General features: G+C 35.9%; 4 protein-coding genes and 3 pseudogenes across 4 annotated transcripts in view; 3 read left to right on the forward strand and 4 right to left on the reverse strand.

Moving 5' to 3' along the window:
• LOC113231849 (zinc finger SWIM domain-containing protein 8-like) overlaps positions 1 to 19,493 on the forward strand; it is a 36,141-nt gene extending 16,648 nt beyond the window's left edge. Inside the window, exons 12-26 of the mRNA XM_026466386.1 lie at positions 1,325 to 1,542; positions 1,794 to 1,878; positions 2,122 to 2,313; positions 2,547 to 2,792; positions 2,874 to 2,980; positions 4,014 to 4,184; positions 8,452 to 8,564; positions 10,079 to 10,176; positions 10,633 to 10,810; positions 11,613 to 11,815; positions 13,707 to 13,868; positions 17,329 to 17,606; positions 17,762 to 17,995; positions 18,121 to 18,270; positions 18,506 to 19,493. Coding sequence (XP_026322171.1) covers positions 1,325 to 1,542; positions 1,794 to 1,878; positions 2,122 to 2,313; positions 2,547 to 2,792; positions 2,874 to 2,980; positions 4,014 to 4,184; positions 8,452 to 8,564; positions 10,079 to 10,176; positions 10,633 to 10,810; positions 11,613 to 11,815; positions 13,707 to 13,868; positions 17,329 to 17,606; positions 17,762 to 17,995; positions 18,121 to 18,270; positions 18,506 to 18,572 — 2,502 coding nt within the window. The 3' untranslated portion in view covers positions 18,573 to 19,493. The remainder of the gene's footprint in view (positions 1 to 1,324; positions 1,543 to 1,793; positions 1,879 to 2,121; positions 2,314 to 2,546; positions 2,793 to 2,873; positions 2,981 to 4,013; positions 4,185 to 8,451; positions 8,565 to 10,078; positions 10,177 to 10,632; positions 10,811 to 11,612; positions 11,816 to 13,706; positions 13,869 to 17,328; positions 17,607 to 17,761; positions 17,996 to 18,120; positions 18,271 to 18,505) is intronic.
• An 18,212-nt stretch (positions 19,494 to 37,705) lies between these two features.
• LOC113231631 (alanine--glyoxylate aminotransferase 2-like) lies at positions 37,706 to 52,367 on the forward strand. The gene is made up of 10 exons (XM_026466049.1): positions 37,706 to 37,858; positions 37,990 to 38,076; positions 39,008 to 39,126; positions 41,547 to 41,781; positions 42,409 to 42,502; positions 43,550 to 43,764; positions 45,556 to 45,775; positions 48,468 to 48,712; positions 51,285 to 51,459; positions 52,058 to 52,367. Exons 2-10 carry the CDS (start codon positions 38,015 to 38,017, stop codon positions 52,142 to 52,144), a joined length of 1,452 nt encoding a protein of 483 aa, XP_026321834.1. The 5' UTR covers positions 37,706 to 37,858; positions 37,990 to 38,014; the 3' UTR covers positions 52,145 to 52,367.
• A 567-nt stretch (positions 52,368 to 52,934) lies between these two features.
• Positions 52,935 to 87,586, reverse strand: LOC113231667. The gene is made up of 3 exons (XM_026466117.1): positions 87,102 to 87,586; positions 86,687 to 86,761; positions 52,935 to 55,022 (listed from the first exon to the last, which is right to left on the reverse strand). Exons 1-3 carry the CDS (start codon positions 87,273 to 87,275, stop codon positions 54,054 to 54,056), a joined length of 1,218 nt encoding a protein of 405 aa, XP_026321902.1. The 5' UTR covers positions 87,276 to 87,586; the 3' UTR covers positions 52,935 to 54,053.
• A 10,543-nt stretch (positions 87,587 to 98,129) lies between these two features.
• LOC113231995 lies at positions 98,130 to 99,096 on the reverse strand (annotated as a pseudogene).
• Positions 99,097 to 103,638: 4,542 nt separating this feature from the next.
• Positions 103,639 to 104,718, reverse strand: LOC113231850 (annotated as a pseudogene).
• A 5,594-nt stretch (positions 104,719 to 110,312) lies between these two features.
• On the forward strand, positions 110,313 to 111,367 carry LOC113231851 (annotated as a pseudogene).
• Positions 111,368 to 119,124: 7,757 nt separating this feature from the next.
• Positions 119,125 to 120,257, reverse strand: LOC113232014. Its single transcript, XM_026466634.1, has one exon. It carries the CDS (start codon positions 120,216 to 120,218, stop codon positions 119,265 to 119,267), a length of 954 nt encoding a protein of 317 aa, XP_026322419.1. The 5' UTR covers positions 120,219 to 120,257; the 3' UTR covers positions 119,125 to 119,264.
• Positions 120,258 to 135,776: the final 15,519 nt, after the last annotated feature.

A 135,776-nucleotide genomic window follows, 5' to 3' on the forward strand; every position in this document is an offset into this window, starting at 1 on the left:
GGCGACGATATCGAGTTCTTAGGTTTTCACGATTGTTACACATAGGAAATTAAACTATTATTGAATTAAGTTAATAAATATTATTAATATTAGACATGACCGGTTGATGAAAGAAAAAAGAAAACTGCTTATTACACAAACACGGACACGCATATAAACAAAACAACAGAGGAACTAATAATAACAATTCAAAATTACTCTTTTTGGCCCTCGGAGAAGCGAGAGTCTAAAATAAATAATGCTATAATAATAAAAGTATTAACAAAATAAATAAAAATAATTGATTCTGATTACTGAATTAAAACAATTGATAATGCAGTATCTAAGTCACCGTCATGCGTGTCGCGACTGGTGCAATCGGGACTTGTTCAGCTTTAGCCACAAAAGGCTTTTTCTTACCGTTTCGTGGCGCTGATTTTCAGCAAACCCGGGCGAATGGGACACTGACAACAATACAGAACTCAACCATAAATAAATAAACAGATAAGATCATGATGACTGTATCACATCAATCAACCGTGCCCTTCGGACCTGTAAAAGGCCCGAAACGTTGGTTTGTTTGAAAAAATTTAAATCCGGAAAAATAGTTTCATTTCCTAAGTGCCTAACAGTTGCAGTGTCCCTCAAAGCTTTAAATCGCAGAGGTATGAGGTGCACTGTCACTGCGCCCAACACCGGGCGCGTTCCCATTATGTCGTAACGTTTTATTTATCATTGGACGACTGTCGCGTCTAGCTTCCCAGGATTATCTGTCGTGACCGTGTCGTGCATGTTTATTTTATCGTTGAACGACTGTCGTGAGTAGCTGTTCCCACTACATCGTAATGATAATTTATCGGTTCACGGCAGCCGCCTTGTCGTTTGCACGACAGAATCGTTTGCAGCTGCGATTATCTGTCGTCACATTTTTATCGTGACGTCTTGTTTATCGTCGAACGACTGTGGTTCTAGCTCTTCCCATTGTCACTACAGTCTGTCGTCGTAATGTCAAAAAAGTCGTGAACGACAGTTAATCGTGTTGTTCTATGTGTGAACATCTTCATTTAAATATACAAGCCATGACACTTTAAACTGCACGACTATCTGTCGTCGCCACATAATGGGAACGCGCTCTGAGACGTAAGTTGACAAGTCTCATGTGCCTGTAATTTCACCAGCTCCCTTACTATTTTTATTTGTATTGTGACTGTTGCCAACATAGTTTGATTGCACAGCTTAACAATCTGTACACTAATATACATAATTGAATAAAGACGTTGCAAAGTACGGTTTTATTACAAAACAGTGTATATATGTACAGTACGAATTATTGTGTCTGGTGCAGGTTCTAGCCGAGTTCAACGAACATCACGAACTAGCATTCCGCGTAGGTCTATTCGCGTTAGAGATGGCGCGGCCACCAGCCAGCACTAAAGCCTTGGAGGTGAAACTGAACAACCAAGAAACAGAGCTGGTGGCGTTGCTGAAGAGACTGCCCACTGGTGCTGAACAATTGGCCTTAGCTCGGGAAAAGGCTCAACAACTATGCGATGGAACTTTGCGGTAAGTTTCAACGTATTTTACTGTAAATACAGATGTAATTTCTTGCACACTACCTCTTTCTAACAAAAAGCCTTAATGCTTATCGTGATTCGTGTTGGATAACAGGAAGAGTTTTTGTTTATAAAAGGCGTAAATAGGCACTTTACCATTTACTATTAGGCGGCCAGTCTATGGCAATTTGTGTACTGCACAAAGCACAATAACTACTCTTGTAATCCTTTTGAAATATTTACATTTTGTCACTTTTATAGGAACCGAGGTCCAGCTCTGCTACCAATGGCTTTAGCAAGCTTCCTGTTCGATGTCCTAGTTTTGTCAGCTACAGATAAACATCCTGTAAGTATCGAGGTACAATTCGGACCTATTAGAGATTATTAGATAAATATTTAAAATTGTTCAATTGGACCAATTTAGAGTATCTATCTAGAAAGAAAGCGCCTGGTTTACTATCCATTTGAATGACTAGAAGAGGTAATCATATACCGCACACTGCGCTAAATTCACTCCAGATAATATCACGCCTAAAAATGCCTGAAGTTAACAACAAGCAGCCTTTAACGGTGACTTGCATTTCTGCAGGCAAGATTGCCTTCAGATGAAAGTCTCGGTTTCGAAGCAGCCACCGCAGCGTTAGGGCTCAAAGCGAACGTCTCTGAAGCGGAACACCCACTGCTGTGTGAAGGCACCAGGCGCCAACGCGGCGAGTTAGCGCTGACCCTGCTCTCATTTTACAAAGACGATCCAGTCAAACTGGCTAAAATTATGAACAAGGTAAGACCCTTTTTAATCGATAGGAATAGGTGCTACGATTTTAATGTGAATTTCATTATATGATATCTGGTAACCATCTGTGATACTTTATAATCGGTTATAATTGAGTTTTATGCTATCGACAACAGGAGATGTGAGTATGTGAAATGAATAAAGTAGAAAGTTCGGGGCGAGTGATCGCCCTGGGGTATGAGCGTCATTGTGTCCTGTGATAAAGTAGTCTGTGTGTGTAGTTACTGGACCGTGACATCCACCAGCTCACGTCGGGCCCGATGGTGAGCATGTACTACAACACCAACCCGCGGCTGGCCAACTACCGCGCCGACCAGGCGCTGCAAGCGCATGCGCACGCGCAGCACGTCCAGCACGCGCCACACGTGCAGCACGTGCAGCACGCGCAACACGCGCAACACGCGCCGCACCCCATGCACGCACCACATCCGCAGCATCCGCAGCACGCCCCTCCGCCGCAGCCGCCGGTCAGTATCGATCTCGCTCTCCACCTTCTACGACCAACTTTTTTAAATGATTATTCAATAAACTTGATGTGTAATGTTCAGGGCCCGTGCCCCCTAGTGGCGGACATGGAGCGATTGGCTATGGCCGAGGCAGGTCCGTCACCACCGCACCCAACGCCCATCGCCTCCATCACGAGGCCTAAAGACAGGTACTACTTCTACACATACACAACAGTACTATTATTCATTGTATAATAAATACACCGCCTACATGACTCGGAACATAGTGTAAACGAGTGACAGACAAAGGAAATTGTACTCTTAAATCAATTTAATTTTAAACCTCATGAATCTCTATATTAACTTGAGTGGCTGTTTTTGTAAGTGTGTTTCAAATATTTATAACAAAAATACTAACTGCTTTGTAGAACAGTGGCCTATCTGAAAAACACCTCATTCACCATAAAGACGGTTTAATAAAAAAAAACCGACAAATATTATCTACCGGCCTAATGATGTCACGTAAATAAACCAATAGAAGACTAAGGGTCGTATTCCAGAACTCTACTCAATGCTCAAGTCAGGATTTGAGTATTGCAGCGAGCACTGAAAATCATACTCAAGTCCTTGCCATTAGGGTCGTATTTCCAGTGCTTGTGTTTCCAGTGCAATCCTTACTTGAGTATGATTCAAAGCACTAGAAATCGTACTCAAGTCTTTGCCATTAGGGTCGTATTTTCAGTGCTTGAAATCATGCTCAAGTCTGCTCAAATCCTGACTTGAGCATTGAGTAGTGTTCTGGAATACGACCCTCAGTGTCTTATAAAAAAAAATAGTTTGAATACCTAATAATTTAAAAAATTGGACTGTTTTGATTTCTTCACTTCATTCTTGTAAAACAACCTAAGATTAGTTCTTGAAATATGTTTATCCTTGTAGAAAATTTCGAGTTCTTAGGTTTTCGCTATTGATATATATACGAAATGAAGCTATTTTGGTCACAGCTGACATTCAGTCATAACCATGTGACCTATAAAGGGCTCAAAGCATTAGTTTGTTTGAAAAATATACGTGATTTAGATCCGACAATGATAATAATAATAATAACGCACACAGTTTCTTTTAGAAAATTTCGCATTGTTGCAATCTATAGTTGTTTATACACGAACTCACAAACTTATTGTACTTGCCTATTTGCAATTAAAATGTCAAATTTTAGCTTACAGCTCGTTTCTCCTTTAGCAGGTACAAAGGCAAGCGCCTATACCCATCGGTGCCCAACCAACCGTCGGAAGCGTCTGCGCATTTCATGTTCGAACTAGCCAAGTCCGTCCTATTCAAGGCGGGAGGGACATCTAGCACCAGTCTGTTTACGCAAACAAGTTGTGCAAGGGAACATCATGGGCCTCACAGGTCAGTTTGTTTTTGTGGTGTTTTAAATTCAGTCCAGCATGGTGACCGTTCGGCCATGGAGGTACATATTATTTAGTAGAAAAAGTTTGTGTTTTGATTCGACAAGTTGAGATAATAACCGTGAACCCACTAGTTTTCAGTCATTCATAAATGATGTGATTTTTGTGTGCTCCCTTAACTTTAACCCTTTCATGAACAGTGTTAACGGTTACCGTATATTAGAATACGATATATAAAATAAACGACTCGGTCCATTTAAATTTATTGTATAATGAGGCAGAAGAAAAGGTAAACAAGGCGAAAAGGAAGAAGAGTTTCTACAAATATTAGATAGGTTACTTGATTTTAATAATATTAGATAGGTTACATGATTTTAATTGAAAACTGTTAAAACTGATCAGAATTCAGGTGAAGACGAGCAGGACTGCTCGCTTTAGACATTTAGAGAGTGACAACGGAACGAAGCAAAGTGATAATGACAAGGCAAAAGAATTGGAACAATTCAAAATTTTAAAATTAAGTGGCCAGGAATCAGAAAAAAAGGTAATAAAAAGGTGGGATGACGATAAAAGAGGTCGCATCGTTACAAGGGTACCCCGTTTCGCTTGTGGATCTCTAAAAACCAACTACAGTGTGATTTTCAAGTGCTTTCTATGTAGTTTCTGTTCCGTCTAATTACGTTACGGGTTTGAAGGCTATGGGTGCTGGTGAAATTACAGGCACATGTGACTTGTCAACTTACGTTTTCGGGTGGCGGGCACAGTGGCACTGCTACTCAGATCTTTGCAATTTAAAGCTCTGACCGGCACTGCAACTGCGTCACTTGGTACTGTTATAGGCGTTAGCTCGTGTTGCGTTGCGAGAGGTACTTTTAATAATATAAACTGGAATAATCCTTAAAAATATACTTTATTTCACTTTCTACATGCTTAGGGTTACAAATCAATAATCTTAATTGTCAAGATCTTCCATTCTTTTCTCTTAGCTCTTTTTCAAAGCATTCTAAATATGAATCTATTCACTCAGCCAGTGATTCTACTCATAGAGTACAGCCTAGTCTACATCCCTCTTCCTCACAGCTGAAGGGGTGAATATCCCTAGCTGGTGGTCTACCTATGATAGGCAACTTACATCGGTGATCAGCCTTTACTACAGGCTAGCCATACACTGCTCGGAAGCTATCAACTTACCAACAAGTAACCACCGAGGAGGCTATGGCTTTAGTCTGCCAAAAACCTATCTAAAAGAACAGACCATGACCACATCCTAAACAAACAAATCACGATATATATTTACTCGTTAGCTATCCTAGCTAATTAGGGAACCTGAGTAAACCCTAACACTTTATTTCATCGACCCTAAACCGGCTGAACGACCCTATCAAAGTTCTAAACATTGCTACAAAACTATTTCCCTAAACTCCCTCAACCTAAGCTATCTCCAACGTGCATGCTGCCACAACGACGACACAGGCTTGAACATCCATCGGACGATCACTGGGTTACATCACTATTGATCTCCCAGCTGCCTTAGTCCTCATTTTGCAGCTATCACGTTCCATCAGCTTCACTTACTATCTTTAACCAAACAAGAACCAACACACATATAACGCTAACAACATATCCTAACATACATATGGGATGGGGATATCCCATATGAAAGACGTCTAATTAATTAAATAAATATATTTTCCCCGAATGCAGACAGTTGTTGTTCATCTGGAAGAGTGAGCACGAACTATGCACATATACTGGATAATGTATCTATCAAATTAAAAAAGAAAAAAGAAAAATTAAGTTATATCTTTCTACGATATTCCATCATCATCCTCCCGTCATTCCAAGTCTGCATTTCCGGAAAATAATAAGGTCTCTTAAAATTTTTCACAATCTCATCGTGGTTCCACATGAAAAATAAATATAAAAGATTAATTAACTTAGTAGAAAACAAGAAAACATTAAATTATCTCCTAAAGAACTTTTTCATTCTACTCACATGCAGTAGATTCTATCTACCCTAACCTATTTCTATTTATACCTAATCTTCTCACCATACAATTAATTCTAGTCAACTGATATACTATCCTAAATTTCTCGTAACATACCTCTTAGATAACAAAGCAATCCTGTCTTTCTTATCAAATAATCGCTTCCGTTGGGATTGAATATTACCTACATATTCTTTACGTGGATCGATCGAAGTTGCCCGCTTTATCAATACACTCCGTAAATTCTCCACATTATTTACGCGAACACGATTAAAAATGTCGCTTTCCGAATTACATTTCGTATTTACCTTCGGCAAATCATAATTATAATTATTTACATCTAAATCACAATCTTGACGTAATTGACACGTCTTATCACTCACGTCAACATTACTTATCACTTCTGGCAAAACCGAGAAGCTATCTAAACTTTTTAATACGATTTTCAAAGGAGACTTTTCTTTCTTTGGTCCAATATCTGTCATGGACTTAAAAGAAGAAATTTTATTGTCAATTTCCACTTTTGACAACTCGAAATTACACTTTTCCAAAACATCTCGACCCAGAACCAAATATTTTTCAAGATCGTCTACAACCAGCAACTTCGAAGGATATTCCCTTCCATTAATCATTAACGACACTTTGGTGGACGACTGCACATTTATTGGCGTTGCACCCACTGTACGTAATGGAAAACTTGGAAAATCATCGATACGCAACTGCAACCTTTCCGCAAAATAACGAGAAATCACTGAAACTGTAGCATTAGTATCCACCAATGCCTCGCAACATACATCATTAATAAACACAGATATAAAAGGTGCCCTATCTACACTAGAACTATCAATTGTAGACAAATTTTCTACATGTTCAGCTGCGCTTTTCTGACAACCACGTTGAGGAGATCCCGACGAAGATCCACTACTATGTGCTCGTGAATACCCTTGACTTGGCGTATCCTGCTGCACAACTGGTGCTTGTGGCACTAAATATTCCGACTGCTTAGACTCGGGTCTAATTATTGGTGCAGAGACATCCTGTGTTTGCCAACAGTGAGAATGCTCCATATGACAGTATACTGGCAATTCAATATCTTGTCTACTTCCATTATAATTGTGATTAAATATGTCATCTACTTGGATAATTGTTTTCTTCAACTCCTCTTTCGATACATACAAATTACTAGCCAGCATCCATTTAAAATTGGGTATCAAAGATTTCAAGAAATGCTTAATAAACTGAACATCTTGAATATTCGCTTTCATCGCTAACTCATCTAAACTATAAAAATAACTTATCAGCGATTCATTAGGCCTCTGTCGCCTATAATAAAATTCACGGGCATAATCTATTTGTGAGGGAAATTCCTCTCTCAACTTCTGTGCAATCACATCATACGTCATGTATGAAGAAAAATACGTTTTGTACCATTGTAGAGCTGGCCCCTCCAAATACAATGCAAACACGTATCTCTTCTGCACATCAGACCAATTATTTAATATACTAATGGTCTCAAATTGGTTCAAAAACTCATCTACGTCGTTGAATCCATTAAACTTTTGAGTCGACATACCATACATATTTTCTTCGTGCACTTTTCACTTGTATCAATTATAAAACCATATTACATAAGTAAAAATATAAATTACGACCTTTTGTTACGCTTTCCTGGTGATTGTTTCGTACAAATATATAAAATTTTTTCCAACGGAGTTCTCTTCATTGGAACTTTTCCATAATTCGCAAGCTTGTGTTCACCATTTGAAAGCTTGAATCATATTATACTTCTCCCATTTTGTAAGCATTTTGTAAGCTTGAATCATATTATACTTCTCCCATTTTGTACCTCCACCAACTTGTAATAGGCGTTAGCTCGTGTTGCGTTGCGAGAGGTACTTTTAATAATATAAACTGGAATAATCCTTAAAAATATACTTTATTTCACTTTTTACATGCTTAGGGTTACAAATCAATAATCTTAATTGTCAAGATCTTCCATTCTTTTCTCTTAGCTCTTTTTCAGAGCATTCTAAATATGAATCTATTCACTCAGCCAGTGATTCTACTCATAGAGTACAGCCTAGTCTACAGTACCTATAATATTATAATAATAATGGAATTTCGCTCTCATTCCGATATCTGTAAGATCTTAATAACGATCCTGCACTTTAGATGGATTAGTATGGACTTTAACGTAATGGCAACACGCGTCTCAATTTTTACAGTTGGCGCGCTAAGTTAATATTAAGCAAACCTTACAAACAGTACATAACTTTGCAGAGGACTTCATATGGCGGCTTTCCAGTTAGGCATATATGCTCTGGGTCTACACAACTGCGTGAGCGCAAACTGGCTCAGTCGTACATACTCATCGCATGTCAGCTGGATTACAGGTAATATCAAACTTACAATTGTATGAAATTTTATATTATTTCATATTAATTATGATAACAATAATACGCGTTTATATCAGACAACAAATTCATAGGATTACAATAATGTTAAATTAGAATTAAATATTAAATATCACTTCTTACATACAAGAAATAGGTATAGGTACTTAAATATTAATAATTGTAATCCAATGTCGCAGTATGGACGAATCGCAACTACGAGCTGTACCAGCTATAAAGCTATTAGTACTATACAGCACTCTCTGTCTAAGAGAAGAAACCCTCTTTCTATGCACAGCAGCAAACCCGTCAATACGTGCTAACAAAAACATTTCAGATGCAGTACAGTATCTTGGCAATTTAAACATAGTTCTAATAATACATCATTATATTTAACGCGGCTGACATTGTACGCTTGTTTGGTACAGTTAACCCACAAACTATACGTATATAGTGTCTGACAGTAAGCCTTAAAGAGCGTTACCTTAACTTGATCTGAACAGAGTGCAAATCTCCTAGCCAACATATTACCACGCAATGCCCTCTTTTCTCGCTCAATATCATCGTTATCACTAAGGCTTTCAGTAACTGTATGACCAAGATAACGGAATTTGCCACCCTAACCAAACTACTACCATTCAGACACATATCAGGTACAAAATCTGGTCCTTTTTTATTCTTCCCTTACAATGATTATACGTATGATTATACCTCTAAGAAACTGAGTTTACAACATTAAAAAAAAAATTAGTCACTTTTATTCATTTTGTATGAAATTGACCAACTTCCGCTGTGGCGTTTTTTTTGTCCCATACAATGAAATGATCCCCTCACGAAACCGAGCCGATTAGCAGTAAAAAATTTTTGATCAATTTTATTCATTTTTATTTATATTACCAAAAAATTGACTATACCAAAATGGTTTTCACAAAACAAGACTTAAATGGTTCCTAAAACAATTTCCTTGTATCTTCTACGGTTTCGGATTAACCCATACTGTCCCATTAAAAAAACACTGTATTATGTAGGTTTAGTATGTACCTGTATTAAATATGTTTATATTATTTATTCTATACCATATAAATTAACTATTATAGTTTCTGTTGTTGTAGCCCCAACCAATTGTTTTTCTATGTTTGGCCCAATAGTCGACTGGTAGAGAATGCCTTATGGCATTAAGCCCGTCATTTGTACTTCAGTGTATTGTGTAATAAAGTTTAAATAAATAAAAAAATATATGTATTTCGGGTAACGACAGCTAAATTCTACAAATAACTAAATTATGAGAGATTATTACATGCTTTTGTATATTGGGTGAATAGAACTAATGTAATACAATCAGCGTTTTAAAAAAACCTATACAATGAAAGAAACTACTTTTCATTTCTTGTCCATTATGTAGCTTTGTGTTATGACCGCAGACGTAACACGTCTATTTGTCTCAATTTGGAATATTTTCGTACCACAGTATACTGTGTGCAATTTTGCTATTATACACGAGAATATTGTTTTAGGACAAGCAATGGATATCGGCGCACCGGCAATCTTATTCTTAATAGACGCTTGGGAAGGACATTTGACCCCACCTGAAGCTGCCAGCATTGCTGACAAGGTAAATTACTTTTGCATTATCACTCTCGTCCGTAATTCGGATCAAATGTTTTACTTTTTCCAATGGAGGCGTGATTTAACTAAATGAAATAATATTGTGATCGTGATACACCATTTCTAACCGACTTTAAAAAAGGAGGTGGTTCTCAATTCGTTTGCATTTTTTTTGTGTCTATGTTATGCGATTATTCCGACATCTGGGAACCGATTTCGATAATTTTTTGAAAATATTCCTCCTCGAAGTGTCACCCACTTTCCGTTAACCGATTTCAATAAAATTTGGCAAATACTCGTAGATGTAATTCCACAAACTTTTGAGGTCTGTTCTTTTATAAAGAAGTTATAATTATCTCTATGAAGTTGCTCTCACGCTGCCATTGTATTAATGTAGATTATGTGGTACAAATGTGGGCTCGTAGAGATCTGCCTTTGAAGTGCACTCCCTCCCTTCGCACAGGCGTCGTCGGGCCGAGACGTGCACACGGTGCGAGCCGCGGCGGAACTGGCGCTGTCGGTGCTGCCACATGCGCACGCGCTCAACTACAACGAGATCCAACGCGCCGTGCTGCAGTGCAAGGAACAGAGCGACGCCATGCTGGAACGCGCCTGCCTCACCGTAGAAGCCGCCGCCAAAGGTTTCTTCAGATCCGCACATAACGAGAATAGGCAATATGGTTGCGGTGCACTAACACTTGGCTTCGCGTTCTAACTCGCATGCTACTTTGCATTTTTTTCCTATTTTACAGGACCCGCTTTTCAATTAAAGTTTGCTTAAGTGTATTACTTTGAATCAAGAACGTTACATATCTCCAGAATGTACCGTAAATTTACTACGACGCGTGGTTTCCTATTAAATTTTAATTCGTTAGTGATTGGTAATTTGCACAAAAATGAAAACTTTTTAAATTACTCCCTATTGTACAAACTTACGTATTATGTGAAAAACAGACCTAAGTATAGAATACTCTAACCGAGAGGTGAAGACCAGGAGTCCTAAGATACAGGGTTTTCCTAGTGTAGGCTCCTGTCTCTGACATACATTAACTTGTTAATTCCTACTATAAATTAGTTTTTAATCGACTAAATAAACTAATATTTAATAGTTTAAATAAACTATTATTATTAATTTGGATTGGATATACTACAACAATCTTGACTTATGTACCGTTTCAAGAAGCGCTAAACCACATTGCTTATTCTTCATATTGCAGTCTGTTTGCCGATATAATAGTGAAAAGAGCGAACCTGCATAAACCACATTAGTACGGTCGATTAGGGTTCAAATCAATAATACAGTGAGACAACGCTATATACAACCGATACAATAGGCTCTTTAGTCTTCTTATCAACCTTGTGGACTCGGCAAACAGACATCCTCAATGTGAATTACGCGATAAAGTACTATTTCAATAATAAACACTAAAGCTCAACTTCCAGGTGGAGGCGTATATCCTGAGGTTCTTTATACGGTGGCGCGATACTGGCACGAGCTATACTTGCGACAGGCCAGCGAAGATACGGAACCACTATTAGATGAACCCCAGTACAGAGCGCCGCCCCCGTTGGCCGTACCCGTTCCGTACCCGTTACCATATCCATTTACGTACCATCCGTATCCGCCGCCCATTTATCAGCTGCAGGTTTGTATTATTCGGTTTTTTTAATGGTCTTTACCGATTTATTATTTTTTAGATCTTCACTGTTTATCGTGGTCACAAGAAAGTTCTGTCAGTAGATGCTGTCCTCACCATCATCATCAACTCATTAATGTCTTACTGCTGAGCACGTGTCTCCCAGAGAGGGTTTAAAATGCTGTCCGCTATGCGGTTTGGTGATTCTTAGCATTCTAAATAAATGAAAGGGCTACGAAAAAGATTATAGAAACATAGATTATTGCTGGTAGCTATTTTCTATTATCTATTTTCATACGATAGATGCATATCTTAAGTTCAAGACAATGAAAAGAAAAAAAACCATCAAATTATAATGAAGTCACCCAACTGAGCTACGAAACGAACCAGCAAACCTTACGAATTTTTACAAGAGAACGTCAGGCACGATATGCTGATGGTGCTGGTTCGAATCCAGCTAGAAGAATTTTTCTTAGTGTTCGATCTTTTTATTAATAATTAATAATGTAAAATTATGTAAAATGGAATGTCATGGTAGTAAAACATTTAGTATTCAGTCAATTGAAACTTATATTTTTAACCGACTTCAAAAAAGGAGGAGGTTCTCAATTCGAATGTATTTTTTGTGCGTATGTTACGCGATTACAAATTGCGAACCGATTTCGATAATTCTTTTTATGTTGGAAAGAGGGTACCTCAATATTGGTTCATAATCAAAATTTGAGAAAACCAGGAGATGAATCCGGTTTCGCGCACTTTCCAGTAACCGATTTCAATAAAACATGGCAAATAAATGTAATGCTACGAACCTTAGAGGTCGTTTTTTGTATAAAAAAAAATATCGACATGACGATTGTTTGAGGGTTATTACTATTATTATTATCAGGGTGGCTTCATTCGGGGCAAATGTAGCCCCTCATAACTGCGACGATCAAATGATCTATTGTGATCACCACCAATTACAGTTCGGAGCCAAGGCCGATAACATTGAAGAACTGAAGGACTTTCCTGGCTCCGACAGATTTAATGTCCTCTGGTTGTGACATGTGCCTTCCCAATATGGAGCTTCGTACTCCCGTCAGGGGGTACGAGAAGATGAGCAGGAGTTTCGCCGTGGCAGAATCTACACTCTCTATTCTCTCTGCCCAATATTTGGCATGTGCTTATTTGTAATACTCGACCGAATTACAAGACCATGTCAAGTGGACATAGTTATGCAAACAAGAACCGACACACACCTCGAATGAAATTGAGTTATGTATTTAGGTAGAACACCAGCCCGTGTCCTTTACCCGCTCACAAAAGATCCTGGCAATATACGAAGCCAAAACGGAGAAAATAAAAGTCCTGGGTACCAACCCTAAATAAGTAAATTTTTAATAGCTAAAAAGAACCATGCTGTTTAACTTCATATAATGTATTTTTTATAATATGCTAAATGGATCCATGTCACATGTACTGAAGTACTGTAGATCTTTAGCGTTTTCATTATGAAAATTAGAACATGGTTCTCATTAACGAAATAAAAAGATACATAATGTAATATTTATTGCTATTATAATATAATAGTTTCCCTATATCATTCTCAATGCTACACATAACTCACTGTCTCCAATAACTTACCTATTTATTTCTTCACACTGTTTTTACAAAAATCTAATTATCTCGAAAGTGACATTTTGTGGGTTGGTTCTAGTTTGCATAACTATATCCATTAGTATGAAGCTTCATTCGCACCATGCATTTTTTAATTTGGCCGAGTGTTACTTATTTGACTATAATTGTTTCGGACGGATTGCGGACTAAGGACGGAAGTAAACCCCCTGTTAAGACTCTAGTGAGCATTCTGATGCCATTCCTGTCCAATGTTCGAGGGTTAAGGTATATTATGCGTCCGCAGAGCCCTTACGAGCTGCAGTACGGCGGCGCTGGCGGCGCCCAGTACGCGCTGCCGCCGTACTTCGTGCGAGGACTAGTGGCCGGGCCGCACCCGCCGCACGCGCCGCCGCACGCACCTCACCCACACGCGCCGCATCCGCAACACCCGCAGCCAATGGTCAATGTGAGTCTATTTCTTTGCTGCGCCAACTTTTTGGGTATAATATCGACGATCGGCGGAGTGAAGCATATAAGTCAAAAAAGTGCTTCATGTTAATGTATAATTATATATTTTTTTGTGTTGTTTATAGTGTTTGTTTATTTGGAACATGTGAAAAAATTGAAAAAGACGCCTCTAGAATAAAGTTACAAATTTATGAACTAACAAATGAATTTGACTTATGGGCCTTAGCCGGTTGATGTATTAATTTTAAATGAATGGTGTTGAAATTTTGACTTACGTGTTTTAGTCTACCGACCCTAGATATAGCGTTACGTGTAATAGTCGTCGCCACGCCTAAGATTCAATCATAACGTAAATTACATATGCGACTTTCTTTCTACCACAGCTGCCTTTCAATACAATATATTTCTTCGCGTACACTTCATCGCGTACACTCCATTCTACTTCATGGGTCGTAATAGGTCCTTGACCTCATATCGATCCTCTGGATCTGAACTAGTGGGATCCTCCGATCACTATGATGGGCCTCCACACACACCCCTACAGCCCTTCCTCTGCCACTGCTTCGTGCCCCCTTATACCTTTAGTACAAGTGGCGGGTGTCATTCTAATTCTGTTACTGATTCGTCATACTCTATCGTCAGGCTATCTAGTCAACAAATACTGTATCTAAGTTAGTAATAAACATGGTGCAAACTTACCAACTGTAATGGCGACCAACCAGCGCACTTCCAGCAGACGCCTGATATCTGACCTTCAGGATTTGAGATGCCTGGACTGCCGTGTTAGTTCCCTACTCTTAGGTATCATAATAGACTAAATTTATTATTGCCTGATATTATAAAACTAATACTAAATCGCGACATAATTCGCGACAATACTATCTTGTGTTATTAGTATGGAGGTAATCACAAACGTGGTGAAAATTGGCTTTTATTGGCTGTAAAAAAACATTCTAAAATATTATCACTGCACGATGATAACGTTGCTATCTAGCAAAAATCAAATAGTGATTTCACAGAAACACGAAGATTACGAGAGAGCCCGGTTTCTTAAACAAGTTCCTGGTAGCCTACCATAACCTTTCCAAAAACAATCTTATTTCAATGTAAGCTTAAAGTAAGCTTGTTATAATATTACTCATATTCGTACCATGACAAACTTGTCTACCAAAAAATGTATTATTGCTAAAATGACTGAAAGAACGAATGATTTCCCAATATTGTCTATTCCTTACTAAAAACAGGAAAGAAATAACGCAATATGAACTGTATAATGCCGTCTCTTTCTTTTTTGATGTTCCGAATCGTGTTATCGTAGTATAATGTTAAAGTACTTAATGTTATTTGCATTCAGAGAATTTTAACTTGCCAAAAAGAGAAAAGTATGTAATAATGAAATCTATTAAAATTACGTTGTTTTCAATTATTATTCCGCATTTTCACGAAGAAAAATAAATAAAACAAGCTGAGTCACGTTGTGAATTCGGAACTATAGTCTAGTGTCAACTGTTAGTTTCGCCAAGGAGGAGCATATAGATGGCGCTGCCATAATTTTACGAAATAAACATCGCGTATTTTTATTTTACGAGAAGTTATTTCCTATGTGTTATTAAATAAAAAATAAACAAGATATTGAAAGGATATATGTAAATAAATAAGTTCAACTTAACTTTTAATCATTACAAATCAGTATTAAGGCAATAAAATTGAAAATAATATTGTTTCCATTGCATCCGTGTAAATATTTTAAGATTGCTAAATTTGACATAAGAGCAATATTACTTTAATGTCAAAGTCGCGTCATGGTACGAACTGAGTGAATGAATAGTCACAAAGCTGCCAATAAAACATCATAGTTTTAACGTTACAATAAGCTTACTTTAAGCGCGTTATTGTACGTAATGTCAAAGTAAGGTTAAAGTAATATTGTTTTAAGAGGTTGTGGTAGGCCCCCTGAAAACGGCAAGACGCATTAACTGCGTTACTAGAAGGTTATATAAGCAACAAAAGTTTAGTAGCAGTAGAGCTCCTTGTGAAAGAGTTCGTCCAGGGAAGTACTGCCTCCTTACTTATTTCTGCCACCAAGCAGTAATGTGAACATTACTGCGTTCCGGTTTGTAAGAGTTAGGGTGCTGGTGAAATTACAGGCACAAGGGACTTGTCAATTTATATCTAGGGGTGACGCGCGTAGTGGCAGTGCCCCTAAGATCTTTGCGTTATAAAGCTCTTCAGTGGCACTGCAACTGTTATGGGTGGTGTCGCTTACCACCAGGCGCACGACTTGTTCGTCCCGTCACTTGATATAATAAAAATTGTTATAAAATGCTGAATAGAATATTGAGGACTATCAGAATGCAACTAATTATGCGAAAATTATTCACGTTTACAATTAAAAAAAAAAATGTTATTATATATTATTATAGCCTTTTCAACTAAAAATACAACATTGTTTTGTTCAATTTGTCACCATGCCGAAGTTTCGTCCATAATTAATCATACTCTGTTCTTTTTTAACACAACAGTTTTGACAGAGTACTAATAATTTCTTCTCATATACATCTGCTAACATTTATTTTTACTTAGGATCACTATCATTGTGTTAATCGGCCCTCGACCTCGTATCGGTTAGTAATTCGGTCTTAGTTTTAACTAACAAGGATCTCTGATCTCAATCATGGACGGGAGTCACACACTCTTCTACAATCTATTCTCCTTCCTATGATACCCCCGCGTACCGTCTGTGCAAGCGGCTTCTGTACTCTTAAATCTATTTACTGACTCGTTGTTCTCAATTTGGGCTATATTGAGAACCAAATAAAAATTAAATGATAAAGGTTGTGTGAACGGTAATCACGTTTTTTGGACATCATAACTGTTTTGGTTTGTCAAAGCTAATATTACTAAAGTTATACCAAATGGCCAGTTAATTTGCGACACGACTACCTCAAGTTCTCGGTTAGACTTACGTGTAAATAATTATATAATAATAATTCTTTATTTCAGAAAAAGTTTCCATACTTTATTAGTAAGACTTAGCAACTATGTTAGTACTTATTTCAATTAACACGAGGACATGTAAAACGAGTGTATGATCCTCGTATGCGTAAAGCGTTGAGTGTCGGTAATTTTAATTCGTCCTTTGTTAGCCACAAAATACATTTCCAACCACATAAGACGACCAGGTTACCGCTGCCGATATCAAACTCGCCGATTTATCGCACTGACATTGTTCCGACGCTGCTTAAAACTCCTTGTCAATCACACCAAACACAGTCCCGGGTACACAATTTATTTCTGCTCGCGAAATTACAATTCCCAGTTCCAAGGATTGGGACGAGCCACTGCAATATTTGTGAAATAAATCTTCTATCCGTAATCAACGTTTATTTTAGAGAGATCGGCCAATACGTGTGTACCCACTAATGACTATTATAAATTGACTTACGTGTCCACGGCAGCTCCCCGCACCGATCCCGCCGCCGCTACCAGCGCCGCACGGCCCCGTGGCGGGCGTGGCGGGAGTACCCCCCGGCGTGGGCGTGGGCGTGGGCGTGGGCGTAGGCGTGGGAGTGGGCGCGGTGGGGTCCATGGGCGGCCTGCCGCCGGCTGCGGCCGCGCCGCAACTGCCGCAGGCGCAGCTGCGGCGTTTGCTAGCCGCCTACCGCGTCGGTATGCTAGCACTCGAGACGCAAGCCAGAAGAGTGCACGACGATCGCCCTCAAAATAAATTCGGGAGGTTTGTAACACTTTACTTCGCTCGATTACTTACAAGTAAACTGTTTAAATTCACTAAATCCGGTAATATTGCACCCTTCGCTAGTGCTTCTGGTCAATCCAATAAATACTAAATGTTCTGCAATGTTATCTTATGGCACATTATCATATTCACAGGAATCCCCCGTATGGCGAGCACGTGAAATGGCTCCTACGAGTATCGAAGCGACTAGGTGCGCAGTATCTGCATCAATTCTGCGTATGCGCAGTCAACTCTGTCGTCTCCCCGTTCGTACTGTACGAGCTGTGCGTAGAATCAGCGCACTGGTTGGCGAGGGGCGGACCGCATCATCTCGTTATGCAGCACTTACGTGGCACTCTAGCGCCACTTGTGCAGAAGTGCCAACAGATGTGAGTATACCCATATCGACGACGGTTATCACGATTAAACCTTTTTAAAACTTTCGCATGAAAAGTCGTCTTGCTAACGTTAAGCAAAAATAAGGAAATTTTACCGTTTCAACATGTTCTGACAGGTACATCCAATGCATTCATCAGAAGTTGTACCACTTAACAACAGTGGAGTATGAGGAATTCGTAAGCATCGTACTGTCAGCCCGCACGGCGTTCCAGCTCACGCCTGAGGGAAACACGCAGTTCAAAGAGTGGCTCGCCAGTCTGCGCAGGTATTTCGATAATCAAAATAATTTAATCTCTGAGCTATGCGTCGTCGCAATAGAGGACTGTTTTAAACGTGCAGGGTATAATGTTAATGCGTCGTCGTAAGCATAAACCGATAAACGGAGTAGATATATTTGATTGTAATGTAATAAATTCGATAAGTACGAGATATGTAAATAAATGTTTTCATATTGCGTCGACTATGCTATTTCCAGTGTTTCGCATGCAAACAAATTTCAGGTCAAAATCTTGCAAAAAGGACCTGTGGACCCAACTGAATGCAGCGCTGCAGACGAACGGCAAATGACGTCGGCAGCCGATAGTTTGTATGTTGCGGTGCGCCGCGCGCAAACTGTCACAACATAGGCGATGGCCTCGCTACCGGCTCCTTTACCACCTGTCGCTCTAATACGTCTCTCGTGTTATTTGTAATTCGAGCCCTGACGCCTAAATCCAACGCCTTTATGTCGATGTTTACACCACGTACCAAGATTGACTTGTGACCTCATAATACGTCTCTCACATTGGTACTTAAAGTTTGCAACAGGCGAAATACTGGATTTGGTGTCACCATATTTGAATATGTGGACGAATGTCCAACGGACATATTAGAAGGCTATTGGTCATTTCGTCTGTTTCGCTTTATTTTGTGAGATTGAAAGGTGGATACGGTTCCAAATTAATATTCTCCGGGTAAAAAAAGTTTTACCTGTGTTAGTGCTCGAATTTTAATGTTAAAACAGTCGTAAACATTGATCTTTTCAAAATATATAACACGTTCGTTAAAATGTATGGTAAAGGTTTAAATTACAAATGACACCTTTATCCCAATTCTGCTTAAATTTAATGTAATCCGTTTAGTAATAATTTTGACGCTCGATTTAGAGGGTAAAAAGATCTCAGTATAAAAATCGAACAGTTGTATTTTTGATAGCTGAAAATGTTGCTAACTCCTGTGGAATATGTCGTGAAATAATCCTTTCAAGCGGACTTTAGGATGTTGGCGATCCTGTTTCTTCTTTCAAAATATTGTTATCTAGTAGACGTCAAACTACGCATCATTTCTCTTTACGAACGTCTATTATCGCCCTGTTTGCCATTGAGAGAAGGGTGTGGAAGCTCATTTAATGGTTGTGCCTGAATAGTCTGAGTGACTCGGTTGTAATCAAATGTATTGTAGACAGCTAAATAAGAAATGCATAGAGACAGTGCTTAAAGAGGAGTTTAGCAACATTTCGCTTGTTTTCATTTTGACGTAGATGTTGACGCGGACATTGCACTGTACTTTATTTTTCAAGGTTAAGCGCTTTAGCAACGAAAACTTTTAGTCTTGGTCTGAATCGACTTTATAAAGTCACACTGACTTAAAATCTGCTTAAATTGTCATATAGAAATGCTCTTATTATAAAAGCGCACGATGTGAAATCGTTGGTTTCACTAGTGTAATAAAGCTGAAATGGACTCCTATAAATAAATTAACATGTTTTCACATTTCCTTCTAAACCTTGACACAGTGCAGTGTAAGCAATAACATCTCATTTCTTTATTCACAATATTCGTGGACTTCGAAATAAAGCACAATTCGGATATAGTACAATCTGTTTCAAATCAAATTGCGATGAATGCAAATAGTTTTAAAAATGAAATACATATAAATCAGATAACGTTAAAAAATTTGTTGCACAGTCTTTGAAATATCGCACTATTAAATGCTTTAAAATTGATACTATATAACGCCATTATATAATTATTGTTAATATTCAACGCAATTTGGTTTGAAGTGGATTTAAAGGGCAATCGAGAGCCCTACATGTGGCTTATTACTAAAAAAAATTGTGACAAGTAGAAACAAGAAACTTGTATTTTAGTTTTTCGCGTACACCATCTGTTGGTCAACATGTAGAACAAACGAATGTCCTTCCATCTGTCGCTTCTCACCTTCGAATGCTTACGATGACAATTTGACATGTTGATTGTTAACTAGTCAAAGGTTTTGAAACTCATTGGGTCGTCCAGTGACGCTTCATAACTATAGCTCATTTTAGATTCTTTGTTAAATTTAGAACTATTGATTTTAATATCTTTCACCGTAACAAAGGGTAGTTACGAAATGTTGTTTATTTATAAATATTATTTTTTGTAATAGAGAAATAAAAAATACGCAAATTAACGAAACATTAAGAGTTTTCAAGACACAAATAACGTAATTCGGGGGAGAATTCCGAGATTTTAAATTGCATTGATATTTATGAACCCTTTATTAATAGTAAAAGATATTAAATGACAAATTAATATAGAATGTTAATCAACAACCGATTCTTTTCTTTCCGTTGTTTTGACATGCGATTTTCGATGTTAAGTTTCTGTTTTGGTTAACATTTTCAAGTTATATTTAGTTAATTCTGCGTGTTTGTAGGCGACGTAAGTTTCTTAGAATGTATAAAATGAAAATGTCCGATATTCGAGACCGTAAACAATTGTTGGTCTACGTAAGGTTTTCAATACATAATGAAAGATCAGAGAGATAAGGGTATATATTTTCTAAAGTAAATTAATAATTTTTGTGTATATATTTTCAGTAATACAGTCACTATTTATAACTGCAGATTTGCACGCTTTATTGAGGTCATAAGGGGGCAATTACAAGTAATAATTTTGACAGTTTTGTATAGGTCACTGTGGCCCACTGTATACCATCGTCGCCTACTAAGAACGCACCGATCAGTGTCTTGGCGAATTGTTTTAAAAGATCTCTTTCGTATGTTTTGAGTAGTTTAGAACATCCATCAACATTTCTATCACTTCATGCTTTTTTAGTATATTAGTAGTTTTATTTTCGTATTATTAATAAAGCTTCTTCTTCTGGAGCTGGAATGAATGATAAAATTTGAAGGTTAAGATGCGTTTTTAGGTTTAAAGTTCGAGTAAGTTACATCTTGGGCTCCCGTGTTAGAGCCCTGCTAGTTTTATTTCGAACTGCGCGACTTATAGAAATCGTTTCTCAGACGTTTCGTTAATAAAAAGGGATAAAGCTATACTGCCCTTGTAACGAAAAAGGCACAACTATGCGTACTTTACACAGCAGTTGTGCCTTTCTTCGTATAGAAATGAAACCTCGGTTTTTATATATTTGTCTCTTTCTATTATCCAAAGAAAATACAGCGTCTATACAGTGTTAATAGTGTCAATATGATGTATTCATCAATTTTAAATCAAAAAGTTAATGTTGACACGAAATGTAGGAAATTCAAAATTGTTAACAATAGTCCATTCGAGATTTGACTTACGATGTCCCATGTTACCTAAATAGTGTCGTTAGATCACAGAATATTAGGCAGAATATAGTATGATGGCCGTCTATACACTATTTTTGATATTCTCTTGTCGAAATTTGCTGTTTCATGAACGCAGTGCAAAGTTAGTAAGAATATGTATTGTCGTGCGTTCGATTAACTATAGTACTTTATTTACACGTTTATATTATTATATTGTAATGCAAAATAGCGTCTTGAGAGCCTTCGGAATAAATATATAATGTATTCGACGGTGGTAGCGGCGACAAATACGTTGTGACGTCATTCCGATGTTATAGTAATGAAAAAAAAAAATTTTTTTAGTTATCAATGGATTACAGTGTACAAACATTGTAATTACTGAGTAAGTATTTTGGTGTCAAGAGTATTATTGTAGAGTATTTAAATGTGATTTTTTTTAAATTCAGAGTGTCGTAACGTTTACTCTGTAAATATTGTTGTTATAGCTAAATTTTTAATCGATATGTAGCTTCAGTATTCAGTATCATCTTGATAATTAAAAAAAAGGCTGAAACGCTGAACAAAATAATAGCATTATTAAAACTCGTTTTAGCATCTATATACCATAACAATTTGTACAAATGATAAACAAATACAATAATGTGTTACAACGAATTGTAATTTTTCATACACGTGCGTTTCATGTTAACATACATGTTTCTGTTCCATTACGGTTAGTCTCTATTATATCCTAGTACACGGCCATGTATATATGTGCTGTTTGTTGTAGCCCTACGGGAATGTTACCTTCTCTTTTTAGCACAATGAGACAGAAAAAGACAAGAGTTATATAGTTATTGTGGCCTGGTACTCAACATCGGTTTGACGAATTTGTTGTCGACCCAGCCGTCTCGTAGTTTTAGTTCTATATCTTTATAAATTAGATGTTTATGTGCATTCATTAAAAGCATGAATGCCCAAGCATTCATTAGATAGTAAATTGTTAGATTGCTAGTTAGTATAAATTGACGTTTGTAACCGTTGGAACGCGAATTCGTGGGATGGTAACGCGTGGGCGACTATTCTTCTCGGCATCGTAAATTTTGGTGTAAACGTCACGTCTTTGAGATAGTTAAAAATGCACTTTATAAAATGTGAAAGTGAAATTCGTACATCGCGAATCTAGTTGAATGTTCAACTAGAACTCGGTACTTGAATTTTTCAATAGTCATTCTGTGCACTTATGTACTTACTCGCTTAAAATCAAGTGGCGTTATGTAAAACATAACATCGTTTTAATTACAGATTTGCAAGAACAAACATCGTGCAAATATATTGTTCTTGATGTACGCTGTTCACAAACAATATTCATACAAATTTAAGACCTGCAAGTATGGTATAGAGCGTATAGATTAAAAGAATAACGCTGATTTTAAAGCAAAAGTATAATTTCATACTGACTTGCCGTCCATAGTTGTTTTGCAATCTTAGAATTTTTTTTACCTCATTTTGCTTTATAGGTTCTTTTTTTTTTGAAAATAAACCAGTTGGATATCATTTAGCAATATTTTTTTTTACGATAATGGTTTTGTTTAACATCAAAAGATATTGCTTTGATATTTCGTCTCAAATAACTATTTTTACACGTTATAGCCTATTTAAAAAAAAAGATAAAATTATATCGGTAGTTTCGTAATTAGACGGTTAGTTCGTGGCATATTTTAATTAGTCCTATAATGCGTTGATGGACTTGTAATTGAGTGGCGGAGTATGTTTAGGCGATTCGTAATGTGGATTTCCGTTTGCGGCCTGCCTCTTAACACATTGTTCACATATCGTTTGGGCTTGGATAATAGTTAAGCGTTGTGCACCACTTACTTTATATCGTAATGTTTTTTTATAAAGTATGATTCCAGCTTGGAAAAAGAGCACTGTATCCAGCATATTTTTTCTACATCACAAACGTATTTGCTTCTCCATAGTCACGTGTTAAACGAGGCACTTACTATTCTGCGTGATATCCGAGAAAGGTAGACACAGATATGCGACGAAGTGAGTAAGGAAATATAGTTCCTGTTCATTTTGCGCGTATCATATTTCTCTTCCAGATATCGCGCTGAACAAGGATGTTACGAGTTAGCAAGTATAAGACTTGAGCACGTTGTGGATTGGACATACAGTAAAGGCTGTAATAGCGTAACTTTGTAGTACTTAATGCGGTTCGGTTCTTAATTAAATAGGTCGGCGGAAGGCGTACGAGCCATCAGTGCCTATATCTGATAGAACAAATTCTTAATATCCCTTCCTTTTTAGATGTTGTGAACTTTTGTATGTCTTCTCCACATTTCGTCTTTCTGTGACCTTTTAAATTGTAAGACTTTTAGATTACGTTGTATGCTCAGAAGAATGCGTTGTTAATTTGTAGATCAGGGGATCCATTTTCGATACATTGGGAGTATCGTCTATACGTAATACATACCTATTTGTTTCTTGCTCCCGTTGCAGAGTAAGCGGCAAATACGTATGACGTCAAACTGATGAACATAAAGTGTCTGTTTGAATCAAAAATTGCTCCCCAGGTTGTCATGTACTGACTACGTTTGTCTTGTAATACTCATGGCAATGCATGTTAGACACTATACGTCGCATCACAATTAGTTAGAGGTATCAAGTCTTATTTAGTTCTAAATCGATGATGCATAATTATTTTATACATCTGGATTTGTAGTTTAATTATACACTTTGTAAGTGTGGTGTATCCGCCTATTAAAGTATATAAACGTACAGAGTTCGAATGGCTAACTTATTAGAGTACGTAATAAATAAATTTATATAATGATACTCTTTGTTCATATCGCATATTGTCATTTGCAATTTACTTTCAAGGTGGTACAGTGAAATACAAATGTATAATCAAATAATCAATTTTACCATTGTTTAATTTGTTTGAGATAAGAACAATTTTTTGTGCTCATTGTTGCATATTTGCATAATTTATATTTATAGTATTTATGCAAGAAAGAATCCATGATTAATTGCAATTAACTACAGTCTTATCTCCCGTGCCGTTTATACTTACTGACCACATCTTCACTCCCGCAGGAAGACTGACAAGATTCATTATATAAAGGGTTATCATCTGGAGTTAATCTATTTGTCAGGATGTCTGAAAACAAAATACCATCGCTCCACTTTCCTAGTCGCAAAATCCATGTCTTGTTTCAAATCGAAAACGTTATCGCTCATCCCGAATTGTTTTACGACATCCTGCAGAGTTATAGTAATGCCCATTAAATATTTATGAAATATATTATTATAGCACTAGACATTTTGCTCCGTTGTCGCAAATGGTTGTAACTTTAAAAATATAGTTAATATTATTAGAAAAACGATAGACTGTTTTGCACGATTTCTGGTTTGACCGTGTCGAATATTGTATTGTAATAAGGTTGTCGCTATTCCCACAATCATACGTTGTAAAGTAATCGAACACTTTGTGATGACAAGAATCGAGTTTTGAAGTTCGCTTGCGGTCATTTTGATCGACAACGTGTGCATTTACATTCGGTATTTTACCCATTTGCAATATCTATCCACTATTTGAAAATGTTTCCATTCAGACTCGAAATATTTTGACCTCTAGATTTTTATTATTAATTTTACGATTACACATAAGACTTTTTTGCAAAATATTTGAAGTAACATTATTTAATTATTCAATATATACTTATTCTATACTTAACATATTGGTTTTATTTTTGTCAATATTACGAGGTTTTATATTTAATAATAATATAATTTTAGAATAGTCCGAGATCCATTAACCTTAATTCTATTCTATACGAAGCTTGACAATAATCGCTTAGCCGTTATCAGTATTATAACCTTTGGCTGTATAAGTTGTTTCCTATTTACTCAATATTCACAAGTGTTTATTATCTTTAGAATAGAACATTTCGTATAGAGGACGAAGTGGCTTTATAGCCTATTATTATGAGTGCATATCGTAATTGTTGTTGTGAACAAGGTCATTTTGCTTTATGAAATGAGAATGCATCGATGATCCCAAACCTGATGTATGGTTGTGAACGTAGGGTATGACAAAAGAAACAAAAGTGGTGTGAATATACATATTGCTCTTATTTCTACAGCCTACAGGCTAGGTTACGCTGTATATGTGGTGTTGCCGATTGCGGTGGCCCAACGGTTTGTACTGTGGGCGCAGGAAGCCCTGGCTTCGATTCTCTGTGGGACCTATATGGGAAAAATTGAGTTTTCTAAAGTAGTTCTTGTCTGGGTGTTTTGGGTTGTGCCCCGGAGTGAATTCCGTTGCTCTGATACTCATAGTACAGAGAGTTAAGCGTGAAACACACACAGAACGGGTGCGGATCGCCACCACAAATTACACCCAAACTCACGAGAGAAATAAATGTAGGCCATACAAATATTTCTCCCAGCCAGGGAATCGAACCTGGGACCCCTGCGTGGCAGTCCGGCATGGTCCGGAGGTCAGTGTTAGGAAAGGTTGACCTCAGCATACACATCTCAAACAAATCATGGTATTATTAAAAATGCTAGTGGAGGTCGATAGTCTTTTTTAGTGCACTTTTTGTACAACAAGTAGATACGACTGTCGTCAACGCTTGCTATAAATATTCATGGAAACGCCATTGGGCTGATAACATTTTTATGATAAAGGCATAACACAGTTAATGATTTCGAAATAGTCTTATTTGACCGATGCTGAGGACACTTAATCCTTTCGATAAAATATGAATTCTTTCGATAAAAAATGTATGATGAAATCCGTACGAAAAGTGTCCCAAAAAATTGTCCTTATAATGCATATGAGAATAAGGGAGATATCACACGGGCGTTGCGTCGTCGCAACTGCGTTGGTTTCAACGGACTGAGTGCCGCACGAGCACTTCCGTCGACGCGCGCTGTTTCAACGCACCGTGTGGCATGTCGTTCTGATTAAGGGAGATGCCACACGGGGGTTGCGTCGGCGTTGCGTTGTCGCAACTGCGTTGTACTACATATATACAACGCAGTTGCGACAACGCAACGCCCGTGGTGGCATCTCCCTAAACCAGTCATTTAAATATAGGAAGGTACTAACTGCACCCGAGGAGAAAGACTAGATCGTATTGTTATACTGACACGCCTGTAAAGTATGTTGAAGTCCCTAGAGGACGCAACAGCTGTACATGTTGTGTAAAGTTTAAGTGTACATAGACTTGCTATGCAAATTTTTCCCGCTGTCGCTTGCGATATCAACATAAAAGGCTCAAATTAGGGGTAGAGGTTGCGAAGGTGGGCAATCTATCGTCAATTCAATTACTTGGGTACCTACTCCTACTTGTTCAGAAGACATTCCAAAGGATATATTCTATATTTCCAAGGGGTCTAAATAACTTACGCAATTTATCGGATTGGGAGTAAAATATACTAATTCTTTTGGTAAGTATACTTCATATATTCTTTCATTTGTGTTATTATTTAATTCCAAATGTATTTATTCTTTTCTTATTGTAGCCAGCATTTCAGACTGCATTATAAATTATTTCCAATCATTAAGCAAGAAGCAATGAACGCGACCCACAGAGAAGCTACCATTATATAACGAAGATCACTTTCTCTGCTTTTTATTGGTTGGGTAAGTTTGCTTCCCAGATATTTTTATTTTTCTAGTACACAACATAAAATATTACAGTTTAATCTTCAAATACTCCATGCTCACCACTGAATTCGAGAGTAGTGCCGTGTAGGTCGTAATGCCATCTCTACTACTTACCTTTTTATGAGGTGTTGATTTACACTAATGGTTCACCACAAGTGACCATTAAGGGCCAATAACGCCCATGATCGGGCTCAGTGGCGAACATTGGCTGAGTAAGCGAAATTATAACTATATCGATCGCATCGTTGTACACATTTGCATACATCTATATACGCTATTGACGACTTCCGTGGTCGAGTGGCTTGCGGGTCATTTTAACAAAACTTCTATATTGTCTGGGTGTTTGTGGTATCGTCGTTGTTTTCGAGTTCTATTAGGCTCCATTTATATTGCGGCGGAACGGAACGTAAGCGAATTTTCATAAGGATATTGTACGTACATAGCGTAATGAACTTTATGGTCAATTGTGCAACGTACAAACTAGATATGAGCCGAAAATCACGTCGCGCGTGTTCCGCGGAATTCTCGCGCATGCTCAAGAACGCTCGCGCATTCGTGGGAATTCCGCAGCTGCCGTCGGCGACGCCTGGTGGATCCGCGGGAAGTGATGGGAAGGCAGGCGCAGCGTGACGTCAAACGTCGACGATACTACAGCCTCAAGACGCAGACGAGAAGCGAAATTAACCCTTCCGTTCTACCACAATGTAAACTGAGCCTTTCACAGGTGCCTTAGTTACTGGCTTTGGGAGCAACGTCGTGATGTCCAATATTTATTTATATTTATCATTTACATGCGTTAATGTGAAGATAGATGTTTTAACGTATTTTGACCACACGGAAAATAGATTTTTCGATGTCAAAAAATTCGAACTAAACTTGTTTTTTTAATTGATATTGATAATTGATTGATAACTATGGGGGGCTGAAACACGATTGACTAAACTTAGCTCGATAAAAAAAAATCGCAAAGTTCCGCAAAATATAAATTTTTCTAATACGCACTTTAATGGAAAAATCAGTTTCATTCTATTGTTATTAATGATATCAATAAATATAATAAATTCAATAAAATTTTCTGTTTTTCTTCGATTCGTCAGGGGTATATGAGCTTATTAACTGACTTCAAAAAAGGAGGAGGTTCTCAATTCGACTGTATGTTCTTTTTTTTTTCTTTTTTTTTTTGTATGTATGTTACGCGATAACTCCGGTATCTGTGAACCGATTTTCATGATTCTTTTTTTGTTGGAAAGGGGGTACTTCCATAGTGGTCTATAGTCATTTCATGTGGCCGTTCACGCATGAAGATTCATTTTTATAAATAGCGCCTAAACTTTCATTTAGGAGCAATTATTTTAATGGTTGATTTTGCTATTTCTCCAATTCAAGGCGTTTTTCTCTCAATATACTTTGAGTAGTGAAAACAGATTTTTATTATCTCCAGTTTCAAGTCCTGTATAGTGGCGAACTAGGGGATATTTCAATAAAACTTAGCAAATAGACGTAATTCCACGTACTTTTGAGGTCGGTTTTTTTAGTGCTCTCTACTGAGATTATTTTACAATAAGAGATTATATTTTGTTTCTAGAAGGCAAATGTTTAAATATCTTTTAAATCATTTCTCCGCGTCGACGTCACACGCTACAAAACCTACGTAACCACGATATCATCGTAACGCAGATGTTCAAACATCTCATTTGTTAGTAATATTATTGTGGGTATAACTGTACCAGTGATTTTAAGGTACATAGATAAACATTGTGCAAGAAAGGTTACGAGACCCACGACGAGCAGGCGTGAGACGCACGCGGTGCTCGCGTTCGATGCGTCAGCAACAAACAACTGATATCGTTCGTGTATTGACGTTGGCGTTGCTTAAAACTTTATCTTTCATTACTTAACTGGTCTTCGTTCGCGACTTCGTTTGCTATAAAACACTGTATTTCCCTGTTCAAAGTTAACACTCCATACTCAATACTGTGGTCACGCTTCAATTAGAGTTATACATCACTAATTAAAGAAACAACTAACTAACTACTATACAAAATGAAACTATTTTTCCGTATTGAAATCGCGTATATTTGTTTTTTCAAACAAACCAACGTTCCTGGCCCTTTACAGGTCCCATGGTCATGGTTGACTGTGACCATGGGACATGTGTATAATTTCATTTCCTATTTTAAGTTTAATAAAAGTATACATGAATGAATTCCTATGTGGTACGGATAAGGCATCATACGGACTTTCAAACTTAATATTATTATTACTAAAAAATGTAATATGGTTTTTTTGTTTGCGGTTTATATATTACTTGTACTGCCCATTCGCGCCGCTTAATTGTCTCCTACACGACTTTTGCTTTGAAATGTACTTACACTGAAAAAGTGATTGTTATAATGGTTATAAACAATAAAGTAACTTGTTTCCATCTGAGCTTATCAAGCGTAATGATGCTTTAACACTTTCAATTTGATTAATGCATCATTATCAAAATTATTACAAAATGTTATTGTTGTCAAGTTTAAAGTTGATAGTTTCAAACTTTGCTGGTTAAGTCACCATTGTAGTAAATAATCAAGTTTGAATTAACTTTTCAAAGGGACAAGTGTGTTGTAACAAGCATCTCCAGACAGTTCATTGTCCGGTAGAGATATCATGTGACCTTAACCTACTCACTAATAAGTAAACTAATAAGTGCGGAAGGATGACCAAAAGGTATTCTTTTCATATTTACATACTCAAAAAAAATATTTTCGTTTGTTTTTTGTTCGTTTAGAGATTATTAACTCCGTTGGTTTAATCATGCATACAATGTTCATGTCGTAGCTTAATCAGCCATTCAACTATCGGCCTAGGCGTTTCAAACGTTGATAATTTTATTGTCACTTTGACACGGAATTTACAAAATTATTTTGTCAATATAAGTATGAAAGAAAAATATATTTTTTTCGATCAATAGAGTCACTTTACACCCTTAAATCTAATACTTAACAAAAAAGAAAAACAAGTTACTGTTTTGGTCGGTAAGAAAAACCTTTATGGTTTTTGTATATAAGTGTGGTCCCTCCCTTAGTATGCGTAGTGGTGCGAAAGAGAAAAGGGCACGACAAAGCAGAATGTCTGTCTCGGGCGAGACAAACGATGATTTTCAATCATTCCTATGTCAGCGTCGACTGAGTCCTTAGGTATACTTTGATAGTTAATAGTATTTTGATTATTAATATAAAGCGTAATAGAAAATTATTACTCTACTTCGCATCTGAAGAAGTCCATTCTCTTATATATTACTTATAGATACTTTAGATTTAGATACTTTAATGCACAATATGTACGAGTGTACATATTGTGCATTAAAGTATCTGCAGCAAATACATGTTTGTTTTATATGTAAATAAAATAAAAATTATGCCCCAAGATGTTCAACAATACGTAATAACTTATCACAAGTTTATTTAAACATGTGCAATGGCATAAAAACGTAAACAAATTCAATATCGCTGTCGACAGCCTCCCTATCATGAAAATTATATTTATCATTGTTTACATTAAGAAATTATGTGATTACTTCTTGGCATATGACGTAATAAGGCGATTATCAAACTGCACCGCGCCACGCGCCGGTGCGCGGAGCTGCGTTTTTTAACGTTGTACTGAAGTAACCACAGACATATATCTAGATAGACGCCGGGAGCGTACGTACTTCGTGTGCCCAAAGTAAGTGAAATTCACTTAGGTACTTGCCGCTGCTATATTCAAAACGCGCTCGACCGTTGTCGTAGATAAACATCAGTCGAAAACGCGAAAAATGCATAATTGTGCCATTATAAACTGCAATAGCACCATAACTGTGAGTAAACGGGTAAACCGGGACGTTTCCTTCCATGGGCAAGTGATTTTGTAATCAGAAGATGCATAATTTATTTTAAAAACAGTTATTTTGGTTTTGTACGAATTTCGAGAAAACAAATATGGTTGCATATTGTGATATAACAAATATGGAGTGTATGCCTCATATTTGTAATACATTGCGGCTTTTACTTGGTGCGATATAGTGCTCGGTTGCTATTATAAGCAATCGTCAAGCAGCCAGGAGGACCCTGAGAGAAACCGGGAAAAACTTGTCGCTGAGCTCAACCATGTTTTGGAACATATATCGTCGTGGGGCTCCCGAAACTTGGTTGAATTCAACGCCAAGAAAACCCAGGTATGCGCGTTCAGCTCCAAAAAATCCCCATTCCTTCCACTTCCCTATCTTCAGGGTACAATGCTGACGCTGAAGGACAAGCTCAGCCTGCTGGGGATGAGCATCCGGAAGGACATGAGCAACAAAGAGTATATCGAGAGCGTCATCTGTACCGCGTCGCGCAAGCTTGGCATCCTGAACAAGGTGCACCGATTTTTTACTCCAGAGCTGCGATACCTGTTGTATAAAGCTCAGGTCCGAAGCAGCATGGAGTACTATTCGCACCTTTGGGACGGCTCTGCCAAGTACTTGCTCGATGCCGTAGATGGACTGCAGCGCTACGCCTTCCGTGTTGTCAACGATCCTCATGTAACTGAGCATGCGGAGTCGTTACAGCTTCGCAGAGATATAGCGTCTCTTAGCGTATTCTATCGCCTGTACCACGGTGAGTGCTCTGAAGAGTTATTCAACCTTATCCCTTCCTCTCCTTTCCATCAGCGGACTACCCGTGCCGGACTGCGTTGCCACAGTTGGACGGTCAGTTCAATACCGACCCGCACTAAAAAGTTTGGCAATTCGTTTTTATGCCGAACCATCAAATTGTGGAACCAACTCCCGGCGCATGTATTCCCTCCCCTCTATAACATCGGGTCCTTCAAACCTAGGGTGAAGAAGCATTTGGCCAGACCGGCAAAATGATAGTGACGGAGTGAAGATATTTGTGTTTTCCATCCGTTACTCTCATCTCTGGACTGTATTCGCACTTTCCATCAGGCGCGGTGCAGTCATTTTGCCGAGTCACAATAAAAAAAAAGATCCGCAGAATATGGCACGCTGCGCTTCGCACTACCGCGCAGATTTTTAAGCTTAAGGACATGTTCAGTTTTCTACAATAGATCTCGACGTCGATAAATTTATATTTGCTACTGAAAATCGACCAAATTTATCTTTATATTTTCTTAAATCTTTGTAATGAAGTTGAAATTATCCATTTATCGATCTGGTTCGTAAAAAGGAATGTATCCAATATCTTCGGTGTCTTTTTATTTGAGTAAACAAAAACCAAACAGACAGTATAACTGCAGCGTCCTGAATGAGTTCTGTATTATGAACCATTCTTGTCAAAGAAGGATCACTACAAGCGAGTACTTTAAGTGACTCGGGGCCGCTAGACCGCTGCCCCCGTGCTGGTTAAACCGTGCGTTGACGCAGATTGCGTCTCCGCCACCGCGCGCGTGATTCCGCATCCCGCATCTCCATCGCGGGCCGCGGTGTAGTGTGATAATCGCCCAAGTTAGTGTTATCAGTTTATGTCAATTATTACGTACCTTTATAAAGACTGTAATTATTTGTAATTTAAACATTTCATAAAGCTATATTAAACTAATGGATCAATAAAAGTAAATAGAAAACTTAATTGTACACTATAAAGGTCTCACTCTAAAACGTCAGAATTGTAGTGAATAAAAATCATATCTGCTTTTCACTACATTGTTCTTATTACCTGTCAAATTAATTTTATCCGATCGTCTGTATAATTAAATCGACAGAACATGCTGTGAGCACTGATTTACTACATTCTTTTTTCCCAGACTTAGAAAAGATATATCTACATAGGTATTATGTAGAATCCCTGAAATGCGTGTGTAAACTAATTGCTTTAGGCACAGAAATCTAAATAAATAGGCATTATTTATTTAGATTTCTATTTATTTAGATTTCTGTAGCTTTAGCTTAAGTACGCCGAAGTTCTTGTGTGGCAACCGCTTGCTCGAAGATGCAGCATGGGCAGGCGCCCATAAAGTTGCCCGACACAGGCTTATGAAGGTTGCGTGAATCCGCGAGCACCGTTAGTAATGGCGATATTGCAGCAGCAGCGGACGTTTTTCGACTGAAATGATATGTCGACTGTCCAGTCCATCCAGCCTTTAAGTTGTCATTGATTGCAGTTCTGCAAACATCAAGATTTTAACAGCTGGTTGATGGTTTTAAGAGCTGGAGCAGCAGGAGTATTCCCCTAATATGAAACTTGGTGAGTTCTTCTTTATAACTATATAGAAATATTTGTATGGCCTACATTTATTTCACTCGTGAGTTTCGATGCGACTTGTGGGTCTTTGTGTGTGTACATGGCACCCGCGATACAAGGGTTTCCTTGGTGCGGGGCATGGAAAAAAAGTTCTTACAAATACCATATGGTCAGCCACGTTAATTTGTAACACATGATTCCACGATTTTTATTTAAAAAAAAAAACTAATTCGTTTTCCGCAACATAACGACTATATAATAATATGTATAAGTATCGAAAATCTCGCGTTTCAAATTTAAACTTTCAGAAACAATAACGGCATTTTTTTATTATTTTTTTTCGTTTGGAGACAATTTTGCTTCAACGTGCGATATATTTTAACCCATCAACCTGTACATAAAAGTCATAAATAAACATCTCGTCCAGGATGGAAAGTTCCGCAAATAATTTTAACTAAACAAGAAATATTTGTAGACCAATAACATTAAAGGTATTATAATTAGTTAAATATAATTATATGACATAATTAACTGTAAACTACAAACAAGTTACTATTTTTATTAGAAGTACAGTCTGTAAAAAAGAAACATGTTTACCGACAAATGAAATTATAAATCTACTACGTTGTATATCTGTGTAGATCAATGACGCAAGGATCAAATATAAAATCAAGAGGCTTATCAAGACACGTAGCTACAGAAAATAAAACGCGAGGTGATGTTACTGACCCATCGATTTTTTTTTAATCTAAGGCCGCTTTTAAATTAGACGCTAGACTGACGCGGCTGCCGCACATCTATAGCGCTTCAGTAATTTTTAATTCACTAATATTGTGACTGCAAAAGTGGCGCGCGTATGTCACTGCGTTTGTAAATATTGTATGAAAATTAGTAGTGACGCGGCAGCGGCTACTGTTGGGTAATTTTCCGAAAAATTTCGATTTCTGGAAAAAATACTGAAAAACTGGAAAAATTTAAAAATATTAGAAAAATATAATTCAAAGGCTTAAATTATGTTCTTCGTTTAGAAATATCTTTTGAAGTTTTACTTATAGTGAATTATAAAATAAAATTGTATAGCTAAAAGTAAGTTGAGAAAAACGAGATTAAAAATGATTGGGCAACAGCGAGAAAAACCTAGCTCCTTCGTTTTCGTTCAGCAATTTTAACTTTTGACAGGTGTCAACGACAAATGTGGAAAAATATCCGGAATAATATTTATTGTTCTGAAAAATACCATTTTTTCAAAATGGAATTTTTCCATGACCCACTAGTTGCAGCGCCACAATGGCGCCACTGCAGCGTTTCCATAAGCGTTAATTTGAAGGCACCCTAAACGGAAAATTTACAATCTCAATATATCAGCTGTGAAAATCTTCTTTAGATAAATTTACATTATCGATTGCCTACATTGAAATAACCAATCCTTTTTTATCTTTCCATTTAACACTTTTTTTTGCATTTTACAATTTTTAATATTGTCTGTACTAATTATAACGTTATCTTGGCAAACTAATTTACTAACGAACATACGTCAACTGGGGTATCGTTGGCAAATAAGGGTATTGTTGTAATTTTATCATGTTATTAATCACTATTATTATTTGCCTTCTCAATGACGTTTTGAACAGTTTCATCAAAGATACTATATAACAGAAATGTCTTGGAAACAATTTCAAGTTAAGACATTAAAATGAAATTTCTTTATGATACCGAGTGACGGGAAGGACAAGTCGTGCGTCTGGTGTTAAGTGTCCATAACAGTGCAGTGCCGCTTAGAGATTTAAATCGCAAAGGCCTAAGGGGCACTGCCACTGCGCCTGAGACATAAGTTGCCCGGTCTCATGCCGGGCCTGTAATTTCACCAGCACCCTTACACAGCACATTACTGCTTGGCGGAAGAAATAGATAGGGCAGCAGTACTTTCTTGGACGAACTCTTTTGTAAGGTGCTTGCTAATGAAAATATTAAATCTACCACTACGATGGACAGAGACTACCACCCGCTACGCTCGTGATATACCCCTTTCGGTTTATCCAATTGCATCAGTCTTATCATACTCAACTTTTTATTCGGGTCATCATTGCATCGAGTACATAACGGTCATTCACACTTCAAAGTGATCGTATATAACGCCGAGGTAAACCTTACCACATGTCTCCCTTCCTGTGGATCGGATAGGTTTTTTTATCATGTAATTAATAGCGTTGTTTGAATTATTCAGTACAAACCGGCTAAAACCAATTACGTTACAATTGTCGACGTTGTTGAGTAAATACTAGTTAAGGAGTAGTTCAGTACATCATCATTGTAAAGAAAATGTAGTTCCAACAAATTGTGTTATTAGTAATTACACCGAATTGGGTGTAATTACTAATAACTCAATTTCCTACTACGATACGACAAAACAAAGTGCAGAAGAGAACAGGTGATACAAATAATACACACACTCATAGCCCCGCATAACGACAACCCTGTATCGCTGGTGCCATGGAAACACAAACTCACGAGAGAAATAAATGAAGGCTATACAAATATTTCTCCTGGTCCGGGGATCGAACCCGCAACCTCTGCGTGGCAGACCAGCATATTTACCGTTCGGTCACGGAGGCAGTTAATATGAGATATCATATTGAGAAAAAAAATGGCCCTAACCTAATAGTAACCTAAAAAAGAAGAGGCTATCGGACAATAAGAAAAAAAACTAAAATCTAGTTAGAAAGAATGTATGTATAATTATTTTTATTTTTTTTAAATCTGCTATGTTGCAATATTTTTTATTTGTTGTGCAAACACTAAGGGTCGTATTCCAGAACTCTACTCAATGCTTAAGTCAGGACTTGAGTATTGCAGTGAGCACTGAAAATCATTCTCAAGCCCTTACCATTAGGGTCGTATTTTCAGTGCTTGAAATCGTACTCAAGTCTGCTCAAATCCTGACTTGAGCATTGAGTAGAGTTCTGGAATACGACCCTAAGTACACCACATGACGTGTTACGTAGGTAAACAAAGAAACGTCACCCTTTTCACCGGGTTTGTTATCTAATTTTGGATAGTAATAATAGTTAAAAAGTCAATAATGTAAAATTGCCGCAAATGGCAAGAAAACATTGTCTTCTCACGCGTTCCGAGTTGTGCTGTTAGCGTGGCAATTTTTTTTATTACATTCAATTATAGTTTTATGGGCTCAATAACTTTATTTAAATGAAATAACATTTTTGACTGTATGTATACATTATGGTTAATTTAAATATTTTCAGAAGATTTGTTAAATTTTCTATTAATGACAAGAAACTCGAGTTGTTACCTTAAAAAAATGTGTAATTTATTAGAAAATCTCAAAAGCTAATAAAATTGTTTTCTTATAGGTAAATAAAGACACTACCTATATACTGATAAAACCGATATGTTTAATTAAAATATTGTTAATTGTTCTGATACCATTTAGCTCATTGACGTTTATTAGAAATAAAAGATTACACGATAGTGTCGCTCTGGATTAGGGCTATTAGCTAAGTATACAGGGTCAAGAGCACGTTAAGCTTACACTTAAGACTTAAATCCAACTTTATGCCGCTTATGATAAGAACGGTCCAAAGTACAGTGTCAAGCTTGGTGTGCTCTTGACGCTAGACGCTGAAACTTAAAAGCCAACAAAATGAATTTAAGCATTTAGTACATGAAATTTCTAGGTAAATAGTGGGATTACAATAATTCATATAAATACCGTAAAATTTTACTTATTTCACACAAAATACGTAGAACAAATTCTGTTAAATCGAGTCTAGTCCATGTAACAAAAAACGTTCATTTTATTATATATCGCACTGTTAAAACAATAGTGTATTAACTCAAAAAGTGTATTTTCTCAGAATCGATGAAAAACTAATTACTAGCTTCCCGTGAAAGATCTGCGTAAATTTATGTATAGGTTATTTCCTACTTGCCAAATATACATTTTTAAAACTAAAAGAGAAAAAATAATTTCATGTTTTTGAATAAGGACTATTTTGGCCAGAACTAGCTCACATAAAGCGTGTCTCAATTTGAGTACGATTAAGTAATTAGTCAACTAAATATATTTTAGTTAGTTTTTACAACATTCTAACGACGGTTTTATTGACGTGTAGAGAATCAAATTTTACGTTCAAGAACAATCACCCAACGTATGCAAGTCTTACCCTTAACTGCCATGCATTAGCCCCATGTTCTTGCAGCGTCGACCGCGTGGCCCCCGACTTTGTCATACACTTTACATTAGAGCCATATTATAACGAAGATTCCATTGGCCGTGCGGGGGGCTTGCGCGTACCCGCCTCTATAAAACTGGCTCACACCGCTCGTTCCTCAGCATTACTTGCTCAAACGTCCCACGTGACGTACGTCACTTTGCCTAAATAATAAAATTCGCTATTTCAGTATTCTATTTATACATTTTATTTGTAAGGTGAGTAAGGAGCGCTTATTATTAACTTATAGATAATTTACTATTCACATACGTAACTGTTTTTATCTAAGCGTTTGTTATTATGTGTTTTTGTTTTGTGATTTTTTAAATTAAATATTCATATTTTTCAGAATTGAAGAAATATTCTAGTCAACAATGGCTTACCTTCAATCGATGCCTAAATCTGAAACTATTAAGCTACGTGAAAAGCATGTTGGGTGAGTTGCACTATTTGATTTAATATTTTTAATTTATCTTTTTAACCCTTGCACAAAATTCGGACAAATATTTATTATGACAATGTACTTACTTTTTTTTTTGCAAAATTTCACAATCTAACTTTTATACTCATTTAAATAACGGCGCTTTTCAGCTGAGAAGTCTTTAATTTCAAAGTTACGTTACGTTTGTGAATGTGTACTTATTAGTAGTAATAATGCACAACTAACATTTTTATCAAAATTGTGTTACATACATTCGAAATCAGGAAGAAAAGACCAGCCTATCTATTTTTTTTGTACAAATATTTCTCAATAATTGTAGAGTATACTGCAAGCACAACAAAGGGCACAACTGACATCAATAATCAGATTTTTTTTACTATAAAAAGTCATATTTGTTGTTTATTATGTTAAAAACACTAATATCAAATCATTTTACTTACTAGTGTACAGAACTGTGCCATCATTATGTAGTTCAGTTACAATATGTTGATGATAATTGTGATCTCGGTACCTCCAAGGAACACTTCGCCAACTTATTTTTTGGACCTGTTCTGTTTTTATTTTATTTCTGTTTCTTTTTTCACAAAATTAGTTTTTTTTTTGGTTTTTTTTCGAATTTCGTTTTTGTTTCTTTATTTTTTTTATCACAACATTTTGGAACCATAATATTAGTAAATAAATATGGCTGTTTACAAAAATAACAGAAAATAACCAAAAAATAAGGTTGGCGCAGTGTTCATTGGAGGTATCGATCTGCATACAGAGTTGTGACCTGTTAGTGATACGCCATAATTAAGGTAATTTTTTAAGCTAGGTTTTGTAAAACGGCTCTTACAATTTAATATTAGTTTTAAATAATAATTTAGTATGTATTCGGCAGTTGGCAACGCTACGAATAAGATATTAATGAAAAATTTACTTTCAGATCGGCTTGTCAGCTATTCTTCAAATCGGCTCCGCTGAAAATCGTGCGAGGCGTTGCCCAGTTCATGTACGATGAGACGGGTGAACGGTATCTCGACTGCATTAACAACGTCGCTCATGGTGAGTCTTTACGTTCTTAGTAAATCAATGGTTTAGAGAGTCACCAGACTTGTTGACACGGAATTACATTAAGCCGGCGAAAAAGACATCATGTCGCCCATTGACTTACAATTATGTCGCCAAAAGACGTCATTCGTGCGGAAGCGAAACGCTCGTCGTTTTCGCTCGTATTGCATGGATGTAAAGCCGTTTCCGACCGCCTCAAGCCGATTCCGCTTTAATAAATATGGTGTCTGCCTTAGGTTTACCTACAAAATGTAAAGACATTTTCATTTTCGCTCGATGGTGGTGCAATCATATTTCAACAATATATTTGTGCTTGTAACAATAGAACAATAAATTTTATCTTAAACTTATCTCCCTACCTCAATAGCCTAATCACATTGTGGGCGCTGGATGCGAAGTTCCGTGGTTCGATTCCCGGTAGGACCATTTGGGGGAAATTTGTTTCGTCTGTAGGGAAAATGAACTTTTCGAAATTGGTTCTGGCAAGTGGCTTAGAGTGTATTCCGTTGCTCTAGTACTCATTGTACAGGGAATTTCCTAGTTTGAAACCCGGTGTTTGGTGTAGTTGTCTGGCACATTATCATTTCACATTAACTGCCTCCGTGGATACCCGGGCTGAGAGGAATATTTGTATGATCTGCTTTTTTTTGGCTCGTGAGTAGAGTGAGTGTACATTTGTGGTCGCTTTTTTCGAAAACTCACAATACTGAGTTTTGCCTCCGACCCCTCGATATGCTGATAAGAAAACGCACTAGATCATAAGTACGGTTGCAAATGAAGACGCGGTTTGATAAGATTATGAATCACGAGTCCATTCGCCGTTTCCACGCTCTATCGACATGCGCGGTTATAACGTGGCCTTTGGCGCTTGTTTGCGTCATATTCTTAACAATTTCTCATCAAAACCACTTTATTTTAATAGATTGTTCCATTTTTTTTTCATTTCGCAGACGCTTTCTACATTTGAAATAATAGAAGTAATGTTTAGCAAAAAATACACTGTTATACATATAGTCTCTTTATATCATCATAAGCCGCCGCGTGGTCACCATCTTTTAAAGATTTTTTTTAACATAAAAAACCGTTTGAGCTCTATTAAATCGATGACAACTCAACGACTTCTGTGGTCGAGGGGCTTACACATCGGTTTGGATGGTGTCGTCATCTCTGAAGTCCCGGGTTCGATCTCCGGCCGGGTCAATGTAGAAACTAACTTTTCAATGTTGTCTCGGGTCTGGGTTTTTGTGGTACCGTCGTTGTTTACGATTTTCTTAGCACTAGTGCTTTAGTTACTTACTTTGGAATCAGAGCAACGTACCTATGTTATGTTGTCAAATAAGTATTTATAAGTTTACTTAATAAAAAAAACAAAAATTTGAATATGTTTATAAATTGAGTATTTTTCTGTTTTTGAAATGTTTTTAAAAAACGATTTCATGTGTCGAATGCGTCTACAAAATGAAAATAAAAAAACAGGAAAATCAATGAAAATGTTTATTGAAAAATTTCCGGTTTCAGATAGGATGACCGGAATGTGTTTGATAAAAACAGTACGAGCTTTGTGTTTACTGTAGTGCATTTGTACTCGTACTGTTAGTGCACATGTACACGCACCTTGAGATATAAGTACAATCTGTCAAATTCCTTTGTTGGAAATTATACCTTATTCCCATTCACGCAATGTTCAAATTTGTAGTTGAAAGTGTAATGTAAGTGTAAAGTGACAATTTGTATGATATTATTCGCATTGTCAGCGATCATCGAGTACATAACCAAAGCGCAGATTTTGCGTCACTTAGTTAACACGAGTAGCTAGTAATTCCTCAATTTTACTTACTACTACCCTTCAATATTACGAATTTGGGGACAATGTTCGGGTCTGAAAGATTGGTAGGGTTATCTTGATGTTGTAGGTACTGCCTACTATAGTGCATATATGGACGGTGTATACAATAAGTACCCCATTAATTAGCAAATAACGTTTGTTGCCTAGCCAATGTTAATTGAGATTTTATTTAATCTTTTGGAGAGCATGTCAGCTAACATGAATTTAAGCATTTAATTTAATTTATTGATTTATTTTATCGACTTTTAATTTATTTTATTACCTTTAGTTACATTTAAAAATTAAAGTTTTATATATATTTTTTTAATTTATTATTTTACACAATTTCATAAAAGCAGATGAAATAGAAATATATGTATAGAAATTTGGTAAATATATATGTATGTACAAAGACTATCAAAGACCTCGAATAATAAATATCGGGAGGAGTGGTGGGACAGAGTAATAAAAAAACCATCAACATTCTTATGTGACTATCAGCTATAGACGGCTAACGTGGAACTTTTAATACTTCAAAATATCCTCTATAAATGCAAAATATTACACGAAAAAATTTCATCTTCAACAGTGGGCCACTGTCACCCTCACGTGGTGGAAGCGGGGCGTAATCAAATGTCACTAATATCAACAAACAACCGCTATCTTCACGATGCGTTGGTGGTCCTCGCTGAACGCTTGGTGAAGACTTTGCCGGAACCTTTATCGGTCTGTTTCTTCGTCAACTCCGGATCAGAGGCCAATGACCTGGCCTTACGATTGGCAAGAGTTCACACCAAAAACAAGGATGTTATCACTCTAGACCAGTAAGTAACTTTTCTTATGCAGAAAAACCTGTCTTAACCTCTTCAGTGTCTCCCTTTGTTTTGTACGCAAGACTGTTGAATGGATTTTGTTGGCATTTATTTTTTTTTGTTTTGCATATTTAAAGAGTATTTACGAATGTTACGTTAGGATCTTTTTGACATGTATTTTAACATTATTACATTTCTTTGTGCTAATAATATTGTTTTTAAAAGTGACACATTTCTTATAGTTATTTTAAAATCTATTGTGATTAGCTCATTATTGCAAATGATTTTTTCTAATTGACTCTTTTTTCATAAGTATGTACTGAATGTGATAGGAACGATAATATATTTTTCTACTAAAACTTTTGTGGCACAATTACTTGAGTAATATTCATAATTACTCTACAAATTGATGCAGCTATGATCACGAAAACAATAAAAAACTGACGCGAATAATAAAGAGCTATTTGTAAATCGTTCCATTGACGTTCACAAAGACATTCATAAATACCCCATTAGGTACCTAATAATAATCGTACAAAAATGCCAACAAATATGTAAGAGAAATGTAGGTATGTTTGCGTTCGTTACTTCGAGCTCCTCGAAGTGTTTTAGGGTGCTACTAGCCCCTGTTTGTTACAGCGCGTATCATGGCCATCTCACTTCTATGATTGATGTGTCTCCCTACAAATTCAATTTACCCGGAGGGCCAGACAAGCCAGAATGGGTCCACGTGGTGAGTTAGTCCCTCTATTCCCGGGCCATACAAGTTTTTGTTAGTATTGGCTCCGTGCGCAATATACGTAGCTTCTTGTAAGCAGTTCGCCATTTCGTATGTTCTGACGTTACTTTTTGAACATAATTATTGACCATACCTGTCTTAATTATTAGTGTTAATAAATACTAGTATTAATTAAGTGGTATATAGTATGATATGATACACTACTTAATTTGTCAGAACAATATAAACGTTGTATAATTGACAAATATTTTGTCCACTCCAGATCATCCCAATTAAATTATCTCTGCACAGAGCCAATATGGCCATTCGCACATTAATTACCACACCAACATAGCGTTCAACATAGCTTAGCTATGGTAATCAACATGGCCAAGCTCAATCGAGTTGGCAGTGAACGGGTTAAAACTTACGTATAAAATAATATGTTGTTCAGTAATATGTTATGTGATGACCTACTTTTATATCGTTGTCATTTCTAGACAGTTATCATATCAGTTATTGAACAATATTGTTCTTGTTTATGTAATTAATTGTAATGTATGTACTGCCTTAATTAATATCCCTGGTATAAATAGAAATATGAATTCGATATGAATTTCTACAAAATCACAACAAGCAAATAGGGTCCTTCCTGTATTTGATTTTATTTATAATCCAGTTTTCTAAATAAACCCCACGAAATTTAATACATAGTTATGAGTCAACGACGTCTCATAGTAACTTAAAAACGATACCATACACCTGCCGTTTATTTAGAAAAAACTAGAAAAGTAATAGGTCAATGAAAGTAATAAACTCTTTTTTGTTTCCATTGTAATTATATTTATTTTTATAACACAGACACAAGTTATTTTATTTTGACTTTGAATACTTCAGAAGCCAGAACATTGAATATAATTTCACCTTTATTAACAAATATCACAGTTGATTTTACAGGTGAATATAATACCTTAATTCCAACTTGATGTTAGACAGGATATTTTTGCCGATCTCCAAATTTTTTAAAACTTTAAACCGACTAATGAATTATTTATAATCCAGGCCCCAGTCCCGGACGTCTACAGAGGGAAATATATCTATCCCAATGATGGTCAATCGGAGGAAGAACTAGGTCAAAAGTACGCCGACGAAGTGGGCAAGATCTGTGAACAATTGAAGAAAGAGAAACGCCGGGTGTGCGCATTCATCGCTGAGAGCCTACAGAGTTGCGGCGGGCAAATCATCCCCCCTAATGGCTATATGAAACGTGTTTTTGAGTAAGTTTAGTTGTTTTCCTTTAGAATTATTGTAAAGCCTGTCTGTTACAATTTTCTTGACGCTGTTCTGTCACCAAACTACCGTATATAAACCTCCTTAGGAATAACGTTTCACAGTCACCAAAGATATCGTAAATTTTTCTTCAGTTTTTTTTATGATACAAAGTAACGGCATGGTACAGGGTCAAAAGGAATTAAATATTTTTTTTAAGTGACGGGTCGAATAAGTTTTTGTAAGTTGAATAAGTTTTTTGTAAGCAGTAGAGCTCCTTGTGAAATACTTCGTCCAGGGAAGTACTGCCACCTTTTATTTATTTTTTTTTTATTGTGACTCGGCAAAATGACTGCACCGCGCCTGATGGAACGTGCGAATACAGTCCAGAGATGAGAGTAACGGATGGAAAACAAAAATATCTTCACTCCGTCACTATCATTTTGCCGGTCTGGCCAACAACCTTACCTATTTCTGCCGCCAAAAGTATGTTAGCATTACTGTATTCCGGTTTTGAAGGTTAAGGGTGCTGGTGAAATTGCAGGCACATGGGACTTGTCAATATACGTCTCAGGGTGACGGGTACAGTGGCAGTGCCCCTCAAATCTTTGCGATTTGAAGCTCTGAGTGGCACTGCAACTATTATAGACGTTTACCATCAGGCGCACGACTTGATCGTCCCGTCGTTTGATATATAACAATGATAAAATATTCATCCGTTCACATGAATCACATATTAACATGGAAAGTTATCTTGATTTCATGTTCTAATTATAACCAGTATCAAATAATTATATAACATGTTGTAATTGCATATAAAGCCCTTGTTTGTGTTATTTAAAATTAGAAACCTAAGGTCATAGCAGTTAGTGTATTTTTTCGATCCATATGCAGCACTACTGGACACGATCCGCCTCTAAAAAGGTCACTTTAGGATATTCTAGATCTGAGATCCGAGTTGGTTGTCGGTAAGTTATGTACAATGGGATGGAATTACGTACTGGCCTTATCGATTTTGTAAATTATCAAGGTCTATTAAATCGATCCTCGGTTCCAAGAAAACTTACAAAGGATGCGGTTTTTTCTTTGTATTTGCAAATTAACTTTGTTGCGTACAAATAAAGAAGACTTTTCTATAGCAAACAGTGGCGTATGTAGAGTATTGGATCGTCTATCACAACTGGTTGTGAGCTGCAGTAGCGATGGCGTTCGAAGGGGGTGTGAAAATTCATTTCAGTTTGACCACAGAAAATAATATACGAACTGATAAGCGATTCTTAAACCAAATAATAATAGTAATAACCATCAAAAAATTCCTAATAATCTCTGGGTTCGACGATTAACTCCACACAACATCACAACTCACTCTCATCCTATCAGAATAACACAACCGAACCAGAATACTTGGTTTAGACCCATTCCGAATGTCTGACCTTGAGTAGAGTTCAAGAAAAATCTTTGTCATAATAATAATAATAATAATAAAACTTAATTAGCAGCTTGTGGCGGTTTTATTTATGTGTCGTGTCGCTTATAACACAAATAAAGGCCGTCCTGCTCGTATTGTACGCCGGTTCTTCTCCCATTTAAAAATTAAAAATTTATTTTTTAGGCCTTGGGAGAGGCGAGAGTCTAAAATAGATCATAATAATGTGCCAGACAATAAGTCCAATTGCCTAGTCCATTTACAGTGCAACGAAATTCACTCTGGTGAACTTCCCAAAAAAGTATGTTCTACGTCTACGTCCCAGAGAAATGTGTTCTACGTATCTCTAACTCGTAGTGCGTCTTCGTTACAGGCACGTACGCGAGGCCGATGGGGTTTGCATCGCCGACGAAGTGCAAGTGGGTTTCGGCCGCGTCGGTACCCACATGTGGGCATTCGAAACGCAGGACGTGGTACCCGATATCGTGACCATGGGTAAACCCATGGGTAACGGACACCCAGTCGCTGCCGTTATCACTACACCTGAAATTGCCAAGAGTTTTGCTGACACCGGTGTGGAGTACTTTAATACGGTAATTTTCTTTATTATTTTTTTCACCTCTCACCCCGAGCTCACCCCGCCCGGGCGCCGCGCGGTGGAAGAGCGGAGTCCCCGTTGTCGCCGCGCAGCGACCGCGTGCGTCTAACTGTCATGGCAAATTACGCTCTATTTGTTTAGCTTCTACGTTTTAATCTAAATGAGCGTCCTGGGCACGCGGGCGAGGTTGGCTTGAATTTGGTCTACACGGCGGCCGCGCGGTTGTATTATTCAGAGGAATCTAAATGTTGTTGCCTAGTAAATAGAATTCAGATTCGCCATTAATGTACATGAAGGCGTGGTAACTGGACGGTCACCGCGCGATAAGTTTCGCCTCGATTTATTATTATTATTATTTCTTAGAGACACTGTGCTCTAGATTATTTATTCTCGTAGATCTTGAAAAGAGAAAATTAGGCCAATATCCTTCAGGTTAACATTATCGAGGATTGAAGTTCTAAGTGTCATCATAATATTTCTACGACTCTTTAGGGACACACCACATTTCCGTTATATCCACGCAATAAGAGCAAAACAGGCGTCTCACGTTTCGCTTCAGCTCGGATCGCCGATGCGAAACGAACAACGTCATTTTTGCTCTTATTACATTAACGTAAAAACTTTTCCGACCGGCTTAACGCGATTCCATGTCGACAAGTGTAGTGACTGCCTTAAAAATTACGTTGTTCTATATAATCGAATTAGATGTTTCTATCTTGTAACACATAAATAACAACACTATTTGCAAATGTGTATCACGTAGAATGGAAAACTCCATTTAGGTGTTTTAAAACAACACCCGTTAGAACGCTTGCACGTGGCGACTTTTATATTTATAGGCGATTGTATCGATGCAGTCGCTTATGTTGATCATTATGCACAAAAAATCTGTATAGGTTTATGCACATTGCATTGTTTTGTTAATTGTAAATTTAAAAGTAAAATAAATAATCAGTTAATTAATTAAATACGTGTATCGCGTTTTCATTGCGTTTGCATCGTCGTCGTGTGTAACCGCTCTTAATTAGCACAGTCTTCTGCAAGTTAAGATATGTATCACGTAGGCGATAATAATAGAAACAACAAGGTGATAAACTTTGCCTTTTTTAACCGTGGCTGATATTGTATCGTTAGGTGTTCGTAAACTACGTGATGGTAATTTTAAATAGAAAACTACTGTGAGACTCAGACATGTTAACTACTTGTACTACACCAGGAAAACTGGAAAAACGTTTTACATAAGAACGACGGACTGGTTTGAAACATGTTGAGCAGAAATTCAACTTAACTAGGTACGTGAATTACTCGTTACTTTACTTAATACGTGATGGTAGACTATTTTAATAAAGCAAATAACCTAACCTAACCTCCGGTTAAAAACACCGACCTCAAAAGTCATTCATCTCCTAGTTTACCACCGGCACCGTTAGAGGTAAAATATTTTCTTCAAATTTAAATGGGACCACTTCTGAAGTACCCTCTTTGCAACAAAAAAGAATCATCTTCTTCTTCTTCTTTTAAATGTTATGGCCCCATCGAAATAATCAATGATTTTGCCAATGTCAAGTAAAAATAACTATGTACGGTAGTTTAGTATTATTATAAAAATTATACAAAAAAAATGGCGATTTCGCCAATGTCCTGTGAAATTATGAAAATAAAACAATGTCTGTAAAATAATATCTGGCTTCTCTTGAAGAAGGTTTTATTAAAAAGAATCATCAATATCGGTTCACAAATGGCGAAGTTATCACGTCACATATACACAATAAAAAAACATATAGACGAATTGAGAATTTTTTTAAAGGAGGTTAAAAACAACAAACAAAGTTCAACAATAACTTAGGCACCAAGGAGGATTTCTCATTATTCTCTTCGTTATGGTTGAATGTTTTATTAGAGCTGCAATCTTAAAATCTCCTTTATCGCTCTGACAATCACGAATAATGTTATCTGTAGTAACTTATTTGAATCACACAATAAGAGGCATTGACTTATAATTGTAAGTCAATGATAAGAGGAGAGAAAACAGGACATTAATCGCCATTTTTTTTGTATAATTTTTATAATAATATTAAACTACCGTACATAGTTATTTTTACTTGACATTGGCAAAATCATTGATTATTTCGATGGAGCCATAACATTTAAAAGAAGAAGAAGAAGAGAGAAACTTATACGATTCATTTTGCTTTATTATTATTATCATAGGGACGTTTTATTTCAAAATTTATTTTTTTACTACAAAAACTAAAGCTATTTGAAAAACGTATATCGTATACTATGTACGTGTTCAATTTAGTTCAGTTGACACAAAAAAAAAAACATTGGTTTCCTTATAAAATTTCGAGCTAAGTTTGTGTTTTTTCTGTCGTGAAAATTTTTACGAATCGTGTTTTCACACCTTACTAATCGGTGTATATCCCCAATTTTATATATTTTCTCCAAAGTGATTAATTCAACACTTTGACTGTTATGTGTGCGGAATAAACCAAAGCCGTTTGAGAGTGTATAGACTCTTAACGTCAACTACGTGGTTCTCAATATTTTTACCGACTGAATAAGCTTGTACTGGCTTGACCAGTGAAAACAAATTTGAAGGCCTCGATTATAATGATTCTGGTTTTGAATGAAAGGTCATGAGTACAACTATAGTTAATAACAAATAACAATTATTCCAATTACAGTACGGAGGCAACCCGGTCTCCTGTGCGATCGCAAACGCAGTCCTCGACGTAATTGAAGAGGAACGTTTAATGGAGCGCGCTCAACGTGTCGGAAATCACCTCATAAACAGATGCGAAGCGTTGAAGCATAAACACCGTCTCATTGGTGATGTCAGAGGTCGTGGGTTGTTCGTTGGCGTGGAATTGGTTACTGACCGGGAGACGCGGACGCCCGCGACTGCAGAAGCGAAACATATTGTCAATAGGTAAGAATATGAGCTTTTTCATTACTTATCCTGGTGATAAATAACACGCCTGTTCTTAGCAGTTGCAATGACACTCAATGGCAGCTTTAAATAAAAAAGAACTGAGGGGCACTGCCACTGCGCCCGTCACCCTGGGCCATAAGTTGACAAGTCCCATATGCCTGTGATTTCAACAGTATTCTTGCCCTTCAAAAGCAGAACGCACTAACGCTTAAATTACTGCTTGGCGTCAGAAATAGGTAAAGCATAAACTCTTTCACAAGCAGCTTTACTGCTACAATTAGCTTAATATTGCTTTGGATCCAGCTTGACGTCGTCTCTTTAATAAAGGATTTGACTTGACCACTACTGACTAAATTTAATTACTGATACTCAATTTTCAGGCCATTGTGAGAACCAAACACTGACTCAAAAAACTGTCTAAACTCATCAACTCGCTGACAAGGTGTAATCCTAGCTGAATATTGATGTCAAAGTTTGATCCATAATAATCAAATGACATTCTTTTTTATCACAAGTTTTATAAGAGTATCAATCCGTCACCCATATACATTTTCTACTTCTTTTTATATCGTAGCACTTGATATCATTGCCAATAGCTCCTCGATCTCAATTCGGTCCTCCTGGTTAACTAACAGGGACTTCTGATCCCTTATCATTCGCTTTCACAGTCTCTTTCCTATACCCCCGCGTATCTTTTGTACTCTAAATATATTTACTGCCTCCGGATTCTCAATCTTCAGGCACCCAAATAGACAATGACAACCAAATAAAAATTCATTCATCGCTTTTAGATTTTTATCGATTGAACTGTCCAAATAGTTTACTTCTTTTGAACATCATAACGTCTAGGTTTCTAATGCCAATATTACCAAAATAATACGAAATTGCGATAGAAGTATAAAAAGTCTTCGATTATACGAGTTGTGGCAGAAAAGTAATGAGACAGATTTTTTATTTACAAAAGTTTTTATTTTTTCTAAACGTCAATGTTATCCCCTTCAAAGTAGTTCCCTTGGGCAGCTACACACCGATGGAGACGTTGTTCCCATTGTTGGTAGCAGCGCTGGAAGTCTTCAACCGGTCTTCAGCATGTCCATCACACTCTTTTGGATGTTTTCCAAAGTCCCGAAATGACGTCCTTTGAGGACATTTTTCAGTTTAGGAAAAAGGAAACAGTCACAGGGACTGAGGTCAGGTGAACAGAGGGGCTGGGGAACCACAGGATTGCCTTTTAAGGTCAAAAATTATGTTATGGAGAGGGCAGTGTGACATGGGGTGTTGTCATGATGGAGCATCCATTTGTCTGCAATGTCTGATCTCACGCGAATGACCCTTTTTCTGAGCCTTTCAAGGACCCCCACCTCCCTATTCACCTGACCTCAGTCCCTGTGACTTTCAAAAGACATCCAAACTTCCAAAAGAGTGTGACGGACATGCTGAAGACCATACCGGTTGAAGACTTCCAGTGCTGCTACCAACAATGGGAACTACGTCTCCATCAATGTGTAGTGTAACCTAGGGGGTAGCTCAGGTCGCGTAGCGAGAGGTACTTTATAAATATAAACTGGGATAATCTTCAAAATTAGATATTCATTGTGTTCTTCACATATTCGCTTTTGGAGGCTACTTTTAGATCTGCCAAGATGTTCTTTTTCTCTATCCTATTTTTTTAAACACATTCTAAATACAAAACTATATTCACTCAGCCAGTAGTTATACTCATAGAGTAGAGCCTAGACTACAGTAGCTACCCAAGGGAACTACTTTGAAGGGGATAACATTGATGTTTAGAAAAAATAAAAACTTTGGTAAATAAAAAATCAGTTTCATCACTTGTCTGCCCCACCTCGTAGAGTTTTTTTTTTGTGATAACAAGTGACAGGACGAACAAATCGTGCGCCTGGTGTTAAGCGACACGTCTGTTGTCGTTGTCTGCAGTTGCAGTGTCACTTAGAGCCTGCTACTGCCACTGTGCCTGCCATAAGTTGACAAGTCCCATGTGCCTGTAATTTCACCAGCAAGCACCCTTACCCATCAAAACCGAAAAACCGAAAACGTGGCAGTACTTCACTGGACGAACTCTTTCACAAGGAGCTCTACTACTACTAATAATAATAATACATACATACATACAATTTAGACACAATTTTATGTGTACTCTTACTGCTTTCTATTGGTATCTCACTTTTAGGCTTTTGACACCTGACCTAAAGTAAAGGGCTTAATTCTATAACAGACTTCTTAATGCTAATATTATCAAAGTAATACGAATGTGGAGAATCGAGAAAAATAAATTATTTTTGATGTAAAAATACATCCGCAAAACAAATATAAAACTTAAATTACCTACAACCATTCCATGTACAGAGTAATTTTGTTTTAGTACATTGAAAAATCTCGGATGTTGTATAATAGTGTATTTTACGAATTCTCTCTTAACAAATTATTAGATTTTGAAACTTATGTTGTGGTATTTTATAGTTTAAGTTATTATCCCGTAAGTCATTCTTTATTTCGGGGTAATAACAAAATCTCCTTCGTTTATAACAATTATTTTCTTTCTCCTCAGAATGCGCGAAGAGAAGATCCTGATAAGCCGCGATGGTCCAGACAGCAACGTGCTAAAATTCAAGCCACCGATGGTGTTCAGCACACAGGACGCCGACCGATTAGTCGACACGCTGGACAGGATGCTGGCTGAGCTCGATGGCCAGAGTAGACCCGTCAGCAATCTCACGCTTGAGGTAAATAATTACATACATTATGTGAATTCGCAAGTAAACATACCTTATGGCGTATGACGTTTTTAGGGGGGTCAATTGTCGGACCACACAATTGTATATAAAATGCAGTTCATAACACGTAACCGACAACCTTGGGATCTCTTGTTTCTCTCATATAAATTGCATGTGTTATTCGAAATACGAAAGAAAGAGCATTTATTATATAGCAGTTTTTTAAGTAAATGCTAGGGTATTGAACGAAAAACGGATTGTAGTCACACAATTTTGTTCGAACAAGATCTGTCAATTTGCAGCTTGATGTGCTGCTGTCTGTACAATTTACTACCTAACTTCTACATCGTTTTGTTCAAATGTCAATCTTTTGCCACTGTTATACGTATGTATTAAGTAGCAGAATATTTCTCGAATTTCGAGAATTTGTATCGATTTTATGAAATTAAATTTTTATGAAACTACCCCACAATGCACTTGCAATGTTAATGATACTTCCTTGTTATTACATAAGTTTGTTTCAATCTACAAAAGTAAGACAACGAAATTTCTTCAGATGAACACGTAAGTTATTTACATATATTTAATTTCTTTTTCTTGCCTTCAGGTCCGCGTGACACCTATCAACGATAACACCCAAAGCAGTGACGCATTGAGAAATAGTCATCTACAAACAGTTAAAACGGCAGGTTAACTTCTTCTTTACTTACTATGTAGGTACATTATAGTATTTTTCGAATATTAAATGTAAATATGGAATTAGGTGTAATTAATATAAGTTTTATTGTAATTAGGTTTTGTGTTTAAATGTTAACTATTTTGTATAGGCTACCCTTAGAATAATAACGCATAGAAACCTAGTCCGCACACGCTAAGTGAGGCAAATTGAAGCGCGCCCAATGGGCCTGCACGAGCGGGCGGGCCTTCAGTGCTCAAGGTCAGCTTGCACCGCGAACAGATCAAGAATTTTAGCTAAAAATGACGAAATGAGCGGTAAATGAGTGTAAAAATACGCCAGACAAACATAAAATAGATACTAACATCACATTCCACAAGGAAGTAACGCGTTTCAACTTGTATTTTTATATAAATATTCACTAAAACCGAAAATGAACCTACTACTAAAACTAGCCTACATGAATTTGATTTTTGCCTCACTTGTGACAGTTCGTTTGATATGAAACTATCATTCTATGCGTTATTATTCTAAGAGGCTACCTATGTTTGAAAATGAGATTTGTTTATATAATTTCAATTCTAAAGAACCATGTCATACATACATATTCTTCATTTTCATAATATTGTAAAGATGCAAAAGTAAAAAGATACCTTTTACAAATACCCAAAATATAAAAACTATATTTTTCTTAATCAAGTGTTTTTATTGATTACAATACTTTCTACAAAATAATTCTATCACAAGTTAAATAGCTAATTAATACTCGTATAGCTATTGGTTGCTAACCAATACATGACTTTCTTTTAGTAGTAGTGTAGCTTAGAGATATTATAAATATACTGAAAATGTGATTTGAGATCAGCACATCGGTTTTGTTTACACTAAACCATGCAACTATTAATAAATTTTACAGTACTTACTACAATTTAGCGCTGATAATTATTGTTTAATTTAAATTGCAATTTCAAGTACTTACTAGTAGCATGTGAAAATCTTAATATGAACACTTTGCATGTGCTGTTAGAACAATATACGAGTATAGCCTAAATTTCCAAAACCACTTAATAAAATAATTTTAAGGATTGAGTCATTGACCTACCAACAAATTGTGTGAAAGGGATAACATATGATAGATGTGTAATGTAAGAAACGAGACAATATCAGTATAACATGTCTGCTGTGTTATGATTGGCTAGATAATAATAAAAGGTGGTGCAGAGTTCTAGGGCGCTGTTACAATATACTTCAAGAATTTTTCACTTTGATTGTGCATCCCTACATTTCTGCTTCATTTGATATTCACGTATACTTTAAGCTCTATCACATTAAAGTCACATAATACGATAAAACTTCCTCTGCTGCGAGGCTATATGTACATACAAGTAATGAGGTTTTAAATTTTGCCTATTTCAAAACAGGGAAATCTGCACAAAATGCTTTTTGTTCTTTGACCAAAAGGTTACGTTTCGACGAGTCCCATCTTAGTGTATTCAAGTAAACACATGCCATACAATGGTAGTATTTACATCAATACATCAATGCATAGACTTTTTAAAATTAGATTGGAGTTTTACATGATATCACATTAATCTTATAATTGTAATAACTAAATACCATTCAGCTTAACATTCCAAAAGTTTAAAAACTTCAAAAAAACAATGAAAAATCATATAAATAATAATGTATAGCACAGTTTTGCAATGACTAAGCGAGTAATAAATTCAGTCTTATTTTTTTAAACAAAAAGTCTTAAATACCTACATATAATATTAAAATCAATATAATCAGTACGAGGTGCATCTTCTTTATCATCAGAAAAATATAAACCTGTCACAATATCAGTGTACAGCGTAAAAATGACACCCTCTACAAATTAATATACAATTACTAATACAATATTGGGACATAATAAAAATCTTTTCATTTAAAATGGTATAGCCTCAGCATGCTTTGGTATGTTAGTGATTCGTTTGTATAGATTTGTGTCAACATTTTCCCAGGTAACTAACTGACGTGGAAACCTTGGTGTTTCTGTTTTATATTTTAATCTCTTCACCCGGTTCTGTCTATATTCCTCTGAGTCTGGACAATAAAAACATTCTCTATAGTTTGCAGTGTGGTTCCCCCCACAGTTTGCACATGTTGGTGGTTCACTACTGTTACGATCTCTGGAGCAGGTTGTACTGTAATGGTCTCCAGCACACTTCACGCACTTGAGTTGTCCATGGCAGTAACGCTGTGCATGACCCCACTTTTGGCATCGATGACATTGTCTTAGCTTCTTAATTGGTGGTTCTAAAGTAACATCATGGCCAAGTATTTTCCTAACTCTCAATATATTCAGTCCTTCTTTGTTGTAAGGTAAAATAGCTAAGATTAATGGTGCTTGTTCTAATGCAAATGATTTTACTTTCATTTTATGCACCCTTTTTACAGGAATTTTAGCAGATCTGAGTTTCTCAAACAGTTCATTCAAGTTTAAATCTTTTGGGAGACCTCTGATTGTTACTCTAAGTTTCTTTTCATTTGGAATTGAGAATGTATGGTATGGCAAATGATTTTTGTCAAAGTATTGCTGTACAGCTTTAAAATCCGCTATGCTGTAGCTGGGTATTTTAGTATAATTAGTGCTTAGATAGGGCTGATATATTTTAATATTCATACGAAGAATTTCTTTAACGTGTTGAGCAAAATCAATAGTTTTATGCAATAGTATGTCAGGAACAACATTTTTGAATCTAGGCCATTTTGACAAGAGGTCTTTGTTCATGGTGTCATGAAACACAATATCAGGCACTGGCTGCTCATTTGGTGAAATAGAACTATGCTTGAGCTTTTCTGTTATTGTATCCAAGGTTTCTTCCATTTTTTGACTGTATTGTAGGCGGTTTATCTGAAATCAAAGGATAACGAATTAATTACACATACAGTTACAGACAGCATTTCCCAATCGGGAACGCACTCTAAATCGCCTTTCGCAAGGTTTTGGCATACTTTTTTTTATCAAACTGAACAGAATAGGTACATAAACTGTGCAATATGGAAAACAAATATTGGAATTTGAACCGTATGTCTATTATTACATTAAGAAAAGGACTTTCCATCAAAATTAGATTGTTTTATACAAGATATAAAACAGTCTAATTTTGAATTAAGAAAATATTTTAATATGGAAAATGAAATACGAACAAAAAATATATGTACCTATATGCAATAGTCTTTTACATTAATAATTGGTATTCATAAAATTATTATTCACTTGCTAATAAAAGTTGAATTTACCAGACAATATTCTAAAAAAATGAAAGCAATAACAAGCAAAACAATGCATTTTGATATGAGTAAAAATGAAAGAAAAATTACTCTGTGGAGCGAAATCAGAAGTAGGGAGGCACCATTGCACATTACTATTCGATTTTTATGAACATCGATTCAATTGTATACGATCTAGCTATTTTTGGTATCGATTGACTTCAATGTGATTTTTAAGTAAATCGATTCGACATTGAAGCAAATCGAATCGTCTAGATCGTATTTAATTATAACTAAACATTATCCTTCGAAACTGCTAGTAAATCGAAAGGCCATTCCTATTTTATTTTAGTCTGTACGAAAAGTAGTTTGGCAACATCAAGTAAAATCACTATAAATGGAAGTCGTAACAAATGAGGGCAGAAAGGCTTTCAAAATTATTTATGTGATTTACTTATTACAAACACAAAGAAAAATTCCGAACTCCCACATAAATATATTGACATAATTTGTGTATGTCTGTCTGTGAAAAATGTGTGAAAATATAGAGATAAATATATATATATATTAAATTCTTGTACGAAGTTGGTTTTAGGGTTACTATTCTAAGAAGTCTGGAATTAAAAAAATTCTAACTTGAAGTTTTGGAGGTTATAATTGAATAAAATATATTCGGTGTATTCATTATATGAATTATTATTATATCAAAATAAACTACAGAAGCCTTAAACAGAGTTAATGGAGCCGTGGGTTTGTCACGTGATGTACGTTCAGAAGAAATCAAGATCTGAGAATAGTGGAACGATTACGATCCAAAAAATCGATTCAAAGCAAAAAATCGTGCATCCCTACAGAAATGTCATGTCTGTCAATGTCAAAACGTTTAGTTTTTATTTATTGGGCGTTGGCTATAGAGCCAAGCAAAAAACGCTTCTTGTAAAAGATAACAAAAATAAAATAATGAAACAAAAACGTAGTAATAGTAGAAATAAACTCAAAGTTAATTTGGGTAGACACTGTAGCTACAAAAACCACGCTTACATTTTAAACTTCAGTTCATTTTTCTATCAAGTTAATTGAATCCTACAATTTTAAGAGGCTGCATACGTTGCAACAACTGCATATTTTGCAAAAAGTAATGTTGATAGCTTTGTTGTGTTAAGTCAACAAGAGAAAGTTAAATTCAAAGTTGCATAAGGACTGGGAATCGAAAATGAAACAAAGATAGCGATTTTTGTTTCATTTTCGATTCCCAGTCAAAATGTTAGCCATTTAGCTTTGCTACGTTCGTTTTGCGCGGATATTATTACGTTTTAGTGTTTAAGTTTAGTTAATTAATTTATTTGTTTTGTTGTAGTTTTAATCTGATGACCTCGTAGCCAATGCTCAATAAATTTAAAAAAAAACAAATATTTTTGCGCGGCAATTTTTAAAGCCTCATCGGGAGATTCGCTCTGGACCTTTTGGAGGGAAAAGTGTCGTTTTTATTTTGACTTTCAGTTATTTTGTGAAATCTAGTTTAAAGTGGAATAGGATAGTGCTATTGTGCCTTAATCGAAGATTAAAACGCGAAATTATACGAATCTCGAACTAAAATACCCGTATCGGCCCGTTTTAAGGAATCCCGAGTCAATCCAAGCACGCGCCGCCTCAAATTGCCTATCCTCTTTGTGGCGGCCATATTTACAGAAACATATTTAAACTTCATGTTTAGGCTGATGGCTTTGCCAAAGCCTTAATAAAAAATAAATAAAAAAAAAGCCTCATCGGGGCCTCACTGATGAAAAACGTTTGATATGGTATGGACACTTTTTTCCTGTAACAATATTTAGGTATTGTACTTATTAGTCGATGTTTTTTTACTGATTCCAAAAAAATTATTGAAATGGTAAGGTAACAGCCTGGTCGTAGTGTTTTAATGTTATCTACGTTGACGGTGTCGCTATGTTTGCGAAGACCCTTTCTATTGTGTATCATTGTTACAACTTACAATACAACCGTTATGCTCCAAATTTTGACAAAGAGGTGAATGATGCGCTTGCAAAGAAAATAATCGATTTCTTTCAAACCGTTGCGTTGGTTATCATTGAACAAACTTAATAATAGACGATATAAAAAATTATATCGTTCCAGGTAAAGTAACATCGTGAACGGAAATGATAAAGTTGAAGGTAACGCTACACTATTACTCCAGGGATTTTAAACAATAATACAAACAATGTACGTAAGATTATATATTATAGCAATAAAAATCACAAATAGGTATATCAATAGATAATCACATTTCAACACTGGGTTACCTGCGATTAAATAACGGTATTACAAAAATACACGATTCACCTAAGGATATTATCTAAAGAATGTGCTAATTTGTTACATGATAGGATGTACTTCGCCCGATCATATAAAATCCTGAAAACAGGCTTAAATAAAAATCTTAAACGAATTATCTAAGAATAAAATATATAACTTTGTAGATATTTTTTATATGGGGCTATTTATCTGTAAGTACTTCAGAGAGCCTGCTAAATTTTGGTTTTTGAGTGAAGCCCTTTATGTATTAAATTCACATTTATCCCAAAATTTGGAAATTGCCCAGCGCTTTGACGACGCTCCGCGCTTCATTCTGCCCCGTCAGTCACCATCGGAGGCTTGTGTCAATTTGTTTTCACCTGTTCTTACTGTATTCATAACGTTAATTTTCAGCGCGCGGATTGCGGCACGCGAGCGTTCGCTCCCCCACATCTCGCGTCCTAAAATAAAGGCTCTCGTTGAAATACTCCGCCATCAATGGACCTACTCTGTGTACCCCGCCTTAATTAATAATGCCCCTGCCTATTTACTCGAGATTTAATGGACTTTTAAACTTTGTATTTGTGTAGATTTTCTTTTAACCAGTACCGACGTGTTGTACAAAGAAAAGTACGAGAGTAAAAGTAATATTTATTTAGGTGACGAATGGATTTTTTTATTTCTGGCTTATACTTATCTGTTTTTTCTGTCGAAGACGCAGCCGGCCTTAGCACGTGCGAGCTGCAGACGACCGTTACATCAGTCTTGTCTATTCTTTAGGGTGCTTTGTGATACGCTCGAAATCTTCATTGCAAACTTACCGTTCGTGTTTTGTGCCCTTGAAAACGTTACGGGGGGAAGTTTCTTTGACGAATATAATGATGATCTACATATAGCTATTCTTTAACCACTTACCTATAACTTTGGTACTTCACGTGCTTCATAATAATATGTACAGTTTTAATAACTATTTGAAATATCTTGCGTATTTTGTCGTTTAAGATTTAGTTTTTCGATGACGTGATCTTGCGAATCTATACTTAAGTTACTAGGTATGTTATACACATTTTTTGTTGTTGATCAATTATTTCAATTTTGTAATTAAGCAAGGTGTCCTTAATACAAGACATCTAATGTTACACGTTCATAATTTTAATCTTAAAAATACAAAAATTAAAAAAAAATAAACGAATAAGTTTGTCATAATTCCGTCATTATTCATAAACAGTCATAATTAACATTTTTGTGAAAATATTGCACACTAGCTTGGAAATGTTAATTGTAGGTCATTAAAACAAAATAACACTCGTTACGGTTCTTGCAGCACCCTTGTATAAACTTCTTTTAAATAAATTTAAAGTAACAACTAGGAGAGCTAAACGTAGTACTTATAGTAGTATGTTGTCTTAATTTGACAAGTAATCGGTAGAAACAATGTTTAAATAAATGACAGTTTCATGTACACTTCCGGACACATAATTCGAGTCACCACGCATTTTCAGTATTAAGTGTCCTAAGCTTGAAAAGCGCCAGCAAGCGTCTGTACAAATCTTTATATTCGTGATATAGCCAGGGTTTCAATGGCGGCACCATTACATCCGGGTTTATGGCTTCATTTTTTGGTCGAAAAACTATTGCAGCAAATTTTTGATAATTCTTTTGCTCCGACTGTTGTATTATATGGTTTGTATTATAATTTGGTAACGAATCAAAAATAAGATTTTAGTAAATGGAATTTGAAACAGCTCCGACTGTTGTGGCGGTCGAGCTGAGAGTAACCGTGCTACGAAAACAAAATGAGAAAGTGAACGAAAGTGGGACAATTTAAATTTTAAATTTAAATACATGTAAAAAAAAATATGATAGGATACAAGCAGAGAGAGGCGATACAAAGACGTGACATGACGGTGTAAGGAGATCACACCGTCACAAGCTTATACAATGTTTGATTGATCAAAAACTATTATGCGATTTTGAAACTAGTATACTAAACGTCTTTTCCATAAGTCCTTGTTGGGAATTTGGATTTGCAAAACCGGGGGAAAACTTTTTCTTGGATGATAACACTATTTTTGTATTCTAGCCCTATACGACAAACATGAGAGGTGGCTCGAGTTATGTATCCGGGAGAACCTATATTTTAGTACAAATAGTGAATTAAACCACAAAAATGTAAAATTGTAAAAACAGAAATGGTGACTTAAAGTTTTTACTTTGACAAGCAATTAGTAGAAAAAGGGGTTTAAATAGTAACCGAAAGACAGAATGTGTTCGTCGACAAACTGTCTTTCGCATTACTCAATTTCTAAAAGCAACCAAAATGACGGCAGTTAGATGCGCTATGAAATTACCCTTATATAAAAATGCAATCACAGATAAAAATTCGTTGGTTAATTATATAGTCGCTGTTTCAAATCCAGCTGAATCGAAGGAATTCTTCATTGTGTTTATTCGACATTTGTATCAATAATAATACATTTTCTTTTTCAAATTAGTTCCAACAATCAAAAGGATATGAACTAAAACGTATAAATTGGTTGTTTTTTACTAATCTTGTAAACTTTGTAGTTTGGCAATTACGCTTTTGTTTCCCGAAATATCAGTATCACTTTACACTTTCAGTAGCAGTAGAGCTCCTAGTGTAAGAGTTCATCCAGGGAAATACTGCCACCTTACCTATTTCTGCCGCCAAACAGTAATGTCAGCATTACTGTGTTTCGGTTTTGAAAGGTTAGGGTGCTGGTGAAATTACAGTCTCAGGGTGATGGGCGCAGTGGCAGTGCCCAGTCAGATCCATGCGATTTAAAGCTCTGCGAGTGGCACTACAACTGTTATGGACAGGCGTTAGCGTACCATCAGGCGCACGACTTGTTCGTCCCATCGCTTGATATAATAATAAATAAATAAATAAATAAAAACACTTCGCCTCACTCCTACGTCGTACGGAGTAGGTACGTTAGTCAAAAACGTACGTGGTAGTGTTAACAACAATAGTGGTGTAATTACGACGGAGTTACAAGGATGATTAACGAAAATGGCGGGTAAAGCGACGCGTGCCACCCGTATATTTGTCACCCTATTGCTCTACCTTACCAATTTTGATTTTCGAAAATTAGTGTTTGTACGCCTTTTCTGAAGTACTTTTGATGTTAATTAAGTACAGTTAAGATCACATCAAACTTATTACTTTGGTCTATACATACATATACCGGCACAATTAGCGGAACCAAAAGAGTGAGAAGGAGGAGGAGGAATATATTAGTAATTATTACTATTGAGTAGCAGTAGTGCACTTTTTGAAAGAATTCGTCCAGATTTCTGCCGATAATTAGTAGGTAATGTGAACATTACTGCGTTCCGGTTTTGAAGGGTAAAGGTGCTGGTGAAACTTCAGGCAGACTTGTGACGTCCTCAGTTCTTTGCGATTTAAAGCTCTGAGTGGCACCGCAACTGCTATGGACAGGCGTGTCGCTTATCACCAGGCGTACGACTTGATCGTCCCGTCACTTATTAGGTATCATAAAAATCGGTATAATATTAATTGTAATGTAAATAAATTTAAATAAATAACAATTATCAACATCTTTTGCCATTGACAGAGCAGAAAGCTGAAAATTTAAAACATTGACTAAATCAAAGTTTAATAAACTAATCTCTCAACTAATGTTTACGAAATTTACAGGAATGCAAAATTAACTTGAACTACTCGACAAATCAGTTTTAATAGGAAATGAAAACGAAATGAAATGAATAAAAATATTATAGTTGAAATTCTTGACTATATAATTACGTCTTTATAATTAGTACCAGTGGCGAAGGATGTTTGAAAATAGACAAGCCGACAGGTTAGTTATGCAATAAATGCTGCAATGCCATTTCCGGTTTAGTACTTCCTGTTCAGTTGGAAAATAAATTGCTATAAGCAAAATTGTTTTTTTTTAAATAAATTTTTGAAAACATCTCGGCCAAATTACTTGAAAGTATAGTTATTAGTTAAACAAAATAACGACAAGTAGTCAAATACCATTAACTACTTTCCATATTGTCAAAAGAAATACAAAGCGTTTAACAAACGCAAGGAACAGGAAAGAAAACAAATATAAAAAATATAGAATGTATATAATATATATATATATATATATAATATAAATATACAAAATAAATGTAGCAAGAGTTCACACGACAGGCTGAGGAAAGGTGTCTAATCCATACTGTCTGATCTGAGAATTTGCACACAAAATCAAGAGAAATGACGACATACTGTGTTTTTGGACATTTAGTAAATGTAAAATAAACATACGAAGGCCTGGTCACAATTTCAGCTGACGTTAAGCCAATGATCTAGCTGACGATGTTACACGCTAGTTTAGCAAATTTCTATGCTAATGAATATCTTTAGTTTGTAGCTGTTGTGAAATACGGATGCGGGAATGTGTATTTTATTCCTTTGCCGAAAAGCGCTACATGCGAATCGAATTTAGAATCATCTGACCATGGAAATCTAAATAATTTATTCAGATTTTTGTACATCTAACAATGTAAGATTATCACTTTTGCTGGTTTCTGAACAAATGAAACAGAAATGGCGGGTTTTTGTGATTACAGTTTTTACACGAATAAATTTTAGTTTTAGTACGTCTGTACGTTTTGAGTTTTTTGATTATTTGTTACCTTTTTAAGCTGATGGCTTTATAAACAATAAATAAATAAATAATAATAATATTCAGTTAATGTATTTATTACACTGATTATACTGAATGATGTATTATTCTTGTTTTGAATTTCGCCAGTGGTAGGTATTTAATAATGCCATTTTTGCAATCTTGTACCTACCTTGTCTTCCACATAACCGTAAATTATTACAATTTTTTTATTTATTTACAGAACATTTAAATGCTATATGTATTATGATAAGACATCGAACACACTTTTATTAGATACTAGTTACTGTTATTTTTATACGTGCAGATTAATTTCTCAATAGTACTACGAGTAGATCATTGGTCCTACGTAATGAACTAGTTACCGCGAGTATGTATTTATGTTATACGAGTATAAAGATATATTTGCGTGTATCTGACATAATAACTTGATTACCAATTATTATGTAGATCAAGAGTCCTAAATTAATGTGTAGGTAAGTAACGAAGATCACAATAAGAAGAGTAGATTTACCTAAAGCCTAAGTGATACACTTATTACACCTCCCTTTGACACTCCAGAATGATTGGAAATAAAAAACAAAAAATAGAACAAACTGATTATATTTTTAACCGATTTCAAAAAAGGAGGAGGTTATACTTTCGGCTGTATGTATGTTTTAAGTATGTCTTCCGATTTCTACGTCAACTTTGGACCGATTTTGAAAACTTTTTTTTTCTTTGAAAGTGTGCACTCTCGTGGTAGTTCCATTTTCACCAAGTCCGAATCTGATGAGGGGATCCCGTGAAAATCGAAAACAGCCGATAACAAACTTGTGAGGTCCATTTTTTCCAAATTTCAAAACGTTGTTTCGAAATAAAACAGTAGTAAAGTAATTGTACAATAAAACGCAATACAATAATTACTTACGAGATTTTAGTGGGAGGTAAATACTTCCATTATTTACATTATTGTATTTGCGTGTAATACATTTTGGTGGCATGGCTTATTGAGTGGCGATCGCTCACCATAATATGGCACTGGCAGAAAACCAGCACTTTTTGACTTTTCACGGTCTACAGTATTTATGCTGAATCAGGGCTATTTCAGCTCAAACGTTGCAATAGGCATGACCAGTACAAAGTTATGTTTTTTGTGTAAATGTGTGTCTGTATCAATGTGTATAGTCTGTGTTCTATATGCGTTTGAGTTATACCTTGTGAAGTGATTGGAAATGTTTTATTCTGCTTATATTTGTGCTGAATAAACATTTCATAGTCCGTTATTTACTAGTAGATACCTACTAGTAAATAACGGACTCGGAGATCGGAATATATATACATATATTCCGATGTATAGTAATTAACAATAATAGCTATGTTATTGACTGCAAATTAAAGTGTGTATTGTTAAGAGCTATGTAGCGAAACTGTATGTTCATTAGTAACGTGAACACACTCATAGCCCCGCACTAGAGAAACTCTGTATCGCGGGTGTCATGGACATATGCATAGAAAACCACAAATTACCCCCAAACTCATGAGAGAAATAAATGTAGGCCTTACAAATATTTCTCCCGGAACGGGAATCGAACCCGGGACTTCAGCGTTGGAACCCGGAATGGTAACCGTTCGGCCACGAAGGCAATTAAATTAGTGACGTAGATAACTAGCTAATACCGACGTCTGCTTCAAATTGAGTTAATAACCGCCGTTGATTCAGTAAATGGGATAGAACTACACAAAAAGCACTCGGACTCTGTTCTTCGGATGACTCGATTTTATTACATAATTTAATTTTGTTTTGTTGCGCACGTACCTAAACCCGTTATTGTAATTATTGTGTCCTATATTTTGGTCTGCAGGCAGAAATTTCTTATAGAATTAAGCAGTGCCTTTTGTTTGTGTTATACTTTTATTAAATGTAATTTGTGTTTTTTTCCTGTACAATATTCCTTTTTTCCTGCACAATTCTAGCTCCTTCCCTCGTCGCATTCCTCCATAAGGGTTGTTGTAAAAATTAAAAATATTCCCTTGGCGTGTTTGGCATTGGTATTAGTAACCACACCTAAATTTTAGATACAGAGAGAGAGAAAGAGACAGAGAGAGAAGTTTAGATACAGAGCTTAATTTGAATGTGATATTTTAATTATAATGTACACTGGGTATATACATGAGTATAGGAATAGATAATATTGCGTGGGTCTGAATCACTTCACTCGTTGATGTAAACGGGGCCTTAGGAGGATATTACTAATAATGTTCTTGACTACACTGATCTGGTTTTAAACTACGGAATTCCCTGTACTATGAGTACCAGAGCAGAGCATCCAGTCCAGAACCAATTTAGAAAAGTTGATTTCCCAATTTGGTCCTACCGAGAATCGAACCTGGGACCTCATCCAACGTCTACCTAGACGACCTAGACCAGCGACTTAATGAAATAAATGAAAATGTAATTAAGCATTACCGTCGAAAGCCTTTAGGCTCGTGGCTTAACAACTATGTAATAAAATGGAAGTAAATCAACCTATACGCGTAATATACTACACTTAATATGTTTAATGGCCTTTATTTCTTCCATTAGAGCCTATGTATAATTCATAGAGTAAATAGTTATAGCTTATAAAAAAAATATAAGTTCTGCGGGATCAACGATGTTTCAAGAGCATGGTTCTTGAAACATCGACCACACTGGCTCAATTGGGAATTTCACGCGTTTTCTACGGCGAACCTGCTCCAATACGGATTTGAAACGTTCACTAAGGCTCAACTCACACTGGCGCAGAGTCGAATCGTCGCGACGCGTCATGTTTTTCGCATGTAGTATATCAATTTATATTTTCCCATTATTAAGAGGGAGCAGAAGAAAAGTTCCTAATCTTCGACTTGATTTTAGAGGGGTATACCCACTTTAAAGTTAAAAATAAAATATTGTATGAGTAACTACACGATATATTCAAGCATAGACATTAATCAGAAACATAAAACAATAAAGTTTCCTCGATAGAGAAAAATCACGAAATGACCCCTAATTTTCACATTTTTCGATTTATCCTTGAAATGCTACAGGTTATTAGGACAAAAATTAGATTATTAATTATATTTATGCATGATCGACAACTGTCACTACGGATTTTTTTTTAATCCCTTTAGTTTTAGAGTTATTCCGCTAAAACGAATTTGGTACTTTTAATGCGCAAAATTCAACATCTCCTGTCGCATGTCACGCGAACTTCAGGCATATATTTGTTTCATAAATTTGGGCGGAGCCAACGTCAACACTTTTTTGGCATGAGAGCTCTTAAGGTACAAATTTGTGTTATATAAATATGGAACCGCGAGTCGACGCTTGGTTAAAGTCGAGCGGTTTCGCGCGTCGCCGTGCGTTACTTGCGCGCAGCGACGCGTCAGACGAGCGTCGCCATGCGTTGTAGTTGAAAAACAGGACGTGACGCGGCGCTTCGACTCTGCGCCAGTGTGAGTTGAGCCTTACCACTACTGGCCTAGATTGAAATTAAAGTAGGTACGAGAGCGACAGTAGTTAAGTACCTGTCTGTTTTAACTGCCTCCGTGGCCGAACGGTTACCATGCCGAACTGCCACGCAGAGGTCCCAGGTCCAGGGAGAAATATTTGTATGGCCTACATTTATTTCTCTCATAAGGTTGGGTGTAATTTGTGGTTGTTTATGTATGTGTCCATGGTACCCGCGACACAGGGTTTCCCTAGTGCGGGGCTATGTTGAGTGTGTGCGTTATTATTATTATGATTATTTTAGGTTGAAACACGAATTAGAAAACATTGAGATTGCCAATCGTTCAATCTGTGTAATTTGAAAAACTTATTATTGGTTGTCATGGTGATGGCGGGTGAATTCCTCCTCAAATTAAAACTAAACATTTGTTTAATTTGCTACAAAAGCGCAATTTCGAACTTCAGCAAGTATAATACCTACACAAAATAAGTTGCGTGATTATACGAAACAGTGCACTTCAGTATAAAAACAACAACAATTATTTTAAAATACAATTCTCATTTGTTACATATTAAAATGTTATTTATTATGTTGTTTATTATTATGTGTGTTATTATAAAAACTAAATCAAACAATTATTATACAAATCGAGTTCTTAGGTTTTCGCGATTGTTACACATAGGAAATGAAATCATTTTTCCGGATTTAAATCGCGTATATTTGTTTTTTCAAACAAACCGACGTTTCGGGCCCTTTACAGGTCCCATGGGCACGGTTGACTGAGGTGGTACAGTCTTCAACCAGTCATGTCTAATATTAATGCAAACCACCCTATAATACTTCGGATAACAGACTTCTTTTGCAAGGACCTGGCAATTGCAATGTTGGCTTTAGCAATTTATTATATTAAACTCCTGCATCCTGAGTTTACAAGCTTGACTGTGAGTGCGGTCTCTCTTATATTGGACAAACAAAGCGAAGTATTTGTACCCGCGTCAAAGAACATATAGCTGATGTCAAACACCATCGCGTAAACAAGTCTGCAGTCTGCGAGCATGTCATGGATAAACCTACACTTTCAATGAAGTTTGACAAACCCCAGGTCCTTGCAAAAGAAGTCCGTTATTTGCCCAGGATGCTGCGAGAGACCATTGAAATTAAAAAACATCATAATTTCAACAGGGAAGATGGTTTCTCCGTACCACCAGTTTGGGATCCCGTATTTCCTCTAATGAAAAATCCCAAACAGACATAAGACTGCAGTACTAATTAATATGTTTTAGTTTATTCTAATTTCTATTAATAATTAATAATAAATTAAACTTAATAAAAATTCATTCAATAAAATAATTTGTAAAACTTAATGTAGCGTAAATTGGAATGTTTTCTTTGTAAAATTAAAAATAAGGTATTTAATCATTGACTTACAATTATATGGACGTCGGGTCCGCGCTAAAAAGTGTCCGCACTTGTAAGGCGCTAAAATCATATACAGAGCGCGACACTCCGCTTTAGTCTTCATTTGTTCTACTGACAGCGCGATACTGCGATGACATTACAACTTAAATTTCGAATAGGTTGACTTGGGACATTTTTTTCGTGGTTTTTGTATTAGACCCGTCGTCTATTTATTTGTAAGTCAATGTATTTAATTAATAAATATTGTAACTATAGTGAAAAAATAGGGTGGTTTGCATTAATATTAGACATAACTGGTTGAAGACTGTACCACCTCAGTCAACCGTGACCATGGGACCTGTAAAGGGCCCGAAACGTCGGTTTGTTTGAAAAAACCAATATACGCGATTTAAATCCGGAAAAATAGTTTCATTTCCTAAATTATTATACAACATAAAAATCTTTTCTTACTTTCACAAAACTTATACTGTTCATGTTACTTAGGTCTTTTAATAAAAAAAAAAGTTTACTTACAAGTAGTCTCAACACCGGATATATCTTAGTTTTCTTTACTTATAAATTGAATTTAATTAAGGGAATGTCATGATTCAAAATATTACAGAAACTCTATCAAAAACGTTTATAAAAAGTAATTTGGCTTATAATTCCACTTAATACCGGTATCAAGTATTTCCTTTTTGTTTTGAGCATTGATTACGTCCATAGATTCTAATTCAGTCATAAATTTAATAATAAAAGCGTGTGAAAAATGATTACAATACACTCATAACGAATATTATTTGTGTGGGTATGCGGGTGGCACGCGTCTAAAACGTGGATTGCCGTTGTCATCAAACGATTCGAAATCTGCAATCGATATCCCACTGTTACCGGTTGACAGACAAACCGACAAAGAATATTTAAATTTATGAGCAGATTATGAGACACGCGTTTGTTTTCGTAGAAGATTTTGAATATCGCTAATCGCTTCTGTCAACTACAGTACCGGCACGCTATTGTGGCCGTTTTGACAGATTACAATAATGAGGTCAAATCTCCATTCATTATCGAAAAAAATATAATCAAATGCGAGTCACATCTATAAGTTTTTAGATTTATAGCTGGTATTGCAAGGGGTAGCTGATTAAAAAGTTTTAGTAGAACGAAAACAGAAAATTCGAGACGGCTTTATTTTGCATTGAGCTATGCCGCGAGTTCCCGTAAGTGACGATAGTATTAGATTTCATTTTTTTTAATTTCGAATTTCGAAAAACAAATGCCGAATTGTGTCGTAAAATTATACATTCCGTAAATTTTATTGCACGTCACTATTGACAACGATGACAAGCAATTAACTCCTTCAACGTAGTTATGAATTAATACGAAACTTGATGAGCAGACAAACGTTAAAACCGCCATCATAGCGTACTATACATTTATTATCTTGATTTGAAAGAATAAGTACAATGTTCATTTACGTTTACAATAATATAATTACATACACTTCACAGTAGCCTCGCAAAATACGTCTCGGGGTGCCGCGAATCCATCTCGATCTATTCGTCATCAGAATCTATTGTTTTTTGAATGCAGTTTTATCTGAACTTTTTAATAGTGTTTACTATCGTATAGTACTCTGTTTATGGAGTTGAAAGATTTTATAAGTAGAAGAAATGTAGAGATACGTTATGATTACTATGCACCACAAATATAGCGCTTACAAATGGCACCACAAATATGCGCCACATTGAAACGGCAGGTTACGAGCCTTGTTTGTATAGTTTGTACAACATCTCATAAATACATGACAGCGTCTATTACATTTTGACCGATTAGATTTTGTCTGACTTTCGGCAACTTCAGAGTGCAACGCAAGACTGAGCACAGGTGGGCTCGTTAGCCCACTTTTAGGATGCCGCATTTGAAGCGCATATTACAACTACTTTTTTACTTATAAAACCTTGTGCACTTATATAATATTCTACAATTACAATATAAACAGGTAGAAAAAGGTGCAAAGATAGAAACGTGATAGTGAATCAGAACCCAACATTAAACTCTGAATTACGTCGTCACTCAACCTATTGAGTGCGACCCGAAATAGTTTGCAGCACGTGGTCTTGTGACAGACAGGAGATAATAGGTATTCCGAAGCAGCCACCGACTGACATATTGCTCCAACCGTCCGCTCCCATCCCCGACATTTATATTCCGGAGCCGAACGCTCGATCCCAGATAATGCTTTTACAATAACGATCTCAAGACGACGACGAATTCGATTTCTATACGGAACATCAGCTCGTTATACACGTTTTTAATGGAAATTTCATTTCCAGGAGTTTCTGCCCGTGTTAGAATTTTAAGCGACCAAAAAAAATCCTATACAAAATAATGACAATAACAATAGGAAATTAATTATGATACAGTGACCTTCTTAATGAGGGCACAAAGAATAGATCACCGGAGCTGATTTGAAAGTGAGCATTAACAACAAAAAAAGGATGTAGGAAGCGGTGCGGTTTTGTAAGTAATTCAGTCGTTCTTCTTTCTATTTGTATTTACGGAAACCTCTAGAAAAGTGGGAAATAAAGTAAAACAGCAATTGAACCGAACACTTAAACACATCCCGCATTGCATCCGTAGGGGCTTTCTTTTGCTTGGCAATGCAGCGCCGAAATCGCGCAATTCCCTGTCTCTCGGCAGATGGTGAATAAAAGTAAATTGCAGATGCACCTTGTGCCGCCCCTCGCCTGCTTTCCCACGATATCAGCCTTGCAATCTTCTTTTGGAACCAACCGACGTGAAATTTCAAATTCATAAATAAAAGCACAGACTTATGAAAACGTTTAGTCGAACTTTTGCTTTAGGTACTCTGTTCCCAGAATAAGCATTTCTTTTAAATGAAATATAACATAAGAGATGTAGTTTTCTGTTGCACTGTTTGCAATGTAATTAACGCTTTTGGCATAGTAGAAGCATTTCGTAAATTACAACCAACCTTCTCCTTGGTACTTTTGTAGCGAGAAGGAATTTAGGGCCTCAATGTTTCGCGTAAAGTTTATGCCCTCCCTATGTTACTACAGAAAATTCAGATCCAAATAGTTTAACATCAGGAGCCGTCTGAAAGTTAGGGCAACACAAGGAAGTATATCAGAGAGAACAGTACGTCTCAATATGCAATAAAATCGGGGAACGTATGCGATCTCAGGTCCTAGAGGCTTTCTCGACGGCACACCTGAACTAGATTACGTACTGTATCTATGCTATAAAAACTCGCGTGTTGAATTGTGGCCTGTGGCATAAGGGCGAGTTTGAAAAGAGCCCTTTAGCTATTCCGTTGGTATTATGATGGAGGAGCCAACAGGATTTTCATTCTGATTTACATAAAGAGTTTCGCATGGAACTTTTGTGAGGTAAAACAAGTCTGGTTAAATTTTATCTCGCTTTATGTTTCTATAGACTATTTACTTAACGATGTTGTAAAAAGTTTTTAAATTATAGCTCTTGTTGTATTGGTATTACTAAAGCAGGTGAGTTAATGATGTTTACAGGAAACTTGTACCGTAAACCACGTAAGAAGTGGTTATTTATACATATACACATTAAAGCGTAAAAAGTAATCTAATTTTAATATTATATTAAGATGCTATTTAGGGGTGATCAGACTTATTAATACGGAATCACATTAAGCTGGTAAGAGGTGTTGGGTCCGGTTTATGGAGAAACTGATTTGGGAAAAGGAATTTTTAATTGATTCTGATCTGGATCTTCTGTGTAGTACCGCGGAATAAATTTCGTTGTCCTGGCGCCGTGTGGGTGTTTGGAACATTATTATATGTTTTGTTTTGTAGATTGTATTCGTAGTTATGTATTCGTACTTAAATAAAAGAAATTTTAAACGAAACTTGATAGATAGTTGCACTTATCAACGTTTGATATCCCAGTTTGCTAAGGACTCTTCGAAATTTCTACCCGCAGCATGATAGGTGAAAAGTGTTTTTTCCGGGTCATGTCGTCGTGTTGGATGATTAACGACTTCGATTCTATCGAGTGTACCTACCTACTCGCTTTCGAGATCTCTTGATTTCTTCACGTGCTTTCTTATGTACCCTTATTTTGTGTAGACTGCGTTTTTACATTATTGGAAAGAACACCCTTTTATGAGCATTTTAATTTCCCTTAATCAGGTCGTCGTTTAAACAAAAGAGAAGTAAGTAGGTAAGTAGATGCTAACAACCAATTGCTGTAAGACGCAGATCTCGTTTGATTCAAGTAGCGAAGGAATAAATCCCAATTTATCTCTTGTAGAGAGCAATAACTCTAGTGCGTTTCACTCGAACTGAACATCAAGTGTCACATCAAGGCAAAAACACGTTTACGGCAATAAAACATTCGTATTTTCGCCTGTCTTTTTATTTTCCCCATAAACAAGCGTAAAACAAAACACGAAATTACTTTGCAAAAATATGTCATACTCATGTCGTGTCCGTATGAGTATACTCAGTTGACGTTTGTACGTTCAATATTATATGTCGAAACTGAATCGATGATTGATTTCTATTTACTTATTTCAAAGTAGTATGATAAGAATAAATTATTCACAGTTGTAGGTAAGTGGTAGTCTGTGTGAAAAGGTATTCAATTTCGCCCAGTTATAACTTATGCATTATTCGGACATTTATATCTGTGCTGGAGACCTTTTTAATCCCCGACGCAAAAAGAGGGGAGTTCCTATGTCTATGTATCTGTGTCTTTGTCTGTCTTTCGCATTACGATGCGAATGACAGACAAAGACACAGATACATAGACGGAGCCACGGCTCCTAAACGATTGCGGCGAGAGCTATGTTTGATGAGCTATGATAAGCCGTTTAAAGATTTTCACAGTTAGTGTAGGCATCTCAACCATAAAGTGAATATTTATTTTACCTCCATTTGTTCCGTCCGAAATTCGATGACACTTCAATAATATGGTAACCTCGATCTGATGCTGCGACCAGGACACTCTGCAGACTACGTTCAAGTTCGCTGGGTCAGGGTCCCGAAGTGGGTCTTGACCTCCGACACCAAAGCATGCCGTTTCTGTCGGGCAATTCCGACCATTCGGACACATTCCGACTATATACTATCATTCCAGCAATATCTTGGACGGCCAATTGGATGATGACCGGCAGGTTGCCCCAAATACGCTCTTTTGGCAGCTCGATCCTCTCCCATTCTTTCCACATATCCTAAGCCAGCGAAGTCGAGCATTTTATACAGCGAAGAGAGATTTTATTTCCCCGATTATTTTCGGTTCAGACACTAGTTCTTCAATCTCTCTATTGGATCTGGACCTACAGTTTTGTTCAGGGGTTTTTTAATTTTAATTTAATTACTTAATTCGTGTTTTAGTAGTCATGTTGCGACAATGTTCGACAGGAAACATAGGCGCAGACCGAATAATCAACCACATTATTAGTATTAAAAAGTAGAGTAACTCATAGCTCATAAATATAATTACAGGCATATTCCGCTGTGCCTGTACTTATATTTATAGTCAAGTTATTTATTTGTAATTATAATTATAGTCATTACATTTATTGACAAGTCCCTTGTCAACTTATGGCTCAGGACTGACGGGCGCAGTGGCAAGTGCCCCTCAGATCTTTGCGATTTAAAGCTCTGAGTGGCACTAGTAACTGCTATGGACAGGCATGTCATTTACCAACAGGTACACGACTTTTCGTTCCGTCATTTGGTGTCTTATAAAAAATCCTGTATATTTTTTATGTTCGTGTATGTATGCATGTATGATGATGAATGAATGTTTATTTATTTTTATTTATATTGTTGCACCTATTATTTCACTACGTAAAGATATCTACTTATGCAAATACATACAATGTTGAAATAAATTCGTATAAAAGGGGTAAAAGCACGTTTCAAAGTCAACAAACGAAATATGAAGAGTATACTCGTTTGCATGTCGGTACCATAATAACGCAGACCCGGCCTCGCTCCAGCCGCTTAATATTAAAAGCTCACCTTATATCCTTACCTATAACTACGTTATACAGTCCTTTGCAATCTTTTTGTTGTTGCCTGAACTGGAACAAAATTTCGAAGTCACTCGTTTCATAGCTCCATGAAGTTTTAATAATTTTATAATTATGGAGTAGTACAGTTATGCAAATGGAGTTTTACATTCAAAGTTTAGATTTTACTACGATGCATAGGTGACAATTATGGGGTGTCCAAATAAAAAAACGACGATAACGGGACGAACATGCCGTGCGCCTGGTGATAAGCGACATGCCTCTCCATAATGTTTGCAGTACCGCTCAGAGCTTTAAATCGATCTGAGGAATACTGCCACTGCGCCCGTCACCCTGAGACGTAAATTGAAAAGTCTCATGTGCCTGTAATTTCACCAGCACCCTTGCCATTCAAAACCGGAACACAGTAATGCTCACGTTACTGCTTGGTGGCAGAAAAAGGTAATTGGCATATCCTACTTCCTTAGACGAACTCTGGCACAAGGAGCTCTATTGCAAACGTACGACGCGAGTTAATAAGAAAATATGTACAAAGGAGCTTTGCCAAATATAATGATCTATTATCAAAGACGATTTATGATTGTTTCACGAATGTTTTTATCTCGTACTTTTTTATGGTTTTTATACAGTCGTTAGTCGTATGGTTCAAAAATCACACTCTCAGCTCGCTTTATTCTGTATGAAAAGAACCGGGACCAGAAAGCGAGTGAATAATTGAGTAGTTCCCTGCGCCGTCTTAGCGGGGGAAATCTTAACAAAAGTCATTGGAAACTACCCACTACCGCTAGTGCACGTGTGAGTTATAGCGCACTCACTGTACTGACTTTACAGAGGGGAAACGTATAATACTGTTGTATTTACTAGAATGTATAAAAGAAACATGATGTAGAAACACTTTGTCTACCTCCACTTGGATAAAACACTATACATATTACGGGTGTACTTAACGTGGAAACCTCGCGGTGACAGTTTCGGCTTACAAACGATTAGTAGCTTGTTTTCAGTTTCCTCTTTAAGTAATTCATATTCCTAACGCTTTAAGGTTGAGATTTCTAAATCGTTTCAATGTTAGGTAGTTACATATTGCTTAAGCTAGACAGAATAGATGTATTATATATAACGTAAGCACAAGTAAAGTCCAGAGTATTTAGAATGTTGTATACTTAATATTCTGTAACTTTTGTCCTTTGTCACTATGTAAACAGGCCGTTTATTGTTGGTCAGACCAATAAGAGTTGTTTGTGTTGGTGGTCATATTCAACCAGTATTAACACCGTGTAGGCGTGTGCTTTTGATGGCCGTTTTGATATAAATTATGTTTGGTACAGTCGCGTGCAATGAAATTAATACTTTACTCTTTTTCGTATACACATAATACATGCAGCCGTTGCTAAACTCTTTCAATAAGGTTTATTAATGATCTCATTTTCCCGTAATTATCAAATAGTTTATTAGGTAAATTGCGAACCGTATAATTAAACATCGATTAATATTTTGATAATAAGAATAAATATGTTCTTTGAAGTTGAACAAGACTTTAGTAGCAGTCAGAGCTCCTAGTCAAACAGTTCGTCCTGGAAAGTCTTTCTGTCACCCTACCTATCGCCGTCAAGCAATTATGTGAGCATTACTGCGTTCCACTTTTGAAAGGTAAGAGAGTGCTGGTAAAATTACGAATTAGGAGACCACTCGCCATATTCGTTAACACGTTATTTTCGTCAACTGGTCAATTTCTGTAATTTGCCAATGCCATCTAAATCTTTAACTCGTCAATTTGCCCAATTCGTCATTTTCTCTGATCAGTCATTTTCGGCAACTGGACAGTATACATAATGTCAGGGAAAATATTTTATATATGTTTGCAGGTAATTAAAAAAAACTTATGTGAGTGACAATACGAAATATTGTGTTTATTAAATAAATAAAAAGAAGTATCCACCGCTGCGAATATTAAAAAAACTATGACAGTAAAAAATAGTTCGTTAAAGATTAGATTCAGAGATGATCAAACTACATGGAAATGCCTGTATAAATTAATAATATTTATTATTTTACACGTTTATTATTTCTGATAGTATTTATTTGTGCTAATTTACACAGGCATTTCCACATAATTTGGAAATTGAAAATTGTTAACTATGTTAGATAATCGTTCATCTAACAATATGAATCTTATATGGGACTTTCAACTTACTAAAATAAGTTAGTTTTTTCACAAAGTTGAAAACCGGTGTGCATGCCACTCGACCACGAAGGTCGTACATATAGATTACTTATATGGCTAGGCTTTACGAGTGATTGTAAGTTAATCCTGTAATTGACCCAGCATAACGTAAATAGTTGTAAATAACATGTAATTATGTAACCATTAAGCTACTTTACGAGCGTTTCAAGTCGAACTGTTATGACACGTTTGACGAATAAATAAGTCAATAGTTCTGTCCATCATCGTGTGACGTTAATGTGATTTCGGTGTATTATTAATGGGGTGACGCCTAAGTCTGTAACTACATATATGTACGTTAGTTTCGATTCGGCATTACATTTGTTTTAATTGAATCAAGTGCCTTTAATTGGATATTATGCCAGTTATAGATTGTGTGTTTGTGAATATGTGGGCATAATTATTCAAAAATAGTGCATAGTTAAACAAATTGTAATGAAACAAACGTCAAATAATGAATCAATTTGTTATTAATAATCTCAGTACCGAGTACTAAAAAAACCTCATATGTCTTTCATACCTTAGTTTGCCACCGTTAGAGGTGGAATGTTTTCTTCAAATTTAAATAGAACCAGTACAGAGGCACCCTCTTTCCAATAAAAAAGAATCATCAAAATCGGTTCACAAACACCGGAGTTATCGCGTAACATGCATACAACAAAAAAAAAACATCGAATTGAAAACCTCCTCCTTTTTCCAAAATTTAGAATTGTTAGATTCTCGCTATCGGATCTACTCGCAAGTCCTACCTACTCGTATTTGTTTCTCTCAAAACAAACCAAGGCTCCGGCTCTTCACGTGGTCACGTCTGAGCCATATTTTTTCTGATACATATTTTATTTTTGTATTCATTTAAACATTTTCAATCATCAACTTGCGAATTTTGTACATAAATTATTTCGATCATATAAACAATACGGTAATCTCAAAAATCCAGTTGAAGTAACACCTTGTACGACATGCTACTTGCAAAACTACAACGTTGTACCGTGGGAATTGTATTGCAATTGCAGAGACGTGCACCTGGTTAATTCCGGCGTGTCGATACTAATCCGGGCGAGGTTTGGCGATGGCAACCCCTTCAAGGTGTTAATGCAGATACGGTAACATTTGTTATTTTTTCACCAACCCTTTAAGCACCGATGGGCAAAGGATGCAACAAGTTCAAATTCTTATTCTATTCTATTCTATGTATGACGGATGACTGTTGCGAGCGAGAGAGGACGAAGAAAGAGAGAGAAGGGAGATCGCGGAAGGATGGAAGAAGTGTAAGACGTGTGGTTAAGAAGATTTTTAAGAAATAAAGGTTGTTTTCGGGAAAGTAATCGTTTTTACCGCACCAATTAATCCCACATTTTTGGGGGCTCGTCCGGGATTGAAACGACCTTTGAAAGATGAGTAAAGACGGAAAAGACGAATATGAAGAGGCACGTGGCCATGACCCGCGGATTAATATGCTGCCGATGACGTTTTTACCGCACCAATTAATCCCACAATAATATATTTTAGACTCTCGTCTCTCCTGAGGCCTAAAAGAAATAACATTCATTATAATTTTTATTATTATTGTTTACTTTATTATTCTTGATAGTATGAACATCGATGTCAATAGCCAATAGCACCACCACTTCCGAGTCCAAATGTAACCCGTCTGATAAATCTACGAGCGCGTTCCATACAAACCCACTTTGACCCTATTTTACATATTCACTAATCAAACTCGATAATATTCAGTAGACACGATCTAGAAATTAATATAGAGGGTAGTGGCATGACTATTTCCCGTTAAATTCTAAAGGTTCAAAATTAAACGGGCTCAATAACTCTTGAATTTGCATATAAAAGGGACTTTATGCAAATTTTTCAAGATAATAGAACATTTTCTATAGATTTGGAAAAAACGACCCTAGGGAAAATAATAACTTCCTTATATTAAAAAGGTATGTCTATACATCTACCATAAAAGGCTCTTAAAGAAAGTTACAGTCACTTAACAATGCAGTAAAGGGTACACGGCATAAATCTACGTTATAACTATGAATATATTGTGCACAGCATGATCTAAACAATTTCATATGGAAGCAGAGGTTACTTATGGTAGATAATATGAACTTTATAAGAGAAAATGTCAGAGTAATAATTTTCAAATTCTATACAAACATTGATTCTACAAGAGTCAATATTCCCTTACCTATGCTATAATAAATGACCTGTCTCCACAGACTATATTACGAATTTTCGGAATTCGAAGATGTCAAGAGAATGCATTGTGCGGTGAGAATGTATCATTATCATATTGAGATATATTGTTGACGTATACTTGCGAAGTGAAGATTTTTTTTTTGAAGGGCTTTCGTTTTAACTTTAATTTAACGGAATCAGTGATCTTGAGGTAGTCAATCAAAAGAAAATAATTGAAAGGAACAGATAGTAAACAGGCAAATAAATTCATTACTACTGCTACGGTGATCAAGTAGCGTGCAAATGGAAATAATTCAAAGTTCGAATGAGAGGTACTTTGTAACAGAGGAGGTGTAAAAATGATTTTACAGTGAGTGGGTTAATAGAATGGCCAGACAATGCATCCATATTTAATAATAATAAATAAATAAATATATTAGACAACATCATGCGTTGCTCTGACCCTTAAATAAATAACTAAAGCTTGTGTAATGGAAATTGGAAACAACGACGGTACTACAAACACACAGACCTGAGATAATATAAAAAGTTATTCTCTGAATTGAAAACTGGTGTGCAAACCATACGACCACGGAGGTCGTTGAAATATTGAATCATGCATCAGGTAAATAAAACTGAGAGGGTTTTTAGTTCTTCAGTGGTAATTAAAAGTACCAGTGCAAAAGCAAACTGTTCCATCTCTCGGCAGGGGACACTCATTCTAGTAGGTTTAAGGCTCAACTCATACTGGCGCAGCGTCGCGACGCGTCATGTTTTTCGCCTATAGCATATTCATCTCTATTTTCCCATTATTAAGGTACAAATTTGTGTTTTGCAAATATGGAATCGAGGGTCGACACGCGTTTGGGCGCCGTGCGTAGAGATGGGAAAAACTACTTATTTTTTTAAACGTTTAAACGTTTTGCTTTTTTGAACAAAGCGTGCTTTTTAAACGCTTTTTCACTTAAACGCTTTTTAGTAAGCTTTTAAGCGCATAGACTTTTATGTTAAAAAAGCTTGCAACGTTGTGTTGATAGCGAAATGCAAGAGTAGACCACCAAAGGTTTTAAGATAAGTTTTTTTTTGTAAAAAACTAGTTTCATTTTTATCTAGGACATAACATTATTACATTTAACATTTTGTTAATTGGCGTTTAAAGCGTTCAAAAACATAAGTAGTTTAACTTTTGTAGTTGTTAACCGTTGAAATGGAAAAAAAAAACTGCTTATTTTTTTAACGTTAAAACGTACGTTTAAAAAGCGTGCTTGTACAAGCGCTTTTCACTTAAACGCTTAAAAAATCGTTCAGAAAAACGTTTAAGCGCATAGACTTTATGTTTAAAAAAGCTTGCAACGTTATGTTGAATTAATTTGTTTAGGAAACATAGATGGCGCTACTTGAAACTTAGGCACGTAAAAAATGAAATTGTTGAGTACCTATACATCATTGGCGGCAGAAATGGATCAACTATTTGTTTTATAGAGAGCAGTATATTGTCGAAACAATAGATGTAAAACATACTGAGACTTGACTGAACTTTAAATTTTAAACTTTAAATATATTTGCATACAAACTAAGATACAAGACAGCCAAGTTCACTGCAAGCTTGACTCTTTGGACTCTGGATCGTTCTTACCTCAAGGCACTGAGAATTTAAATCCTTTTCACCCTGTATCACGTCGTAACTCGTCGATTATATTGTCACTATATTCTAACGTACTAAAAACAACAATTAGAACAGGTATATACGTGTATATGATTAGTTGCGTTGGAATTATAGAAAATTACTTTAATTTCATAGGAAGTAGAAACTTAACAAAGTAATTATTCTTTTTGTTACACTCTTAATACACTTATACATGTTGCATTTAAAAGTTTTAGTTATATTTGGAAATATATGGTAATATATTCATGACGCAGAACGACTTAAACCAGAAATAAAATGATCTATATCTTTTTTATAAAAAAAAAATTGTCCTCGAAACTTTACCTTACCGATTTCTTCAGCTATGAATGAAAGGCATATTAAAGTCCTCCTCAAAACGAATTATTTGACCCTAAATAGCAGCTGCTGTATACTGTTGAGAAATTTCTCTCCTCTGTCTATCATCACAACATTTTATTTTTATTAGAATTACATCTATTTGCCAAGTTTTATTGAAATCGGTTATCGGAAAGTGGGTGAAGTCAAATAAACCGGATTCATCTCCTAATTTGCTACCATTCAAGTGGAATATTTTCTTCAAATTTGATTGAGACCACTACTGAGGTACATCCTTTCCAACAAAAAAAGAATTATCGAAATCGGTTTACAAATGTCCGAGTTATTACATAATACACACACAAAAAAATCTTTCGACTTGTTCTAATCTTTTTTTTGAAGTCGGTTAAAAATATATCAATGTGTTTATTTCGATTAAATAAATCAATGTAAATCATGCCAATTTGTTTCAATTCGTCTCATGAGTACGCTTTTCCGATAACTGTTAGACCATGCAAAATTAAGTAGAGCAAGAGAGCGTCCGTGTAATGTTTCGAAGGTCTACTTTGTTACACTTCGTGAAAACATGGTTTGCAATGATGGCGTACAATTTACATGTAAAATCACTATGTAATTCCCTCAATGATATGATATTCTACAAAGTCGGATCTTTCTCATAAAATTTACCATATTTTATTATCATTTTTTAAATTATTGTTATTGTCTGCATGAGTACAAATGATTACTGAGTGATTCAAAATAAATTCTTGTGACGCCTTTGTAACTTGTGTATCACAAATAAATAATTAGTTTGAATTAAAACAAATCGGGGCGTCACTGTTACACATAATGTATGGAAAGCTTAAAAATGTTTTGAACGACATTTAGTTCGATGCCCACATTTTCATATCCACTTATGACTACATCTTTTGAGTACATCCTGTAAGCACATAACTATTTATGACAATAATAAACGGTAATTACTTCAGTCGGTACTAATTACATACTGAGTAGGTACTTTCTTAGCTACCATAATATTGTAAGTAAGCAAAAATACGTAATTACTGTTATAATGAGTAAGAGGAAAATAAATGACAGTTATTTTGATGTTGAAAATCTTCTACGAATTATCTGTATAAATTCAGGGCTCTTCGTATGTACTGCAAAAAGTGTTTGATGGTTCTTCAGCCAATAGACCATTCTCTTTCTCATGTACAACAGCTGTTTTTTGTTTTCCTTTACACCGCGAATGGATAAAGTCCTGAATAAAACATAGTGACCGACGCAAACAGCAGCGAAATTGCGATTTAAACTCAATTCTCTTCGCCAAAGCTTCACAAAATTCAGTAAAAAATTTGGCTTGAACGTTCACGGCTTACGAATTTACGAACCTGGGTAAATAAAAACAAGGGCTTAATAGGTTCTACCTTTTATAGGTTTATAAATTAAAGGTCTCATTATTTTAAGCGGGCACGTTCTCCGGTATCGCCAAAGGATCTTTTGTTGAGCAAAACACTCGGGCGAGTCAATCGCGTAGCTGGCTTTGTTGGCGCTCGCAAATTAATGACCCCGCCACACACTTGTAGTGTTAAGTTTCACTTCTCTTGTTTATAACTCCAGCTTGCTATAATTTTTGCTTAGTTCTTAACTCTGTGTTCCTAAAGTTTTTAGGAGTATGAACTATATTTGTATTGTTTTAAGGGGTCTACATTATGTTTTAAAGAAGAAACGTTGCAGCACAACCAGTAACAATAAGTGTGTTTTGTTATGATCAAAACTTATAGATTTTAAAGGACTGTAAGGAAGAAGATATTACTAAATACCTATATTGTGTTTATTTTTTCGATCTTGCGCAATAACTGTCCGTTAGGCCATCTGCATAACAATAAGGAGCCCACCGTGTGAAAGTCGGAGCGCCTTGTGAACCCTCTTACTATATTACACTATAATCGCTCGCGTATAATTCAATTTCAGTTACGATTACGACCGTTCCCACCGGGTGAGATTTCTCCCCTAAGCATGTACAGGTAAACATAAGTAGAGATACAAGGCGAGAAGCTTGAAGGGGCGAAATAAATGTGGACAAAGAAAAGGGAGGCTATTGTGTGCGTTTACGCAAGGAGTCCACGTGCGCTCGCGCTCCCACGGGGTTCGGGAGGGACGGATTTTGGGTTTCGTATATAAGGGTGCGTACGCGCCTAACGGTCCACTTCCGAATTCGACCAGCTTCTGTGCACACACCGGGGGTCCGTATCGGCACCCCCGGTGGCAGTGATTTGTCTCTATCAAAGTCAAACTTCATCACCAGTTTGTCAACTAACAGTTTCAAGTGACTATCAAAGATTTCTAAACAATCAATGTTTTTTCTGAAAATTTACTTATCTGACGACGCTAAAACTTTTTAAGGTATGTTTTGCTTTCTAATTTATTTTTCCGCCATTTCTATTTACTTTATTTACTTCATTTAGTTTCTTATTGCCAAACTCTTTGCATTTTTACGTCTTTTTTATTTTACTGAGCCTTTCTATTTCAGATATTCCTTGTTGAACGAACTCTTTTAATATTTTATTGTCAAATGTCTGTTTTGTTATAGTATTTCTATTTGTTACAGATAGACAATGAAAGCTGTTGCCAGTTACTAAAAATTGGACACCAAGGAAATTCAAAATCCAAAATTTGTATAATTTATATAAAAATCATAGCTGCTGTCTCAAATCAACATTCGGGCCACTCACTACACCATCATCAAAATCATCAACGTCATATTCATCATCGTCTTCGTCAAGGAAATCAGGTGAACGTCATTTATCTGGATTTAATTACATTTCTAGACTCCCAAAGATAGGCTAGGTAGTTAAGTTAGTTTAGGTCATCGTGTTAGTAAATGAATAGTTTCCTGATTCTACTTAAGTGTCTTTGGTTTAGAGTACATACATATATGTCAAATTTAGCGTTAGGGATAGATAAGTAATAGATGTAGGGCTTAAGGGTTAACAGTTATGTTTTCTATGAACACTAATTTGCTTCAAAATCAACAAGAATTGCACGTCAAAAGTGCCTTAATTGTCGGTATTGTTTGTTACCACGTCGTTACCATGTTATTGTTTTGATGTACTGTTAAGTTACGTTTCTTCTGATATTGTTACCTAATTGTTATACCGTTCACGGAAGTTAGTTGTTTCCATTTTGTTACCACTTTTGACTCAACACTCAAGCGATTCTAAATTCATTTGCCTTTAAATCGTTTTAAATTTTTTATTATCCTTTCAGTTTTTTGTTATCATTTTAATTGTTTGTTTATAATCATACACAAAGTAAATGTTGAAAAAAATATGCGAAAATTCAATTTAAAAAAAAACATGTTACTTGTTTCCAGTTACTTGCTTAGTTACATAAAACTTGAGTTTTTGTTTTGTTATTATCTGATTATCATGGTTCATTACGAATGAACTGATGCAACCTATAATTACAATATTGTGTCAGTTTATCAATTTGATATTGAGAGTGTAGTAGCCGGATTAATCTATATTTTTTATTTTGTTTTTCTTAAGTTTTTCTCCTGGAATAATGTACTTACTTGGTGTTAATTTTATTATTTTGATATTCAGTTCCAATGAAATTCCAAGATGGTCTCATGAATTACAATTTCACTTTTCGTTTTTTTACTTAAACAAGCTGGTCTTGTCTCATAAAGCTGATTACTTAGTACATGTTATTTTTAAGTTTTTGTTTTGAACTTTTGTTACAAATTGGAACTTCGGGTTATACATTAGGTAAACAAACGCTATTCCAACTTTGTTAATTCTTCGTTGATTTAACTGTTATCTAAACGTTGATTTTTTGTTTCTCGTTCAAAGTTTTCTGTTTGAAGCAACAATTGTTCCAACAGTTGTTCTTTTGACTCCACCGATTCAGTTATGTTTAAGTTTGTTTCCTTGATGTTTTTGTTCTGTTTGAAACAATCGCGATGTGCCTTAAAGCCTAAAGTGCCTAAAATCATTGTGCTTGTACCATTACATTAATTGTTTACCTTCTGTTTTGGTTTGATAATTATTAGAAACCATAACAGGATGCATTATACATTAAACATCCGCATGTACGTTGCCTAATGCGATACCTTTATTTTTGCGGTACGGTAGTTACTATGTGGTACCTAAGTAAAATGTAAACCAAATACTGCAAAGAAATAAAAGTAAACTCAGAATTTCAAGAAAAGCGCGACTGTAACATGAGGATTGTTTAATAAATTAGCTTAGTGACTATTATATCCTCTAAATATTTTAATGTTGCCACATTTTTTCCCTTTGAATATTTAATTTAATATAGAACTCCGCTTTAGACTGCCAAAGTTCCTACATCACTTTTCCAGATATTTTGTTCATAAGTTAAATCTCCTTGCACATTCTGCAATAGCCGTGTATAAAATTCTTCAGGATAAAATGGCCACTACGCAATATTGTTTTGTTTGCACAATAACTTGTTAATGTTAAATAGTTTTAAGTGTTGAATTGTTGTTAAGTTTCATTGTGATATTTTGTTAACGTTAATTGAATGGCTGTGTTTGTTATATTTATATTAAGTTTTATGTTTTAACTTTCATTGTTCTTTGTTTTTTTTTTTTGCCGACATTAGGGCCACAATAGTTTCGTCTTTGTTGGTAACTTGAACTTATCCTAGTTAACTTCTTATTGTAATTTAGATTAAGTTTCGCTTTTGTATAAATCTAAAGTTAAAACTAAAGCTTTGTATAAAATTAACAAATAGGTTAGGGTTTTGGTTAGGTATTTATTAAGGGATGTATGTCAGTTTGTGTGTAAGTTTGTGTGGAATAAAAAATACTTGAAAAAAGTTGTTTGATTTCACGATAGCTAATCAAAGTAGGCATTCACGGAAATGTTGGTGCTTCCAGACGTGTTTTTTGTTCGAGAATTTATCTGTTTCAAAGATAATATTAGAATTGTACAAGTATAGGTGTACCTACTGATTATAAACGAATTTTTGTCATACCATTGCACGCTTTTATTAGTCTGCCATGTATGAAACCAAGTACTACCTACCTATGTAATTTATAACTTTTTTAATAAAAAAAAACGACCTTAAGAGCTAACTACGCTTTCGCCATGTTAGTTACCGTGTTCTCCTTAATGATATCTGTAAAGCACAATACAATATGGAAGTCGTCAAAACATAGGTACATGAGGTAGACCCAGTGGCGGAATTGCCCTAAAGCCCTGTAGGCCCGGGCTTAGAGCGCGGCGATTTTAGGGACGGCCAATCGTGACAAAAACATTCACTGACGATAACAAAAAATAACTCAAAGTACCTATAAATTCTAAAGGTTCACGCACATTATGGGGGGCTGCACTGCACCTGCTGCGTAAAGCACTGCATCGTATAACAATAATCTTCCTAAATCACTTTCGTACATTTTATGTATGAAATATAGATTATATTTCATAACTATAATGTAATGTATAATCACTTCATCACTACATATTATCATTACGGCGTCTGCTATTATAATTAAAATTTCTGAATCGAAAGTAAAAGTTGGCAGTAAAGTAAATTCATATTAGGATGATTGCTGAGAAAGGGGCGGCTGGTACCGACTACATCGCTTGGGGCCTGGAGCGGCCAAGATTGCAAATCCGCCACTGGGTAGACCTAAACAAAAGGTAGCTTCTGTACACTGCTGAGGAGTTCCTCTCATCCGTCTGCCATTTCCATCATCGGATCAGCTCTACGTCACATCATCATTTCATTCGAATAACATCCATGGATAACGGAAACTGGGTAATTTATAGCGATGTTGTAGTTTCATGTTTTATGATTGATTTGTATGTTTTTTTAAACATTTTGCTTTTTATTAATTAATATAAAAAATATATAAATATTTTGAATATCAACCTATTTTTTCCGTTTTTGTCATTTCATACAATATACTGTTTGAGAAAACAAATACCTATACGCGATTTAGAAAAAAATAAGTTTCATTTGCAGAGTGTAACAATCGCGGAAATCTAAGAACTTCATTTATAAATCAGGCGATATTTTGCGAAAACCTTTATTAATAAAAAAGGAAGTGAATTACTTGGCTACTCCGCCAGCCCAGTGAACAATCAGTTATCTAACTGACAATACAAAAAAGGTCCGCTTGTATGGAGTATTTAAAAAAAAATACTAGGAATATTTTTTTTATAATACCAAGCGTGCGCCTGATGGTAAGCGACACGCCTATCCATAACAGTGTCAGTGCCATTCAGAGCATTCGCAAAAATCTTATGGGCACTGCCACTGCGCCCGTCACCCTGAGACATAAGTTGACAAGTCCTATGACATTGCCTTTTATATTTATTATGCCGACATTGCCCTTCTAAGCCGGAACGCAGTAACGCTCACATTACTGCTTGGCGGCAGAAATATGTAAGGTGGCAGTACTTCCCTCAACTCTTTCATAAGGAAATCTACTGCTACCGCAGTAACACAAACATAGCCACCACTACTGTTGGTACTTTTGCATATGTTTAATAAGTAAAAGTCTTATCAAATTATCCAGTCTAACTTTTCCAAATATTTATTTTCGACTTCATTTTCAATTTAGAGATAAAATAAAAAAGTGAAATAACCAGTCAGTTTTTGAAAAAAAAAAAAGATATAACTATGTGTATTTATGTTTTTTTATATACGAATATTATGAATATCTTAACGCATTGAAGCGGGTGCGCGAAAAGAGCCTCCGTGCACGACGTATCTTCTCTTTCCTGTACCTCTGGCGTACCCTGGGCGAGTAACTTACGTCGATTGGCAAATCCTTCAATCACGACGGCAAGCATTACAGTTTATGCCATCAACACGATAAGAAGAAAACGCATTAATGGAACTAGAGCGAATCAAGCTATAGTTCAAGATGTGAAAACCAAAAACACATGAAACAATTGCTTAATGTTACTAACGATAGTAGTGAAGCGATTATAAAGAAATGAAAACAGTAGAAAAAAATTCAAATTTTATTATAGATATGACACAAAATCGCACATTTTGTTTCATTCATTACTAACATATTTACGACGCCATACCTTTACCTGCGAGAGGAACCACATTACCGGGGCTAGCCAAACGACGAACATGACAGTGCTATGAAGAACTTTTTCCTGTTGTAAAAAGAAACACTAAGTATAATTGAAATGCGGAGTTAGAGATGCTTTAGGAGTCCTCTAACAAAACACTTTAGCAAAACATCAGGGATGCCCTTTTTGGCAGAAGGTCCACGTTTTATTACGCAACAGCCCACCAATTTGTGAAAAGTAACAAGTGGAATGGGATGATAGAATTATTAATCTGAAGAGTAGATTGTCCAGTTATTATTAAAGAAAATTGCATAAAATAGGGTGTATTCATGTTTTTTATGGTTGAAATATGTGCGCATTTGACCTCCATTTTACATGATGGAAAGTTATTGTTATATAGGTACAGATTTGTGTACTTACGTACCAACAAAGACACTTTGACTCTTGGCGGAGTAACGATGACGTGACCCACTTGGGCCCAATGGCGCTTAGGCATCTGCATGACCTTTTGCTGAGTCAGCATCTGGGTTTGGTTTATTGCATTTCTTGCGGTGTAGTACGGGCAAACACGAACACTACTGACCAGTCTTCCAAGCATATTCCAAATGTCTTGCTGATTTTGAGTTTAACGGTTATTTCTATAGTTGTAAGTTCAATGTTCGCTCATCGATTAAAATTTGTTGAACGAGGAAAAAAACTTGAAAGTCACATTAATTAGACGTCAATTTTCAAACTTCCAATTTTAAAATTTACTTTTATTATGAAGACAATATGTGTCGAGCTAAGGAGTTATTATTGATAGAGCTCCTCCGGCTCTATCAATAAATAAGAAAGCTGATTTTAATATTTTAATAAAGGGTTTTATTAAATTATATATAACGTGAACAACTTGACATGAAGAGAGTTCTACGGGGTAACAAAAATCAATTTAAATTTGAAAAAGAATAACTCTTATTGTCACACCGGCCGTAAAACGTAAAAGATTGCATATCCATGCTCTGACATTCCTCCTCAATTATTTACACCTGGCTTTTCTTATACTATCAAAAAACCTTGTCAGTCATGAACACTCAGTACACACCCATTTCTCTACGGCAAAATTCATACTTGCCCGTTAACACTGCTTTCGTTAAAGCATCAGCAACCATGCACTTGGTTTCTAAATATTTGAGCTTTATAGTATCCCTTTCTAATGCTTCTCTAATAAAATGATAGCGAACATCAACATGTTTCGGTTGCTGATGTTGCACCGGATTTAGGGCAATTGCCATAGCAGATTGACTATCTGTATGTATCGTGATAGGCAACTCCTCCTTGCCCGTGATTTCATTTCAGAAATCGCCTTATAAATATGGCTTCTTTTGTAGCTTCTGATAAGCTGATATACTCGGCTTCAGCAGTCGATAAGGCTGTACATCTTTGCTTGGTGCTCTGCCAAGAGATGGCTCCATTTGCCATCTTAAACACGTTACCGGAGTATGACCTCCTGTCTATTATATTTCCAGCGTAATCAGCATCTGCAAAACCTTGAATATTTCTACAAGACACGTCTTTAGAGTATACAAGTCCCATGCTCTTGGTACCCTTTAAGTATCTCAAGATTCTTTTAGCTGCGATCCAGTGCACTTCATCATAACAATTGCAGAACTGACTCATGAAGTTTACTGCATGTGCTATATCTGGCCTTGAACATACAGCTATATACATCAGTGAACCTATCAGCTCTCTGTAGGCTAAGTTTTCATTTGTACACTCTTTCCCTTTTTTAAATCGTTGTCCAAGAACTGCTGGTGTCCTAATTGCCTGTCAGTTTTCCATCTTGAACCTGTGAAGAAGCTTTTCAATGTAATCCTCTGGCTTGATTTTAATGAAATCTTTTCCTTGTTGGATCTCTATCCCAAGAAATACTTCAGCTTTTCCTACACCCTTCATTTCGAATTTTGTTTTTAATTCTTCCTTAACATTTTGCATATCTCTCTCATTGTTATAGAAAATGAGAATGTCTGTTTATTTGCTTAAAACATGGTATAACAGGAGATGTAACAAGAGACAGTGTTAGTATAAACATGTTCCGCATATATTAAATAGCATGCAAATGTCTGATTATGCAATGTCAATTGACTACTATTGGCCGAGCGTTATTGATTTGTACAGAAAAGTCAACACTTCTACGACGTGAGACAAGTAGTCACGAGCGACTGCAAGTTGTGACAAGCTACGTCAAACGGACACGTTAGCGCTCGCCTTCACTCGGTCAGCTAGGCGAGTGACACCGAACGATGGCAAGGCAAGGCAAGGCAAATAGGCTGTCTATACGTTGGTATTAGCCGTCACCCGGCAACGTTGGACCAACATAGTCATTGTATTGCTGGCTTTAGAAAATAAGAATTTTTAGTAGTTAGAGTTGTCAGTGGGAAAAAAATCGGAAACGAGTGGATAATTTTGTTTTCAGGAACTGAGAATTCCTAGTAAATGTGTCTTGTTTAATTTAAATTCAATATAAAAATATTTACCAGTACACCTAATGATGGAATTTCATTATCATGTAATCTAGTTACATTCAAAGTTATGTTAAAATTTGACTCTTCAAAATGAAGCGAATAAATGAAAATGGTCTTTGATTTAATGTTTATATTCGGCACTATTATACGGTGGTATGATTTCTAACCATTCTTTTTTCTTTTTGATTTGTAGGTAAACTTGAAACAGTAAAAACAATAATAACAAAATAATAAAAACCTCGTAGTGAATTATTTTAATAACAGAATATCGATAATATGTATGCTTCCAAGAACAACACTACCTCACAATAATCGTCAAAATATACAATAATATAATCCATCGATAAGTCATTATCGACATGCAAATGTATGGCTTGAATGTTGAAACTGTTTTTTTTGTTTCTTTAGTTTACTGTAACCAAAGTATGCCTAAACAAACAAGTCTAATAATTTAATCTCCAGTGGTATATTATTATAAATGTCAACACAAATGTGTGTAAATTAAAAAAAATATTTTCAAGACTACAACTGGTAACTTATTTAGTAAAAGTCACCAAACTGCTGTGCATTTTGTTGGCGACATGCGCATTCTTACTTAATTATACCTACTTTACTGGTATATAACATTACATAGTGTTAATTGTACTTACTAAATAAAATATAAAAATTACTGTAAGAGGGACGCCTTTAACCATTGACTTACAATTATATGGACGTCGGGTCCGCGCTAAAAAGTGTCCGAACTTATAGTGCGTTAAAATCGTATACAGAGCGTCATTCACGCTTTAGTCTTCGTTTGTTCGACTGACAGCGAAGCAAGCAAAATTAGACAGTACTGCGATGACATTACAATTTAAATTCAACGTTTTAGCTTTTTCATATTCCTTTACATGTCACTATGTTTAAATAGGTTGACTTGGGACATTTTTTTCGTGGTTTTTGTATTAGACCCGTCGCCCATTTATTTGTAAGTCAATATCTTTAACCTACATTTTAGTACATATTTACATATCGTCTTTTAACTAACTGTCAAGTACAAGTCTATTCAGGTTTCTGCGGATTCTAGTATTCACGTTACTGGCTTTCTTAAACAAATCAATCTATCAAGCAATTTTAACTGGTAACTTATTTCGTAATAATCACCAAACTGTTGTGCAGTTTGTTGGCGACATGCGCACTCTTACTTATTTTTTTTTAACGCACACACTCAACATTGCCCTATCTATACCTATTTTACTGGTATGTAACATTACATAAAACAAACAATAAAAACCTCATAGTGAATTGTTTTAATAACAGAATATCGATAATATGTATGCTTACAAGATCAACACTATTTCAAAATAATCGTTAACAACAATCATCAAAATATACAAACAAACAGGCAATCTGAAGTAATAAAAGCAAAATTTGGTAAGATTTATAAATAAACTACTTAAATAAGTCTAATTACGTGACATATTTGGGCTATTGTGTGATTTATAGACAAAAAAAAGCACATGCCTATGCAATGTAACATTCGATTGATTTGCACTTTTTCTAAAGCCACATCCCTTAATGCTGCAGCGTCGCATTTTTATTCATACCTAATTATTCTCACTGTCTATATTTTTGTCCAATTTAATTATAATACATGCAAAAAATTCAATAGTACATTTGGAAAAACATTTGTTTTGACATTTGATGTTCTTCCCTTTGACAACGGTATCATGTACCTTGTACTGCGAAATGGACACGGTTGGCATATAAGATGACGTTACGTATTTTCGATTCCCGTGTTTGACACAGACCAATGTAATGCTATCTCTTTTGGCTTAAGACGGCACGTAATAGTTAAACAAAGACAATGACATGTTTATGTTTTCGACATCGAAATGCATCATATACATATAACGTCTGATTTATATATGTCAACGTAACATGTCCTTTAGTTTCCATAGTTTATGGTAAAAATTTAACGATTTCCCGCGAAAAAAAGTCAGAAAAAAATTATTTAAGAAAAAATTATGTAAGACCTGGCACTATGGCTAATTAGGTGCCTTAGCCTGTGCCAAAGGACAAAAAACTTTACTACTGAAAGCTGCGTTATGTAATAGTGAAACATTGATGCCGTATGAGGTAACATTTTTATTTCATTAAAATTATTACTAATTAATTTGAAAACGGCTTTACTGAAAACTAAACTCCTGAAAACCTACCTAACAATAAAGGACAGTATCGGCCTGCATCTGTAATGGCAAAACTGAGACCTACTACTTTAACGAAAGACACCTGTCTAGAATTTAGTAGCTCATATCTTATTTTTACGTTAACATTGCGGGTTCAAAATTCTGCTTTGTATCCGTTTTATTCTTATTAGAAATAGGATTGAGAGATGGTCAGTCGTAATCCAGCCGAACAGTTGGAGGCAGTCCAATTGTTACGGTACCAATTGGTGAAACGGTGAAACATAGGAGCATAGTTCACCTGACATTAGCCTGTGGTCACAAAACATCCGGACAATTCCCAGATCTACTGTAATGAAGATAGTTTTTGGAACGGAAAACATAAGTTCGCTATGCAATCTCGTCGCTTAGTTGCTTCTTAATTGCTTAACTTTAACTGGAGAGTTTGTGCTGTCGTCTGGATTCGTTAAAGTTTACGCATACTTAACCCTAAATAAGATGACAGCTCACTATCTTCTTGAGTTATAGGTAGTACGAAGTAGTCTTAAGATTATGAATTAAGAGTTTATACGACCTCAAATGGCTTTAGTTGATTCCGTATAACTGTGAAAGTGTTGAATCAATCAGTTTGGAAAAAATATATAGTAAAATTGAGGATATAGACTGATTACTATACGGTGTGAAAACGGGACTCCTAAAAATTTTCGTGATAGAAAAAAAAACCACAACTTACCTCGAAATTTTAAAAGAAAACCGCTGTATTCAATAAGTACTTTACATACCAATGATTTTTTTATATCAACTGAATTAAATAGAACACGTATATTATACGATATACCTTAGAATAATAACGCATAGAATGATAGTTTCATATCAAACGAACTGTCACAAGTGAGGCAAAAATCAAATTCATGTAGGCTAGTTTTAGTAGTAGGTTAATTTTCGGTTTTAGTGAATGTTTATATAATAATACAAGTTGAAACACGTTACTTCCTTGTGGAATGTGATGTTAGTACCTATTTTATGTTTGTCTGACGTATTTTTACACTCATTTACCGCACATTTCGTCATTTTTAGCTAAAATTCTTGATCTGTTCGCGGTGTAAGTTGACCTTGAGCACTGAAGGCCCGCCCGCTCGTGTAGGCCCATTGGGGGCGCTTCAATTTGCCTCACTTAGCGTGTGCGGACTAGGTTTCTATGCGTTATTATTCTAAGCGATATACATATTTCAAATGGCCTTAATTTCGTTTGTAAAAAAATAAATTCTGAAATAAAGCTATCCCGCTCGACCTAAACAAAATTAACCGTATTAGTATACGAGGAAAATTTGAATTCGAGGTAGTATACTCTTAATACATATAATAAACTCGCAAAGAAGCTAAGTCTGTACTTTTATTGTTCAAAGTAAAAGTAAGTACAACCTACTACACCTAAAACATCAGTTTTTAGAACTTTTTAGTCTGTTTGTCAGTGCGTTTGTGCATTTTAATAAAAACAATGTGCGTTTTAACAAAATAATGTCTCTATGGAACAAATTATCTTATCTACAATATAAACGTACTTTTCCTCGGTGTCTTCATAGCCATTGGACGTCCTGTATAATGTATTATACATATAGTAAGAACTACTTAATAATATAATAATACTAATTGAAAATTATAAGGTTATCTTACTTACTAATATGTAAATAGCGGGCTATTCAGAAATAATTTTAGTAGTATAGAAAATAACTAATAGCGACCGTTGACGGGTATGTCACTTCGCTCACTAAACGAAAAAGAGGAAAAGGCCTTCCATCCACAAGCGCGACGTCTGTTAATACTTAAGCATGGGACTTTTGCCTGCAAGGAAAATCTTAGTCGGGCTAACAGTGAAGATAAAGGTGAACATACATAGAGATCTAGTAATGAGTCCATTTAACGTTCTATTGATTTTCAAGCCAAGAATTTATGATCTATGTAAAACCGATAGGTCACGACGATACAACGTTGCTTTGATGAACAAATCCCTGCATGTATTATAGTACTAAGCGTGTTTAATAGAGGTAGAAATAAATATGACAACTTCAGTAGCTGCGAAACTATTGCTCTTTGGACTGAATTTTACGATCGGCGGAGTGAAAAAGGTGCAATTCGTACAAAAATATACGCCCCACCTTCCTGAACATCAGCATTCTTCCGAACACTATGAGCCCGGAAAATGCTCGCAGTGTAAATAAGATAAGGGAAAAAAATAACGTTCACACCGCATACAGATGGAAATGTTTTACTAAATAACGACTTAATGTAAATTGAAATATGGCCTTCGAATATGACAAAAATAATTTTAAAGGTCGATTGCATTATCGAAAGTGCATGTGCTTTGTTGTAGATGAAGAGTAGACACATCGTCAAGACGGCTAGACAATATAATCGGTCTGTGATCACCAGTGTTAATCGCGTTACGAATTGCGGTAACGATATCGTTGCATACTCGACTCCTTTTTAGTTGCTTCTCACTGCGATCGCGCGTGCTCACCAAGCGGCGCTGGTCCATCTGGACACGTCGCACTTTCTTCCTTATCAGGTTTATGTAGTAATCTATCTGATCGTTGAATCTGTCTGTTTTCCAATAAAATGTCATTTCTCCTATTATCATTAATATAAAGGCGCTATACATCGCTAACAAGCAGATTCCGAAATAATAAAGTTTTGGGTCTTGCTTGTTAAAAAATGGGCAATCCTCTTTCATGGTGAGACAGCTCCAAAAGTATGATGGTGAAACAATGGTTCCGTCAAGTCCATTGGCCTCGCCCATGTTTCTATTGAGATTATACCACACAGGACACTTAATTATTTACTCCATTGATTTCGAATACTTTTAAAATATTTACGTGGAGCTACATTTGTGGATGAAAATAATGATAAATGTTACTATTTCCGTAATACATTCTTCTTCTTCTTTTAAATGTTATGGCCCCAAATTGAAATGGAAATTGATTGACAGCAAAAATCAATGAAGAAAAGAAAAATAGTGTCCTAGGAATATTATCTCTTTGCTGCCGATACAGCATATCTTGACGTGTGTGGTTGCGTTTCGATACAAAATTTGATGATTATTTTCAGGTTAATAAAGCATTTTTACTAATATTTAGTCCAATTTTACTGAATTATTATTTGCTGTATTATACATAGAAAACGTTATTAAACTTCTCTACATTCTTATTCGTAAAATATTACACAGGAACATTCAAACTGAGCTTACAAAAAAAAAAACACAATCACATAAGTACAATATCAGCCGCAGAACCAATCATCTAAAACTGCCCATGATCAGAACTAATTATGGCAAGAGGACGATAGGTTTTGAAGGAGTGCAAATCTTTAACAAACTGCCCTTAAATGTAAAGGATGCGGAATCATTTAGTTTATTTAAATCAAAAAATTGTATAAACATATTATTAACGATCATTCACTACTGAAATATAGATTTTTTTTCTATAATAATAATAATGTAAATTTATAAACAGTTGAACTCTCAACTTGTGTTTGTATCCAAAGGTAGTATTTCATTGTATAGTTTGTACCACGGCTTGGACTGGAATATTGTTAATTTACTGATTACTTTTTAAGTTCGCATTTAAGTGACAAATGTCTTAATGAGAAAAAAGTATCTTTGAACTCAAATTGTATATCTAAATATAACACCGTAAGTACTGAAATTCAGGGACTACTCAAATGCCATAGAGATCAATTCTTCGATAAAAATAGCAATTGGAAGAATTTGAAAGTTGAACTAACGGACTAATAATTATTATTCTCAAAGCATCTCGATATTTAACATCTGCCTGTGTATATTATGACTATGAATAAAGAATGCAACTTTCTTTTAAAGAGTAACAGAATTTTCCTCGAGTGGTTCGTAAAGAAAATACGATACCGCAGTCATCCGACCGCGAGGAAGTGGCAACGCTCAGACTGACAATAGCGTATAAAAGTGCACAATGCCCGTACGGCTCACTTGGCGCTGTATCGAATTCCTCGGGCTCCGTCGATCCCCCTTTCGGCCAGGCACCCTCCGACTGCGACAAAGAAGCTCCATAACGCCCAAAGGCGTTTTATACCGTCTTATAGTTTTTTACCTTCACCACGAGCTATCTAAACGCTTTGTGTAAAAGTTGAAATACTTATTTGTTCATCGCATTGACTGAGACTTTTATGCACACCAACCTAAATAAACAAATGTGAAAGTAGATATAAAGATGGCGGTATAAGAAAAACACGCAAAATCAAATAAACAAGTTTTTGAAGGAACCAATAACTCTATTCGTCTTGTGAAATTTCTTAGTAAAGTCGAACGGAAAAAGTATCTGAGTGCAGCTTTGTATGCTATAAAGTTCGATTTTCGTGCAGTTGCCATGTCCCATATTTTCGATACTGTTCGCTTCGAGACTTATTTCTGTAAGTTTAGCTGATATTTTATACTGGACCAAGTCTTGAATACAAAAGATGGGAATCGCAGCCAACATCAAAGTGATTTATGATAATATTCTCTCTGAGACACTGCTTACTGTATATTTTCGTATATTATGATCATTTTTACTCATGTAAAATGTTTTCAGTAAGGCTGGTTTTTTGTAGCTTGTATTTAAAGTCTTCATGTGGTCATATCGCCCCTTGTAATAGACATAAAAACAGCACAGAATATAAAATAAATCTAACCATGTAAATAACTTCTGCGCGTCAAAATTGTAAGTTACGAAGACACGTGGCAAATGGAATTGTTAATTACATTACGAAATTAGATGTATTGCCTTGTACTTATGATAAGCTTGGTTTAGTATCTTGGTAGATACAATTAAGAATGTTTTTTCGTTTAAATTTCTTCTCTGCTTATTCTATGATAGCAAAATGCTCTTTACACATTTAGATATATGGTCGATATGTAAGTATGTCATTTGAAAGTATAAAATTTTGTCATTGACCTACCAAATTATATTTTGAATTTCTTACTTATTAAGGTGTTTGATTTTCTATTTTGAAGTCTAACGACCTTTCTTAATTAAACATGCAATTGAAAAATGTGTAAATACCTTTATGGTGTAGTATTGAGTGTCGAATGTCAAAAATGCCAGTGACGAACATTTATCAGGCGAAGCCTCAAAACCAAGAAATTGTTGAGGCTTTCACCTTTTCTTCGACATTTTTGAGCTATTATTTTAAGTTTTATATGCATTGTGTCGACATAAAGTATTTTTATTTATTTCTTTATTTTTATTACTAGGAAATCGTTATATGCCAATGCTGCAGTAAAGTTAGGGTGTAAAAATATAGAAGTAGAGTCATTGGGAGTAAGTGAGCTCAGGGATTGTATTTCTGGAACGTGTTTGTTTGGGTTAAACCGAGGTGCCTCAGTAGCCAACTAGTTCTTATATATCACTAGAACACGCGGTACTATGTTTACATGTCCTTATTTTAAAACAGTATTTTGTGTTTTCATTTGTGGTTGTATGTATCTCGAAAACAATGTGTGTGTAAATCGGTTTTCTTTCAATTGTTAACGTATGTTACTTTTCTAGAAAACGTTTAAGATTATGTTCGATACAAATGGCTTTTAGTGCATTTATGTCCACATTTGCGCCCTGGGGAAATCGTTTGCATGCGTGCACTTGCCCCGTTGGCAATGCTTTGACAACTACAGTTCATTTACACACTTTCATTTAACATTTTAGTGCTCTTAACTATTCATCAAAAATTAAAAAGCCACTCGAGTTTGTACTGACTGAGCTACAACTTGTAAAGCCAATAGAACGTGGGAAGTTGTTGTAAGTTGGGAAGTGGGAAGTCGTTGGTATTAGTGAGTCTTGTATTCAGGAAAAAAATTAAATGAGTTTTTGATAAACACTGACGTGCCCTTCGTATTTGATCTGATAAGTCGGGAAAGTGACTCTAGTTGCATATCATATTGATTTTTACAAAATTTTAAGTAATGCTTTCAATTTGATTGTAATGAACCTTATTATATTGGTAAGTATACCTACTTATTTAGACTATACTACGCAATGAGAAATTTGGATTGGAATATGTCCTCACATATTACAACTTCATCACCGTCTCCGTTTCCGTCATTGCCGCCTCCTGGTGGAAAAAACTCAAGAAAAGTTCGTTCGGTACTTGTACACGGTACTAATCATTGCTCCTTCCTTTCTTATTTGTGTACGGAATGATTGGTTTTGACACCTTAGAGTTAAGACGAAAATTCGATGATCTGTTTGTGCCGAACAAGTATGTCCATGGAGGCCGAAGCTGACATCATCTGTACATATATGCTCCCCAGGTGCCGCACTAGGCGTGCTGATCACTCACATCACAATGTGTTTTTATAAATAACTCCCATTTATTAGTGTTCAATACAGAACATAAAAGTTCATAATAATATTTATATAATAATTATGTCTGCATAAAATGGTAAATACTTAAAGTATCAATATAGGAACACCGGTGGCCATTTTCTCTCTCTTTCAAAACTTCATTGTAACATGTAACGAGCGTATTGTTCTATATATGTAAAAAAGAACAATATTTCAAAGTTATAAGTAATAGAAAAAATTAAGTTTAGTTTTTGTATTTGTTTTAATGTAAATATGTCATATTTTTGTGTAATACCTATAAAAACAAAAATTTAGACTACAGCATTATTGCAAAGACTTTGTTACAATCACACAAAGCATAACAGTACCATACAGTGTGGGAAGCTTAACACAAGCTAAGTCTAAACAAAGTATGTAATCCACATGTCAAAAGCCATTATTTGACGCTGAGTCCTACTATCTTTTCAGAGATTTCCCACAATTTCTGTGCCAAAGCAGGATCTCGTGCTTTCTTAACTATATTTTGTTCAAAGCAGTCTTTAAAGTATCGACCACTTAATTCACTCACTTCAAGTGACACGGCTAAATGAATACTGGTCTGAGCTCCTTCCCAAGCATCTTTTAGAAAAAGAATAGCTATTGGTTGGATAAGTTTTGCCCAGGTCTTTTCTTTTAAGCCCAGGATATCTGTAGCTACTGCACCGGGGTGGAGGCAGTTCGCTGTTACTCCAGTTCCTCGCAATTGCCGTTCTAATTCAACAGTCATCAGAACTGTACATAACTTGGAGTTCATATACATTCTACTCGTACTAAAGCTTCCATCTTTTTCCATGTTCAAATTATCAAAGGCTACTTTTCCATATTTGTAAGTCATAGAAGATACGTTGATTATTCGGCTTGGAGCTGATGATTTTAACAATGGAAGCAATAAACGTGTTAACACAAAAGGACCAAAGTAATTGATTTGCATACCAACTAACAAACCGTCTTCTGTCTTTTTATTTTCACTAATGTACACTCCTGCGTTGTTAATAAGGATATCTAGACGTTTTTCTGTCGTTAGTATGCCGTCGGCGAATTTCCGTACAGATGAAAAGGACGCGAGGTCCATTTGTCGAAAGTGGACGTCTTCATTGCCTGTCTGGGCGATTATTTCGTCTCTTGCTTTAGTGCCTCGAGCTTCACTTCTGCAGGCCAGAATAACTCTGGCACCTCTCTCTGCCAAATTCTTAGCAGTTTCGTATCCTATTCCTGCGTTCGCGCCGGTCACAATCACAACTTTTCCGACTAAATGTTTGCTACACTTGCAAATCCCACATGTTAATTTACAGTAAAGACTTAATATTATCACTAAAGTAATATTTAATACTGTTAATTCCAATAGAAACATCGTGTTAGTTTGCCGGCATGCAGTCTATTGACCGAACTAATTAGAAGTTAAGTAGTTAAGATGATGAAACTATGTAATAATTAAAAACAATTAAAAACTATACATATAATAACTTTGTTCATATAAGGTATGTTTATTGCTTCTAATTATTTTAGTACGTAGTATTAAATAAAACGTAATTCATTTGTGATGTTTTATTTCTCCCAATATTTCTTTAGTCAGAGTACAAAGGGAAAAACACCCGATACAAAAGATTCTGCGCTTATTTGTACAAATTTCTTCACACCAAAACCGCCAATCATCTTTAGACTTTTATGTTTTTCCATCATTGAGGAATACTTAGCTGTTTTGGTGGTATTGGCTATGACCAACAATAAATACCAAAAGATGACAACAGATGGCAGATTACAAACAAAAGCCTATAGTTACGGCCTTGTTACACACAGTCTATGGCATTAAGAAATATAACAATGGAAAAAATATGACTTACAGAGAAAACATTAATATATATTGGCAACACCTATATAAAAGTAAAATGTCATTTGTAATTCAACTACATGAAGAGAAGAAATTGAAGAATTGGTAAGCTGTATGGCATTATGCCAAAGCCATTAAAACTCTACATAAAAAATTTACTACTATAACTTAGGACATAGGACTATAAAGTTAATTAGAACATTTGAATTTATTGTGAAATGGTATAATACAATTATACAATGTAGTATGCAAAATACGACCTAGGCCCTAATTCAACAAAACTTACCAGTCTAGTATTACTAGTACATGGACTATTTTATACTATACTACTAGTGTGCCTTTCACGAGGGTGTGTAATGGAAGATATTACAACAAATAATCTATTTACACTTGGTATAATAACATTTGATATCATTTCTTAGGATATAATTACTCACTGTATATAATCAACAAAAGATATGACAACAAAAGGCATAATTTCAATGTGTATAATGAACCTTCAATATAAAAAACTTTAGATATAATGATTAAGTGACATAATGAACAAATGGTATAAGTACTACCAGTAAATGTATTAAGTAATATAACACAATATTTCGTTTTACGAATACTTGAAGCGCCCTACATTATTTTATTTTATTTTTATTTATTTGGGATAACAACAGCCGTACTTAATACAATACTAACTTTAACATACGTTACATTTTGGATAAGCCAATTACAGTTATCCACTAAAATAATTACAGAAATAGACGTAAAATATTACTTAAGAGAGTAAAAACAAAAATAGGAATGAATAAATTTAAATGAAACTAAATAATCCTGTCTCTGATGAAAGAAAAACAAACGAGAAAGTTGAGAAAAAGAACATTAAAATAAGATAAATAGTCCATGAATATCAATACATATTAATAATACAGGAATACACACAATACATTAAACATATATACACAGCACTATTATGTATTTAATATAGAAATATATAACGTCATACTACCATTTTGTAAGACTGCGAACCTTGAATATACTATGCAAATGACCAAATGATATTTGAGTGCAGCTGACTAATCATTTGATAGTTTTAATTTAACGTTTGTTTTGAAGCAGTCTTTAGAATCTACGAAGGGGTCAATATGTCCAAATTGGCTATTATACGTTCGAAGAATACGCGTGAGAACAGCATTCATGCCGTAGTTCGTGGAGTGGAAGGGGACTTGAAAAAGTGTCGTATGTCTAGTGTGACGTAAAGGTACCCGTAGTATACCGTCTCCAGCAATTCTGGGCAATTCAAGCGTCCACGCACAATGTCATATAATTATTATGTTGATAAGAATTTTTTTTATTCCATTAAATGTACAATCCAAAATATAATTGTTTTTGTATAGCATTAAGTGCTTTTTGTGTTATAAAATATATTTATTAAAACTTTAAGCAGAATATTTAATTGCATATACTAATCTCACCTAAACCCACAGGAGGAGGTCGAACCAACTAGCAAATGTAAAGAAATTCGATTCTGGCAGCTTTGTCATATACTAACCTAACCTAAACCCACAGGAGGAGGTCGAACCAACTAGCAAATGTAAACAAATTCGATTCTGGCAGCTTTGTCATATACTGACCTAACCTTAACCCACAGGAGGAGGTCGAACATACTAGCAAATGCAAACAAATTCGATTCTGGCAGCTTTGTCATATACTGACCTAATCTTAACCCACAGGAGGAGGTCGAACAAACTAGCAAATGTAAACAAATTCGATTCTGGCAGCTTTGTCATATACTGACCTAACCTAAACCCACAGGAGGAGGTCGAACCAACTAGCAAATGCAAACAAATTCGATTCCGGCAGCTTTGTCATGTACTAACCTAACCCAAACCCACAGGAGGAGGTCGAACCAACTAGCAAATGCAAACAAATTCGATTCTGGCAGCTTTGTCATATGCTAACATAATCAAAACCCACAGGAGGAGGTCGAACCAACTAGCAAATGTAAACAAATTAGGTTTATTCACCGTTGCACATAAACACCACTTTTTACTTATTTACTTATTTCACCAGGCAAATTGTTTTGGCCAATTTTTTAACTGCTGCCGTATGAGCTATGGAATGAAGTTGTATTAGTAAGCAACCAATTATTTAGCAGTCTATGACTACTAGCCTACAAGTGTAGTATTTTTATTTGTGAAACGAAATATATTAGTACTTGTAATATTAGTACTGGTAACTAGCAGCTAGTGAACTAGTAAAATTGTAGGTTCGTGAAACAGGTCCCAGATCGTGATTGCAACTTAACGGTGTATACAATTTTTTATGTGTAAAACATTTTGTTTGATACTTAAATACATAAAGAGAATAAAGTTTACTTTATCTATTTATAAAACGGAAGACATAAAGATGGTCTCGTCATGCGATTGCTCAACTGACTTGACTCTTAAACTTCTTTTTAAAAATAATCGTCTCTTTTATTAACGCACTAAGATAAAGTTAATAATTCTCACGCGATACTAAATTGGGCTAATGTTCGTGTCAAACGCTTATGAGGTCAATCCCTCATAAGACAATGCGTATATTTTTGATCTTGGCTAGGAACCTACAATGTTTGTCTATTTCATATTTGTTTTTCTTTACAAAACATAAGCCCGATATTATGGAATTTTAATATAAAGTTCCGTTTAAATGAACTACACACAAAACAACATAAAATAAAACATTATAAATAAAGCAAGAGCCCCTACCTATATTACCATAGCAAACACGTACACTGTAAAGATTTGTAACAAACGTATTGAGTTAGGCGCTTTGTATTTTCTGTGACTGTAACACAAACTCTCGCAAATAATCAAGTCTGAGTTTTACTACCAACATGTCCTTTTAAATATTTACTTAATAGCATTACTTTTATAGCAAGAAAATACTGTTGGATAGTGTTTTCAGCTTAAAACTTCACAATTATTACTTGAACAGGGGCCTATAATGGATCTTTCCCGTTCACATTTCACTCTTTGAGTCCTCAACGGCTAATTAGATGAACATTCCTTAATTATAATTACAGGCCTTTACATTTCACTAAGTAATTCGTCGCTTCGGAAGAGTTTCTTATGCATTGCTTTGAAAATCGTTAAGCAAAATTAATTAACGTCGAGCCTTCTAATGAATCTTTTCATGCTATTACGAGAAAGTGAGTATAGATACCATAAAGTGCTTGTTACGGGGCAGGGAAACATAAGCTCCATAAATTGTTTGACTCGAAAATTATGTTCAGAAATAATCCGTGTCCAAATAATGGAGGGTAAACTAAAAAACGCGACATTATATTTGGTTTTTGATGAAATTTATGTATTTATAGAGGATTTTTATTATGTAAACCAAAAAAATTACCAAGTTTTCCGGAGATTGTTCTATACTGAACAACTCCTCAACCAGTTACATAAGTACTATTACTATCTATTACTATCGTGTTTGGGCTCATTCAATTGAAATGGTTTTAAAAATTATAGTTTAGGGTCTCTCAAATTGTATTATTTTTGATAATATCAAGTGACGGGACGAACAAGTCGTGCGCCTGATGGTAAGCTACACGCCTGTCCATAACAGTTGCAGTGTCACTCAGAGCTTTAAATCACAAAGATCTGATTGGGAACTGCCACTGCGCCCGTCACCTTGAGACGTAAGTTGACAAGCCCCACGTGCCTGTAATTTCACCAGCACCCTTAATCTTCCGGCTTTTAAGCTCCGGTAACTATCTGGAAAATATCCCTAATTTTCAGATAGTTACCGGAGCTGTAGGATGTTGTACGTGCACCCGGGGCGGCTCACCTAAGGCACTAGCCTTACAGAGAACCGGATGAAGTGTGTGCAAGCGTGCTGATCCGGGGTTAGGACCTGACTTAGATGGTCCCTGTGCAAGCTCGCTTGCACAGGTCATAGTACCCTTCCCGCGTAACCAAGAGGTTGATGGGGAGAGGCACTATAAACAAAACTCATGTAGAAAGATATGGGACTGCCCTCGAGGTGTCCATTTTATATTAATTTTATATTAATTTAAGTTATCTACCATTTACAAATGTAAATGGTAGATAACAACAATTTTATTTACAAAAAATTGACACAAGTAATATTACAATGTGAAATTTGTCATAAGATGCACAGAAACCATAATGAGGTAAATGATTAAGTATTTAGTCCACATATCACAGGTTTTTTATTTGCTGCTGAGCCCTACCATCTTTTCCGAGATATCCCACAATTTCTTTGCAAACTCTGGATCCTGTGCTTTCTTAGCTATATTTTGGTCAAAACAGTCTCTAAAGTATCGACCACTTAATTCACTTACTTCGGGTGACACGGCTAAATAAATACTGGTCTGGGCTCCTTGCCATGCGTCTTTTACAAATAGCTTAATCAGCGGTAGAACAAATTTTGCCCAAGTCTTTTCTTTCAGCCCCATGATATCTGTAGCCACTGCACCAGGGTGGAGGCAGTTTGCTGTTACTCCAGTCCCTCTCAATTGCCGTTCTAATTCAATAGTCATCAGAACGTTACCTAACTTGGAGTTCACATACATTCTACTCGTACTGAAGCTTCCTTCTTTTTCCAGGTTCAAATTATCCAAGTCTATGTTTCCTTGTGTATAAGTCATGGAAGATACGTTTATAATTCGGCTTGGAGCTGACAATTTTAACAATGGAAGCAACAAACGTGTTAACAGGAAGGGACCGAAGTAATTGATCTGCATACCAACTAATAACCCGTCTTCTGTCTTTTTATTTTCACTAATGTACACTCCTGCGTTGTTAATAAGGATATCTAGACGTTTTTCTGTTGTTAGTATGCTGTCAGCGAATTTCCGTACAGATGAAAAGGACGCGAGGTCCATTTGTCGGAAGTGGACGTCTTCATTGCCAGTCTGGGCGATAATGTCGTTTCTTGCTTTAGTGCCTCGAGCTTCACTTCTACAGGCCAGAATAACTCTGGCACCTCTCTCTGCCAAATTCTTAGCAGTTTCGTATCCTATTCCTGCATTTGCGCCGGTCACAATCACTACTTTTCCTACTAAATGCCGGTTGCACTTGCAAATTCCACATGTTAATTTACAGTAAAGACTTAATATTACCAACAATGTAACATTTAATACGATTAATTCCAATATAAACATCGTGTTGGTTTGCCGACACTACTTGGTGAACTAATCTTTTACCAATAATTACACCAAGATAATATTAAACTGTCGATAAAGATTTCATTTTTAACACAGGTGGTAAAATAGCTTATCTCTATAATTGTTTAAAATAACTGATAATGAATTTTTTTGGAAAGTGTAATAACGTAAATGACATTTACTGCATTTGAATAACTGTATTCATCAAATTGATAATTATATAATTATGGAAACATTTTTCCTTTACAAAAATTTGGCTCCATTATGATGAAAGCATCGTGAACACAAGCATAACCAATAAAGCGCCTACGTATATTACGGTGGCAAACATGTACGAAGATTTACAAAAAATATTTCTTAATAGGCGTTTTCTATTCTCTACTAACTGTAACTGAAACTCTTGTAGAAAATCAAGTCTGTGTTTGAGTGGAGACCTTCCCTTTAAATATTTACTTAATACACCATCAAATTACCTTTATATTAAGCCTGTAATTGCCGTTGGCTGGTGTTACGAGTCTGAAAGTTCAACAATCATAAAACTTTAACAGTGGTGTAAAACGGAGTTCTCCCGTTCGCAGTTTACCGTGCTCGCAGAGTCCTTAACGGCTAATAAGGTGAACATTCCTTATTTATAATTATAGGCCATTGTATTTCACTAAGTAATTCGTCGCTTCAGAAGAGTTCTTATTGCTTTGTTTTGAAAATCACTAAGCAAAATTAATTAACGTCGAGCTTTCTAACGAATCCTTAAACGCTCTACGGAAAGTAAGCAAAGATAATGTGAAGTACTTGTTAACAGTTCACGGTTATGTGAGCTGTATAAATTGCTGGTTGTGACAATTTTGGTGAGAAGATATTTACTATGTGTTTATTTGGAGGTGAAATGCATAAAGGCGACAGGTATAATTTGTTTTTGATAAAGTTTATGTATTCATAGACGGTTGTTTAGCATGTAAAATAAAGGTGGTGGGTTTATCAAGGGGCTTGGTGGGATTAATGAGATCGTTTGATGTGTTCTGATGCGACAAATTGTGGGGCTTTAAATAGTACGCGACAACGTACGGTACGCCTACTTTAGGTGTAATATATCCTTTTACTTATTTGATTTTAACTGGTTTTAAAGAAGATGTGGTACTGTAGTCTAGGCTTTACTCTATGAGTACAAGTACTGGCTGAATGAATATACATTTGTGTTTAGAATATATTTAAAAAATATGATAGAAAAAAGAAGAACATCTTGGCAGTTCTAGAAGACGCCTCCAAAAAACAACATGCAAAATACGTAATAAATATTTATTTATGGAGATATTCCCAGTTTATATTTAAAAGTATCTCTCGCTACACTACCTGAGCTACGTCCTATGCTATAAATAACTTTTAAAATAATTTAACGCCCATAAAAGTGCTAAACATTCCTTCTCCGTAACAGAATATTTCTTTTCTGCTTCAGTTAACTTTCTCGGGGCATAAGCTATAGGTTTCATCTCTCCCATCCCCTGCACTAAACGACTGAATATCCACTGCTGTCCGCATACACCCGCGTCACCTGTTCACTATTCGACGAGTAATGTCCCAAAACAAGCGCTTTACAAATGCGATATTTTAACACCTCAAATGCCTCCTGCGCTTCATTCGTTCAAACAAACACCTTGTCCTTTTTCGTCAAATTCGTGATGCGAAGCGCCAATCTAGCAAAATTATCAATAAATTTTCGATAATGAGATAACAATCCTAAAACCGCTCTCACTTCTTTCAGACTACATGAAGGATTTGTCTCCTTCATCGCCGCAACCTTCTTACTATCCGGCCCAATTCCCTCGCCCGACACTTCATGTCCCAGAACAGTCACCTTCTGAAAACCGAAACGACACTTAGGGTCGTATTCTAGAACTCTACTCAATGCTCAAGTCGGGATTTGAGTATGGTTTAAAGCACTCGACATCATACTCAAGTCCCTGCCATTACGGTCGTATTTCCAGTGCTTGAAATCATACTCAGATCCTGACTTGAGCATTGAGTAGAGTTCTGGAATACGACCCTTAGATGGTTTTAAAGTCAAATGCGCATTTCGCAATCGAATCAAAACCTCACCACATAAACTATCACATTACGATACTTCATTCCCGCCAATACCTTATCCATCGCCCTTTGAAACACCGCTTGACTTGTTTTCAAGCCAAAAGGTAACACATTGAACTCATATAGCCCGGTATGTGTAACAATTTTTTTATATAATGTCAGTGATATATAAGAAATTTATATATCACTGACATTGTTTTTATAATTTTGCTTTAAATTTATTAATATTAACAACTTGTAAAAGTATTTTATACATATTGGTGTACCACCAAGACTTTAGAACATCCAGTCGCGTAATTTTGGCTTTAACTTCTTTCTATCACATATCGGATTTTATTTACAAAGGAAAACTCCACACGTATCAACACAATTATATCTAACTAGCTGGTACCCGCGACTTCTTAATAAGTAAGTACTTCGAGTAGCCTACTGCTAAATTGAAATCATCCCCTATTTTAACTTAAGAGTGAACGGTCAAAAACGTTGAAACATAACGTTACTTCTTACTAAACGCATAAACAATATGAAATAGACAATAGATAGGTAGTATTGCAAAAGTAAGTAAGTACTTAAAGAAGAAATATTCAAATCATGCCCTATTTTACCTCGAGGCGTAATCGGTCAAAAACCCTGCAACATTGTTTATTTCTTACAAAAGGCATAAATATGTTTTTTTTATTTATATTTTTTTTAATAATAGTAACGCACACACTCAACATAGCCCCGCACTAGGGAAACCCTGTGTCGCGGGTGGCATGGACATACACATAGACAACCACAAATTACACCCAAACTTACGAGAGAAATAAATGTAGGCCATACAAATATTTCTCCCTCTACGTGGCAGTCCGGCATGGTAACCGTTCGGCCACAGACGCAGTTAATAAATTATCATATCCGTTACTTGAGAAATGATTGGTTCTCCATATTTCACCTTATTTAAAATTTATTATTAATTTTACAATTTATTTATTTTTTTCACCCTGAACACCCTAAATCCATATTTACGTTTATAAAAAAAATAAAATAAAAAGACTTTATTCTTCAAGACTACAACGAGACATGAAAACTTAAAATAGTGGCTGAAAATCTAAATGTTGAAGAAAAGGTAACAACCTTAGCAATTTGCTGGTTTTCAGGCTTCACCTTGTAAATAATGTAAAGTACAAGTCAAATATATTTATCGCTGTAGACATCGCAGTATACAGTTTCTAATTAAGTATATAACCAAAAAATCACCTCACTCACCGCAATTATACACTATTATATATATACTACCGAAATTCTAGTTAAAATTCCTATACAAGACCACAAATGATACACGCACCGACTATGCAGCAAAAAGTGTAAAAAGCATTTTATTACATATATAGAATAGAACAGATATACAGATAGTTATATACTATGCTAGTACATTATTTTAAACAAAGATCGAGTAAAATCTATGAGGTGTCTTATGAGAGGTCCCTCCATTCTCTTAGCAATCATTTTCAGGAAGCTGTTGCTACTGTTACGTAGGCTGTTTAGAAAAGGAGTCTGTCCTTGCTTCTGCAACCATTTGCTTGAACTTCGGCAGCCGCAACAGTATCTTGAAAGCATTGTCGTATTGGGTCCGGAGAGCAATGTACGACTTTTGCGTATGTCGGATCCACTGGCTACCCGCGTAAAAAGACGAACAATAAGCCTTGGAAAGGGTTATCTTGGCTGCAGCAGAGCATTGCACAAACCTGTGAACCGACATTTTAGCCCTTACTGATAAAGCTCCCGTTCCCTCTCCATATCGTCATAGTCTCTGAGATCAGGCTTAATTGAATGTCCTAGATAGTTACATTTAAATACTCTGTTAAGAGCTACCTCATTCAATATGATGAATGAATACGGTGATAGGTACAATAGTAGGATGTCTACTTTCTGCAGCAAATACCATGACCTCACTATTTTACAATAATATACCAGACCGTGTGATGCGGCATATGACTCGCAGACAGCAACACGATTCCTAAGGGCGCTGACAAATGGACCCAACAGCATCATGTCATCTGCGTAACTTATGTTATTTACACAGACATAATCTACGTACACATCAGCGATCAACTCATTTACATATGTTAATTTATGTAAATTGAAGCTAGGGCGAAGTCAGTCCGCCCTGTCTTACCCCGCAATCCCACCAATGGGTGACTCAGATAGTCTGTCATTCTATCTCACAATGTTGACCTGGCCTTTGTACCAATACATAAATAAAGACCGTATATCACATGTCAATCCAATCGAACCGAGCTTGGCCCACAGGATGTCGTATCTGACTAGATCGAAAGCTTTTGAGAGATCCAAAAACAAAAATAAATTAGCGTATGCCTCTCTGTATAGTATTCGACGGTATGCTTCAAGTTCAAAATCGCACTTTCTGCAGACAACCCTAGTCTGAAGCCAAACTGTGCATCATGAAACTAGATGCTCGTCAAGATGAGAATTTAATATACCATCGAACACCTTGGAAGTAACGAAATGGGTCTGTCGTTTATACGATCAGACACATCTTATTTGTGACAAAAGTATGTTACATTTATTTTCCGTCTGGATTTTGGTATGTGTGGCGCTATAATGTTATTTATACTTGTAATAAAAATATCTGATTTAGAAAAATTTGTATACTCAGTCGTGAAATTACCCGTTGAAATAAATAGCATACAGTTGACCTTATCGATGGCGATAGAGCTGCAACATTGTGATATTTCTACACCATTAAAGACAGTAACTTAGTATTTAGTACGCGCTTAAGCCTCATGTGTTAAGCATTTTTTTTAAGTAGATACTTTTATCACTCAATAGTAGCAGTAGAGCTCCTTGTTAAAGAGTTCATCTAGGGAAGTGTTGCCACCATACTCATTTCTGCCTCCAAGCAGTAATGTGAGCATTACTGCGTTCCGATGTTGAAGGGTAAAGATTCTGGTGAAATTATAGATACATGGGACTTGGCAATTTGATGTCTAAAGTGACAGATCTGTGCAATTGACACTGCAACTGTTACGAGTAAGCGTGTCGCTTAACACTAGGCTCACAAGTTGATATCTAAAGAGGCATTACATTAGTCATACTTTTAAAACAAAAAAAAATTGACAGGTTGTTATTTTTCTCTATTGAATGTTATTATTATGATGTTTTGCACTTGTAATTGAAATTTCGGTTGGTTGCTGATAAAATAAATATCTAAAAATGTTACTTTAGAGACTATAGTTCTTGTTAACGGTTTTTTTGTACTAAGATTTGGAACAGCGCATATTTTAACGCCGTATTACGTAACTTGACCGAGCCGGCGGCGCGCGACGCGTACGCGCTCTCTATGCACGCTTTGGCATCTAATTTAGTACTGAAGAATACGACAACTAGACGAACGTTGTTTTTGTTTATAACACGTCTTATAAAATATAAATGCAATAACAAAATTTCGCTTTATCGTGTACGTTTAAGTGTAGATACGGTGTCTTATCGTGTGGTCGTACGAATGACCTGTATGTATCTGATAATAATGTTAATCATTTTGTAAAGGTGACCAGTCGTAGTGTAACCCTTGACAATAGTAAATGTGGGCCTGGACAGATTTATAGCCATGGTCTTGTGGAGTTTGATTGTGTTTTTTGTGGTACTAGTGCTATGTGTTAAAGTGTACCAGAAGTTGACGACTGGGATATGCCGGACAAGCGCTCACATGGTCGGTAAAGTAGTCATAGTGACTGGTGGAAACAGCGGTATTGGACTGGAAACAGCGAAAGACCTAGCCAGTCGTGGCGCCAGGGTCATTATTGCATGTCGAAATGTCAAACGGGCTGAAGTTGCGAGAGAAGAAATAGTGAAGTTCTCAGGTAATAATGACGTTCATTGTCGCCAACTGGACCTGTCATCCCTGCGTTCCGTACGGGAATTTTGCAATGAAATAATGAAGACTGAAAAACGTCTCGATGTTCTGATCAACAACGCCGGCGCCGGCGGCCTTGGCAACTATAAAACCGAAGACGGCCTTCACATCGGCATGCAAGTCAATTACTTTGCACCGTTTTTGTTAACCTGCTTACTACTGCCATTTCTCAAGTCTTCCGCGCCTAGCCGCATCATTAATATTTCCTCTATGATACATAAGTACGGCATGTTGGACTTCGAGAATTTGAACATGGAGAAATATTGGAGTGATTATTTAGTTTACGCCAATAGTAAATTGTTCTTGAACTTAATGACTTTAGAATTGAGCGAAAGGATCAAGGGTACCAATGTGACGGTAAATGCGTTGCATCCTGGTATGGCGGCGACTAATATCTTTAGGAATATACCCAGTTCATTAATAAGGAATATAGTGAAGAAATCAGTTGGTTTTATGTTCCAAAATGCATGGGAAGCGGCGCAGACCTCTATTTACTTAGCAGTTTCTCCTGATGTTAGTCATGTAAGTGGATGTTACTTCAGCGATTGTCGTGAGAAAAAACCTTCCAAAACAGCCCAAGACCTAGAAGTTGCAAAAAGGTTATTCGCTGAATCTGAAAGACTTGTTAAATTTACTTTACCAGCTCAATAACATTGTGATCTAAAATTAGTGTTATTACTTGTGTAACTTAGTGTATAAATTAAAATTTGAATCGGAATATTATTATTAACGCGTTCTATTTATTATTTTATATAAAGAATTATTACACGTGAAATGTAAATTATGCATACTATAATAAATTTTGCTGGCGTTGATGAAGACCTACTGTGTTATACCAATAATTTTAAAAGTATGTATAAGTTGATGTGATGTTATAATATATAAATAGGTGTAGGTAGGTTATAAATTATAATAGGTATTAACAGCCAGTGTTATAAAATATTTCATTATGTCTTTTTGAAATCACGAACTCGAAAAACGAACGAGAAAAACTAAGTACTAACTATTATATGTTATATCACTGATTTAATAAGACTTATAAGTTGATATCGACATAAAGACATTGATAGAACTGATAATAATATCGGGGTAGGTAGAATGTATATATTTATCTAAACCCCAAATACATAGAGCGTACCTTTCTCAGAAATCAAACTATTAAAAATAAAAATAAGAAAATCGTATCAAAATAGATACATTTTTAATTGCAATTACAATTTTTTTCTTCTAAATACACTACCGTAGTAATTGCAGATGAAAGATGTCCATTGTTGAACATTGGCCTCCCCCAAAGAACGTCACGACTGGTAATTGCTAGTTAATTTCTAATACAATATTTCCGAAATTTCAGTAGGAGTTATATTTCACTCTACGCTATAATTCACTCTCCTTGAAGTTTACTTTGTCTATTCCGATATCTGCTGATAATCTATAACGTTGACAAAACAATTAGGTACTTGAATAGGTATGATGCTTACTTATCTTAAAATACGTGGGTAAATCAATCAAGATGTCATTGAAAAAGTGCCAGGTGCGTAAGTATGTCACACGATAATGAATTACTGCTTCTAAGTAAACCTAATTACTGTATTATTTTGTCAAGTCCAATCATCGGAACAATTCACGTTTGACGATTTCACAGTAAAGTTATTCAATTCCAAAGAATTTTTTAACCAGCTTCAAAGAAGGAGAAGGTTTACATCATCATCGTCACCCATTTATATGTCCCTTTGCTGAGAAAGCGTCTCTTATCAGGAGAGGGTTAAGAATCCAAGGCGTCTGTTTGAGAGGTGGTAGGTTAAATTATTAGGCTCACGGCTTATTGTCACGACATGGAGGTTCCCAATACGATTTTTTTGTGTATATTACTGTGATTTAGTTTACTTATGTTTCTTCTTTTGTTGGAATATTTCTTTCAAATTTAAATGGGGCCACTAATAAGGTAATCCAGCAGTGGTCCAATTTAAATTTGAAGGAAATAATCCACTTCTAGGAGTGGCAAATCAGGAGATGAATCCGGTTTATAGAATTGCACCTAGTTTCCGTTAACCGATTTCAATAAATCTTGACACATACATGTAAATTATTTTGAAAATAAAATGTTATGATGACCTAGAGCTTATCTGATAATGGTGACAGGTGAGAGAAATTCTTTGACTACAGCAGCTACCTTGTTCATATGATTCGTTTTTCGAGGACGTTCATTTATATGGTGGATATTATAATTTTTCTCGCTCGCTTACTTTTTGCAATCATATACATGTCGCTTTTAGAACATCATACACGTTAAACAAACAAAAGTTTACTTAAACCGTTTACATATAAGGTTAATATTTGAAGTAATTTTTCACCATTAGTTTTTTCAATAATAATAATATATATACATTATATTCGCGGGCTATTGTAAATGACTCCGAAGGTGTAGTTAAAAAAATAATAGATACTATGTGTTGCTACGTGGCAGACATTGATAATGTTGTTTACCTACATAATATCTATTTTTAGTTCGAATACTTCGAATATTTTTAGACATGCAGGTATTCTTTTAACATTTTTACTAGCACCATCTTTCATATCTACATTCAGGTTTTCATAGTAAACCTTATTACCTTTACTATTTATTTAGTAGGTACTAACTCGTGTAATGTGTCATATTTTTATAATCGATAAGTCGTGATATACATATAACCTCGCTACAAAAACAGTTTAGTTTTTTGTAATCTTTTTTCATACTCCTATATACTCCTTCCCGGCCCGGGCCTTATTTGCACTCGCTCATGTAACTTACATTATAGAATATATCGCACTGGACAACCAAAGTAGTATTATCTCAAAAAGTGCGTTATATTATATTTTATCTCAAAATTGCGTTGTATTAATCTCCAAAATTTCGCTATATTTATATGTCGTTCGTATACGATTTAATTTCAAAGTGACAGGACAACACTGTCGCTTTGAAATTAATGTTAGTTATCATGTGCGATATAATATATTATACATTATAACAACACAAAATCGATTTATTTAATATGCATAGACATCAATGGGGCTGGTAGCTGTACATATCTAACAGGGTGACGAAATTTGAAAATACTTTCATAGATTTCTCATAGATGGCGCTACGGCTAAAAAGTCGTTGAATAACCAAACACAAAAATACGACAATATGCACATAGAAAAATTCATAAGGTCTGAGACGGTTCGCAAGAAGACATCGGTTCGAATCCGGTGGGATCGAAGGAATTTTTTCTAAGTGTTCGATCTTTTTATTAATATTTTTATATATATTAATTTATTTATATATAATTATACATAAAAACATTTGATTTGCCCAACCCAGTACATAAGGATAGGACAATCAAACCTGCTTGCAACCATTTTCAGGATGCCGTTGGAGCTGCTTCTGATACAAGTCATACGGGATATATGTTGTACTATCTATCATTTTTTATTAGTAAGTAAGGTAGTAAGGTAAGTTCAAATGTGCAAGCATTGACCTTCCAAGCAAGCGTCCTCCGCACGGAAGAAAAAAACAGTGGAAATGCCTTACGCCTTGATTACTATCAGAACCCTTATAAGTCACGACGTTTCGATTTCATATTGAAATTTTATTCAATGTGCTGCCATCTTGCAGCCAGTGGCTGGACTACGACCGATGACTAACGTCTGAACACATAGAAAGTAGTAACTCCGCGACAACAGATGTCTTCTTTAACGCACACGTTGCATAATGTACTTTATGTCAATCAATAAAATTTAAAATTAACGAAACACTCAGAAGCATTTCTTTTTCTTAGTTCTCCAAAAGATAAAATTCGACCATATTGCTCTGGGATAATGTTTACTTTAGTTTGTTACAGTACAAAAAATCAACTCGATAATAAGAAAATTTATTAAAATAAGACTTACCGATGATATGTAACACCGGCACGGATAATATTTTGGGTACAGTTATCGTTTTTATACTCCAAAACAGCACAAATCGGTATTTTCTACGATTTCAGGGAATTTGCGCTAAATAATTGACACAACCTTACCGTACAAAGCGAAAATGGCGGACTGAGCTTAAGTAGGTCTAACTAGGCCTACTATTGGCACGCGTGAGACGCTAACAATCGCTTCTACTGTATTTATTATTCTGTGGTCCTCCGCGACGACTCCCACCCCCATTCTGTACAGAGTTATTATCGTTTAGAGCGATCTATTTAAATATTTTTGTGTGAAGGTAAAATCTGACGAATTATTAAAAGTCATGGAACAAAAGTAGTTGTTTATGATGTTTATTTATTTATTTATTTTACATACGTACATAAGCTACCTACTACTTACTACCTGTAATGATAGTTAATAACCTAATGCAATAGTGTAGCCAAAATTTTCACTTATTTTTACTAAAACTATATTATACTACATTACATTACAAACTTTTATTATATTCCATAACACATTATAAATAAAGCTATTTTAATGAACTCACACAGAGAACAGGCAAACAGATAAATGTTCCCATCAATGTCGTTGAAAGTTCTCATCGCTCGTGTCAGTGATGCCCTGTTCAGCAGGTTGGTTCTCCATAGAGGAATCGCCAACAAGTGAGGTCGGCGCCGGCTTCTCACATACCCATCGGGAACGCAAAAGTCACACGACATACAGAACCAATGCTGTTAGTAATATAGTCCTGCGAGGTTGTCAGTATTTTACAAATAATCGTGTACAATAGGTTATTTTAGAAGCACTATTTAGAAAGAAAGAAAGAAAAATAATTTATTTGGCAACATTTTACAATAAATAATACAAAACAAACACAATTATACATCATATGTTACCAAAACGGTCACCACTCAGCTTTGTGTAATGAGACGTTGAAGAACGCCTCATTACGCTGGTTTTCAGTGGCACCATAAATTGACAAAAAGAAAGATGGCGCCTCGTCCAAGCAGGCGGAAAGGTAAAATAAAACAAAAAAGAAATATAAAGATTAGGTATAAAACTTAATTACAAATAAAAATCAAAACTTAAAATATTAAACAACACCATAAACTAATCCTAACATAGATACATAATAATAAAAATGAAATAAATACCAAAAATGTGATTATAATGTAGTGTAAGTGAGGTGAGTATACGTAGTGTAAGTGAGGTGAGTATATGTAGTGTAAGTGAGGTGAGTATATGTAGTGTAAGTGAGGTGATTAGTGTTAACACATTGTACAAATTGGCTCTGATCACTTTTTAAGATCTTTGCAAGCAACGCACGACTACCTTATGTAGTGAGATTATAATTGAGTTGATAATAAAAACTTCTTATAGGCTAATTTAAAAGAGGCAACAGATTTGGAATTTCGTATTGGTGGTGGTATATCGTTCCAACATTTTGTGGCAGCAAATCGGAAACTGCCACGAAAGGCAGTCGTGCGGTGGGAAGGACACATAAGACGAACTGCAAATCGCACATTCTGTTGAGAAATCGTAAGTTTTTCGTAGAGGTAAGAAGGCTCTCGATTCTTTATTACTCCGAAAAGCAAACTTGCAAGATGTAACTTACGACGCGCCTCCATGTTCATGAGGTTGAATTTATTTAAGAACGGGGTAATGTGAGATCGACGGGGAACAGGGAAACAGAAACGTGCACAGGCATTCTGGACCCGCTGAATCACTTTCTTCGTCCGGGTTAGGAGACATCCGCCCATTACTGTGCTCGCATAATTTAATTTTGATAGAATTAGTGCATCGCACATCTTAATTCGCATGTCTACACTAAGAAAGTTGCGGATTTTATAAAGTACCTTTAATCTATAGAAACAGCTGCGCATAGTTTCGAGTACATGTCCTTCAAAATGCAACCGTTCATCCATTAGAAGACCCAAATTACGGGCTTCAAACACACGTTCCAAGTTGTCACCCCTTACAGAAACTTGAGGATTCTGACTCTGAATGCGGTCTATTTGGCTCCGCGTACCCAATAATATGAACTTGGATTTACTAGAGTTTAAAACCAGACTATTTGATTCACACCAGTGGGCTATTCGACATAAATCATCGTTCAATTCGGCTACGGCCACTACTGTGGAACTAGGCTTAAATGATTTATATAATTGAATATCGTCTGCATATATATGGTAATCACAATTTACAATAGATTTAATGATGTCCGCACTATACATAATAAAAAGGACTGGACCAAGGATTGATCCTTGCGGGAGTCCCCTTGTAACAGGCATCGACGAGGATATGGAATTAGTACCGTCTTCATTATTAACACTGATATATTGGGTACGGCCAGAGAGGTAACTCGCAAACCACTTCAGTGTCAAATTATCGAAACCATAAAATGCTAACTTAGACAAGAGCAACCTAACATTTATAGTGTCAAATGCGCGTGAAAAGTCCAGAAATACCAGCAAAGATCCTTCTCCAGTATCACGTGCGGCTAAGATATTATCTACAACATCTATGAGAGCAGTTGCGGTGCTGCGGGACTTTCTGAAACCAGACTGTTTCTTAGGCAGAATATTATAAGTCTCAGCAAACTCTGTTATCTGTGTACCGACAACTCTCTCCAGGATTTTTGACAGAAGTGGGAGAATACTTATAGGTCGAAGATCTTCATACTTATTAGGATTCTGGTTTTTGGGTATTGGTTTTACAATAGCTATTTTCCATTGTTCAGGGAAAACACCAGTAGTAATGGATTTGTTTATAATCGTTGTAATTATTGATAAAGTACGGGGTAACGTTAGCAGGATCATATTTAAATTGATACCATCGTCGCCCTGGGCATTCGTGGAAAGCGATTTTATAATATTAAAGACCGTCGTTTCGGAAATAGGTTTTAAGGTTAAAATTCCAGGACCAAATCTATTGCATTCAAAATCATTTAACAGAGACATGCTGATATCGTCTTTACCAGGTAAATCAAGAAAATGTTGATTGATATTATTTGGGTTACGTAAATTAACGGGTAGCACACAGTTTTTTTTCTTAAAATCAGCCACATTTTTTTTTATATTTATCCACAATGTGCGGGGATTTTTGATAGTATTGATATGTTGACTAAAGTAGGCAAACTTCTCACTTTGAATTGCGGAATAGACAGTGTTTTTTAAATCTTTATAGAAGTTTTTATGTGCATCTAATTTAGTACGTCTACTCTTAGAGTGAGCCTCGTCCCGTAACTTCATCATTTTCTTTATTGTGGGAGTGATCCAAGGATGTGAACTGTCTTTAATCTGAACTGATTTTATTGGAGCAAAAGAATTGAATATATGCAAAATCTCTCTATTAAAGGCTTCAACCATATCATTTACATTGTCAGATTCCAGGCTCTCCCATGGAAAAGAGTTAACAGCAGAGTCAAAAGTCACAAGGTCCATATCTTTTAAAGGTCTATAGGTGATACGTTTAACCGGAAGTTTAACTTTTTTTACTTGCAATTCACAAGTGAGAAAAGCGTGAGCACTTAGATCCGGAATATAATTAACAGAAACATTATCAATGCATGCATTAGAGCAAATTATGTCAATTAATGTTTCACTGTACGTTGTGAAATGAGTAGGTTCCGTCACAAGTTGATCAATATTCATGCAATTAAAAAAATTTGACAATTTTATTGTTTTGAGTTCTTGCGCGTCTAAAAGATTTATGTTAAAATCCCCAAGAAGGACAAGATAATCATAGTTTCCGAGTGAGGAAATAGTTTCACTCAGGGCATCGAGAAAAGCATCCACGCTAACCCATTGAGGGCGGTACGCTGTACCTATTGTAATTTTAATATTATTAATATTAAGACCCAACCACATCTGCTCCACGGGCGGCGCAGGTGGATGCGTAATGACGCGGGCATTGATACCGTGTTTGAGATAGAACCCAACGCCACCACCGCGAGAGCGTATATTGGCCAGACGTGGGGCATGGCGCAGGCGATACCCGGGAGGCGCGGGCGCTCGACCCTCCTGGCCAGCGTGCAACCAGGTCTCGTTGATAGCCATGACGTCAACGTTGAAACGTTCCATGGCCACGAGGAACTCATCATGACGCGTACCAAGAGATCCAGCGTTTAGCAGCCCGATAGTCAATCCTTTGCTTTTTTTAAATTGTATAACAATGGAAAAAGAAACTTGATGAAACTTGTCATGTACTAAGAACTTGCAAAGAAGTGTTACGTGTCGCCAATCAGTGTTAATTATGTGTTTGTGTGCACCATTATGTAAAGTCACAGTTACGTGTATGTGTTTGTGTATACGACTATGTGAAAGCAAAGTTAGTCGTATGGGATATAATAAGCGCCTTGAATAAAATATATATAATACTAACACTTTAATTGTTACCCTCATCAATACAAAAAATAGTTTTAAAACACAACTAATAAAGGAATTTATACTTAACAAAAAATAGCATTCAAAGCAACGGCGTACAGCGCAATATAGAATCAACAGAAAACAATAACTAAAAACGTGAAACAAAATATTATAAAATTTAAAAACATAATTGTCTCTCAAGGCGATAAATGCTATTAACAAAATACAATGAAGGAATTGTACCAACTGTATCATTGACCAAAAATTTTAACTAATTCATCGTCAGTACGTATTCGATGTCGCGGTGAACCATGTTCCTTGCGTACAAAAATCTTCCCTTCTCGTGTCCATACATATTTCCATTGAGTGCGTAAGGCTTCTCCACGCGCTTTATAGAAAAGTTGCCGGTTCATGCGAGTCAACCTCTCATTGACGTAGAAACGTTGCGTGTCAGAATCGACCCCTAGGCCTGCAGTAGTAGCCCCGCGGCGCACGCGCGCGGCCTCCAGCAGTTGGTCACGGTGCGCTCGGCGTGCGAGCCGCACAACGATAGGGCGCGGGCGCGGTCGCGACCCGGCTTCTTCCATGCGACGCACGGGCCCCGCTCGCGCCACACTTACAATGTCTCGTTCCTCCAGATTTACGCCTAGTTTAGTTGCTACGGTCAGCGCGAGGTGAATGTACCTTTCATGGTTTTGTTCAGGAATTCCAGCAATCTCAATATCGTTCCTGAATAGTTCTTGATCGCGATCGTTCAATTCCAGCTTGAGCTCAGTTATTGCATTTTGAAGAGAAGACGCGGCCATGGCCGATCCATCCCGCTGGAAACGCTCTACGATCTCCAGGCGCTCCGCGAGATCGTCGACCCGCCTGTTACAAATGTTGACAGCAGCGGTCAAGTCAGTTACGGCTATTTTAAATTCTCGCAACTCAGCTTTCATCTCCTCTCTGAACAGTCGCAGTTCATTGACCAATTCAGACTCAATGGTTTGTTTTGCTGGTGGAGAAGGCGACAGAGGCGATGAGGGAATAGGGGACTGATTTTTCGGGGCAACACGACTTCGCAATGTCACATTCGAAGAGCATTCCTTGCTGTCAGAATGTAGCGGTAGATCACGCTTGATCGGTGTGTTCGTGTTATCAGTCTTTGGTTCCCTGCTTACACATTCCTGACATTTCCATTTGTTTCTATGTTCCACAGTCATAGTATTGTGAAATCGCTTTTCACTAACATTTGCGCACAGGAGATCATAGTATTTAGAGCAATGTTTACATGTTAGGTATTGTCTATTCACAATTTCTTGCGAACATCCACCGCACGTCATATTTTTCGTAACTAGTGGCATTTACATTTTTATTATATCTAGTAACAAGACGAAGAATAGTTGTAGTGCCACTCTGAGCTGAATATCGCAAAGATGTGAGGGACATTGCCACTACGCCCGTCACCCTGATATATTACTTTTACAAGTCCCATGTACACCAGCCTCCTTTACCATTTAAAACCGGAACGCAATTATGTTCATATTACTTGGCGGCAGAAATATGTACAGTGGCAGTTCTTCCCGGGGCGAACTTGGAAAGCAGCTCTACAGCTACTATATTTATATAGGTAGTAAGTTGCAGCGAGCCTTTTTCATATTTTGAAAATATTTTCATTGCAAACTAAATTGTTACTTAGATTTAGAATTGCATGATTTGATTCCGCCTTCCCCTTTCCATCATCGAAGGACTAGACTCGAGTTGGGATTCCATCCTTATGTTGTGGACATTCTTATTCCCTGAACGCTATAACTTGGGCCTTTTCAGCGAGAGTGAATAGGCATTATTTAGGTGTGCATGCTGCATCATCGACCTCATCATCATTTTCCATCAGATTTCAGGTGAGATGGTGGGCAAATACGCACTTATTTTTAATAAAAAAAATATAATATATATCAAAGTAATTTGTGTTTCAGCTTCGTAATAGAATGTTTTGAGGGTCTAAATTGTTCATTACGATATTAATCCGACCCACTACCTTTATACAGTCAATTTCAATTAATACGAGTAGTAGAAGGATTCGGTAGATACTGTCACTTCCTTTAAAATAATAACATCTTTGTCACAAGCACACGATGAAATGTCCTACAATTATAAACACATTTAGGTTGTTAAAAAACAATAAAACCAGTCCTATTTCCCACTTGTAATAAAAGAAATTAATAAAAAGTGTAAATAATCTATACAAAATGCAGACATAGGCCTTGATGTATTAATATATGAACCACTTTCCAGTAACTCGTTATTGACATTATTCGTTTAGAATTATTAAATTTAAATAGCAGAAAAAAAAACATATGGAAATGTTGGTTGTTGAATGGAAATGAAAATTTGGCCCTCTCTGATTTTATCGACAATTTCAAACACAAATTATAAGTTTCGGCTGTTGTAATTTTGTGGTAAATAACAAAAATGTCCACATTTTTAAGAAAGACACTGTAAAAAAATTATAATTTATGGTACACCAAAGAATGAATACCTAATTTACCTACTATAAACTACTATAATGCGAACAACCCAACTATCAAGAGCGGTTATACTAATTATACTAAGTGTTGTTGACGACAATTGTAAATTTTTCCAATTGTCCCCTTTGACACGAACGGACGCCTCTCACAATTATGATGGACGCATAATTTCAAGTCCCTTGTAGTTTATATTTTATTTATTAAAGAAAATCAAGAACTACTTTCAAAGTATACATAATATGATACGTCTTTACTAAGATTAATTACATGTTTTCTAAATTGAATTTATAAATTAGTCGCAATGAATAGAATATATTGATACTTTATACAGGTAAATTCTTATAAAAACAAGTTTATGTTGTAGTCAGGTAAAACTTTGAAACGTTTTCGAGATACTAGGTTTCTTTATTTGCCAAAATATGCTATTCTTACGTAAAGACAGTTATGAAACTTCTTATCTTGGATGGCATACACTATAATGCTAGCGATCGTGATGAAAAGATTTGCCAATCGGCATACCGAAAAGGCATGATGGTACGTTATGGTACGTTGCGCGGGGACGCTCATTTCATCCACCCCGTTATAAAACGAAAACAAAAAGTTTACATACCTTTTACCAAAATCATTATGAATGTTTGTTTCTTTTTTACTTGTTTTGTAAATTTGTACTTTGGTTTTTCCCCGAAGTATCGATATGTTTTCGTTGAGATGTAAAGAACTCATTTCCATAGGAAATTAAACTATTTTTCAGATCTAAATCGCGTACAATTGAATTTTCAAACAAACCAACCATAACTGGTTGATGACTTTGCCATCTGTCAGTCGTGACCTGCATAGACCCCGAAACTTTGGTTCAAAACAAATATGCGCTATTTTGAACTGAAAAAATTATTTCACATGGTGGATTTTTATGTATAATATTCATATAATATTATATGCAGGCTGTTTACGTTAATTTACTGGTGTGGGACCTTAAATTGAAATTGTTCCAGCCGGCCTCGTGTGGTCGTTTTATTCGAGCATAAATCTCGTCGGTGGTACATCTGATTTACAGAATGCTCTTTACCCACCTCACTGTTGCCTGGATTTGCGGTCACCTTCATGTACACTGAATACGTACATTATGTTGAAATTATACAGGTTTAAATTTTAAAGGTGGCTGAATAAACGATGGTGGAATTTTATAAATATGTCAGAGTCAGTTATCACGTCAAACGTAACGTAACAGAATTCCGTTTAATGTTTACATAAATATTCCGTTTAAATAATGCTTTACCAAAAGGTAAATCTTTGATAATTTATTACGTGTTGTTTTCTAATTATTACTCTCGACCATGGTTTCTTTGTTAACAAAATGACGCGTCCGTCATAACTCAAACTCGGTGAGCTCGCAGAGGGGCAAGTGCTGGTCGTGTGTGTCTGTTCAGTTTATTCAGTTACCTGACGTTAGATTTCATTGCCTGACGTGGTCCTATGACATGATCGTTGGCAGGGTTGCTATGTGAAAATAAGGACCGAAGTTGATGGTTAGTGCTTTATAAATGAGGGCACATTAACAAGGTGGGCTTTTTGAGACAGTTACTTGGGAAGTGAACAATTACGCGCGAACGCTCCCTGTGAATGCGCCGCGTGACATTTAAAATCCGTTTTATCTTGATCCATCTTTTGTATTTTTGAACTAATGACTGTGAAAAGTTTATAAATGAATTACTTAATTGCAATCTACAGACGTTATTATTTCACCGCCGTCTGAATGAAGAGTAAATAGTCAAATTTTTTATCAATCCGTGTATTTATGTTTTACATTTAATTACTGAGGAAATTAGTATCGACTTCAATGTTTCCCGTTCGGTGATATTGCGACAAAGATTTTCTTGTACGTGTAAATACATATGTCTGACCCTGGATCGCTTTGGCCGCAAGCACTCCATCATCACCGCTTTTTTCGTCTGTGGCGTGGCACTCATCGCAATGCCTTTCACCACCAGTAAGTACTCTGTTCAACTAGCACATCACAGATAAAAAGAAATGTCAAAGTCAAATAAACCTTTATTTCATAATAAAGCTTGGCAAATAGATATAATTCTATGGATGTCCACGATTATGTGATCGGTTTTTTTTTAAAAACGTTATTTTCATAGTTTTATTGGTTCTCCATACAAACTTTCATCCCCTATTTCACCTCCTTTAAGATTTATTTTTGTGACAAAAGTGTGCTTGTAACAAAAATTTTGTAACATACAATATTAAGTTTATTTAATACATATGTTAAGTTTACTATTTTCTAAGTTTAAAACTTACATTAAAAGTATTTTAATATATTATAATTACGTCTATTTGCTAAGTTTTATTGAAATATCCTTAAATTCGCCACTATTCAGGACTTGACACTGGAGACAACAAAAATTGGTTCTCACTACTCAAAGTGTATGGAGAGAAAAACGCCTTGGATTGGAGAAATAGCAAAATCAACCATTAAAATAATTGCTCCTTAGTAAAATTTAGGTGCTATTTATAAAAATGAATCTTCATGCGTGAACAGCCACCCTTAAATACAGTACTAGTACAGTTGAAATATCCAACGACAACAAATGGGTACTAAAATTATTCTACATGAAGTGGGTAGTTGCTTGTTTAAATATATATATATATATATATATATATATATACATAGATACATATATATATATACATATATACGTATATAGATCTTTGTTAATTGTGTATAGCAATATTCACGTTATCGATTCAACCAACAACTACTACTACAATTGTTTTGTTCGTTGCATTAATTTTATTTTATGTTATTCAAGGATATAAATCATAAATAAAGTGTTTGAGAAAAAAACAATTATTCGAAAAAATAATTCATATTTTAAATGGATTACTCTAGAATTAAGAAAAAAACCGTTTGTTTGAACTCAATGTTTTCCAATTTAAAAAATCCACCATATGGAATTAAATAAATCCATAAATTTAAAGTTAATAGTAACATCTCAAGCCAGGGCTGGTAGTTGTAAAGTTACCTAACTGGGTGACGAAATACTTTCATAGATTTCTCATAGATGGCGCTACGGCTAAAAGTCGTTGAAAACCAAATTCAAAGACCCGACAATAAGCACATGGAAAAATTCGTGAGGTCCGCCGGGGTTTAGTTGGCAGAGTGTCTGGCACGGTTTGCTATAAAAATCGTAGGTTCAAATCCGGCCGGATCGAAGGAATGGTTCGATCTTTGTATTAATAATTAATAATTAAATATATTCATTTTGTATAAATTTATTCATTTTACCCACAAGTCATTCAAGTCGTCAACATGGCCATCTTCTGCTTCCAGGAATCTCGTAGAATGAAATATTAAGCGAAATTTTCATGCTCTCCTTTGCGCTAGAGCAATATTAATTAATTCACAGAAAGCATACACGCTTTTCTGCATTCCACAACTTACGAAGTTAGTGGCCTTACAAACCTGTTTGTATATGAACAACAAGATTGGATTAACTGTGAAGCGCCAGCGCACTAGAGCGCAATAGGCATTCTGAGAAATGAACGTGTTTCCCTCTTTCAAACTTTATGTCACCTATATCATGGTCTCATCTGATTTAGTGAACCTTAAACTCTATTTGTATGCTTCGACTTTTGTTTTATAAAAGCAGCAGTAGAGCTCGTTGTGAAAGAGTTCGTTCAGAGAAGTAAGAACCTTACCTATTTCTGTGAGCATTACTGAGTTTAGCGGGGTAAGGGTGCTGGTGAAATTACAGGCACATGGGACTTTTCAACTTATGTCTCAAGGTGATGGGCACAGTGCCAGTTCTGAGTGGCACTGGCTCATATCTTTCTACATAAGTTTTGTTTATAGTGCCCCTCCGCATCAACCACTTAGTTACGCGGGAAGGGCACTATGACCTGTGCGAGCTCGCTCGTATAGGGAGCATCTAAGTCAGGCTCTAACCCCGGATCAGCACGTTTGCACATACTTCATCCGGTTCTCTGCTAGGCTAGAGCCTTAGGTGAGCCGCCTGGGGTGCACGTACAGCACCCTCCCTATTTTCCAGATAGATAGTGAGCGTGCGTAGGCACGCACGATTAACGGTTTCCACCGCTGAGCCGCCGACTCTAAGCCAACTACCAAATCTCCTCACTGGTGGAGGAGCTGTAAGCCACGCTAACTTCCCGATGCCGAATGAATGGCGTCTCTCCAGTTTCCAAATTCCTACGCGGCCTGAGCGACCGGAAGACGTCTAGCTCATAGTCTCTCCGGAAAACCCTATCTCTCGGGTCGGTAGATAGGGAGTAACTGTTATGGACAGGCGTGTCGCTTACCAACAGATGCACGACTTGTTTGTTCCATCACTAGTATCACAAAAAGAATAATAATAATAATAAATAAGTGCCAAACATCCAAACCAATTACTTGGTCTTAAACTAGGGAATCCCTAGTACCACGAGTGCCAGAACAACGTAATTCACTCTGGGGCACTAACCAGAATACCCAGAACAGAAACAATTTCCAAAAGCTCATTTCCCAAATTGATCCTACCGGGATTCAAACCCGGGACCACAATATCCAACGCCTACAACGTAAACCGTCGGGCCACTCAGGTCGTAGTCGAATGAAATTACGGCGTAAAATTACATCAATTGACGTGTTTATTTCTGCAAATTTATAATGAAAAAGAAATTATTATATATTATTTAGAAACATAAACCTAATAATTCATTATATCATTAACATTTTACAAAATATTGAAATGTTTTCGCTTCTTGTATCGTGAGCGGTAGCGGCCTTAAGATTGAGTAAAGCTATTATTTATTTAAACACTTTATTGTACCACAAAGTAAATTACAAATTTTCAGAAACAAGTTAAAATATTTGTGTATAAAGACAAGCTTATCCCATAAACGGATTTCTTCCAACTAAGCTATAAAAGTGTTCAAGATTTTACCAAAAATTGAATTGTGTCACACGATTCTTTAAGATGTATTATTAGTATTTTTATAGTTTACTGTTTGCCAGTAAGTAGATCCATGATTATTGCCGATACCTGAATGCTATAGGGATTCATCATCAACCCATTTATGCGTTCCACTGCTCACACACCTCGCACACCTCTCAGGCGAGAGTTTAGGGTATAGTCAGCCAGGCTTGAATTCGTGAGCTTTTCGGTGAAGGAAAGTGAAGTCTCCTACCCACATTGGACCAGCGTGATGGGCTATACAGGTGGGGACCTGAGACGAGACCTGTGCTCAGCAGTGGGATTTATAGGAAATGCGTTGATGAAGAATTTATGTAAACATCGTAAACTATGATAACAGAAATTGAAATTCGAACTACTTACACTTAAGAGCTAAAATTGTGTAAACAGTAAATTTCAATAGAGTATGTAATTTCGAAGAAGCACTTTACTAAAAATCATAGGTCAGAAGTCAATGGACTCTAACAGCCCTCCCTGACCAGCGCTATTTGCGGCCAATTCCGTTCGGTCTCGCCAAACTCCCGCCAATAAAAAAGCGACCGTTTTAAAGTGTTGGAAGACTGATCCGCTGTGATTTGGAACGGGCAGCTTTCGAAACCGGAAAATAGGCAGTTGGCAGTCGGAAGTGCGGACAATATTAATGTCGGCTATAACTCACTCGCAGCCCAAGAATTTTTCTCCACACTGAAAACGGAAGGACAGCAGACGCCACTAATTAAGTAGATTAGCATATTTCCCTTGGAAACGCCTTTTTGCAGTCGACGGAAAATACATCTCTTTATATGGAAATTTTTGGAGTTTTGCCTAATTTTTGTGTTTGGTACAATGAGTTTTGTTGTTTTGCATTAGATGTTATAACCTCCAAATTGGACACCAATTAAGTAAGTAGTCTTTTCTGTCTGAAAATGAATTTATTTACCATTGCCTCTTAAATATTTGAATTTACGAATGTAAATTGAGATTTGTAGGTGCCAGTATCTGCATCTTCAATGAGCCATCATCATCATCGACCATTTATGTAATCGTCCCACTGCCGGGCACGGATCTCTTCTCATGCAAGGGTTTAGGACATAGTCCGGTACGCCGGACAAATGCGGGTTGGGGACTTCAGACGCTTTCCGAGGGTTGTGAACCTCCGACGTGCAGGTGTTAGTAGCAGTCGAGCTCCTTGTGAAAGAGTTCGTCCAGGGAAGTACTGCCACCTTACTTCTTTCTGTCGCATGTGAGCATTACTGCGTTCCGGCTTCGAAGGGTTACTGGTACTGGTGAAATTACTGACACATGAGACTTGTCAGCTTGATAATCATCTCCTACCACATGAAATTCGTCGTCATAGTAGTAATACTTTTGATCTTGACGTTTTCGATGCGAGTGTGATTTCGGCTATGACAGCACTGATGGAGCACTTTTTTGACTCTTAGTGAGGCTTACAACTTCTGTGGCTTAATTAAAATGTTTTATATAATAAGTTAGGTGAATTGTGCAACCAGATTCCTTATTATGTTTTTATTTGTGAGGATCTTTAATTGGATCTCAGTTGTTATTGTTATTTAATTTAGTTTAGTTTAAAGCTGTTGATCTTCCCTTAAATAATTAAATAAAATGTCTTAGTGTGTCGGGCGCAGTGGCAGTGCCTCTCAGATCTTGGTGATTTAAAGCTCTGAGTGGCACTACAACTGTTCTGAATGTTGTTTACCACCAGACGCGCAACTTGTTCGTTCCGTCACTTAATATTATAAAAAAAAATTCAGGTTTCATTACGATGTTTGCCTTCACCGAAAAGCTCATGGTGAGTTTCAAATGAAATTTCCGAGAAACTCAGATTCGAAACCATGACTTCTGCTTGAGATATAGGTTCTATATCTGTAGGTCGAACCATTAGGCTACCACGGCTTTCTTAATCATCTTAATGAGTGACGTCATGCAACTTATTAAAATTGTAACAATTGTATATTTTCCGTCGCATTAATTCAACAGCAATATTAAGCCTCAGCACGCGCGATGTCTGTAACCCCAATTTGAATTTTTCGCAACGAGGCTCTTGGTATGCTCGTTCGGTGTCGGGAATTTTAACCACGCATGTATAAAACAAAACACAGGTGTGCACCGACCCATAACATGGAATGAAACGGTCCATCGGATTAAAATTTCCCGACACGGATAAAAGTTTCGTGGTGGTCGCGTGCATGTACGAATTGTTCGATGGATTCCGTGACGTGCGTTACTTTCTAAGCATCGACAAAAATAGCCCCGGGGTAAGTCAGTTTAGAACTGTCTAAGTAAAATTCTTTATTAAAATGTACATTTTTATCACACACTTTGTTACCTATATTGTAGCTATGAATTTAGTATTTAATTGACGATCACTATTCCGAAGTTATAGTAAAATAGGGACCTAATTGGTCCGCTGGCCATTTATAATGGAAAATTAGAGCATCAAAACTCTTGCTGTTGTGTTCCTAACAGGAGTAACACGATGATATCGACCGGTGTTAACAAGAGTCAGCCAAGAGCCTTGTTGTTCCCAACGTCTGGCCAACCTCGTTGTTCCGTAGTTTGTTAATTATAGGCGGGGGATGGGGAAACTCTTGACTATTGCTAAAATTAGTAAAACAATGTTGGTCATATAGTTGCGTTTCTTGTGCCTATAAAAGTCATAAACACGTAAATACTATATTATGTTTTGTAACGCGCGCCGTTACTGCGAATTTAGTGCAGGGCGTTACCAATAGATGGCACAACATGTATCTTAAAACACCTGTGTAAGGGACTGATGAGGTGTTTTGTGGATTATAATATAATGTGTTTATATGTTTGTGTATTATATATATTGAGACAGTTTCAGGTTTGCATTCGCACTGTGTAGCGCGGCTTTACGTTTTGGTTAGAAGAAATGTATACTTTGAAATGTTCTATATTATAAAGCATATTTTAAAGTGCTCCCGGCGCAGCTCGACGCCACCCACCACCGCTAGCTGCATCTTCTCTCCAACTTTTTCTTTGAAGAAATGTAACCTTATCTTGTAGACGATAAAGTTTGTTTCTCGGCTGCTGCAGTTTTAGGCCACCTTTAAGACTGTTGGAAAATGAAAAGGAATGCTCAACATTTTTTAGCATTTCTTTATTTATATTTTTTTACCACCTTCTATAATATTTTTCTTTAATTATGTATATGTTAATTCAACAACATTTTGTGGGTGTTTTAATTGCTTATAATATGTAAGTAAGTATGCCAGCGTATATTGTTCTGTAAACTCACTGTGGGTCCTAACTGGAAACCAGTGCTGGGCACATATTGTGTTTTCAAGCAAATACCGAGTTAGTAGACCCTTTTGTTACCGCAGCTGGTACCACACAAAGTATCTTAATGCCCTTGTTTATGTAAATAATCTGTGTTTTATTTTATTTTTGTTTCGTTTGTGATTTTGTTTGGTAAATATTTATTTTTACCGTACGTTTGCATTTTTCATTTTATCTCTTTATTTTTTTTTTGTTTTTGTAGTGTTATTTATTATAGTGAAGTAAATGTATTATTTTTATTTTTCCTTCTATCTATATTGAGTAGCGACCTAAAATGGCACGTCACTGCTCTGTGGGACAATTGACTGAAGGTCCTTGTTACCGCTTCTATAGGGGATGGGATTACGAATCTAGAGCGGCACTTAGCGGAAGCCTTAGCTTCCAGCAAGCATTGAAATTGTGCATCTATAGAGGATTGCACGGTGACCGCTTCAAACCCGTGGGAATACTGTAGGCATACAATATTCGTGTTGTCACAGTATATCCTTGCCTTTATACAATAACGCAGTATTGATGAATGCTACGATTTTGAAGTAAGCGTACAGCGACGAGCAGAGGAAGCAAAACTTTACTGTGAATAAAGCACATCTTCTTACGCATAAAAAATTATAAATATTATAAATTATGAAGTTTCACTTTATTTAAAATCGTAGTATTTTGCAATACTGCGTTTTATTATATAAAGTCAGGTATATGTGATTTCATGGTGCTTAGGGTCGAAACACAAAACTACGAGCTCGCACGGCGCGTCGCAAGAATTAGCGAATTGCTCCACATCGCGCATTCCTGCGATGTGGATCTTCTTTGTGTTTTTTCCTATACTTTCTTATCAATAATAGTAGTGCAAGACTCTTTATACGATCCATGTCGCTACCTAGTTTAAAAAATACGTTCAGTACGGTTGATGGTTGTCGAAGGAATGGTTACTCGAAAAGTAGCAGTGAGATTCCTTGCCGCACAAAATCGCATCGGAGCAATTTGCGTCGCAGTTTTTTACGTTGCGAATTTGCGTCCGATTCGCAGCTTTGTGTTTCGACCCTTACATCTAAGTTTGCTAAAAAAAAAGGTTCTCTACCTAATTTCGGTGGCACATTTTATTATTTAAGTATTCGAGTAAATTATTATGTAATATAATACACTAAAATATTAAACAATCCTTCATGAGTAATATTTTACAATATTTAAAATAATAGAAATTATCACCAAAATTAGGTACAGAAAACTAACCTGAAAATTACCTTTTTACTCATAATCGGCGATTTCTTCTTTACCGTGTCAGATGGCTTTAAAATTTATTGTTGTACGGTATTTAAAGGTACGAATAAATGTACAATATACCTGATGGAAACTGATAACGGCTGCCTTTTATGATACTAAGAAATATCGTAAATGCATTGACTTCTGAGTCTTTTGTACCTATGATTGCGCTGGGCCTCTTTACCCTAATAATATGTTATTATTCACACTACAAAAAATCTATTCATTTACTTCTAAAGAGCCACGGTTGCAAAAAAGTTGTCTATGACTGGCTGCAGATTTTAAATTATGAAGAAACTGTATCTACTATGGACATCTTATACACAGGCCGCACTATAAGTTTCCGGAACTGACCACTTACAAAAACAATAGTTAACAAGTAATTACAACATTTGAAAATGGAACTCTTTGGCTGTAAAATACAGTTTGTTTCATCTGACTGTCACTTGTTTTTACTATGTGGCGTCATTTTAGAAATTGATTGTCTACATCACCATCGATTTAACTCGTGAAAATTTTCGTAGTATGATTTTCTACGACTTTAAGTGTAATTTAACAGCTCAGCGGAGCTTCCCTCGGCTTCAAACTGCTTTCGGCGATGAAGCATCATGCAAGACAACTATTTATATCTGGTTTGCAGAATTCAAACGCAGTCGTGTGAATCTGTGACGAATTTCAAGATAGTCGCCCGTCCACTGCTATAACAACAAAAACATCGATGCTGTGCGCCGTATGATCAAAACACTTTCATGACCTGAATAGGCTGTCGAAGAGTATGAAAAATATGTTTCAGAGATTGTCACGGAGGAGCGGCATAAGCGTTTTCAAAATTGGTTCATTCGTATGAAAAAGTGCATTAACGCGAACAGAGAATATTTTGAGAAACAATAAATTCATTTCTGACCATTAACAGTATTTTTTTCTTATTCCTTCCGGAAAATTATAGTGCGCCTAACGTATAATATACTGTACTCTTATATATTTTGTAAATTAACTCAACATATAGCATTTCCTTTGTAATTTTTATTACTATCATTTGCATTCACTAACAGACGTTAGGAATATTTCGCACTGTTAATACAATAGTGTATTAAATAAAAAAGTGTATTTTCTCAGAATCGACGAAAAACGAATTACTCGTTGCCCGTGAAAGATAATTACAATGTATCATTGACTTACAAATAAAAGTCAATGCAATGTATGCATAGATTACAGTTTATTACCAACAATTTCCTACTTAGGAAGTGAAACTATTTTTCGGGATTTAAATGTCTTTTCAAACAAACCGATGTTTTAATTTATTCTAATTTCTATTACCAATAAAATAAATTGAACTTAATAAAAATTAATTCAATAAAATAATTTGTAAAACGTTACGTAGCGTAAATTGGAATGTTTTCTTTGTAAAATTAAAAATAAATTATTTAATTAATAACTTTTGTAATCATAGTGAAAAAATAGGGTGGTTCGCATTAATATTAGACATAACTGATTGATGACTGTACCACCTCAGTCAACCGTGACCATAGTCCCTTTAAAAGGCCCGAAACGTCGGTTTGTTTGAAAAAAAGAAATATACGCGATTTAAATCCGGAAAAATAGTTTCATTTCCTATTTGTAATAATCGCGAAAACTTAAGAACTCGAAATTTCCTACTTGCCAAATATATTTAAAAATAAAAGATAAAAAATAATTTTATATTTCTTAATAAGGACTATTTTGGCTAGAACTAGCTCACATATAGCTTGTCTCATTTTGAGTTAAGTAGATATCTTTTAGTTATTTCTTACAATATTCTAAAGACAAACTTATTGACGTGTAGAGAATTAAATTTTACGTTCAATAATGATGTTATCTTGAATTTAACATATTTTGAGTTATAACACTACTGTGATAGCAGTGCGATATATTTAATTGTATCTGTAGATATCTAAGTTACTATAGAAAATGCTACATCATTTATTTATTTATTTATTTATACATACATCTACCTTTACAGCTATGCATAGCCATTGTGATAGAGTACAACTCAAGTGACTTATAAGCTACTAACTAAGAAAAATGTAATATGTACTATCATGAATATTATAGTACTGGTTCACCTTACTGTAATTAGGTCACTCACTATCAACATCAACATACCCTTGGTATAATAAAGCCACATGTGATCATACGTTGCTTTTATTATATGAAAATCATAACTTTTATACGTCTAAAGTATGTTCATCATTCCTCAAATCCATCAGACCTCAAAGGATTGCTTACCGGCTTTTTTATTGGAATTACATCTATTTACCAAGTTTTATAGAAATCGGTTATCGGAAAGTGCGCGAAACCGGATTCATCCCTTAGTTTGTTTCCTTAGAGGTGGAATATTTTCTTCATATTTAAATGGGACCAATACATAGGTACCGCGTAACATATATACAAAAAAAAACTTACAGTCGAATTGAGAATCTCCCCTTTTTTGCAGTCGGTTAAAAAAATGACATTGCATAAGGTTATACACCAAGCCTCTGGAACCTACGTGTGTACAGTTCCAGTGATTAAAATGTATGACAGATCTGATAATCATACGCACTGCAAAAGCGTGGAAGTCCCAACAGCATCCTAAAACCAGTATTGTGTTAGACGCGCAGGGCGTTGACCGTCTTTTTAATATGACTTGTCCACAGGCTGCTAATGAATTAAATCCACACATACCCCATTCCGCAATAACATCGTATAGTGCAATGTTGAAGGCCTTGTTAAAAATTAAGAATAAAATAGTAATAATAAACTAAATTACAAATAGTGGACATAGTAGTAGGCATTCTCTACCAATCGATCAGATTTACTAGTCGCCGTAAAATAATGTTTTTTATTTTATTATGCTACACAGCATTGCAATCACCAATTTGGAATCTGATATTGCAATAATTAGAAATTCATTACGAACTCGTGTTCGTTGTAGCACGTGTTGCTTTACAAATTATTTGTGGTAATGAACAGTCGGATTCCAAAATATTAAACGCTGCAGTCAATAATAACTGCATTACGGTTGTTAAGTATTTCGTGTATATGCATTTGCAGATAATTGCACATTCAGAGTTTGCCACCAGGTTCACGATTCGTTCGTTACGTCACGTAGTATAATAAAATATAAAATCATATTGGATATAAGTGTTGTAAATGAGTACAAATGTTTATATTTACAAAGAGCAAGACCTAGAGATTCTTACTCATTCTTCGCACCTTACGAATGAGTAGTATGGCGACTGTGAACTGGCAACCAGTACCATCTCAATTTTGACAACTGTACAGGATGAAGAAAAAATCATTTATACAACACCTGGTTTTTTAAATAAATATACGTAGTGTACATACATACATATGTAATAAAAATCGACTCATCCGAAAACAGACTAAGTACGTTACGAGAATAATTTCGTTATTCATACTAAGGCCTATGTAAACGTGTTTTGAGAATTTATATATCTTATTTCGTTTCGGAAATATGAAATCGAACAACGGTCGATCTGACATCCACAGCGAAGAAGAACGAACGAAATGTACTATGTCCTGAAAACAAGTAGTCTTGCACATAGATCTTTGTTCTACGGATGAGTCGAAATATTTCAAAACTACGTATTTTTATTTTATAAACCAGATGCTATATAAATGATGCAAACAGTTTTTTTCTTCTTTCTGAAAAGTTGTCAAAATTGAGATAGTACCGATTGCCAGTTCACAGTCGATACTTTAGTCAATGTGACGATTTCAAGTGTAATTTGCGTACTGAAATGATATAAAGATCATTTGAGTTTGAGAATAATTTATGTGGTCTGAGGAGAATACAAATGACATTGTAGAATTTCTTATGCTATAAAATGAGTAAGTCTTATAAATTCATGCGACTATTCACGTCTCTATAAGGATCTGAATCTATTACCTCTAAATATTTGCCGAAAAATCTTTGATATTGTGTATATTATAAACATTCTAAATGGTAATGTTGACTGCTTTGACATATTGGGTGATATTTCGTTTATTGTACCTACTCGTTCTATGAGCCACTATCACCCTATTGCATTTCCCTTGGCGAGGACTAACTATAGACAAAATAGTTTGATGTAGAGCTAACAAGAGCTTGGATAGTGTGCTGAGCAGTCATGCCCTAGAATGTTGATGCGCTAAAGCGTAAACTCATGGACATCCTATTTACCTAAGTTTATTAAATAATTTGTGATTAGCGCAGGTATTGGGTTGTTATATTTATGTAAGTGAAGAAAGAAATACTGTTTATTGTTCGTTTGTTTAATGCTCGTGTATGATTTGTTTGAAGCTATAAGTGGAAACCTGTAATTGGGTTTATGTATATGTTCCTGTTTTTATTAAATGTAAGAAGCTGTTGGTTTTCCATGAATGAAAAAATAAATAAATAAAAAGGATCGAACACACAGAACAATTTCTTCGACTTCGACCCACGTCCATGATGCTCTATAGCATTGCTCTTTGCCAACTGAGCTACGGGTCTAGTTACCGAACCGTCGAAATTCTCCTATTTTTTCCCTACTCAGTTTTTATTGTAGTTCTTTGTACTGGCTTTGAAACATCCCGACATTCAATAAAACTTAATTACAATAAACAAATAAGTAAGGTAAATGTCCTAGTGGTTGACACTGTCGCAATGTAATAGACCTTTGGACACGATGAGCTCCCACCAAATCTCATACGAAGGTGT

Source organism: Hyposmocoma kahamanoa, unplaced genomic scaffold (genome assembly GCF_003589595.1).
Source record: "Hyposmocoma kahamanoa isolate Upper Pololo Valley unplaced genomic scaffold, ASM358959v1 66, whole genome shotgun sequence".
NCBI lineage: Eukaryota > Metazoa > Arthropoda > Insecta > Lepidoptera > Cosmopterigidae > Hyposmocoma > Hyposmocoma kahamanoa.

Excerpts from the sequence above, each read along its gene's own strand:
- LOC113231667 (XM_026466117.1), bottom strand. The coding sequence starts at position 87,275 with ATGCTTGGAAGACTGGTCAGTAGTGTTCGTGTTTGCCCGTACTACACC. Across the intron at positions 86,762-87,101 it reads GAGTCAAAGTGTCTTTGTTG|GAAAAAGTTCTTCATAGCAC; the intron begins GTACGTAAGTAC and ends TTTTTACAACAG. Across the intron at positions 55,023-86,686 it reads GGTTCCTCTCGCAGGTAAAG|ATAAACCGCCTACAATACAG; the intron begins GTATGGCGTCGT and ends CTTTGATTTCAG.
- LOC113231631 (XM_026466049.1), top strand. The coding sequence starts at position 38,015 with ATGGCTTACCTTCAATCGATGCCTAAATCTGAAACTATTAAGCTACGT. Across the intron at positions 41,782-42,408 it reads GATGTTATCACTCTAGACCA|CGCGTATCATGGCCATCTCA; the intron begins GTAAGTAACTTT and ends TGTTTGTTACAG. Across the intron at positions 51,460-52,057 it reads TCAGCAATCTCACGCTTGAG|GTCCGCGTGACACCTATCAA; the intron begins GTAAATAATTAC and ends TCTTGCCTTCAG.
- LOC113232014 (XM_026466634.1), bottom strand. The coding sequence starts at position 120,218 with ATGACTGTGGAACATAGAAACAAATGGAAATGTCAGGAATGTGTAAGC.